Below are 140082 nucleotides of genomic sequence, written 5' to 3'. Positions count from 1 at the left end.
TCTAGAGCAAATCTTTGCTTCCTTAGCTTCTGGGCCCAATCATCTATCCAAAATGTGAATCCTACGGCACATTGTTTCTAATATATTCTTACTGACACACTTCCATGGTCTTTCATAAAGTTTGTTCTCTCTCTGCAATAAATAAAATTCCAACTTGTTTAATTATAGGCATGTTCTTGGATATCTTTGGCAGAAGAGAAATAGTATGCTACCCTGAGAGCATTTTCTATTTAATCTACAAATATTTAGGAGGGCAATCCAAAGCAGGCATGTCCAGCCTTTAGTTTAATCTAATCATAAACTATCTATTGGTTTAATTCATTCAAAACTATTTACAGAGAGTTTATAACAGGCACTGAACTAAGTGCTACAGATAAATAAATGTTTGTGATGTGCTTTGCTTTCTCAATGACTTCACACACTGGTATTCATGACTGAAGCATAAAGTTATAGCTTTAGTACAGCATGATAAGTTGTATAGCAGAGGTAAGAGTAAGATACGGACTAGCAAAAGAGAAGGATTAACTTTGCTTTGTTGGAACATAGAACACTTTAAGAAAAAAGAGCTCTTATTTTATCTTTAAAGATAATCAGCGTTGACCAGCTGGATAATGGTAATAGGAGGATTCTAGGCGTGGGGTAAATGGACTATCTAGAATATTTGGAATGAATCATCAAAGGCCATACCACCCTCAATGCACCCGATCTCGTCTGATCTCACAAGCTAAGCAAGGTCAGGCCTGGTTAGTATTAGAATACTTGGAATGAGAAGGTGGACAGGAAAGGGAAAAACTAAGTTCCTAGAGAGTAAAAAAGAAAAACTGGAAAAAGCCTAGGTCATACTAGACTTAGTGGATTTAATCATTGATGGCAAAAATCTTGCCAGAACTTATGAAAGAAGGAATACAATATATAAACTGTCATCCAACCTATGAAAGAAGCAACAAATATAAAGGATGGTCCATGTACATTCCCAGTAATAAAAAGAAATTCACATTAAAAAAAAACACCAAAAAGCTATGCAAGCAATATAGAAGTACAGCATTCGCATCTGCTTTGTTTAGTCAGGAAATTGATTCTAGCTAGTTCCCATCAACTCTCTGCCAGAGGATATTCTCTGACCATGGGCTCCCCATTGGTCTACATATAGAATTATAAGTGTAACGTATTAACTTTTGCCTCATGCCTCATTAGCAACATTGGATCAATAAAAATGGAAATTTGTGTCTAGACATCTCAGCCCTTTCGAATAAATCTGATGTAATTTTACACGGTATCTTAGAGGTTGCCCAGTGAGATTACAACCCTGTTGCTTGAAGCAGTATTCCACTCATTTACAGTCTATTAGTTTTTCTTTCTTCTTTCATCGTGCTTCTGAAAATATACTTCCTCTCCCAGTAAACTACTTGTACCCAAGCACTTGATCAGGATCTGTGTTCTCAGAAGCCAAGTTATGGCAAAAACAAAGTAATAAATTGTGTATGAATGTCTCTATTGTCTCTAGAAAAGTTTTGGAAGAAAACATTGTTTTCTTCTTTTATCTCCTAAGAGGACGCCTCTTCCTTTTGTTTCCGGCACCTTGTTCCATGTACTTTGCATTATCTTGTACCTAGGTAGGTACAGTCTATCCTCATGCCATTAATGGGTCAAGGGAAGCTTAACCTATAAAGCCTGACACCCATGTGAAGCTGCTGCTCTAAATTTGGTCTCAGATGACTGGCTTCCAATGAAAAAAAAATCTTCCCATATTTAAAGCACTGAGGCCTTTGCTAGTCATTGTAGCTTCCTAAATATTAAAAGTACAGCAGCTGGGGTTTGGTAAACACATTTTTCCAGTCAATGGTCATTTGGAATTCTCTGAGTAATGACAACCTTAGTCTGGGGCTTGGCTATAAATTTCTTCATCTAAATATCCAGGTCATGGAGCCATCAAGACTAGAGAACATTTGAGCCCTCTTTCTTTGAAGCAAATATTAGCGAGTTGGGTGTCTATTCTTGAGTCAGCTCACATTCCAATTATTATTAGCTGCTTACACAAGTAACTTGTATTTAGCATGACACCTGTTGCAAAGAGAATCATGTTTCTTTATGCCTGAAACAACAAATTAAAACTCCTGAAGCAGTCAGAATTTTGTACTGAATCTATTTCTATAACAGCACTGACTGAAAAATTGTTTTAAAACGTGACAAATAAAACTTAAAGATGTAATTTAATGTGAGGTGTTCTTAAGTGGCACAAAAGAGAAAGAACTTTGAAAGTATATATTAAGATAAAGAATTTAGCAAATTACCAGGCTATAAAATCAACATACAAAATTTTAAATGGGGGTAATAGCTAACCATAAATAAACATTTATCTTAAAACTCATTGAGGTGTATAGTTAAAATTTGTACATCTTGTTCTGTGTAAGTTAGATACTAATAAATTTATTAAAATTTAAAAGAAGTGATACAAGTCAGAAAGTACATCGGAAGGAAATACTCCATTTAAAACAATGAAGCATGCCTCAAAACTTTTTCTGTTTCACTCACTCTGCTTTAAAGAATATACATCTTAATTCCAAATAAACTATTGTTCTTGTTTACTTTTTAATCTTATGTATCTTTCTCAATTTCTTTGTTTAAAAAAGAATAGTATGGCAGAGACATAGTTCAGGGGGTTAGCACTTTTCTTTGCAGGAAGCCAACTCTGAATTCCATCTTTAGCACCACATAAGGACCCCAGACCATTGCCAGGAGTCATCCCTGAGCAGAGAGCCAGGAGTCAGACCTGCTCACTCACAGTTGATTGTGGCCCCCCAATATCATAAATACCAAAATAGCACACCTAAATAAATTATAATACTTATGTGTAAAAAACACTTTTTAAAAGACAATGTATTTCTGAAGTACACACAAAAATACAGAAGATCAAATTAAAAAAATGCAATTTTCTAAATTGGGAAAACATTATCACTAAAGTATCAATTAATTCTAAGTCAATCAATAATAGGCAACAAAAAGTTCAATAACTCTATCCAGAAATGTGGATAGGAGATAAACAGACACTTCACCAAAGAAAACATACAGATGGGAAGGAGGCACATGAAAAAATGTTCAATGTCATTTGTTATTAAGGGAAACACAAATCACTGTCACTGTCATCTCATTGCTCATGGATTTGCTCGAGCAGGCACCTGTAAAGTCTCCATTTTGAGATTTGTTGTTACTGTGTTTGGCCTATCGGACACACCACGGGTAGCTTGCCAGGCTCTGCCATGTGGGCAAGATACTCTCGGTAGCTTGCCGGGCTCTCCAAGAGGGGCAGAGGAATCAAACGCGGTCAGCTGCGTGCAAGGCAAACGCCCTACCGCTGTGCTATCGCTCCAGCCCAACACAAATCAAAACAACAATAAAACAATATCTCACACCCATGAGAATGTCATGTATCAAAAATACTGGAAACAACTAGAGTTGACAGGAATGTAGTGAGAAAGGAACCCTCATTCACCATTGGTAGGAATGTCATACGGTTCGACTCTGGAAAACACTACAGAGATTTCTCAAAAGCGTAACAATAGAATTCTCATATGACTCATCCATTCCACTTCTTGCAGTCTACCCCCTCCAAACACAAAAATCAATTTCAAAAGACATATGCAATATTCATGTTCATCACAGTAATAGTCAGGGTGTGGAAAAAACCAAATGTCCAAATACCAAAAAAAAAGTTTCAAAAGGATGTGGTCTATATATATATACAATGAAATATTATTCTGCTGTAAGAAAATATGAAATCATGTAGTTTTCTGAAACATGGATGAAACTAGAGGGTATCATGAAAGGTGAAACACATCAAAGGAAGGACAGAGGATCCACAGGTGATTCTAATATGTTGGTTTATTTGAAGCACCATAATTTACAATACCATTAATGACAGGGTCTGATGGTTACATGCATACAAAGTTCCAAAATCACACCCTCCACCAGAGCTCAGTTCTGTAAACCAGTTCTTAGGTTCTATTATCATTGATCAGTCATTATTTCCATACTGTGTTTCTTTATATTCTGCATATAAGATAAATCATTCCATATCTCTCCCTCTCCTTCTGGCTGACTTCACCTAGCATGAAACTCCCCAGTCATAGCTGTTTTGTGGCAAATTTCATGGTTTCTTTTTTTCTGATAGCCAAGCAATATTCCATTATATATATATATATATATATATATATATATACTATAGTATGTTTTGAAATGAGAATAACTGATTGAGAATATATGAAATGCCCAGAAAATTCTTGGAGTCAAGAAGATTGTTTGAAATTACTTACCAAGATATTTCCCAGGGTTTAAGAGTCACCAGGAAACTCTTAAAAATATTTTTTGTGTACTGTGATTTACAAAGTGATTCAAAGTTGAGTTTTAAACATACTGTATTGCAGCACTGGTCCCACCACTACTGTCACCTTTCCTCCCCCAGGGTTCCCAGATTACCTCCCATAAGTCTCTCCCCTCCAGCCTGCCCTCTTGACAGGCACCTTTCTAACTTTGTTTGTTAAAGTTTGCATCTCTTGATTAAGTTTTGCTGAGATTTGTATATTTGGCTCTATCATTCCTTAAAACCACCTTTGTACCTTAATTCCCTGACCTGGCCCCCATTGCTTCTCATCTGTCTCTTCTGCCCCACCTCCTTCCACTCTTCCTTTCTTTCTTCTCCCTATATTCTGGAGTCAAGGTTGATCTGGGCATCCCACCTTCAAAACATTGCATACCTTCATCTAGTTATTCTAAATGCCACATATAAGTGATATCCTGTGTTTCTTCTTCTTCTGGCTTACTTTATTTAACATGATGCCTTTCAGTTCCATCCATGTTACAGTGAATTGCATGATTTCATCGTTCCTTACAGATGTGTAACATTCCATTGTGTATATGTATTACATCATCGTGACCCACCGATCTGTTATTGGACATCTAGCTTGATTCTAAATCTTAGCTATTGTACTGCATGCTACAATAAGTAATGGTGTGTATACACTCTTTTGAATGAATGTTGTACTGTCCTGGGGTTAGATACCCAATATTGGAGTTTCTGGGTCATATGGGACTACAATTCTAAATTTACTGAGTATCTCCATACTGTTTTACCAGGGAACTCTATCATAATATACCGTGTAAGCTCTCCCATAGTCGGTAAAAGCCAACAAAACACAAGCTTAGGCTTTCTCAAAAATTATTTAAAGAGTATGATCATGGATTATATTACTTTCAAGGTATTTTCTAGTTGTAAAGATTACAAATTATAAGATCCAGATTTCTAAGAATGAAAAAAGTGACTATTACCATAATTTCTTGTGCTTTGGAGCCAACAAAATTATTCAATCAATAATATCATGATGAACACAAAAATACCCCCTTCATCCTTATTTTTGATAGCTTTCTGCATCCTAATCTCATTCCTCTATCTGATAATTCATTTTGCACATCAATTGTATCATCTAAGATTAGTAAAATCTTTTTAATATCATTTTCATTTTTTAGTGGAAGAAGCATTACTTATAGTACTACCTTTAAAATACACTCTGCTTGGGGCTGGAGCGATAGCACAGCGGGTAGGGCATTTGCCTTGCACGCAGCCGACCTGGGTTCGATCCCCTGCATCACATATGGTCCCCCAAGCACTGCCAGGAGTAATTCCTGAGTGCAAAGCCAGGAGTAACCCCTGAGCATCGCTGGGTGTGACCCAAAAAGCAAAAAAAATACACTCTGCTCATGGTGTTTTGGCTTTTGAAGTGAAAATTAAAGGAAATAACTTTTTCCTGACTTCTCCAATTAAAACAATTGTCAGCAGGAGCAGAATCCTTTGGAATGGGTTGTTACTAAGGTGACTAACAATTCTAATTTGCCAGGAACTGAGCTGTTTCCAGGGACACAGAACTTTTAGTCCTAAAAGGAGGAGAGTTTCAGCAATATCAAGACAGTGTTGTCAGCTATTGTTTGAAAAGTATGGAGAATGTATGCATTTTCCCCTGTGGATCAAAAGATTTTATGCAATTGCCTTTATTTTCTGGTCCTTTACTAATCTTACTATCATGGAGTGGCTGATGGTAGTTCAATGACATCCATCCTGTTATTACCTCTTCTTGCTGAAGAAGTTGTAAGACTGTATATTGTTCCGTCTTCTCTGAGTTTTAATCTGCTATCACACAGCAACAAAAAGAATAGGAATAAAGATTAAGAGCAAGCAGCCTTGGATTATGTCCATTTACATAACAAATGTGCTATATGTGGGTGAGGATGCAGGGGCAGGGAGACACGCATTGAAAGCATGATGTTGACTATGAGACACTGAATATAACTTTTCTTATGATTGCACAATAAGCCAGCTGGTGCCCAATTTGCATTGTCCCTTGTTGATTGATTAATTGAAATAAGCATAAAACCGAAGACTTATTTTGGATACATTAAAATAAATCCTTTACCCAATCCTCACTCAGAATTTATCTGTGGTTTACTTGCTTCTAAAGACACCAATTGCCAATAGCACTAGAAGGTTAATGAACTTCTAGTGGTTTATTGCCATCATCCTAACTCAGTTTATTGGGGTGTGAAATAATCAGAGGTGATAATTGGTTAGCATTTCTATGGGTAAGCTTCTGAACCTTATGTGGCAAGTGTCACACAGAATAATAAAACTCTCCACTTTCCAGTCCCCCCCCACCCCCCGTAGAACATATTAATTTTCTCCTGGTTTCTGTGAGTGAAATCCAGACACACCTTAGTTGACCTTCTAGCTCAGGGTCTTTCATGAGCTTTAACAAATATGTAGACAGTGGCTACTGTTTCACTGGCTATTATTTCAGTGGCTATTGATTCACTTCCAAGTTTTGTAGATAGGATTCAATTTCTTCTTGTTGTTTTTTTTTGTGGCCACACTCAGCGGTTCTCAGGGCTTACTTTTGGCTTTGAACTCAGAGATCACTCCTGGCAGGGCTCTGGGAACCATTTGGTGTTCTGGGGATCCAACTCGGAGGTCGGCCAGGGCAAAGCAAGCTCTCTACCTGCTTCACTATCACTCTGGTCTCAGGATTCAGTATCGTTTTTTTCTTTTTTTTATTAGTGAATCACCGTGAGGTACAGTTACAAGTTTATGAGCTTTCGTGTTTGCATTTCAGTCATACAGTGATCACTTACCCATTCCTCCACCAGTGCCCATTCTCCTCCACCAATGTTCCCAGTATCCCTCCCACCACCCCCACCCCATCCCCCACCACCCCACCCTGCCTCTGAGGCAGGGCATTCCCTTTTGTTCTCTCTAGTTTTGGTTGTTGTAGTTTGCAATAGAGGTATAGACTGAACAGGATTCAATATCTTGCTGGAGATTGAACTGCTTTAGTTTCTCATTGACTCTTGATCATAGATTACCCCCAATTTCTAACATCAGGGCACCTCCAACAAAATAGTTTGCTTTGTCTAAGTCAGAAAGATAACCTGTGAGGAAGGGGAAAATCAGACTTTTCTACCTAATAATGGAAGTGTCATCCCATATCTTTTGCCATAGTCTTTTGTTAGACAAAGCAAGAGGGGGGCTGGAGCGATAGCACAGCGGGTGGGGCGTTTGCCTTGCACGCGACCGACCTGGGTTCAAGTCCCAGCATCCCATATGGTCCCCTGAGCATGGCCAGGGGAAATTCCTGAGTGCAGAGCCAGGAGTAACCCCTGTGCATCGCCAGGTGTGACCCAAAAAGCAAAAAAAAAAAAAAAAAGCAAGAGGTTCAGTCACCATGAGGAGACAAGATTGCATATGGATGTGAAGGAAGTAAGAAAGGTGGAGGCCATCTTAGATGTCTTCCTTCCATTTAGCAGTTCTTGAAAGGAGCATAGCAAAGTGACTGGGTTGTCTCAGAAGATTTGTTTGGATACCTAGCAATTCCATGCACTAATACAAAACCTTAAAAATGTAAATTAGTCATCTTAACTAGTCTGGCGTCCTTATCTATTAATCCAGAATGATAATAGAACTTATCTCTGAGGGTGATTGTAAGGGGTAAATTTAAGTTCAATCATTCATGTGCACATTTAGCATGGTGCCTGGCACATGGCAGATACTGAAAATGCTCCCTAGGTTTCTCTAGCAGCATCCTGAGAAGTGGGCTGATGTATTAAAGAGCAGGGAATGGGAAGGAAAGCAAATGAAAATGCTGTACGGGTTAACAGCCTAACCCTGCAGGCAACTCTCAATGTGAGTTAGGCTTTCAAGTTGCATCATCTTGGGGTCAGGCAGTTGTGTTTTCATACATCCATTGTCCAGGGTCACTGGTTAATAACCACTGATGCTGGGATGGAGTGAAGGGATGGAAATTCCCTGCATTAGCCCTCTGACTCACTGAGCAAAACAGCTCCAGAAGTCTAAGAACAGTTGTCTGAAGAGGAGTCATCAGAGATTCTAGTCTGGCAATTTATAGAACACAGACATTGATGGAAGGAAGCCACACCTTGGACAGAGAGAGCAAGGCACTGACATCTTCTAATATGTTATCCAGTTAAAAACTGAGAATCCAGTCCGAGTAGGGGGGGGCCAAAGTTGGTTCATTAAAAATATGTATTTAGATGCAAAAATGTAATAATTGCTGTAATTGAAGTTTTACATGGTGTGTTGGTAGAAGTTTCGGTCAGGTCCTTGTAAGAGCAAATGGAATATGAGACATCCAAAAAATACTGAATATTGGTCAGAATTTTAACAGAGTTGAAGAAAGTGTTATGACTAAAAGGAGGAAGGTAATAATCTGGAAACTCGTGTACAGAACAAATAATTCCATTTTATGATTGGACATGACAACAATAGAAGGGGGAAAGTCAAGTAGAAACTTGAAAATAGAGGACAGATTTGCCCTTAACTGTAAAGGACCTCGGACTACTAAAGATTTCTGAGGAGGCGAATGGTCATTACTATAAGAAATAAAATTTGATTTTTCAGTATATTTTGAGTTGAAGGAAAGGATAGGAGGGGAAGAGAAATTAAAACTTTATATAAGAAAGTACATGAATGAGTGTGTGCTTTGGGAATATGGCCTTGGTCATGAAAATGGAACACAAGAACAGATGCAAATGTTGCAAAGGCAGAAAACTTACAAATTTAGGAAACAATTTAGTAGATGTGCAGAAAGAAAGTATAGACTTTGATTCTTTGTGAAAATCATTTGTGCCCTTGGCCCTCTGTTTAATAAAACAGTTTACCAAATCAATCTGGGGTGGAGGTGAGGGGAGTGAGGGAGAAGTGACAAATAAGGAAGTGGACAGAAGTAACACAAAAACAGTGATGAAAAGTCATGGTCATTTGGTGGTGAGTTCCTGTAACAGGGTACCAAGGCCATAAATGTTGAAACTATGGTGCTCAAGTTACCCATGTTACTGAATCTACAACAATAATAAAAATTAAGCTAAAGAAAATTAAAATTATTTAAAATAGTGCAAAAGAGATAATTTGGGGGGAACCTAGCAAATTTACTCTTGCACCTGTTGCTTTTTTGAAATTTTTTTATTAGAGAATCACTATGTTGTATAGTTACAAACTTATGAACTTTTGTGTTTGCATTTTACTCATACAGTGATCATTTACCCATCCCTCCACCAGTGCCCATTCACCTCCATCAATGATCCCAGTATCCCTCTCACCACCCCCACCCCATCCCCCACCACCCCAATCTGCCTCTGTAACAGGGCATTCCCCTTTGTTCTCTCTCCTTTAGAATGTTGTAGTTTGCAATAGAGGTATTGAGTGGCCATCATGTTCAGTCTATAGTCTACTTTCAGCTCGCATCTTCCAACCCAAATGTGTCCTCCTGACATCCTCTACTTGGTGTTCCATTCTCTATCTGAACTGCCTTTTCCCCTAGCATGTGAGGCCAGTTTCCAAGCTGTGGGCAGACCCCCTAATCCCTATCTCTACAACTCTTGGGTATTAGTCTCCCACTATGTTTTTATATTCCACAGATGAGTGCAATCTTTCTATGTCTGTCCCTCTCTTTCTGACTCATTTCACTTAACATGATACTTTCCATGTAGATCCACTTATATACAAATTTCATGACTTCATCTTTTTTAACAGCTGCATAGTATTCCATTGTGTAGATGTACCAAGTTTCTTTAACCAGTCATCTGTTTTGGGGCACTCTGTTTATATCCAGATTTTGTCTATTGTAAACAGTGCTGCAATGAACATACAATTGCAAATGTCATTTCTACTGTACCTTTTAGCCTCTCCAGGATATATTCCCAGGAGTGGTATTGCTGGGTCAAATGGGAGCTCAATTTCTAATTTTTTGAGAATTGTCCATATTGTTTTCAGAAAGGGCTGAACGAGTTGGCATTTCCACCAGCAGTGAAGGATAGTCCCTTTCTCCCCACATCCACGCCAACAGTGGTTGCTTTTGTTCTTTTGGATGTAGGCCAGTCTCTGTGGTGTGAAATGATATCTCATAGTTGTTTTAATCTGCATATCCCTGATGATTAGTGACATAGAGCATTTTCTCATGTGTCTTTTAGCCATTCAAATTTCTTCTTTGAGAAAATTTCTGTTCATTTCCATCCCCCATTTTTTGATGGGGTTGGGAGTTTTCTTCTTGTAGAGTTCAACCAGTGCCTTGTATATCCTTGATATCAACCCCTTATCAGATGTGTATTGGGTGAATATCCTTTCCCATTCTGTAGACTGTCTTTGTATTTTGGTCATTGTTTCTTTTGAGGTGCAGAAGCTTTTTAGTTTAAGGTAGTCCCATTTGTTTATCTCTGTTTTCAGTTGCTTGGCCAGTGGTGTGTTACCTTTGAAAATACCTTTAGCTTCAATGTCATGGAAGGTTTTGCCAACCTTGTTTTCCATATACCTTATGGATTCTGGTATGATGTTCAGATCTTTAATCCACTTTGACTTGACTTTTGTATATGGCGTTAAGAGAGATTTAAGCCCATTTTTTTTGCATGTTGCTGTCCAGTTTTGCCAGTACCATTTGTTGAAGAGGCTTTCCTTGTTCCAACTCACATTTTTTGCTGTCTTATCAAAGATTTATCAAAGATTTATCAAAGATAAATCTTATCAAAGATCATATATTTGAGGGTGTGTGTCAGGATATTCAACCCTGTTCCATTGGTCTGTGGCTCTGCCTTTGTTCCAGTACCATGCTATTTTAATTATTACCGCTTTGTAGTATAGATTGAGGTTGGGGAGGGTGATTCCTCCCATATTCTTTTTCCTAAGAGTTGCTTTAGCTATTCGTGGGGTATTATTGTTCCATATGAATTTCAGGAATGTTTGCTCCATTTATTTTAAGAATGTCATGGGTATCCTTATAGGGATCGCATTGAATGTACAATGCTTTGGGGAGTATTGCCATTTTGAGAATCGTAATTCTCCCAATCCATGAGCAGGGGATATCTTTCCATTTCCTTGTGCCCTCTATAATTTCTTGAAGTAGTGTTTTGTAGTTTTCTTTGTACAAGTCCTATACCTCCTTAGTTTAGCTGATTCCAAGTACTTGATTTTCTGAGGCACCATTGCGAATGGGATTGTTTTTTTCATGTCACTTTCTTCTCTCTTGTTATTTGCATATAGGAAAGCCATGGACTTTTGGGTATTGATTTTATAGCCTGCAACTTTACTATATGAGTCTATTGTTTGTAAGAGTTTCTTGATAGAGACTTTAGGGTTCTCTAAGTATAGTATCATATCATCTGCAAATAGTGAGAGGTTGATTTCTTCCTTTCCTACTTGAATGCTCTTAATATCTTTTTCTTGCCTAACCGCTATTGCAAGTACTTCCAGTACTATATTGAACATAAGTGGAGAGAGTGGGCATCCTTGTCTCATCCCTGATCTTAGAGGGAAGGCTCTTAGTTTTTAGCCATTGAGGATGATGCTTTCCGTAGGCTTGTAGTAGATGGCTTTGACGGTGTTAAGGAAAGTCCCTTCTATACCCATTTTGGCCAGAGTTTTCATCGTAAATCGGTGCTGGATCTTGTCAAATGCTTTCTCTCCATCTATTGATATGATCATATGGTTCTTATCTTTTCTTTTGTTGATATGATGGATTATGTTGATTTTTGTGCCATCTTTCTGTAAGGGTTTGCTGTGCTTGTAGGGGTTTTTCTTGTCTTACAATAGCCTCTATAGTCCTTCTTTGGTTTTGAGTCAATGAAGTTCCTGAGCTAAAGTTTATCCCCCAAATAGTGTATCATTCCTTCGAGTTTGAATGAGAGTTTAGCCGGATAAAGTGTTCTTGGTGAAGCGTTCATTTCATTGAGTTTTTTCACTATATCCAACCATTGCCTTTGGGCTTGGAGGGTTTCCTCTGATAGGTCTGCTGTGAATCTAAGGGGTGCTCCTTTGTATGTGATTTTCTTTTTCGACCTTGCTGCTTGCAGTATTGTGTCTCTATCCATGACATCCATCATTCTAACTATGATATGTCTTGGAGTTTTTCTGTTAGTGTCTCATTTAGCTGGCACCCTTTGGGCTCCTTGAATCCGGATGCCTGCCTTCTCCAGCTCTGGGAACTTTTCAGCAATAATTTCTTTGACTGTGGCTTTTTCATTGGGGTTGGTTCCCTGTCCTTCTGGTACTCCAATGATTCTAATGTTGTTCCTCTTGAGATCATCCCCTAGGACTCTGATTCGTCCTAGAGCTATTTTGAGGTCTCTTCCCATTGTTTGTTGTTGCCTGTAGGCTGCCTGCAGCTCATCTTCAAGTTCACTAATTTTGTCTTCTGCTGCAGTCATTCTATTATTGAGGGCACCCACTGAGTTTTTTATTTCATCTACCGAATCCTTCATTCGTGATATTTCTTTCTGTAGCTTTTTTATTTCTGCTCTCATTTCTTCCTGTATTTTGTCAGCTGTCTGTTGTATTGTTTCTGCCAGGTCCTCCTTTAATTTAATGGATACCTTGTCAATCTTTACATTGAGTTCATTGAACATCTTCAGCACTTCAACTCTGAATTCTTTATCGGAGAGCTCAAGTTTGTAGGAAATGCCCATTGAGGCTTCTGGACTCCTTTCATCGTCCTCTCCTTGTGGTGGGGATTTGCACTGTTTCTTCATGTTGTTGTGGTAGTATGGAAGAGGGACCTTCAAGTTCACTATCCCTGTTCCCTCTTGTTGGGAAACAGGAATCTGGATGGTGTCGGTCAGTGGTAGTTACCGTTTTATTATACACTGCTAGAAAATGTCCTTCCTCTCAGATGTTCCTCTTATCCTTAGGTGAGGACTAAGATGATGCTTTTGGAGAATGTGCTCTTCTACATTGGGCTTTGCACGGGTACTTGTGTTTATTGGTATTTGGGTGAGATTAGGATCGACTACTAGCTTATTACCATACTGTTCTTTGGATAGTTAGGATGTTACTCATGCACATAGGTAATAAAAGCTGACATGTAACAACAGATTGCTTGATGCTGGAAAGTAACTGCGGCCGACCCAGAAAGAGGCCACGGCCACTTTGCCTAGGCCGCGCCCCTGGCGATTAGGCCACGCCTCTTTCTCCACAATAGCATACACCTGTGCCAGAAGAGCCAATGGCTGCAGTGCTTGGGGGTGGCGTGCCAGCCATTAGCTGCACCTGTTGCTTTTGACAATTGGAGAAATAAAATAAACGCATGCTGTTGGACGATTCCGGTTGAGATGGCTATCAGTATCTGTGAACCCGAGAATAGAGTTTGAGGAAACAAATGAATTAAGATATGTAGATTTGGTAGATGGTACCATAAACGTTGGAGCGAGTGATAAAGAGAGAGAAGACAATCGTGAAAAGTCTTTAGGAGCAAGAGAGGGTATAGAAACTCAGTGCAGGAAACAGGAGTATCCAGAAGTAGAATGAAGAAACTAATATTTAATGTCATAGAAGTCAGGAGGAGCAAGATGCACAAGAATAACGAAAAGATGGAGGAAACTGCAATGTGATTGGCAAGTAACAACTAATATGGGATGTTGGTGAGTATTTTCAGTGGAAGAGCAAAAATGGAATCCACAATATAAGCAAGCTAAGAGAATTTCTTTCAAGAAGTTTACAGTGAGTTGGACAAAGTTGGAATGGGATGAAATTATTTTAATACAGGAGAGATCTGAAAATGTAAGCAAGGGAAGGGGTCACAGAATAGGATTAATTAAAAGATAAATTGGTAGAATTTAGTCTAAAGTGTCACTAGAAGAGACTGAGGTTATGTGTGTGGGCATGTACGTGTGCACATATGTGTTTTCTGTCTTTGCAGGTGCCCATTAGATAAATAAATCCATTCTTTATAGCCTCCTGTTGTTGATACAGTTATCCACTTTCCATTTCTTTTAGGTTTATACTCTCAAATTGTTGCTTGAATAGAATCTCTAGTAAAGTGCCTAATTTCATATGAAGCTTGCCAGTTGAGACAGTAATAGCAAAGAGATAGCAGATGCCTGACTAACAGGGAAAGCTCACAAATCCACCTACAACAGTCATCATGATGGGGGAGAACAATAATCCTAAAACAAATGCAATTTCCTCATCCAATTTTTCTGTGTTAACTAAATTTTGTACTAGCACACAGATAAAATATCCTTCATATGAACTTCATGTACCCAACCACTCTTGCTATTTATAAAAATAAATTTGGGGGGACAAGATGATGAGTCAATGGCTCTAAATAGAACCGGAAATGAAAGAATCTTAAAATGAGTCACTTTATTATTTTTATCTCCAATGCATTTTTATTTATAAAATTTCTTTTGTCGTATACCCGAGGAGGAATTAAGGATGTTTAAGTGGCACTAGGAGGAAAAAAGTAAAGCTATTTTTCTGATGTTCTTAGTATTTCCCCAGAATATTAGTATGGATTACAAACATAAAACAAGCTTTATAGATCCAGCAAAACACTATGTGGTACAGACAATGATAAGAGCAATGGTATCTCCTTGTTTATGTTTTAAGTGATGATGGTGGTGGTAACCTCTGAAAGCTGTGTAGAGTTATGCTACACTGTGTAACCATGGTTAAAGAATACTGGGAATTAATTCAATAATATGGCATGCATATGAGATGGTTCCTTTTTTATAGTCTGGAGCCTACCTGGAGAAAACTATGAAGACAGAACAATGGAACAGGGGAGCAAAAATCACAGAAATAAATCAAGAGAACTTTGTTGACTTAAGAATCTAAAACACACACACACACTCACACACACACGGAGAGGGGAGAGAGAGAGATAGAGAGATGGGAATGTTATACTGTATCTTAGGGACATCTGATACTGAGTATGACAGGAATAAATCTCTCAGCTCCAAACATTGCACATATTCCAATATTTGAGGCTAAGACATTGCAAAAAAGTTTTTTCCCTTTTCCCAACTGTTTTGTTGTTTAGGATGTGCCCATAGGGGGCACCAGAAGGATATAGGAAGATAGAAGGAGGGAGTATCCTTCCTCCAGAAGGTATGATACTCCTATCAACAAAGACCCAGCAAAGACATTTTGTTGTTCCTGTCTTCAGCTTCTTTTGGTATTTCCATAACTTATAATTATAACCCATTGTTTTTTTAAATTTTATTGAATCACCATGAGATAGTTACAAGCTCTCATGTTTGGGTTACAATCACACAATGATCAAACACCCATCCCTCCACCAGTGCACATTCCCCACCACCAATATCCCCAGCATATCCCCCCTTTCCCACCCTCCCCCTGCTTCTATGGCAAACAATATTCCCCATACTCTCTCTCTACTTTTGGGCATTATGGCTTGCAACACAGACACTGAGAGGTCATCATGTTTGGTCCATTATCTACTTTTGGCATGCATCTCCCATCGTGACAGATTCATTTTCTTAGTGATCCCTTCTCTGTTCCATCTGCCTTCTCCCCTCTGCTCATGAAGCAGGCTTCCAGCTATGGGGCAATCTTCCTGGCCCTTGTATCTACTATCCTTGGGTGTCAGCCTCATGTGATGTTATTCTATACTCCACAAATGAGTGCAGTCCTTATATGTCTGTCCCTCTCTTTCTGACTCATTTCACTTAACATGATACTCTCCATGTCTATCCATTTATAAGCAAATTTCATGACTTCATCTCTCCTAACAGCTGCATAGTATTCCATTGTGTAGATGTACCAAAGTTTCTTTAACCAGTCATCTATTCTAGATGCCCCATCGTTAAATGACGACAACAGCCCAAGTGCACATTCTTCAGAGACCTGAGGTTCAACTCTGCAATGTTTCTTCACACTCCTGAAGTGACAACATCAAGAAGTCAACACTCCCTTCTCCAAACATTTAGGTCCCTTTATTGCCTCAGTCATAGAAATGATAGCCTTTTTTTGGCAGTTATTAATTTTAGGGTAACCCCCAATGTTTTTCCTTTTGTTGCTTCATCCTTCCCACACAGGTTAAATCTCCTGTAGTAAATCCTTTAATTTGAAATGCCTAGTATGATGTTTGCTTTTATGATGGACTTGATAGAATGAGCAAGAACAAAACATAGCCTATTTTCTATGCTGCAGATATAAAGGTATCCAATAGTTATAAAACATAAAGATGAAGTCACCTGAAAGAAAATAAATTTACTTGACATCTGACTTCTGCAAAATAATATTAAGTCTAACAGACAGGACAGCAATACCTTTGAACTTTAAGGGGAAAACGTGGTGTATTCAATATGCCAAAAACAGTAACAAGAAATCTTACAATGGAGACATTACTGGTGCCCAATCGAGCGAATCGATGAACAACGGGACGACAGTGCTATGACAGTGCTACGACAGTGCTAAGGACCTGCTAAATTGTTTTTTAGGTATAAAGCCAATAGATAAATATTTTCAAGGTATGTAGAAAATATGCTTTGGATTTTCATGTTGGGTTTTGGACCACAGTTGGTGGTGCTCAGGGCTTTCTCTTGGCTCTTTGTTCAGGGATCACTCCTGGAAGTCTCCCGGGAACCAAATGGGGTGCTGAGGACTGAATGAGGGTCAGCTTTGTGCAAAGCAAGCATCCCTACCCACTGTACTATCCAGCCTTATTTGAATTCCTCTTAATGAAAATGTATTTTTCTCAAACAAAAGATGGACACTCTATGGCAATGAACCAGCAATAGACATTAACTTCACTTAAGTATATGCCAAATCCTAAAGTAAGATGATAGTCTATAGATGTTATAGGATGTGGCAATAGAGCAATAAAACTACAAAGGAAACTGAAGAAGTAAAGAACTGCATAGTCCAACAAGTTACTTTTTAAAATGTAATAGACTTTCATACATTTTATTTTAAATTTAGGGAACTTGCTGTATTCATTGCACAACTAATAAACTTTTAATTCTGATATATTTTCTACATAAAAATCTTTTCTTTTTTAATTATTATAATAAAAATATTTTAATTGTTTTGTTAGGATAGGATATTCAGTAGAATGTTGAAAGGGTGAAGAAAGGGTTTTTTTTGGTATTTTCTTTGACCTTTAAAGTCATTTTCCTCACTTTGTCACCATTAAGTGCAATTATTGCTGTCAATATTCATGGATTTTCTTTTTCAGTTTGGTTAGAAAGGTCCCTTCTATTAAAGTTTTTTTAGTGTCATGGTCATTAGTATATATTAATATTGATATCAGATCCATGTTCTGGTTCAATATAGCTGTTAACCTTTAAATTGTCAACAGGAGTGAATGACATTATTGATTTTCTAATCTTAAATTAATCTTGCATTTCTGGAATAAACTAAACACAGCCATCTTTTTAAATACTGCTAAATTCACTGCTAATATAATGTGAGTTTCCTACCTTAATAAATGAGAATAGTCGGTAATATTCTTTTATTGTACTATACATTATTAATTTTGGAATCAAAGTTGTGCTAGTATAAATAATTGATTTGGCGTATGTGTCCTCTTTCTGTTAACTTGTCACATTATCAGTGCTGCTTATGTACTTAAAAATGTTTTCCCACACCATTTGGAGGAAAATAGTGTTTTGAGATTAACTATTGCCATATTCATATTCAAATCTTTCTCTCTATTTTTTTGGTTCGGGGCCACACCTGGAGGTGCTCAGGGCTTACTCCTGGCTTGATGCTCAAGAATCACTCCTGGCAGATCTGAGAGACCATATAAGTTGCCAGTGATTGAACCCAGGTTGGTCATGTGCAAGGCAAGCAGTCTACCTGCTATACTATCGCTTCAATTCCACAAGCCTTTCATAACTTTGTTGATATTTATGCTTAATTCCCGACAGAGATGTGCTAAAAATTTTCCATCAAAGTAGCAGCTTTATTTTACTCTCTAAAATATGATATATATGTATGTTTGTATATGGCACATTCAAATTTAAAAGTTTGTATATTATGTTGATCACGGCAGAGCCTTGCAAGCTACCCGTGGCATACTCAATATGCCAAAAACAGTAACAAGTCTCACAATGGAGATGTTACTGGTGCCCGCTCAAGCAAATGGATGAACACGGGAGGACAGTGCTACAGTGCGTATTATGTTGATAATATAAAATATGGTAGAAGATAGAAACATCTTTCCTCTCCTCCTGAAAACAAAGGGTTCATTATCTCTGAACATCACCTGTGTGTTCACAAAGTAATGTATGGGCTGCAACAATGCATACATTAGAGGCCAAGAGCCACCTCCTGTCCTCTCCAGGCCTCCCCAGCAGAGAGACACAGAGACTGCGGACCACAGACTGATGGCGAACGTGCCCCGTTTAATGCAGAGCTGCTAGCATACTTACAGAACACCTGGGGGCAGTTGAGGTATAGGACCTAAGTGTGATTGATCATTTACATAGGAAAACATCCTGAAATTTACATAGATCATTTACATAGATAAAACAGGAAATTCTCTTGAGGATTCTGTCTCCCAGGGACATCTACATTGCTTTTATTTTTCCCTCTACTTGTATATGCTATCAATACTGAAGATGTTTGGATAAACACAGAAGCACTGTCCTCCCATTGTTCATTGATTTCCTCCAGCGGGCGCCAGTAACCTCTCCATTGTCCAACTTGTTACTGTTTTTGGCATATTGAATATGCCATGGATAGTTTGCCAGGCTCTGCCATGCGGGCGGGATACTCTCAGTAGCTTGCTGGGCTCTCCTAGAGGGACGGAGGAATCGAACCTAGATCGGCCGTGTGCAAGACAAAAGCCCTACCCGCTGTGCTGTTGCTCCAGTCCTTAGTAAGAATATACATTAATTTCATTTTGTTTTATACATTTTGTAGACTGTATAATTAAACAGTTTACATCACAGTAAGAGGCAAAGATCCCAACACTTAGTTCTCTGGGCTCTGAGAGCAAGCAAGGCTTTTATGATAAATCCCAGACTAAGTCTCCTCAGGCCAGTTCAGCTTGTCCTTCCCCATGGGGATCTTGTCTCTTAAGTCATAACAGCTTGCATCAAGACCATGCATTTATGCTTTCTAGACTGTCACATTTCGATGATGCTGGGGTAGCTTTGCCACTCGCCCTGGGTCCATCCCAGTCCTACTGCGGGACCTCTCTTTTGGAACGTTAGGAACTATAGCAACTGAAGCCTGAGTCAAGTAATTATGACCAAGTCCCAGAGTAGATATATTCCAGAGTATATATGTTAAATATATATATATATATTCAACTCCCAAATATTAGGAGCATAGCATTAATGGTCTTTCTGGGTTTAACCAAAGAACATTGCTCTATATAAAAAGGCCATGGGGAAATAGAAATGCAAGTACAAATACACATACTTGAAATACAAAGGACTACATATACAAAGTTCAGAATTATCAGAAAGTTTTGGCTTGTAAGTAATCAAGACTGACTTGAGGAACTGTGACAATGAGAGGTGAAATACAAAGGAAATGTTAAAGAAAAACTTTAAGTTACAGATGCTAGCAAGAGCACGATAAGCTTCTCTTAGCGGAGGAAAATAGACAATTCACTGATGAAGCCTAAAATACTTAGGGTTAATATCCAACAATCAACCTCTATCCTCAATTCTCCATTTTCCATATTTTAGACATATTTTATGTTTTACTTTTAATTTTGGAAATCGCTATGTGTATATATCACTTATTTTATTACTTGTTCCTAAATGTAGATTTAATGCATAATATTTTCTTCTTGCAATTTTTCTTTTGGTTTTGGGACCTCACTCTGTAGCTTACTCATGGTTCTGCACTCAGGAATCACTCCTGGTGGTGCTTGGGGGACCATATGTTGTTCCTGGGATAAAACTCAGATCAGATATGTGCAAAGCAAGTGCCTTACCACTGTACTATCTCTCTGGACCACATTCCAGATTTTACATTTTAGTTTATTTTCTCCTGCTTGTATTTTCTCCTGCTTGAATAACAATCTCTTGTATCTGACTGATACATGAAGTATTGATTTCTTTTTACTTATTGTCTTTGGGAGTCATTAACATTTCATAATGAAATTTTGTTCACTCCATTTTGGGAAATTCTCAACCAAGATCTTTATAACTAGTCCCTCTATAAGTTTTAATATTTTTTTTTAGTTTTTCTATCTCATCTCTCAAGTTACATTCTTTTTTTTTTTTGCTTTTTTGGGTCACACCCAGCGATGCTCAGGGGTTACTCCTGGCTCTGCATTCAGGAATTACTCCTGAAGTGCTCGGAAGACCATATGGGATGCTGGGAATTGAACCCGGGTCAGCTGCGTGCAAGGCAAATGCCCTACCTGCTGTGCTATCACTGCAGCCCCTCAAGTTACATTCTAATCTAGATAGTTTTTTTACATTTACCAGCAAGTGTTACTACAGTATTCTTTTGTTGGCCAAGTCTCTTTCTTCCTCTGCTATTATCGTGCAATGGGACTGGAACACCAGATCTATCTTTTCTCTGTTTGTACAAAATATCATGTCTCTTTATCTAAAACTACTCCTACTGCCAGGAGCAATTCCTGAGTGCAGAGCCAGGAGTAACCCCTGAGCATCACAGGGTGTGACCCACAAAGTCCTCCCCGCCAAAAAAAAGATTAAAAAAAACAACAACTGGGCAGATGCAGATAATTTCTTTTTTCATCCTGACGTGGACCAGGTGGTGTAGATAGCAGAAGAGCTGGTTCTGCCATTCATCCCATCAACTATGCTTGGATAAACTGTCATCGGGACTCTGAAAGGACAGTCATTTGCTGGGATTGATTTAGGAATTGCAGATACCATACTCATTAAGACTTAAAGTAGCACCCAGAGCTGCCCAGAGTATAAAACTGCTCCTAATAATAATTATTGGCCTGTAACCAGCAGAAACAGGGCCTAACACGTTTCTCCAGTGGACCTAGTAGTATGCCAATGAAAGCAATCTTCTCTCTGTTCACATTGGATCCACCTTCTGTTCCTCTCAGGAAATATGAATCAACTAGGAATTTGTTTCTGAATATTTCTCTGCTTTGTATACCCTCACCCTGCCATCTATGCCCAATCTCCCAATTCTTATTTCCCTACTCTGATAAGTATAAGGACAATCTACCAAGCCTTTTGACTATGGAGACATTTACTTTTTAAATTTTTTTTTATTTTAATGAATCACTGTGAGATACAGTTACAGACTTACAAACTTGAATGATTAGATTTTGGTCATCCAATGTTTGGGTACCCATCTCTGCACCGTGCCCATGCTCCACCAGCAATGTCCCAAGTATCCCTCCCGCCACTCCCACCCCATCCCCCTTCCTGCCTCTGTGGCAGGCACATTCCCTCTTACTGTCTTTCTCCTTCTGGGTGTTATGGTTTGCAATACAGGTACTAAGAGGCCATCATGTTTGGTCCATAGTCTACTTTCAGCATGCATCTACCATCCTGAGCAAGCCCTCCAACCATCATTTACTACAGTGGCCCCTTCTGTATCCCAGCTGCCTTTTCCCCCAGCACATGAGATCAGCTTCCAAGCCATGGAGCAATCCTCCTGGCCCTTATCTCTACTATCCTTAGGTGTTAGTCTCCTATTATGTTGATTTATATTACTGTGGAGACATTTAATGAGAGGAAAAATTCCAGTCTCCTTTCCTAGACATTATCCATAAGTCTATAAGATGGGGGCTTCAAGAGAAGTACAGCAGTAGGGCGTTTGTTTTGCATGTGTTTCAACCAGGCTTGATCCCCATCATTTGATATGGTCCCACGAGCACCACTGTGAGTGGTTTCTGAGTGCAGAACCAGGTGTAAACTCTGAGCGTTGCCCACTGTGGTCCCAAACCAAAAGCAATAAAAATAGAAGCCCCTATCTTAGTCTTAAAAAATGGAACATTTTCCAACAAACCAATCAGAAATGGAGTAAGGTGAAGATAAAGCTAGCTTACCTTACACATACTTAAGAAGTTATGTTCTTCCCCAATTCCCCTTTTATATTGACTCTGATGCAAATTGCATAGAGAGAGTGGTATAGTATCTGATTTTTAAATCTCATTACTGTAGGGGGTGGATAACTCCAAATCTATATGGCTTGATGCATTTATACTTAGAGCACTACTTTTCTAATCACTCTGAAGCCTTGATTATACTTCTAGCACAACAGGAAAATCCCAGTCAATATCTGGTTAAACACTGAGGCATTGTTTTTGAGAGGGTTGATCATTGCTTATTGCTCTACTTACCTGTTATGGTAGTTGTATTCCCTGCTCTACTTGATTTATTATACTTAACTCAATTAGTAAATGACTATGTGTTTAGAAAAATCACAAAATCTTTCTGAGCTCTTTAGTTCTGATGTCGCAATTTATCTTATAATTTCTAAAATTACCTCCCTTCAGAAATAGTTTGTTAAGCACATTAAGATGAATGAAATTTACATAATTCAATATATCCTAACTTCATCTTGGGCATTCCCCCAAAACAACAGCAAACAAAGATATCAACTTCTGGTGAGCTTTTCAAATTAGAGTAAGTAAAGGCATAGTTTATTGATTGAGACGAACACACAGTGGCATCATCTATTAACAACTTTCATTAGGGGAAATCTATCAATTAAAGTAAAGCAGGCCTTGGGCTGAGAATAAACATGACAGAAAACAGTAATGGTCTGCTAATTATTTAATCACTAATGGACAATATCCAGTTGAAGGACATTACGACTCAGAAAAATAGTTAAAATTTTAAATAAAAGGGGGCTATGCTTATTGTAAAACAAATTAGACAATTTTTTTTGAAAAATCTACACAAAAGCGCTGGTCTAAGGAGAAACACTATTAATATTTTGAGAAGTAGCTTCACAGGCATATAGGTAATGTTCATTTGAAAGAATCACTTCGAGGGTTTGGAAAGGTATGGAATATGGGAACACTGGAGGAGAAAGTTGACACTGGTATTGAGATTGGTGTTGAAATATTACAAGCCTAAAACTCAACCATCAAGATCTTTGTAAATCATGGTTCTTTAAATTAAAAATTATTTTTTTAAAAAAATCACTTTGGGACTGGAGCAATAGCACAGCGGGTAGGGCGTTTGCCTTGTATGCGGCCGACTCAGGTTCGATTCCCAGCATCCCATATGGGCCCCTGAGTACCGCTAGGAGTGATTCCTGAGTGCAGAGCCAGGAGTAACCCCTGAGCATTGCTGGGTGTGACCCAAAAAGCAAAAAAATAACACTTTGGGGCGTCTGCTCATGATTGACTCCTGGCTCTGTGCTCAGAGGTCACTTTTTTTTGGTTTTTGGGTCACACCCGGCGATGCACAGGGGTTACTCCTGGCTCATGCACTCAGGAATTATTCCTGGTGGGGCTCGGGGGACCATATGGGATGCTGGGAATCGAACCCAGGTCGGCCGCATGCAAGGCAAACGCCCTACCTGCTGTGCTATTGCTCCAGCCCCCTCAGAGGTCACTTTTAACAGTGCTTGTGGGAAGAACCCACATTGCTGAGAATTAAACCAGGTTTGGCCTCATGCAAGATAAGCTCTATGGCCCCTAAAAATCACTTTCTATCACTATTTTGGATATCTGTGACTCATACACCCTATTAATGTTTTAGGTAGTTTAAAATATTTCCCCTAACGTCTTCACATTCTTTTCTTTTATAAAATCTAAATAAATAGCCCATGTCCTTTTGGAAACATACCCAATAAGTAGGGGTGCATGTGGGGTGGGCTTTAAAAACCTGGAGTGAAAAGAGGTCCTAGAGAATATTGAGAAGAAAGACATCAGAAAAAAATCAAGTGTTTCTCTGGTACATCTATACAATGGAATACTATGCAGCTGTTAGAAAAGATGAAGTCATGAACTTTGCATATAAGTGGCTCAACATGGAAAGTATCATGCTAAGTGAAACGAGCCAGAAAGAGAGGGACAGACATAGAAAGATTGCACTCATCTGTGGAATATAAAATAACAGAGTAGGAGACTAATACCCAAGAATAGTAGTATACAATACCAGGAGGTTGACTCCATAGCTTGGAACTTGGCCTCACACGCTGGGGGAAAGTCATACCAAATGGAGAAGGGAACACCAAGTAAATTGTGAGTGGAGATCCCACGTGGTAAGGGAAATGCGCACTGAAAGTGGACTAGTGTCTGAATATGATGGCCACTCAATACCCATATTACAGACCACAAGACCCAAAAGGAGAGAGAGAGAACAAATTGGAATGCCCTGCCACAGAGGCTGGGTGGGGTGGGGGGTGGGATTGGGGGGTGGGAGGGATACTGGATTCATTGGTGGTGGAGAATGGACACTGGTGGAGGGATGGGCTCCCGAACACTGCATGAGGGAAAAACAAGCACGAAATGTTTGCATCTGTAACTGTACCCTCACTGTGACTCACTAATTAAAAAATGAAAAAATATCAAAAAAATTTAAAAAATCAAGTGTTTCCCATCATTTTAGGAAAAATCCCCAACATTGATAATAAATACTATTTTCTTCTACTTCTCCCAAACTGGTTTTAAGTCCGTAGTAAATTCTTTGTGGCTTTCTTCTTTGTGGATCTTCATTATAATTGTCTTTATGGTGTCTCCTTTAATTGCCTAAGCAGGACTGCCACCTAGCTTCAGTTGTTAAGCTTTAAGAATGTCAGAGCTTCTGTCAAATAATTAAGGAGTGACCAGGTTGAAGGTCCCTTCAAATGACTTTATCACTTATCACTTCAATTGCCTTTTCCGCAGTTCAAAGGAGCTCTTAATCTGGACTATAATAGATCAAACTGTGTTATATTATCATTGTAGATATTGAAGATTTTAAAGGAAAGGCTATAATAATTTATCCCTGTATGAGCAGTGAATAACAAGAATGGGAAGGACCTTTAACCACTCAGAGGATGGAACAAAGTATGTCATTGTCTTAGTTAAGGGTGACTGGTAGGGGCATCCATCTTCACTCCAAAATATATTGTTTCCTACATCACTCAGAATATCAGGTACCTTGTACTGAAATAATTACGTGAGGTTCTTGAAGTCCGTGCTCTCCCTTGAACATGCATCTTAATGGCTTGTGTCTGTTTCTTTGCTTGCTTATTTCCACTCTGGAGAAGCCCGTATTTTCTCCTGAACACATTTCCTCTCTTTCTCTTTTCTCACATTTTCTGAGTAAGTTTCATTCAATTAAAATTACCTGCGTCCAAAACAGAGACATAATTATTTGGAAAATCAGAATCAGTGATTCTTGACTGTGAGTGCAATTTAGGACTATCTGGGAAGCTTAGATAATGTAGCAAAAACTAAGATCCACATTCAGGGGCATTGCTTTAATTGTTTTAAGTTGTTTCTCAGGAACCAGAATGCTAATTTTTTTTTTTTTGGTTTTTGGGTCACTTCCGGCGATGCACAGGGGTTACTCCTGGTTCTGCACTAAGGAATTAACCCTGGCGATGCTCAGGGGACCATATGGGATGCTGGGATTTGAACCCGGGTCGGCCGCGTGCAAGGCAAACACCCTACCCGCTGTGCTATTGCTCCAGCCCCAGAATGCTAATTTTTTTGTGATTATAGTGAGCACTATTCGATATGCCAAAAACAGTGACAAGCCTCACAATGGAGACGTTACTGGTGCCTGCTCGAGCAAATCGATGAACAAAGGGATGACAGTGATACAGTGATACAGTGATAGTGAGAACACGGGGTTACAAAACACTGACCATAACGACTAGAAAAGAGAGGAAGTCATTTATATCTATAATTTAGATTATGTAGATTATGAAAAATGTCAGTTTGAACATCTTTAGGGTAAGGATAAACAGAAAAATAGATATAAAATATCCCCACTGTGGGAAGTAGGAAATCCTCCTAACAGAAAGACCCAAGGATGGAATTTACCCCTAGGTAAGGTAGTTTAGGTATTAGAATGCAAAGGGTTTGCGAAAATGCACCCAGGAAAGAATATAGCAGAAGGGATTCAATAGTTAACAAATATCTGCTGGCTCCAAAAATGCACCAGGCAAGTATAAAACAAGATAGTCTTTTATATGTAGAGACTACATGGGCAAAAGTAGAATAGAAAACTGTAGGGGACTTTATGTTTTGAGCATGCCTTTTAATAGCTATGTAAAATACCCCGGCCTTTGATCATCATGTACCTATTGAATGTTGATGTGTTTACTAAATGTCCTTAATGTCTCTGTCAGCAATGGCTCACATGTAGGGATCTCTGTGGGGTTGGGAGACCAATGCTACACTGAATAAATGGCCAGCCTGTGAGACCTCCGTTGGCTTCCCAGATGACCTGGAGTTTGGAGAGTCCGTGTGAGTTTGTCTATCTCATTCTCTATGACCAACCCTTGCTGGAGGGGGCTCAAAGGTGCCAACTGGATTGGTTTTAGATATCCATTTTTTGTCATTTGTGCTTAAGTATTGTTTCCTTACTGGAGTAACCATAGAATTTATCATCCAAATCAGGACACTTGTAAAAATGAAAGTGGGAGCTATTAAAAATTTATGCCAGAATGATAGTTAAATGTAAATATCCAGGAAAACCGGGATTCATTGTTTCTTCACTTATACCTATGGCTTACCTTTCCTCTTGGCCTCAGTAATGGGTCAATGCTAAGTAAGCTATGATGTAATTGACATTTCTACATTTGCCCATTGAATGACTTTCTCGCTATTTAAAATTTGTCTTTATTGTATTAAATATTGTCAGTCAGTTTCGGAAAGCAATTTTTGAGTGTTTGAAACTTCTTTTTCTAGTCTTCTTTTACTTCTTCACCATCAGTCTCTTGCAAGACACAAACTGAAACCTATATACATTACCCTTTTAAAATCACTGTAGAAACTTTAAGACCTCTGGTCAAAGTTTAATGAGACAGAAGTTGGAAACTACTTGTTCTAATTAAGTTTTTAGTTTGTGTGTGGATTTTGCACACACATATTGGGTCCATTTCTCATTAACAAGGATAATTAAATGTTAACCAACTTAACACATTTGTGACTGCTTAGTCTTAATTAATTGCTTTATTGATTAACTTTGTTCTGGCCAAATGGAATGTCTGTGAAAGGTTGTAGAAGAAGTGTCATATAAGTGCAAAGAACTATTTTATCACCGGAAGTTTGCATATTAAAACAGATAGGATCTCATTTTTTCTGGGAGGATTTGGATCACTCGGCTTTCATTCAGTATTTTTCAATCTGGGAACCTTTTTAGTAAAGGTAAACTTATAAGGAAATTCAAGTGATCAAAGAAGTTAAAAACCATTTGCTTGAGTCAAGCTGGGAACAGTTGAAGTGGTATGAGGATGAGGGAAAGAGAGCCATGCCTTGTCTTTACTTTGCTTAAACTACAAGCATAAATGAACTGTAAGTTTCAAATGTTGCAAGTTTTGTAGCAAAACTATAATATCAATATTATGTCTGCCCTTGACTCTTGCAACTCAGTGTAATCCTTAGGTAGACTAGAAGTATTAGCATCACTCGAGAACTAGAAATCCAGACTCACAAACCCCATCCTGAACAGCTTGAATATAGTTAGCATGTTATCAGAGAGTCAAAGAATTTAGATCCACTGAAATTGGGAAGCTGTATCATTCCCAGAATTACTTCAGAAGTTATCCTCAAGTTATCATCCATTCTGGTTTTCCCTGGATTTAAGGATGTCACTAGTTTTAGGACTTCCAGGCAAACTGGGATGACTAATTCATTCCAGGCAAACTGGGATGACTAATTTAGGATGAATTAGTCATCCTAAAATTGATCAAAGTTGTGGAGTTCATGCCCAATTCAATCAGCATAATCAATGGCTGAACAAATAGCAGTACTCCTACATTATTTTTTTAATTTTTATTTTTTTGCTTTTTTGGGTCACACCTGGCGATGCACAGGGATTACTCCTGGCTTTGCACTGAGGAATTACTCCTGGCGGTGCTCAGGGGACCGTATGGAATTGAACCTGGGTTGGCCATGTGCAAGGCAAACGCCCTACCCACTGTGCTATCACTCCAGCCCCCTACGTTATTTTTTTTTAAATTAAAAAAATTAAGTTGATCTAAGTTCAGCTTTAGAATTGCAGAGGAATAAAACATGGATGTCAAGGAGTTACACTCTGGGGCAATTTACATTAGTATTAGCTCTTCTCTCATAGCATATATCTCCATTTACAAAATTCAAGCATCAAAAAATAGATGAAATGAGGAAGAGCTATCTGCTCTCTGAAATATGCTCTTACATGAATCAAAATAATGCATCTAGGGCAAAGGGTGCATTGAGGCACTATCAGTTTTGTCAGCAAATTTGCCACAGGCTTAATATATGTCTTATAAGCAAAGCATTTTGTCCACTTCCTTTCCTGGTTATCATTCAGGATAATTGAACTGCAGTTCTGGGTGATGTGTGATTATCTTATAGTTACCAAGCCTCTAAGTAAGGCCACGTGGGATAGAGTTGTTTGCTCTCATTAGCTGGGAAAACAAGGCATTGTTTATTCCTCATGCTAGTGTCCTGGGGACCTTGGTTTAATTCCAGCACAGGTCTGGGTGTTGACTTCACACGAAGGGATTAGCTTAGGCATCTGTGGACGATCTAAGGCAGTCTCAGAGGAGTAATCTGAATCAACAGTGTGTGGCTAGGGAAAACTGGGTGTACAACATACACCATAATTTTCTTTTAACACATGATTAGCAAATAGTCATGAAGTCAAATCAAACAACTAAGTTCCAGTGCTGCTCTCTTATTTATCATAGACATTGGGAATGATTTTGAAGTCAGGTCTGGTAAATGTTTAATTCTGAGATAGGTTGTTATTTATTGAAGGGTCTGTCAGTGCTCTGCCCATAACTCCTCCAATTACTATACCATTTTCCTGACTCTATGTTCCCAAAAGCCAGTACCTACATCCCTAAAGTGTCTGAAGCCTGATTTGCCTAGAGACATGAAAACCTGGAACTGCCTAAGAATCTACATCTCTAGAGAGAGGTTAATGGCAGCAAAGAGAATTAATATTCCAGGTCCTTTGCTTCTTGATGGGGATGAGACAATAGCATGCTGTTTTCTGTCATAACTACTCTATGACATGACCCAAAGTCATATCCTTGGATCGTTGTCTGCTATCATATACTAGTTTGACCTCCTTTCCTTCCTTGTCCCATATCTCCTTTCACACATTGCTTTGTTCAGGGCATACTTCTAATTCACTTTCGCGTAAGAATCCTTGTCACAATATATTTAAGTCACATAAGTCATAGAGCACATACCTCTCCTGTTTCAAAGGGAGAGGGTTTATGCAAATGGCCCTACAAATGGTCCTCAGAAATATATACAAAGGTACTTTAACTTAATCTTCCTAAGAGAAACACAAACTAAAGCTACACTGACAAACTATTCTTACCTATCAGAAGGACACAACTTTTCAAGGTTTCACAATATACACTGGTAAAACTGTAGGGAAACAGGCTCTCTCCTTATAGAACTGTTGGAAATACAATTCTTTTGGAGAAGAATTTGCAACATTTTTTTAAAAAATACATTTGTAATTTCCCTTTAAACATGAAATTCCATTTCCAAAAATCTAGCAAAAATACAATCTGACATGTTTTAAAATTATTTATTTCTCCATTGTTTGTAACAGCAAAAGACTGGAGATAATCCATCCAAACATCCCTCAGTAGGAGACTGGTTGAATAGACTGGTATTTCTAAACAACAAAGAATGAGTTGATATTAAAAAGAAAGATTTATACTTACTAGTGTAGAATAATCTCTAAGATATATTGTTAAAAGCAAACTATAAAATTAATAAAAGTGAAGTGGAACATGTATAGTTTTCTACCTTTGGTATAAGAACGATCTTGGAACAAAACGTGCACACACAGATCTATTTTTGAAAAGAAACAATAAAAGAAATGAAAGAATACTATAGGAGGAGGGGATAATATGTGGGCAAAAATAATGTGTATTAAGGCTCTAAATGTACCTTATTCTAGCAATATAACTTTGAACTTATATAATTATTTTGCAAAAATAGAAATTATAATAAAAATCCAGGCAACCTCTAAAATATAAAACAAACTTTAATGATGCAACCTACGATCAGTTTGGTAGAATAACTATGAAATTATTATTTTAGATGACTAAAGTGCTTCCTTTATACGTTTCCTTTATATTATTTAATGGCTGTATCCTGCAGACCAAGTAACCTCAAAGAAATTTTACACTGTATCAGTAATCTTATTTCTAAGAATAGCATTACTTTGAAACTTTTACATGGAAAGTAGGATACTTAAATTATTAATTCTGTACATCTAATTAGGAGTAATTTTTTATCTAAGAGAAGCAAATATAAAATCAAATGAGTTTAAAAACTCCCTTAGCTTAAATTTGCCTTTATAAGCACAACTTCTCTTTACAGAAATAGTCCTAGCTCCTAATTCTGTTTACTGCAAAGGTATAAAAGCAATGAAAACCAGTAGGAAAGAGGAACCTATATTCCAGTTATGGTCTCTAAAGAGCATTTTTTAAAAATAAATAAGTATATAAATATATAAATAAGCTTTTTAAAAAGAGCAGTCATCACAAAGAGAAATAAGAGCTTCTGAGAGTCAATATTTGATTTCAACTGGAGTATCAAGTCAAGTAAAGAAAGGTGAGATAGGTTGTTTTATTAAAGAAGGAAGATGGCAAAGTCTATTGAGGTCATGACATAAACATTTCTTCTGGTGAAGAAGAGTCAACTTGAGCACCAATGGGGGCTGGAGCAATAGCACAGCAGGTAGGGCATTTGATTTGCACGTGTCCAACTCAGGTTCTATTCCCAGCATCCCATATGGTCACCTGAGCACCACCAGGAGTAATTCCTGAGTGTGCATGAGCCAGGAGTAACCCCGTGCATAGCCAGGTGTGACCCAAAAAGCAAAAAAAAAAAAAAAAACACTTGAGCACCAAAAGGAATAGTGACGCCACCAAATATGTAAATATGCATAATATTTATTACATTTCTTATAAAACTATATTTTAGAAAAACTACATAGTTAACACACAGCATTTCTATCTCCAATCATCATAAATTGTCAGAATCATTAGGTGGATGACAATGAGGATTTTATTAATGAAAGCGTCAGACTGGAAACACCTGAACCCACTGTTATTAATCAAGTCACAGAAGGAAACTTTATAATCTTATTGTCATATGAGCCAAATAAAATAATTGATAACAAGTTAATGAAAGGGTTGTTTACCAAGATGGGAGCATGTTTAAGGAAAACCTACACAGAATATTGAAATACCCTAGGATTGATTCTTTGGCTTAATGGGGTAAAGAAAGAGGAACCACTATGTATGCATGAAAGTATTGTTAACATACTGTGAATCACAGTACCTCTAAGAAAGTGGAAGCAAAGATAAGCAAATGGGACTACATTAAACTAGGAAGTTTCTGCACATCTAAAGAAACAGTGACCAAGATACAAATACAGCCCATAGAATGGGATAAATTGTTTACTGATTACCTATTTAATAAGGGGCTAATATCCAAGATATATAAAGCACTGGTAGAACTTTATAAGAAAAAATCCAACTCCATCAAAAATGGGGAGAGGAAATGAACAGAAACTTCCTCAGAGAAGAAATACAAATGACTAAAAGATACATGAAAAAATTATTTATATCGCTTATCATCAGGGAGATGCAAATTGAAACAACAGTGAAATATCTCACACCACAGAGACTGGCACATGTATAAAATAACAAGAGCAACCAATGCTGTCATGGATGTGGGGAGAAAGGGATTCTCCTTCATTCATGGTGGGAATGCTGACTGGTCCAGTCTTTATAGAAAACTATGGGCCTTCCTCAAAAAGCTAGAAATTGAGCTTCCATAAGATCCACCAATACAAGTTCTGAGAATATACTCCAGCCGTCCAAAAAACACACTGCAAAAATGCCATGTGCACTTCTATGTTCATTGTAGCACTATTCACAATAGCCAAAATCTGAAAATAAAATGAATGCACAACAACAGACCAGACGAGTGGACAAACTATGGTACATCTATACAATGGAATACTACTCAGCCACCAGTAAGAATGAAATCGTAAAATTTGCTTATATTTGGATGGACATGGAGAGTATCATGCTGAGCAAAATGAGTTAGAATAAGAGGGACAGACATAGAATGATTGCACTAATTTGTGGGATATAAAAAACACAGTTTGAGACTATTACCCATGGACAATAGAAATGAGGGCCAGGAGGACTGGTTCAAGGTTGGAAGCTGGTCACAAGCTAGCTTTCAAGGGGGAAGGGGTAGAATGCTAGAGAAGGAACCACTCTGACAATGACAGTTGAAAATGATTACTCTGGACAAGAATTGAATGCTAAAAGTAGATAAAGGGATAGCCATGATAACCTTACAGTACCTGTATCACAAACCATAATGATCAAAAGGAAAGAGAGAGGGAGAGAGAGAGAGAGAGAGAGAGAGAGAGAGAGAGAGAGAGAGAGAGACGAAAGTGTCTATAGTAGAGGTAGACTGCGGTTTGGGGGTGAAAGGAGGGAAATTGGGGACATTGGTAGTAGGAAATATAAACTGGTGAAGGGACTGGTGTTAGAACATTGTATGGCTGAAACCCAATCATGAACAACTTTGTAACTGTTTATCTTACAGTGATTTAAAAGGTTTTTAAAAATTGGCCTATGAAAATGGTAGCTTAATCAGTTCTCATTAAATGGCATACTTAAAATGGGCGAGTTTTATATCATGTAAGTTATAATGCAATAAAACTGTGTAAAATGAGCTAATACCATCAAGAAGAGAGAGGGTGAAAGGGAAAGAGCAAGAGAGCATGTGAGAGAGCAGTTACTAGAAATTAAAGGGCATTATAGGCATTATAGCTATAAGAGAAGATCACCTAATAGTAGCTGTGGCCTGGAATTGAGAATAAAATCTCTACCAACCAACCTCTGGCAAGCCGGCGGGGAAGCAACCAAGAGAATAAAATATCTGACTTCACTCTCTTCTGGTAGGTATCAGCTATAGGTGAAAACCAGGAGCTAGAGGACAAAGAAGTCTGCTGAAGCAGTGTATCAAAGTCAGTTCTTGGTGCAGAGAGTAGAGCAGATAAGAATAGGTAAGGATAAACCTTAAGGGATAAAAAGAGAACATGTGACAAGCAAGAAATGAATTTTTTGGCATCAGTCTGTTTTTTCACCAGACCATAACGAAAGACCAGACATCAGAAAGATGTACCCAGCACCCAGGATTTTTCATTTTCTCTCTCATGTTGAAAACCAATCAGAAGGAGAATAATGTTGTAAGTGGTTCCAACAGAGTCCTCATCATAAAGGCTGCAGTAACTCTTTTTGTTAACACCATTTGCCAGCTGGCCGGCTAAAACACCTACAGTGGGCTTCAAGGTTTGGTTAGAAGCCTGAGCTCCAGGGACTCAAAATATGAAAAACAAAACCTGTAATTAATCCAATCCCTGTGGCCTTTATTTATTTATTTTGCTTAAGATTAGCTAATGCTCCCCAGCCTGACTAATTCTTATGGTTCATTTAGAAACATTAATCTTCAGCAAAATTTTGTCAAAGCTCCAAATTTTCTCTCCCTTTCTACAAAGATTTACAGAACTTCGACTCCTGAAGGGACCTAATGATTTTTGTCACGTAAGAACAGTTGATCCACATGATTCTCAGCGAGCAAATCTTCCTACTCGCTGCAATTTATTTGTAACACCAGAATTAATACTTATGCTGTCATTTATATATGTCTGAAGAGTAGCAACAATTTTGAATCACTTGAAATGAGTCAGAAGGAAAGGGACAGATATAGAATGACTACATTCATCTGTGGTATATAAAAAAGTATATATATACATATATATGTATATGTATACATATCTATATATTACAAGAAGAATATCCATGGCCACGGTAAACAGGGCTTAGGAAGACTGGTCAATGATTGGAACTAAGCACAAGGGTGTGTGGGGCTGAGGATAGGTGAGATAGAGAAGAGACCGCTATGACAGACTGGGAATGATCATGCTGGACAAGAGCTGAGGGTTAAAAGTAAGTAAGGGATATTATTGATAACCTTTCAGTATCAATATTGCAAACCACAATGATCAAAAGGTGGGGGATGGGGGAGAGAAGAGCGTCTGCAATAGAGTCACGCAGGGGGTGGAATATGCGGAGTGATGGGAGGGAACCTGGGGACACTGGTGCTGGGAAATGTACACTGGTGGAGAGATGGGTTTTGGAATACTGTATGGCTGAAACCCAATCATAAACAACTTTGCAATGCTGTAAAACTTAATAATAACATTTTTAGAAATGTAATCACTTAGCATGCATAATCCTAGTTGAGGTGGACGAGTGACCCCATGGCCCCTGATTTCTACTCTCATACTGTAAACATGTGTCTTTTTAAGGCCTATTTGCTGAGATATTTCCCCCAATTTTGTGCTTTTTGGTTGTGATGTTGCTGTTTAAAATGTCATTCATGATGCTGGCTTGTTATTCAGCACTCTTAAGTACAAGAAAATTATATTGTGGCTCATACAGAAATTAGACATGTTAGATAATCGTCATTCAGTGATGAGTCATAGTGCTGTTGGCATTATATTTTTAATTTTGTTTGTAGTTATAGTTATATTGTTTTGTAGTTCAATGCGAGTGAACCAACTAATACATGAAACAACATATATGTAACATGGATGAAAATCTTTTGCCGAAAGTAGATAATGGACCAAACATGATGACCTCTCAGTGTCTGTGTTGCAAACCATAATGCCCAAAAGTAGAGAGAGAGTATGGGGAATATTGTCTGCCATGGAGGCAGGGGGAGGGTGGGAAAGGGGGGTATACCGGGGATAATGGTGGTGGGGAATGTGCACTGGTGGAGGGATGGGTGTTTGATCATTGTGTGACTGTAACCCAAATATGAAATCTTGTAACTATCTCACGGTTATTCAATAAATTTTTTTAAAAGAAAGAAAATCTTGTGACCAGAGGTTTTCAGGCACTATTCCTATATTTTTCCTAGATACAATGGGTCAGTATTTGTTAATGTAGTGTCTCAAGTGCTCTCATAAGGCATAACTACCATAAATAGCAAGAATAGACTTGAGGCGGGGACATTGTAGTAATAGATTGAATGTCTTGCATGAGAGAGACCCTGAGTTCAGTCCCTGGAATGGCAAGAAACAAAGAAATCCATAATCAAACTAACAAAACAAACCTATGTGAAATGGAGGGCACGTAATTCTGATTTTAGTAAAAATCAATGAACTACTTCATAAATATGTGTCATCTATCTATAGACTCTTGAGCAGCAATTTTTTAGCTATGAGTAAAAGTTTACAATGGGTTATAAGGTTAATAATGTTGTTCCCAATGTCATTTTAATAAAATTGAGCACAGCACACTAGAAATAGCAGAGTGCACCACATGTAGTATAAGTAAATATGAGTTTTAAAGAGCATATATATGTGTGTATACTTGTCTGAAAAATAAAATGCATTTCTTACTGTTGATTATAGTAAAATAATCTAAAAATCATATTTAGGGGTTGGAGAGATACTACAATGGATAGGGTGTTTGCCTTGTACTCATCCAACACAGGTTCAATCCCCAGCATCCCATATTGTCCCCTGAGCATCACCAGGAGTAATTCCTGAGTACAGAGTGAAGAGCAACCCCTGAGCATATCTGGGTGTGCCCCCCCCTGCCAAAAGCAGATTTAAAGAATGAGTCAGCAAACCTTTAAAGGGCCAACTAGAAATATTTCAAGTTTTTATATGAACATGATTTTAGTGACAAATACTCATCTCAGTCTTGATAAAGATATATATATATGTATATATAGATATATAAACATATATAGATATATATATAAAATGAAGGGGTATGATTTGTTGCAATGAAATTTAACACCTAATTTGTCTTATATTTTGTTTAATAAATTGAGTACAGAGATAATGCACTTAGTATGGTAGATCAATAGTTCTATACAGTGTTTTTCATATCTAATCTCAGTTTGTGTGTTTGTTAGATTCTGGCAATAAACAGTTTACTGGCCAGTAACTAGCTCAAGTCTATGAGCCACATTTTAGTAGCACTTCTTCAGAAAATATCGAGAAATAAAAGACTCTAATATGTCTTCAAGAGATTTATGAAACAATACTGATATATATGTATGTGTGTGTATATATAAATATATATATATATGTGCTACAGTAGCACTGTAGCAATGCCCTCCGTTGCTCATAGATTTGCTCGAGTGGGCACCAGTAATGTCTCCACTGTGAGACTTGTTATTGTTTTTGGCATATCGAATACACCACGGAAGGTTTGCCAGGCTCTGCCGTGCGGGCGGGATACTCTCGGTAGCTTGCCAGGCTCTCCAAGAGGGACAGAGGAATCGAATGTGCTACAGTACAGAAATGAATTCATAGCTCAAGATCATATTCTTTCAAGCGTGCCACACTTACTAGAAATCACCAATGTAATATCACTGTCACTGTCACTGTTATCCCGTTGCTCATCGATTTGCTCGAGCAGGCCCCATTAACATTTCCATTGTGAGACTTGTTGTTACTGTTTTTGGCATATTGATTACGCCACGGGTAGCTTGCCAGGCTCTGCCGTGTGGGCGAGATACTCTTGGTAGCTTACCGGGCTCTCCAAGAGCGGGGGAGGAATCAAACCCAGGTCAGCCGCATGCAAGGCGAACTTCCTACCCGCTGGGCTATCGCTCCAGTCGCCAATGTACTATATATATATATATATATATATATATATATATATATATATACATATATATATATTTGTAGAACAGAGATGTTCTACATATATATTGCCATATATAAGATTCCCACAAAAGTTTAATGCATAGCAATCATTATTAAAATGTTTCATTTTGATTTTAATCTACATGTATTCCAGAACAACTTTTCCATATTTTTTGTTTTGAAAGGTTCTCTGTGAAATTTAAATGGAAAAAGTCTTCTCATATGCACCATTATGAACAATTTGTGGTGAGTGAATACCTGGAAAACATCCAAGTCAATTACTGCCGGAGCTGTGGCTGACCAGCTAGAGAGAGAGGCGATTGCTATTTCAGTGCCAAATGGCTTGCTTCTTTCTCCAGTGAGAGCCATTATTTGTCATAGGCTGCTTGCAAAAACAATTTAGGAAATATTTCAAGATTTATAAATATGTAATATGCTAGATGAGAGCCAGCTCAAAGTGTGATGGAGTAAAATTTCTTGACACATGAGATTTTTCTGACCTTTATTCTTTCCAAACACGTAAGAAGGAACCTTTCTCTTGTTCTTTCCCTTTTCTGCCTTCCAAGGAAGAAATTCTGATGACAGATTTGCTGCAGAATCAGAAAAACATTGGTAAGGCAGAGTGTCTGGACAAGAGTTTCATGGAGGGTTGAATTGCTAGATAGGAACACAACAGTCATGTAAACAACATGGGCTGCTAATGTTGAGGTCTTGGTTAGCTTGAGAGAGATTGGTGGGGGGGATACTTAGAGTGTGTGATGGGATTGTCTGGAAAAGGAATATGAAAGGGAATTTTATGGCTTATTGTTGAAGATGTGTTCTCCTTAGTGGAAATATAAGTAAAAAAACTATTTAAAATATACTTTTACTTGTATGATATGTTACTTTGGAAACTGCCGTGTGGGATGGCTTTATAATGCTGACAGGTCCTTTTCTCTACTCAGACTACTCAAGGAATGCTTGAAACTGGGACTTCAGTGTCTGTCTGCATGGCTAAGTTTTCTTCTGGCGAAGACACAAATAATGTGGATAATGTGGAAAGATTCCTGTGCATCACATTATTTTGGCCATTACAATTAAAATAGAGCAGCTTTCCCTCTTACAAGAGTCTGTGGAAGAAGAAAGAGATCAGTAACATCTCTGTTCTACAAATGAATGAATTTAGGTGAAGAAAAAAGATTAGAGGCTTGAGAGCACATGGTGAATTGAGTCTCCTGACCAATTATATTGCAGAGTTGCCATGGATTCCAGTACTTCTTTTGTCCCGAAGAGAATAACCAGATGAATTTTGCAACTGGGCTACCAACAAATGGAAGAATAAGATAGGATTCATACAACCTAGTGATGTTTTTTGCAGTTTCTTCCTAATATCCAGTTGTAAATACCACACTGTCCCCAGAGATCTCACTCTTGGCAAAGTTGGGACATTAGTGCTTGAAAATATGCTTTTTTTCACTTTCTCTCAGACCCCTCCCCCACTTCCAACCTCTTCTCTCTCACACCTGGAAGGATTTCAACAGGAAACCTTATAAAATAAGACCACAACTTTTGCTGGTTTGAGGGGCCACGCCTCAGGAAATATTATCAGGACAAGAGTGAGACAGAAAGAGGACAGAGTATGATTTTTTTAATTAAGCTGTGAAATACGAAACTAGAGATTTTCTTGATAGCAGACTCGTGAATAAGTGGGTCAGAGAGGAGTGCACTGAATCAGTCCTGTCACTTGTAGAAGAGGAGGGTGTTGGTAGTCTCTGAAATACTCCCCAGTGAGTAACTGATCTATTAGGTAAATATCGGCTCTTTCCCAGTCAGCAGAACATGATTAATGTCATGGAGAAAGCTCCAGGGCAATTGGGAAGTGCACATTTCAGAAAAAAGCTGAACTGTCTGAAACCTGAAATGTATGTATTTAATTTTCTCCAGAAATGGTTTGTAATCATCTTCCCTCATCACTGCATTATTCAGAATGGAGAAAGCCTTTGTGTTTATGGTACACTTTGAGCTCTTAGAGTGACTGATAATGTTGCAATTTAGATGATTCCGGAAGGACTTTTATTCCCTTTAATGTATTATTTTAATAAGTAAATTTAAATCAGACTATTTGTCCAACTTAATTGCTTTTGCAATATCCATTGAGTCCCCGTAGTTTATATAATAAGTGTGACTCGGTTGGAAAGATGACCTGCATGGCCAGAGGGAAGAGAAATCGCTGTTTGGATTTAACTTACTCCCAGTGTTGATTCACCTTTCCAGATGTTTCAGCAAGTCTTAAACATGGATATGGCAAGCATGAAAACATTGGTTTGAGTAAAGAACTTGGTTCTGAGTTCTTTCAGAATGCCAACCCACCTAGGAAATGGGTCATTACCTTTCTGCTTTTGGTCACAGAAATTTGCTTGTTTATTTGCTGCATATGTTTTGTTTTGCTTTGGTTTTGGTATACCCTGTTGTGTTCAGGGCATACTCCTGGCTCTGTGCTAGGGAGCACTCCTGGCAGGCTTAAGGGACCAATGGAAGGCCAGAGATTGAACCTGGGTCAGTAATAGCCAGGCCAGTACTCTACATGCTGTACTATCTCTCCAACCCTTAGGTCACAGATCTTTTGAATATTTGATTAAAGCTATGTTGATCTAGGTCCTCTAAGACAGGATTAACCTTGTAGGAGATTTGCTACTGGCCTGTAAGAGAAAATAAAGGGGGAGGCAGAGCTGGGAGATTCCTAGAGCTAGTGATCATACTGAGAATGGCTGATCTGAAATCTGTAGCTACGATAAAGAGGGTTACATGGAAGTATCTTAAATTTGGTGTGTAATTAAAAGAGCTTGAGTTAAAGAGATAGTAGTACTTGGGTTAAGGTGCTTGCCTTGCATGTGGTCTATCCTGCTTCCATCCCCAGAATTACGTATGGTCTCATTGCTCCCCCCTCTCAATGAAAGGAGACCCTGAATAAGGATCTCAGGGCTGAGAAGAATGATGCATCCCCCAGAAGTACACTTACCTTAGTTTACCTGTCATACTCACACACTGGCTGGGAGCTGCTGTAGTAATGGGTGGGCCACTTATACTCCCAATAAACACAGAGGTTTAAATAGCTGCCATAGGCTACTTCACCAAAATTTAAAAATTAGATCTACGGAGTCCACAGACTGGAAAACTCAGAAAAGGAAGGTCAGTGGGGAGAATTATAACTCTTACTACATTTTGTCTTCGAGGTACAATTGGTATTTATCCTCTCTCTCCTCTGCTATCAATTCTGAATTTCTCTGTTATGCTCAGAGTTGGTGGGACTGAAAGACACAGTCACCTAGTGGTAAGTAGAGGTACTCATGTGTTCTTCCCACTGGGGAAGCACCAGATAGGTATCTCTGATAGTGTAACACAATGTCTTAAAGGGCATATTTTTTTTTCCCGATTGCTCCCTCAAAATTGGCACTGTGGATATTCCCTTCAAAGATCATCCCAGCAGTCTATGAGGTTGGCTACTTCTCGTATGGTACATGGAACCATGTCTATCTAGTGGCCTTGGGTTCACACTAACCCCTCCGTTGCTATAAAAATGGATCCTCTGGTCAGATACTGTGTTCCACAGGATTCCATGATCCCCTAGACAGTGGTTCTGGCTGAGACTCTGAAGACAGGAAAGCTGAACCCAGGACTGGAACAGGTATCTACCCCTGTTGGGACAAACTACTGATCATTCTAGGGTGGAAGGGTCTCTGTGTGTTTGACACCAAGATACTGAAGGACAATGCTACATCGGGGAGTTCTTGTTTCTTCAATTTGGACATTCAGAGGCAGTAGTAGTTAGATCATTTTTGTTTGTTTTATTGGTTGGTTTTTGGCCACACCCATTGGTGCTTAGGGCTTACTCCTGCTCTGTCATCAGGAAGTCACTCCTGCCAGTGCTGGGGTGTAGGATAACATAACCTCTGATGGTTTAGGTTTATTGGACAACTCCCATCACAGTGCTCCCATTCCTGTGTTTATTTGTAGCTTCTTTCTTAGTGTTCTGTTGACTTGTAAATATTGTTTTTCTCTTCTCCTTGAGTCCTTTGCATAGTTTATTCAGAAAAATGTCCTTTTTGTGTGGACACAGGAAGACTTAGAAAATGCTATGATTTTGTAACCTGGGAGTCATTTGACTCTACATGATATTTTCCTCCTGGGCATCTGTTTTCTCGACCTAAGCCTCAGCTGCTCTTACTTCCTAGCACCCCCACAGGCAGGGTCCCAACGAGGGACAGGACGGACCCAGGGCAAGCGGTGAGTTGTGTGCTATCCTGGCATCAAGATGGGCCTGGCCAAGGTGCCTAATGCTTAACTGTAAGTTAAGAGCTTGGTCATGGACAAATGCTGTCATGATCCAAAAAGTAATAACTGGATTCAGACCCTGCTGGGGTTAGGAATGATTGATCTGGCCTGAGTGCTGTAGTCTGAGTCTGTGGCAAGATGTTGCCAGGAGCCTTGCAAGCCTCAATGTATCTCTTGCTAAATCCATACAAAAATAACTAGTATTAAGATGTTAATGAGTGTCTGGACTAAAGAAAGGAGAAAAAACCCTTAAGAGGTATTTTGCCTAGGAAGGGCTTTGAAATGCCCCTAGGTTGTGTTCCCTTTGAACCTGATGGCCCTCAGGAAAGGTTTTCTTATGTTGATTTTGCTACCTGGCTGTGTGTAGCCTAGGGGCAAGGGCAAGAGAAAAAGGGAGGAGAGAGTTGAGAGGAGGCGGTAGTAGATCCAGAGAGAGGATGGAGCTAAGAGTGCGGGAGATGAGAAAAATGGAAGATTGAATAAATGGTAACTAATCAGCAACCAGCTTGGTCCTCGTTCTTCCTTCCCCTGTTCTTGGCCAAGAGCCTTCCCGATCCAGCCCATACACAGCGGTTCCAGAGCACCGAACGTGGGCGGTGAGACAGAGCCGCCCAGAGAGCCCGCCCTTCGGCGTGCTTTAGTTTTTTACTCTAGGAAACCCTTTGGGTTTCCAGGGATCAAACCTGAGTAGCCTCAGGGCCAGAGTAACAGTACAGTGGGTAGGGTGCTTGCCTTGCAACTGCTGAGCCCTGCTCAATCCCTGGGATCCCAAATGGTCCCCGAAGCACTGCTAGGAGTGATTCCTGAGCACTGTCGGATGTGCCCTCCACTACAAAAAAAAAAAAACCTGGGTAGCTTCGTATAAGGCAAACACCCTACCTGCTCTACTATCACTCCAGCCCTGAACATCTCTTTTTAGAATTTAATGCTAATCTCATTTTTACAAGACCAAACTGCTGTTGGCTTTTATCTAAAAGATAAGAGATGCAGCTTCAAGACACTGCATAAATTACTTAGGATATAGTATAGACTAATTGAAATGGCCTAGAGGTTTTTAATATAATGTATAGTATTATATACACTGTAGATCATCTAAATATTTGGATAGTATCAAATAATGATCCTGGCCAAATGAGTCCTATTTTGAGGTTACAAGAACTGGGAAGCAGAATGAATTTTCTATATTAATGTTGACTCCAGCACTGAAATTTAGCCACCTCCAAGAGTGAGCCAACATGGTACACACTGGCATCAATGTTTTGAAGCACTCTCTTGTCCTGTGCTTTGATAGAGCAGAAATTTCATGAATATACCAATTGCAGAAAGTTTGAACCATTATTATAATGAAGATGCCCGAAAATTTGTTTTCAAAATTAAATGTCTCTTGGGCAAGCAGTGCAATTGAAGAAGTAGGCTCAAATACACTTCAAGACAAAGAATGGCCTTTGTCAACTTATTTAATTCCTGTGTTTCAGACTTCTCTACCAATTTCTAATGCTTAAAAATATAAAGACATTTATTTATCATTTGAAGTGGGATAAAATGTGCATGCTTCATAGCACACAAATACTAAAACAACAGCTCAGCGAACTCTCATGGACATCAACACAACCACCAACAAGATCAAGTTACAGAACACTAAAGCCATTGTTGGCATGTGGCCAACCCCCTGGACTAATCCTTGATACCACATATCCCCCCAAGCATTACTGAGCCCAGCCCTGGAGGCCGCTGAGCCCCACTGATTATAATCCTGAAGACTCATGAACACTAGCAGAGTCACCCAGGTAATCCCCAGGAAGGGCCTTGGCTCCTCCTGAGCACTGCTTATTCTCTAACCCAGAAAAAGATATAGAACATTTCCAGGGCCTGCACAAGGACTTAACATGCAATTCCCCCAGTCTGTACCCAGTATAATAAAATAGCCAGAAATTTTAATTCTTTAACCATAGTTTAACTTTGTCCATACTTTATTATCATGAGCTACTTTTTTTTCCTTTTTGGGTCACACCCAGCAATGCTCAGGGGTTACTTCTGGCTCTGCGCTCAGGAATCACTCCTGGCAGTGCTCAGGGGACCATATGGGATGCTGGGAATCGAACCCGGGTCAGGCACATGCAAGGCAAATGCATTACCCACCATGCTATTGCTCCATGAGGGCATGAGCTACTTTTGTGTCTGACTTCTTCCACTTAAAATGATGTCTGTGAATCATCCATGTTTTTGTGGGTGACTGACTATACTTCATTTATTTTTGTTGTCGTGTAGTATTCCATTATATGAATGTATTTGTATTGTCATTTACTGAGCAATTCTACTATTGATGGACAAGAGGAGAGTTGACAGTTTGGTGGGTAATATAAAAAAGAAAGATGCTACGAATACTTGAACATGTCTCGAGAGATGTAAGCGCTTATTTCTCTTGAGTGCATATCCAGGAGTGCAATTGCTATCACATGAGATCCCCTGGGGTCCATCATGGGATATATCAGCTTTGCTAGATATTGCAAAATGGTTCTGTAATGTGGTTTCAGTTTACTCTCCAAACAAGTTATAAATATGGGAAATTGTCCCCTTAGTAAAGCCCCTAAGATCAGAATAGTTTGATGGGTAAAACAAGTTCAGTTTAGTTAAGTTTAGACAGTGAGGGCTACAAATGGGTGCCTAGGCAGAAATAGAACAAAACAAGTTTAGTTTAGGCAGCAATAGCTGCAAAGGGGAGCCCAGTCAGGATAGTAGAGTGCCCTGACTTCAATGCTGTACATTAAATATGCTTGCTGATAATCTAGCACCATACGGCCATTGCTATCTAAATATCCCAGCCTTTGCTCTATTATTTTGGTTTGTTTTGGGTCTGCACTTGCCTCTGCACTCAGGGATCACTCCTGGCAGACTTGGGGGAGCGCATATGGGGTGCCAGGCATCAAACCTGGGTCAGCTACACGCATGGCTGTTAATTCTTGGTGTACCCGTTAACTTTTAATTAACCTGCTAGCTGTTCTTAATATACTTGTTAATGTAAACAGTGGGTCAGGTGTTGGGAGCCAGAGAGAAGTGATGGGAAGGGGCAGAAATTTCGTTCAGTAAATGCCAGGCTGATTCTCTTGTTTGGGGGCATTCAAGACTAGCTTGCTACCTGGACAGGCCATGGTCACATCTGTCTGCCTCATTCTTTGTGGCCGACCATCATGAAAAGAGTTCAAAGGTACAATTGGTTTTGTTGTGGTAAATCACACACTTATAAGAGTTCTGTTTATTCCTGGTTCTATCTTCACAGACAATCCTGTTGCTCATCGATTTGTTTGAGCGGGCACCAGTAACATATCTCATTGAGAAACTTATTGTTACTGTTTTTGGCATATCCAATATGCACGGGTAGCTTGCCAGGCTCTGCCTCGCGGGCTCGATACTCTCGGTACCTCGCTCGGCTCTCCGAGAGGGGCGGAGGAATCAAACTTGGGTCGGCCGCGTGGAAGGCAAACACACAACCACTAAACTCTCACTCCACAGACAATAGTCATTGCAATTCTTTTCAGTGTTAGCCTTTAGAGTAAGGACTCCTCCTTTTAAGTAAGACTGAGTTCTAAGCAGGAAAGAAGGCAGGTTAGTAGTAGGAGATCTTTTATAGAGCTTGGAATGGCTTTACCCTGTTAAATACGTGGGGTTGTGATGTGAATTCATTTTACTGAATATATACTGACGTCATCCTTGGTTCTTTGGAAACAAACATTTCTTGTGTATGTGTGTGTAGTGAATGTTGTTGCACACACACACAAGTGAAGGGAACTGCTTTTATATGTGTGCACACACGAAAAAAAGGACTTTCAAATTATAAAAGCCTGGAGAAAAGATCCTGAAAGTGTTTTCTGGAAACTATAAAAGTCAAGTCTATTGCCTAAGTTGAAGTGTTACAGGGAGGGAAATAAATGGCCACCTCAGGGACCAATTCTACAGGTCAAGTTGTCAGCTCCAGAGGAAGAAGTGAATCCTGTATATTATTATGGATAATAATATCCACTCTTATTGTAATACGTATAGCTTATTCCCAATAGCATTTGAAGAATTAATGCTTTAATTAACAAAAATCCTCAACTCTGTTAGGCCAGAAGAATAAAAGTTTTTATATCTATAAGGTTATGCTGTGATTGAACTTTTACTGATGAAAAAGGAAGGATAGGGAAGACATTAGTAATTACAACTAATTGCTTTCACTTCTTTACTCTCAGATTCATGAGCCAGGAACTATGTTTGTTTTATCTATTAATCTGTAAATCAAACTATGAGAACAAGAAATATAGATCCAGGTTTCATTTAATCTTTTTCCTTAACTATTCTCATCCTTCAAAAATGCCTCAATTAAACTGTTTCTGAATGTATCAAAATAATTAAAAATTTAAAATCTTTATTAATTTATTTATACGGATAAGAGGATGGGGATCATTGCCTCAATTACCATGTTTATACTTTACCAAAGTATCTTAAGTTCTTTTTCATCCCAATTAACCTAAAAATTATATTTTATTAATGCTGGGCTGGAGCGATAGCACAGCAGGTAGGGCGTTTGCTTTGCACGCTGCTGACCCGGGTTCAATTCCTCTATCCCTCTCAGAGAGTCCGGCAAGCTACCGAGAGTATCCCGTCCATACGCAAAGCCTGGCAAGCTACCCATGGTGTATTCGATATGCCAAAAAACAGTAACAAGTCTCACAATGGAGACATTACTGGTGCCCACTCAGGCAAATCGATAAGCAATGGAATGACAGTGACAGTGATAGTACAATGCTGTTAGTTTATTAATGACTTAAAATCGAAATATTCAGGCAACAAGGTGAAATGACCTGCTTTTGTATGTTTCCTTGAAAATTTCAAATTTAAAAGTATTCTTTTTTTCTGTGACATTGAAATTCAACCACCAAGCCCAGTCATTTTTCTTCTGGATCAAGTTTTCCATTTCCATGACTGCCACCCTAGTTCAGAGGACAAAGGAGCCAAGTGACTTATTTCCAATTCATCTATATAGTATGACTAAATCAATATTGATGAACACTGCTTAAATTATGTCCTTCTCTCATGACAATATGTTCAATGACCCTCCAAAAGCTGTAGGAAAAACACCCATAGTAGCTTATTGATAAAGGTGTTCCAATTTTCATCAACATACCATTCCGAATACCCACCCATTACACACACACACACACACACACACACATTCCACTTCAAGCAATTAGTACTGCTCACTGTCCATCAAACAAGAGTTCCCATCTCACACAGTTCTTCACAAGCCTGTCATCTTGAATGCCCTTCTCACTTTTCCTTGCCTATCTATATGAACCAGTCTTTCAGTGGACTTACATCCATCCACTGACCTGAAGTCTTTTCTTATCAGTCCTGTGAAGGGTATTTTATCCATTTTCTGAAGCCTTGTGGCATTTCACAGCTATATTAAGTGGAGAGAAAATTATTTACAGAGTGACAAAGGAATGAAACGTGGCATGGCAGATTTGAAAATAAATTATATTCTCCTTGAAATGAAAGAGCTCAAAATGTGAGATGACAGTATAAATGGAAATTTTAATTAGGAAATTAAATATATATTACTAGTGTTTTTGAACATTTACTATGTAATAGGTCATGTACTATTTTCCCTGGACTTACATATTAATTTCTGCAAGTGGGTATTATTATTAGATTCTATTTATAAATGGGCAACCTAAGGCATGGAGAAGTTATAGGACTTAACCAAGGTTATCCAGTGAATAAGAGGATAGGTGAGATTTAAATACTACATATTCTTTTCTTTTAAGATGTGATTTCTGGGCTGGAGCAATAGTACAGCGAGTAGGGCATTTGCCTTGCACGCGGCCGACCTGGGTTCGATTCCCAGCATCCCATATGGTCCTCTGAGCACCACCAGGGGTGATTCCTGAGTGCAGAGCCAGGAGTAACACCTCTGCATTGCCAGGTGTGACCCATAAAGCAAAAAAAAATATGTGATCTCAAGTTCCAAATGGTTCCATGGGAAAATAAGTGAGATTGGAATGATGTGACACATTAACAGACTAATAAGAAGTTTAATAGATACAGAAGAAACTACAAATTAACAATAGAGGGGCCAGTGACAGTACAGTGGGTAGGGCACTTGCTTTACACGTGACCAACCCCATATGATCCACCAGCACCACCTGGAGTCATCCCAGAGTGCACAGTTAGGACTAATCCCTGAGAACTGCCTGGGATGGCCCACTTCCTCCAGCCCTAAAAAATAAAACAGAAAAAAAATTAACAATAGAATAATAAAAATATGATGAATCAAAGGTTAATAAAATGGAGATCAGGGGCTGGAGCGATAGCACAGTGGGTAGGGCGTTTGCCTTGCATGCGGCCAACCCGGGTTTGATTCCCAGCATCCCATATGGTCCCCTGAGCATGGCCAGGAGTAATTCCTGAGTGCAGAGCCAGGAGTAACCCCTGTGCATTGCCAGGTGTGACCCAAAAAGCAAAAATAAATAAATAAATAAATAATAAAAAATAAAATGGAGGTCAGAATTCTGGAGCTAGACTCTAAAGACAGCTCAACAGGTCGAGCACACGCTTTGTATTTGGGAGTTCTGTGTCCAATTCCCTATGCCACATGGCCCCTTGAGCATTGCCAGGAGTGACTCCCAAGTACAGAGCCGGGAATCATCCTTGAGCATTACTAAGTGTGGCCCAAATCCTATCCTCACCAAGTCAAATGAATTCTGAAGAATTCTGTCAACATTTATTGTCTTCTAAGGTCATCCGCTTACAGCTTTGCTGTGGATTTTCAGTCTGTGGCTAGGGTATTACTGATAGGGGGAGAGCTTGAAACTGTTGTTGATTTGCCCAGACATTGGAACATATCCTCGTAGGGGTTCCAGCCCATGCTGTGGACCTGTACTTCTGCATCTCAGAGGCTTTTCTGGCTTCTCATATGGTTCCTGTATTTCAAAGGCATTCATGAGAACTGGAGTGATAGGACAGCACGTAGGGCACTTGAGTTGCATGTGGCCGACCTGTATTTGGTCCCTAGCACTATATATGGTTCCCTGAGCCCCACCAGGAGTGATCTCTGAGCTGAGAGCCAGTAATGAACCATGAGCATTACCAGGTGTGACTCAAAAACAAACTAAAACATAAAAAAACAAAACTATACGGATGCCACTCTAATGGTTTTCAACAGTTCTAAAAACTTCAAGGACTGATTCCTACCAAGCAAATATCCAAGAGATTGATGGACAAGTCGGATAACAGTATAGTTATGTATAGTGACTCTATATTACAATGCATTTGACTCCTGTCTTCACAGGACGCAGATGATGGATACGTGCTATCAAGCGCACGTATTGTTGCATTTTCAATATAAAACCAAAATTCTTACTTTGGTCTCAAAGGTTAATATGTAGGCTAATTCCTGCTGAACTTACAGACTTATCTTACCCTTCTCTCTCTGTTGCTCACTATACTATACCGACCCATCTTTCTCCGATTCCTTGAAGAAGTCAAGTCCTTTCTTCACCTCTGGGCTAACCTGTATACTATTCCCTATAGCAAGAATACTCTTCTCTATTCTTCATTTAATTATATGCAGATCAAGAATTAAATACCTTCATTTCTTTTACTGACCTTAGTTAAAGAAATGTAATCTTTGCAATTATATTTAATGAAAAGCCTTGAAGGGAGATAATCTTATTAGCATAAGCACTTTGAGAATTAATTCAAAGTGTCCTGATGGTTGTAAAAGTCTCAGGAAGATTAGGCAGTCAGGAGACATTTACATTCCAATGACCATGTAAAAAGGAGCTGTTGAAAAAGAACTAGAGGTGTAGTTTTAAAGATAAAGATAAGAGCTCTGGCCCTTGTTAATGTCCTTGAAAGTGATGCTTGATGAAAAGACTTGTAAATACAGAATGTCTAGTGTAACCACTTCTATTCATGAAACAGTCTCAGTAGGGCTTGGGAATATGACTCAGTGGTAAAGCACTTGCCTGACATGTGTGAGTTCCTATGTTTGATCCCTAAAACAACAAAAAAGAAGTTCAGCATGAAAATTTGTGCTTTTCTTCTAAGTGATAAAATATTGTTATAAAAAAATCAAACTGAATGGGCTCACTTAATTACCAGCCTCAGAAATTAACCTAGGGTCATAGAACTGACTCACCTCAGACCGATATAATCTAAATATAATAAAAAGTAGAGTCCTCCGATTATTCTCTTGGGTCAAGATCCACATTTTTGAAGGGGCTTCCCAAGCAGTTCTCAGGAGGTCTGGGGTCACTCCCAGTGATACTTGGTTACTGAGAGCAGATGGTTCAGTGCTCAGGCCAGGTAATGTGGAGCTGAGAGGGCCTGCTGGTCCTGGGGGCCACTAGGGCTGTTCTTAAGGTGCTCGGGTATCAATGCAGAAGCAGGGCTCAAATTCAGGTTGTTGGGCATTGGCCCCTCATGGTCTGCTTGGAATATCTCCCAGCCCAGGAACTAGTTTTTATTTTGCTTTGGGTCTGGAGGCTGGGGATGGGACTGGGGATGGAACACAGCTATGCTCAGGGCTTACTTCTAGCTCTGCAATCAAGGATAAAAGATTGCTCCTGGCAGTGATCAGGGTACCATTTGTAGTATTCGGGATTAAAGCAGGGCAAGGCAAGCACCTTAAGCCTGTACTATGGCTCTGGCTCCAGAACTTTATTTTAAGGTCACCTTCTCTAGGAAGCTTTCTTGGAGCACTATATTTAAAACAGCATTATTCAAATGTTGTAAAAATCACCTGAAAATATAGGGGTCCGTGTTCACCCTGCTTCAACTAGCCAGTTGAAGCTAGTTGAATTAATTAATAATTAATCAACCTTGGAATTCCTTATTATCTCTCCAGATGATTCTGAGACCTTCTCAAATTCGAAAGTTATTAGTCCAAAGGTGCACCCTTCCTTTTATCCCTTTATTCTCTATCAGAGCATCTTGTTTGTTTCCCCTCATGGCTTTTTTCACAGTATCTGTTATATGTGATTGTCTTTCTCCCTGATTAAGATTACAAGTACCAGAAAGGGAAGGATGATCTCTTTCTTGTCAACTACTATATCCTCAGTACCTGGCATAAATATTGGGCTTAAAATAATAGGTACCTTCTTTTATTTTTTTTTTTTTTTTTTTTTGCTTTTTGGGTCACACCTGGCGATGCACAGGGGTTACTCCTGGCTCTGCACTCAGGAATTTCCCCTGGCCGTGCTCAGGGGACCATATGGGATGCTGGGATTTGAACCCGGGTCGGCCGCATGCAAGGCAAATGCCCTACCCGCTGTGCTATCGCTCCAGCCCCAATAGGTACCTTCTTATACATAGAAGGAATACAAATAGACTTCAATGTGGACATTTTCCATAGTTAGTGCAGCCAAGACTTATCTTATAGGTGTGAGTCATAAATATTTTATTTTCTAGCAGAATATTTTTGGAGAACTCTACTAAATATTATGGATGAAATCAGAGAACTGAGCTTTCAAGTTTAATCACTAATTCCAGAGTTATTCCCACTTGGCCATTCTTGGATTCCTTAGAGCAGTCTTGTACATTGCTTCACAATGGATTCCTAAACCACCCTCAGGAGATGATTCAAAAGAAATAGAGGATAAAAATAAACCTCAACAATAATCAAAGCAATAGAACCAAAAGTCATTTTATTCTTCAGCATCACATAGGCGATAATTTGAAAAGTAAGAGTCACTTATGAATGAATGTCCCTGATGAAAGAGTAAAAAAAATATTAAATTTCAACTCTTGATTAAGTCTTTTTAATAGTCTGTGTGATGACATAAAGAAATAAGCATTAAAACTTTTTGATACCTAACAAAGTATTGTGATTCTCTAGAATAAAAGCATCCATGTAATTCTACGAGATGTACATTGAACTAGTCATCTTTTGTACAGGACACCAGTTTACTTGAAAAAAAACCCTGATAAACTATGGTCATTTAGACTTGGATATCATGAAAACAAGAGAATAAACTTTTCATTCAAGGAAACCAAATGACATTATATGTTGTTAAGCTCTCAAAGCCCAGAGATGTGGCTCAGTGGTTGAGTACCTGCCTTGCACATGTGAGAACCCAAGTTCTATCACCAGTACTGCCCCCACACTGCCAAGTAAGAACCCTGGCACTATAAGTATGATCCGAGAACCAATAATGTATGACATATCCTGGCACTGCAACAACAACAAAGAAGAAGAAAAACTTTTTTTTCTATTTGAACTTCCAGTACAAAATTAGAATTTTGTAAAACTTGTGTTATACCAGGGCAGGGGTCCTGGTATGTGTATTGGAACCCAAACCAGTGCAAAGGCCTAAAGGCCTGTGTTGTTTATTTTGTTTTCTGTTTTTTTTGGGGGGTTGCTTTGTTTTGGGGCTACAACCAGCAATGCTCAGGGCTTACTCTTGGCTCTGAGCTAAGGGATCACTCCCAGTGGAGCTTGGGGAATCATATGGTGCCAGGGACCAAACTCAGGTCAGCCACATGCAAGGCGAGTATTCTACCTGCTGTATTATCATTCTAGCCCCCATGAATGCCTTTGAAATACAAGAACCATATGAGGAGCCAGGAAAACCTCTGAGATTCAGAATTCCCGACCAGATCATGGCCTGGACCCCTAGAATAAGATGCTTCAATGCCCGGACAAATGCCATGTTAAATATATCAAAAGATATCATCAACAGTTGCAGACTCTCCCCTTATCAATACCCTAGCAACAGACTTTGGAGGGGCAGTTTTGGGAAAATGTGTGAAAATGATCTTTACAGCAATAGAGGTTCTTATTTCTCTATTCTGGTGGTTACCATATTTCTGCCTGAAATGCGTGCTTTCTCTCTTTTACTTTATGACATGCATTCTCATCTTGGAGATTTGCCAATTAAGAGCTCTAATTGGGATCTGTACTTGACTCTGTCCACTGGATAAGTCTTAGTTCTCTCTTGAGTGTGTAACTCTCTCCATCTCCCTTCACATTTCTTTACTAAATTTACCTTACTTCATTATTTGTCTCCTTCATACATTTTTGTAAGGGTAGATGATTGAAGGATAGAAGGTTGAGTTTCCCTCCCCACTCCGAGAAGAGCCCCAGCAACTGAAGACCTCCGGAGCCCAGCCACAGCCATGTTCATGGCCACTCTCCACATACTCAGACGAGCCTCACGCATGAAGGAACCGGCAGAGGAACCCAGTTGTGCGGGACCCAGGGCTGAGATCTCCAAGCCTGCTCAGATGAGGACTGGGCCTCCTCCACCCAGATCCCCCATTTTCCAGTAACTATGCAGTCACACTCACTAACTCTCCCCCCAACCCTGTGCACCGTGTAATCCCATCAATGGCCAAGATCCAGAGACTATAAAACAAAGCTCCAGGAAGTGAGTCTAATTCTCCCTCTCAGAGAACCCAGCAAGCTACCAAGAGTATCCTGCCTGCAAGGCAGAGCCTGGCAAGCTCCCCGTGGCATATTCAATATACCAAAAACAGTAACAATGATGGGTCTTATTTCCCCTGACCCTGAAAGTTCCTCCAATGCGGCACCGTTGGGAAGGACGAGTAAAGAGATGCTGCTAAAATCTCAGGGCTAGGACAAATGGAGACGTTACTGGCACCCTCTTGAGCAAATCAATGAACAATGGGATGGCAGTGATACAGTGAAGGGTAGATGATGGACCTGAGAAGAAAATTTTTTGAGCTTGTAAAAAGATCCTGAAATCTAGACGTAAAAGAACCATTATCTGAGGAATAGTTGAAAAAGGTCTTCCTTTAATCATTGAAGTTCTAGCACTGAATATGTATACATTCTGAACATTTTATCCTAATCCTTTCCATCTTTTATTAGCTAAAACCTTAAAACCACGATTGCCAAATGCCTCTGATCTACTTCATATAAATACACGTTCCCGGCATGCTTTCTTAAGCAGAACTTAGTCACCTTGATTAGATTTTCAGACTTGTGAGCTTCAATATTTGGTTTGGTAAAGAGCCAGTTGCTCCCTGAGTAGCATATTCAAAAACCAGCTGCTAGAGAAGTGGTTCAACTGATGCATCTGTCTCTGGGTTCTGCCATTTTCAGAAGACATCTCATTCCTTGCACTGTTTGGATACCAATTAGTTTTCTCAATATTTTCCTGATATGGTAAAACGCATAAGCCTCAGCAACAAAACCCAAATAACCCCACCAAAATATGCATGAGATGAATAGAGATTCCCTCCACCCAAAGACATACTGATGTACAACAGAAACATGAAAAAAATGTTCATCATCATTTATTACCAGGAAAATGCAAATCAAAACCACAATGAGATTTGCTTTCATACCTGTAAGAATGACCTATATCACAAAGGCCAGAAACAACAAGTTTTGGCAAGGTTGTGGAAAAAAGGAAGCCTCATACAAAGCTGGTGGTAATGTAAACTGAAATCAGTATGGGTGTTCCTTAAAAAGCTAAAAGTAGGGGCTGGAACCATAGCACAGAGGGTAGGGTGTTTGCCTTGCACATGGCCAACCCGGGCTGGATTCCCAGCATCCCATATGGTCCCCCATTACCGACAGGAGTAATTCCTGAGTGTATGGGCCAGGAGTAACCCCTGTGCATCACCAGGTGAGACCCAAAAGGCAAAAGAAAAGAAGCTAAAATGGTATTACTATAACCATCCAGCAACATCCAGCAATTCCGCTCAGGTATCTATCCAAAGAACTAGCTTTCAAATGCATGTAATATTTACTGTGCTTATTGCAATACTATTTACAGTAGCCAAGCCATGGAAAAAATCCAGATTCTCAATTCCAGATAAGTAGATAATGCCACACATACAGACATACATATACATATATACTTATATATGTATATATATGTACACACAATGGAATGTATACACAATGGAATACAACTTGGCTATAAGGAATTATGAAACCTTACCATTTGCAAAACCATGGAAGGAGTTGGAGAGCATAGCTTTACTAAAGGAAACAAGTGAGAATGGGAAACATGTTCCAAATGATCTCATTAATATGTGAGATATAAAGAAACACAGCAAGAAAAAAAACAGCCAGAAAGTAATCCTTGGATCTAACCCATAGAACTGAGGTGGCCATAGGGGATAGGGGTAAGGGATCACAAAGGATGGAGCATGTCCGGTGGCGGAGAAATTTCAGCACTTGATGGTGAGTATGTCGTGATAACTAAATTTGAACAGGTATGAACAAGAAACCGTGGAACATATGTAATGAGGTAAATCAGAGTTACCACAATTAAAAAGAAAAGTGCTTATTTAGCACTCTAAGACAAATGCTCTAATACATAATTTTTAAATTTTAGCTTCCCCTCCAAAATGTGATCTAAACATTTTTATTACCATTTTATAGACAAGGTGAGAAAGGTCTAGATAGCTGTTACACAGTAAAGGAAGGATGAAATCCAGGTCTCAGTGGTACCAAAGGTATTAATAATCAGAGGCTCTGGGTTGTATCAAATGCTTTATGGTGGTGCTTTATGGATGTGGAAATGAAAATACTTCAAATAAATCTTCAGAATTGCCTCAGACCAATGATTTTCAAAGTGTGGTTGATCCCTGGGAACTTATTAAAAATGAAACATCTCAGGCCCCAACCCAGACCTGCTGTGGGCGAACTGCAAAGGGCAGAACACCTAAATAGCTGCCAAACTCTAGAAGTAGAATATCAGAAATAAATCAGAAATATTACTAGTTCCCTCAGGTCTATTCTGGGGAAAAGCATATTAGTTACCTACTCCATGGAGATTAAATTCCTTGTGAATTTGAACCTGTGACAAGAAAATAATATTTGTTATGTTCAGTGTTCTGCTTCCTCCTAAGATAGTTCAAGTCTAGTAATCAAAGTTTTCGTTTGCTATGCATGAGCTCTTTATCTTTTGGATAAAGCCCTCTCTCCTCTCTAATCCCCCCTTTGTGCCTGAAAGATGGGAGATACAATACAGACCTCTGAAAAATCTGAACTAGGGGGTGCTGGGGTCAACAGAGTTAAGATTCCCTTAAAGAAGAGCCTGAAATGAGGATTGTTATGCAAACGAGTTATCAAGGAAGCACTCAGGATAAAGGAATCAAGGGCAGCAAGTTAAGCAATAGGGCAAGGTAACCAAGAATTTGGTCTTTATCAGACACTAGTTTCAGCATGATCCATGAGGAACACTAAGTTTTTCTTAATGAATCACCATGAGATACAGTTGCAGACTTAAAAACTTTCGTGATTACGTTTAAGTCATACAATGATCGAGTACCCATCCCTCCACCAGTGCCCATTCGCCCATTCTCTACCACCAATGTTCCCAGTATCCCTCCTGCCACCCCCCTACCCCCCACTCCCAATGCCTCTGTGGCAGGCACATTCCCTTTTACTCTCTTTCCATTAGCGTGTTATAGTTTGCAATACAGGTACAAAGTGGCCATCATGTTCGGTATATGTGTGTGTGTATATATATATATATATATATATATATATATATATATACCTTGTATATCAAGATGTACAAATCACTTGGGGCTGGAGCGATAGCACAGCGGGTAGGGCTTTTGCCTTGCATGCGGCTGACCCGGGTTTGATCCCTGCCCCAGCATCCCATATGGTCCCCCAGGCACTGCCAGGAGTGATTCCTGAGTGCAGAGCCAGGAGTGGCCACTGAGCATTGCTGGGTTTGACCCAAAAAGCAAAAAAACAAGCAAACAAACAAAAAAAGAAAAGCAATACAAGGCACTGGTTGAACTCTACAAGAATAAAACATCCAATCCCGTCAGAAAATGGGGCAATGAAATGAAAAGGAATGCTAATATTACCATAGAGTTCATCCTTTCATGAAAGAGAGCCAAGTTTCTCACACCTGTCTTTCAGTCATTTGTTAATGACTTCCAGAGGTGGGATGAGGGTGATCCCTAAGGTTCTGGCCTAAGTGGTTGCTGTGACTGAGGGTAATACTTGAAAATAGTTGGGGTATGGGCACACCCAGGTAAAAGGGACCTGCAAGGGGCATCAGCAACAACCTCTATTACACAGATTATTTTCTGTTCTCTATTCATGTTTCTGGAGAACTCTATCCATTTCTTTCTTACATTTGTGCTCTCTCTGCCCCTTAGCCTCACAGAACTCTAGTTCTGGACGAGCTGGTTTCCCAATCTTTACTCAACCTAGGGGATAAATCAAATCAAGTAGCTGTATTTCTAGTATTTTAGAGAGTTTTCAGACAATGATGATATGCATTATCTCTCCATATAGATTATATTTCTATACTTGGAAAATTTTGTTGCTGTTCCTTTTTTAGAAAGAATGAAGAGGTAGTCCTCTAAGTTAGATAAGTGCTAAGCCTCAATCCAGTTTGAAAACTCATTTCCTAATGATTTTGCTCTAGAAGGCAGTTGTATTTCTATTCCCTGTGGGAATATTTCACGAAAAAAATACATTTATTAAACACCCACCGAGTCTTGTATCATTGATATAAACCACATTATTAAGTCTGTGAAGAGGAGCCAGAGAGAGGATATAGTGGGTAGAGCACTTACCTTTCATTTGGCCAACCCAGGTTTGATCCTCAGCAATACATATGATTCCCTGAACCTGGAAGGAGTGATCTCTGAGTGCAGTGACAAAATAAGCCCTGAGCACAGCAGTTTGTGACCACCCCTACCCCCCACACAAAAAGATTGTAAAGAGTTTTAGTCCATACCAGGAAATTCACTTCTGTTTGCTATGAACAAGATTCTTTAATCAATAACTGACATTCAATTCCCTGGATCATTTTTAGGGGTGTATTTATTTAAAGTGTTAAAGAACTGCAGAGTTGATTTTCAAAATTCTGTTTCAATGACTTATGCCATGTGTTTGCCGCAGAAAGATGGAATTCATATCGGAAACATATCATTTCCGATATGAATTCTTAATAAAACTGGGGTAGAAATGGAGGCCAGACACCAAACCTGTCATCAAAGTGTCCCTGAGTGTCTCACTGTAATCAAGAATAAGGTGACAATGAAAAAAAATTCCTGAAATAAGTCATTAAGGGTAACGCCACCCCACCAGATACTGGGCCTTTGTGTGACAACACAAAGCACTATTCAAGTCTATAGACTAAAATGTGCCATGCCTGGGTGGGCAACTTACAAAAAATGTACTCCTTCATCTCAGTTATAATATCTAAAAGGAGGAATCACATTTGCTAACTGAAGTACAGGCACACTTTCAACCTCACTCATACCATTTATTAATGTTTGCAAAGAGCACAACCTCTATGGAGTCAGTCTGTAGTTGTAGAAAGGAGTCTGGTCGTTATGATTTGATTGGTTTCCATTCTCTAATATGACCTTTCATATGTGTCAAAACATATTCATCCTGAAAAATTACTGGAGTCATGTCTCAAGATGTTCTTCCATAATCTAAATAATGTTGAGAACTTCCAAGAAGTTTATAAAAGTTCATAAAGGTTTGTATCATAAAAGAATACAGGTGCCAAGGTTGGAGCAATAGCACAGCCGGTAGGGCATTTGCCTTCCACACAGCTGACCTGGGTTCGATTCCCAGAATCGCACGCATATGGTCCCCTGAACACCACCAGGACTAATTTCTGAGTGCATGAGCCAGGAGTTACCTGTGTACATTGCTGGGTGTGACCCAAAATGAAAAGAAAAGGAATACGGATGCCCTCTTTATATATTTTTTATTTGTCTTTATCACAAGTGAAGACTTACCTTGGACCAAGAGAAAACGTGGTTTTTTTTTTTTTTTGGCATGGGATTTGGATTTGGCCCACACCTCGTGGTGCTCAGTGCTTACTCCTGGCTCTGCACTCAGGGATCATTCCTGATGGGCTAGAGGGACCATATGGGATGCTGGGGATTGAACCTGGGTTGGCCATGTGCATGGCCAATGTCCTACCTGCAGTATTATTGCTTCCGCTCCGAGGAACATTTTTTTTTTTTTGCTTTTTGGGTCACACCCGGCTATGCTCAGGGGTTACTCCTGGCTTTTGCACTCAGGAACTACTCCTGGCGATGCTCAGGGGACCATATGGGATGCTGGGAATCAAACCCGGGTTGGCCGCGTGCAAGGCAAATGCCCTACCCGCTGTGCTATCACTCCAACCCCGGCAACTTTTGTTTTGTTTTGTTTTGTTTTAATTTTTTATTAGAGAATCACTGTGATGTACAGTTACAAACTTATGAACTTTCTTGTTTGCATTTCACTCATGCAGTAATTCCTGAGTGCAGAGCCAGGAGTGACCCCTGTGCATCACCAGGTATGACCCAAAAGGGAAAAAAATATTCCTAAATGTTCATTTAAACTAAGATAGTCTCCTAAACCCCACTCTTTCTTGCTTTTTTTAAATTTTAATGCCATTTTATTTATTTGCTTTTTTTGGGGGGGGTCACACCTGGCGATGCACAGTGGTAACTCCTGGATCATGCACTCAAGAATTACTCCTGGCGGTGCTCAGGGAACCATATGAAATGCTGGGAACCGAACCGGGGTTGGCCACATGCAAGGCAAATGCCCTACCAGCTGAACTGTCGCTCCAGCCCCACCCCACTCTTACTTTAGTGCTTCCAATAAATTTCTATAGACATAAAAGCCTTGATATTTACTATAAATTATTATTTTCCTATAAAATTATGAACTTTTATTCTCCTGAAAAATATGGTTCGCTGTATCTTCCATGCAAATCTGACTTGCAATTCACACAACTGACTTCTCATTTGTGTTGTAACTAACCATCTGTAAGAGTCAACCTTTGGAATTTGTGGAGGAGCCAACCAGCCTGGAAACATTCTCCTAATGGTAGATGTGAAGCACAAAGACAATTACTTTCTTGTCTGCTATAAAATACAGTAATTTTAAAAATTTCCATTGATGTTATTCAGCATTATAACCAAAAATGCTCAAAATATGTCATAAAACTTCAGTAATACAAAATCAGGTCAGTTGCAAAAGACATCAACCTTTAATTTCATTATAATGACCTTCCAATATATGTATGATTCTCTTGAAGAAAAAGTGAAGGGAAAAAGTGGACCAAAATGTGACACACCGCAGATTTATATCCAGTAAGTGGTGCAAGTAGACACATGATAAGTGCAAACATAAAAAAAAATAAATTGTTGCTTTTGGACCCGGCTGTGGAAGGAGCATGATGGAGGGGCCCGAGGGAGCGCCCTCGGACCCCAAGCAGCCCACTGAACTAATTCCGGCATGGGACCAGAGACCCCACGGCGTGCTGAAGCTGTGGGACCCGGGCATCCCCCAATTCTTTTAACCTGTCTCTCTCTCAACTCCTCCCTCCTGAGCACAGCGCAGGGGCCGCGGTTTTCCTGATCGCAAAACGGAGACGCCGATTCAGCCAAAACAGGACGTGAGCGCGCTTGCGGGAGTCCCCAGGGGGCGGGGGCGGCGACCCCCGCCCACCGCAGTTAGATACTTAAACCCACCTCCCCCACGTGTGCTTCCTTTTGGACCCGGCTGTGGAAGGAGCATGATGGAGGGGCCCGAGGGAGCGCCCTCGGACCCCAAGCAGCCCACTGAACTAATTCCGGCATGGGACCAGAGACCCCACGGCGTGCTGAAGCTGTGGGACCCGGGCATCCCCCAATTCTTTTAACCTAGAGAGCCTCTCTCTAGGTTTCTCCATCTTATGAGCACCATAAAAGGGTAAAAGTTTATAGTGATGTTATTTCTGGTTGTACTTTCCCTGGACTTTATACAGAAACCCAAAACTTAATGTCATCTTAGTATAAGCAATATGTAATGGTTCCTTTCTAATGGGGCGGACTTTTGTGGGAGATCCTAATAGTAAGTCTGTTGCTGAAATATTGAAGGCAATCAAAGTGGTAGCCATCTCACTAGACTGAACTAAGCTATATCCCCACGCCGGCTGAGAAGAAATTTTCTTCTTTCTCGGGAAGAAACGCGGTGTGTCATCAACTACAGTGTGATGTCCATTAAGCAAACAGACCTGGTGGCGTGGGAATGGGATATAAGGGGAAAATTTATGTACAAGGAACAGCGGGACGCTGGTGGAATCTCGAGTCGGAGCCGACACCAGCGCAAGACCGTCGGTTCCAGAGACTGCTTGCAGATACTCTACAAGTCTATCAACTAAGCCAGAGCCCCACGCCTGCTGATGACGGGAAATAACCATCCTTTTCGGTTTTTTTTTCCCTTGTCAGGCAGCGTGGCGATTACTAAAACAGGCGTGAACTCGGTGGCACGGGGCAAGGGGGAAAAAGAAAAACTATGTAACAAACAGCGGGACTTAATATCTCTATATTCTTAGCAATGGAGAACTATCAAATGCCTCCTTGGCAATAGGACTGCTTTTCTTTTTTGGGGGAAACCCCAACAACGGTAGTGAGTTGTGTGTTGAAACATGGAATGTAATCGAAATAAGGCGTAAACGAAGTGAAACATATCATGTGCAAGGGTTGGGACTGGGGAGGTGGGAGGGGGCGGCAGGTATACTGGGGGGGTTGGTGATGGAAGATGGGCACTGGTGAAGTGAAGGGTGTTTGAGAACTGTATAACCGACATAATCCTGAGAACTATGTAACCCTCCACATGGTGATTCAATAAAATTTAAAAAAAAAATAAATTGTTATTGGTCAGAGACTTTGAACTAAAAAATTTCACTCATCATGGTTTTACCACTTGATTACAAAGGCTTTCTTAGGCTTGCTGCATTAAGTATTCATTATGGAAAAGAGATAAGTGCTTGTAAAGAGCCTCCCTTCCCACAAATGAGTAGTACAGCACCACAGTTTGGGCTTACTTATAGTTGTTTTCAAGGTTCTTATTGTTCACCTCCATAAGTGGATATTTATATGCCTCTTTGGCCCCAAAACTGTACTTCATCAGCTACAGGAATAACTTGGCTTCCTTCTTGGTCTCTGCGGATATAAATATAGCCCATAAGTCTACCAGAAACTGACTTCCTGATAAATGTTTACTTAAAAATACCATGGGGATGGTAGTATAAGACACACCACAGCAGGTAGGGTGTTTGCCTTGCACACAGCCCACCTGGGTGAGATCTCCAGAATCCCATATGGTCCCCTGAGCACTTCTAGGAGTAATTCCTGAGTGCAGAGCCTGGAGTAAGCCCTTTGCATCACGAGGTGTGGCCCAAAAGACAAACAAAAAAATAACGTGGGTAGCAGTTTATTAAGGTAATAATCATAGAGTGCAAGTAATGACTTAGACATCATGTGCTATAACCACAGTATTTTATATTGAGTTAAAGCAATTATATATGATTATTGTCATGCTATTTCAATGTAAATCAAAGATTATGAACTTCAGAGATTTTAAACCAAATTTGGTTGTGTACTATGGTGTGATCGATATTTAAGAGCTTCAGGCAGGTTTTGCAATGGCAAAGCAATGTCAAATGTTCACCTACACCATGTATCAGAATTTATTTTTTAGACTCTTATCCTTATCCCCCATAAACTGATTCAATCAGTTACTGAAGAGCAGCATTTCTCTTTGACTATTATCACAGCATCAAAACTTTGGCTTCTGGAGCTGAGGTGAGTAATCTGTCAGCAGGGACACCATAACAGCCTGGAACAGAGAAAGAGAAAGAAATAGAGGGATAAACATTAGAAAAAGTCTTCTTTTAAACCTAGGGAATAGTGCACTCATATGTGGAATATAAAGTAGCAGAGAGGTACAAGCTTCCAATGATGCAATTTCTGGCAGAAATTTCTCTGGACTTAGTTACTAAAATACTAAAATACAGAAATCCAAAACCGTGCGGCCGCTATTGCGGCCGCTCGACCTCATATCTCTTCATTCTCAGCAATGGAAAACAAATTATCAAATGCTTCCTTTTCAGCAGGTCCGACTCTGAGGGGAGAAACTCCAAACAATAATAGTGAGTTTTTTGTTGAAATATTGAATGTAATCAAAGTAAAGTGAAAGTAAAGTGAAATTTATCAGTTACACAGGCAGGGTGGGGAGCTGGGGAGCTGGGGAGGTGTGGGGGGGTGGGGGAGGTATACTGTGGTTCTTGGTGGTGGAATATGTGCACTGGCGAAGGGATGGGTGTTCGAACATTGTATAACTGACACTTAAACCTGAAAGCTTTGTAACTTTCCACATGGTGATTCAATAAAAAAAATTAAAAATAATAATTAAAAAAACCTAGGGAAGAGAACTAGGTGTAGTTTTGAAGCGCTATGGTTAAAATATGTTTGCTGGGACAAGGAGACAAAGCACTTTGAATGCTGGAACACATGCTTTGCATGTGGGAAGTCCTGATTCAATATCTAGCACCTTACAGCTTCCCTAAACACTTCCAGGAGAGGCTCCTGAGCACCAAGTCAGGAGTAACCTCCAAGTGTGGCCCCAAAACAAAAAATGTTCTCCCAAAGATTACTGTATCATTGTCATCCCATTGCTCATCGATTTGCTCGAGCGGGCACCAATAAGGTCTCCATTGTGAGACTTGTTGTTACTGTTTTTGGCATATCGAATACACCACAGGTAGCTTGCCAGGCTCTGCTGTGCGGGCAAGATACTCTCGGTAGCTTACCAGGCTCTCCGAGAGGGATGGAAGAATCGAACCCAGGTTGGCCGCATGCAAAGCAAACGCCCTACTCGCTGTGCTATTGCTTCAGCCCCTCCCAAAGATATAAGGGGACAATTCTGAACGAATATCTACTTTTATTTGCATAAAGAGCATCTGAAGTGATAAGGCTGAACTAGATCTGTACAAACACTGTGCTTCTGTAAGTCTTTTACCAGGACTAGTGCAATGAGATACCCCAGGGTAGCCTTGATTGGGTTTTCTGATAATAAGTGAAACTTCCATATTTGTTGGTTTTAGGGAAACAGAATTCTTCCCACTGTGGATTGGTTATTTACAACCCTGGGAAATTTAGAATTAATCAAATATGTAGTAATGAAAGTAAATCATTCTGACCAATGAATAATGCCTGCCAGCTGAATCTGGGTCATCCTGAAAGAGCACTAACTTATAGTGAGAAGGACAGATTCCCCTTTGACTATCATCCACATGTGGTCATTTTCACTTTTACTCATGCCAATATTTACAGAGGTCACTATGGCAATCAGATGCAATGCTGACAAATATTTATTGTGTGTTTATTATGGGACAGCGTTGTGCACTAAGTGTCTTATCATGTGTTAGTCATTAAGGAAACATTGCCAAGCATAGGGTGAGCTAGAGAGGAATTCACATGCTTTATCTCATTTAATGCAACAACCTTTAAAATAGTGTCACTTGTATAGATATCTTGTATGGAGAGCAATCCTTGAGATGATATATAGTACAGAACTGGGTTAGGACCCAGGCTTTTCTGACTCTACTTTGTGCTTTTGTGCCACACTTGGCACTGGTCAGGACTTACTTCTGGGTCTGCACTCAGGAATCGCTCCTAGAAGTGCTTGGGGAACCATATGGGATGCCAGAGATCGAACCCAGATCTGCTGCGTGCAAGGCAAATGCCCTACCCCCTACCCACTGTACTATGATTCCAGACCCTCTGACTCTACTCTTTTCTTTTAATCAAATAACTGTGAGATACACAATTATAAAGCTGCTAATAGTCAGGTTTCAATCGACTCTACTCTTTTAAAAAATTTTATTGATTCACTGTGAGATATAGTTTCAAGCTTTCAAGTCTGAGTTACAATCACAAGATGATCAGACACCCATCCCTCCACCAGTGCACATTCCTCACCACCAATATCCCCAGTATACCCTCACCTTTCCCACCCTCCCTCTGCCTCCATGACAGACAAAATTCCCCATACTCTCTCTCTACTTTTGGGAATTATGGTTTTCAATGCAGAGACTGAGAGGTTATCATGTTTAGTCCATTATCTACTTTTGGCACATATCTCCCATCCCGGTTGATTCCTCCAACCATCATTTTCTTAGTGATCCCTTCTCTATTCCAGCTGTCTTCTCCCCGCCCGCTAGTGAGGCAGGCTTCCAACTATGGAGCAATCTTCCTGACCCTTCTATCTACTGAGCTAACTCTACTCTTAAGAGACAATTTATCCCTTTGTCTTTTGGGTACTTATTCTTTCTTTTTCAGTATGCTATGCATGTGCTTCTCAGCCATTTTAGGAGCTCTGGTCTTAAATTTCAAATGTGTTCTTGAATGTATTTATTGAACATTTACCACATACTACATACTAGGTCTTGCATCGAGTGCTTTATGAACATCATGCCATTTAATATTCTTTTCTACTGTGTCAGTACTAAGTGATATATAAAATACCGATGAAGAAACTGAGATATAAGAATTTTCCTGAGTGGTAATAGAGGTACAACTGTACCTGCTTGTCCTAGACCTTTACTACTGTGCTCAGATAGGTGTTAACCTCATTTAGTCCTCATAGCCTTGTAAGTTGTGCATTTCCATTTTTATTTTCTTCTTATTTGAGTTAACTAGGCTTAGCTTGTACTCTAGATACTCCAAGAGCCAAAAATTTAAACTCATTTTCAAAGTCTATGTCCTAGTAACAATACTCTATATTGCCTTCAGGCTACAAATATGTATTGAGCAACATATTTGGGGAATTAACAGGTACCATTCTCAGTATAATAAAAATTATTATAGCAAGTGCCACTGATCATTGCCAATAGATTCTTGGAAATTGTGATCTTTAGGAAAATGACTTATGAGGAAACAGATCCTCTAATAAGTTTCAGCTCAGTATCGGTTATGATTTTTGTTTTTCTTACCAACAAAGAGTCTCTCGCCCCTGCGCCTGGCTGTCTTCACCGGGGCCCCTCAGAGGGGGGTGGGTTGAGTTTCCCTCACTGCCCCAAGCAGAGCCCCCACAGCCAAAGACCTCCAGAGCCTAGCCACAGCCATGCTCAAGGCCCATTTCCACACATTAAGACGAGCATCATGCATGAAGGAACCGGCAGAGGAACCCAGGTATATGGGACCTGGGGCTGAGATCTCCATGCCTGCTCAGATCGGGACTGGGCCTCTTCCTCCCAGATCCCCCATTCTCCAGTAGCTAGGCAGTCATACCCAGAAACTGACCCCAGTGCTGTGTAATCCTATTAATGGCCAAAAATAAATCCAGAGACTATATAACCAAGCTCCCGGAAAACATCTTATATCATAGTTCTCCCTCTCGGAGAACCTGACAAGCTACCAAGAATTTCCTGCCCACATGGGAGAGCCTCGCAAACTCCCCACGGTGTATTCATATGCCAAAACCAGTAACAATGATGGGTCTCATTCCCCTGACTCTGAAAGAGCCTCCAATGTGGCACCATTGGGAAGGATGAGTAAAGAGAGGCTTCTAAAATCTCGGGGCTAGGATGAATGGAAACATTACTGAGACTGCTCGAGAAAATCGACGATCAATGGGATAATGATGATGATGATGATGATGATGACCAACACTTAAATAAAATGGTATTTGGGAGAGATGGTTATACAGAAAATATCACTGCTTTAAGGGAGTTTTCATTATCATAGGCACAGGTAACATGTAAACAAATAATAAAATATCAAATAGTGATAAATGGAAACAACCTAAATGTCCAAGAACTTATGACTGGATAAAGAAACTACAGTACATATGTATATATAATGGAATGCTACTCAGCTATAAGAAAAGATGAAATCATGCAATTTTCTACTATGAAGGTGGATTTGGAGGGTGTCATGCTGAATGAAGTTAAGCAAAAGGAGAGGAACAGATGCAGAATGATTTCTCTCATATGGATATAAAGAAACATAGTAAGGAAGTAACAGATTTCCAAAGCAACAAAAACTCAGAACTGGTATTACCTTGTAGGAAGCTTACCCTGAGGGATGGATGGCAGCTACAGAAGGATAGTGGTGAAGAGAAGTGGACAGTCTGGTGGAGGGTGGGGTGTTGGAACATTTTGTGAATGAAACCCTACCATAAACAGCTGTGTACATCACAGTGACTAAAATAAACTCAGAGAAATAGTGGCTGCAACCAACCATGGTTCGATCCCCAGCGCCCCATATGTTGACCCTACACAAAACAGGGAGTGATCCCCGAGAGTAGAACTAGGAGTAAGTCATGAGCACAGCTGGGTGTGCCCCGAAACTTTTTAAAAATACAAAAGTAACTCTTGTGGGGAGGAGAGAATGTGTTTTTATTTTAGACAAAGGAATCTAAAGGTTTGTGCACAATGGAGAAATGATGTGATTACTAGAGTGTTCTTAACAGCGCTGCTGGAAATCACCCAGCATGAAGTCTTAAAAAGCTAATCTGAGTGGTAAAAGGGGACTTTTTTCCCTTTAAAAATGCTTTAATCTTTCAGAACAAACTCTTTGATCTACTTAGCTACAGACCTTACGTAAGCCATAACGGGCATCTCAAAATTTGGGCCCAGTCCGCACCTTTCCTTCCTTATTCTATCCTGATTTTAAATGTACTTACACTGAATGTAGAAATCATTCTTTAGATGGTAGTGATGTTTAACAGAACTTTCTGCAGTGATGAAGATGTCCCATATCTGGGCTGTCAGATACACATAGTGTAACCAGCCACATATACCTATAAGTACTTAAAATGTGCCTAATGTGTCTGAAGAAATGAAGCTTAAAGCTTATATTATAATTAATGAATAAGTTTAATTTAATTGGTAACCAGGCCCTGTAGTTACAATATTGGGTCGTGAAGTTCTGAAGAAAAAAATGTGTTGTTCCTTTAGAACATCCCAGAGAAATCAAAGACAATATCACTAAGCCTTTATAAATGCCAGTGAAAATAAGCAAAGAGTAATTTCTTTACCCATAAAACAAGGATCAAGACTAGATGTTCTCTAAGGTCTTATTCCACCTAAAATGTGATGCTTCTACAGACAGCGTGGGAACTGTGCAGTATTGTTTTTGTTATATCTAAGTTCGACAGAAGGCCCCCCACACAGTAGGTACTCAGTATATGGCAGAAATAAAATTCATTCAATGGTAACTCTAGTAATCTCGCTCAGAAAGTTAAAAAAGAGCCAGAACTGGAGCAATAATACAGTGGGTAGGGTGCTTGCCTTGCAATAGGCTGACCCCGGTTCAATCTCTGGCACCACAAATGGTTTCCCAATTCCTACCAGGAGTAATCCTTGAGCACAGAGCTGGGAGTAAACCCTGAGCATAGCCGGGTGCGCCCCAGCCCCCGCCCCAAACAAAAATAAGAAACTGAGCAGCTTGTGTGCTGTCACCTCCCTTGCAGAATCAATGTAGAGTATTATGACCTTCTGTCTTTCCACTACCATAGTCCAGTTTCGAACCTTCTGAACATGGGACTTCAAGTAGTCAGTTGATGAGTTCAGGGACCTAAGACTAAACATCACATGCCATCTCATAGCTTAATCTGCTTATTTTGTATGTTGGACACCTGAACCTGCAGAAGTAATACTTATTAAAGATGACACAGCTGACTAACATTAAAGACAGCTAGGGTTGTGGCTGGAGCACAGCGGGTAGGGCGTTTGCTTTGCGTGCGGCCAACACGGGTTTGATTCCCAACATCCCATATGGTCCTCTGAGCACCTCCAGGGGTAATTCCTGAGTGAAGAGCCAGGAGTAACCCCTGTGCATCTCTGGGTGTGACCAAAAAAGCAAAAAATAAATAAATAAATAATAAAAATAAAAATAAAGACAGCTAGGGAACTCAAGTCTTCTCCTACTTAGTCTTTCCATTTTAAACCTTTAACTTAATTTTACTGTGGTTGATCTTCTGTTTTAGTTAAAGTATATACTTCACTAAATAATCAGGATATATAGAAATTGATATATAGATATATAGGTCACTATGTATCTATGTCTATGTCTGTATATCCATGCAAACATTTCAATCATGTATATAACATTTATTTAATTTTGTGAAGTAAAATGGATGCATAGGTTTTGCTTAATAAGCTCTTTAAATTTTCACAGGTTCAGAGTCTCTTCATAAGTGGTACTGTAGAAAGCTTTTAGTGCCCCCTCCTTAATTTCTGCAGAGAAGTGGTTTAAAATGGGCTTAAATGGAGTTAGCTTTGTAACTCTAATTATCTACTGATAAAAGAAAATAGACTGTGAGGAAAATGTTTTGCTATGTCTCTTGATTAGGTACATGATTTGGGAGCTCAGTTTCCTTTTGGTCATCTAGACCCTTGCCACACTATATGTGGGTTCAAAGAACAGCAGCATCTGCATTGCCTTGTTAGAAATGCTGAATCTGGTGCCTTATCGCAGACCTACTGACTCTAAATCTGTACTTTAACAAGATGCATTGGTGACTCAAATGCTGATCAAAGCTTCAGAATCAGTGGCTTGCCTGCAGGCATGGCAAAGTGTTGAGTTGGCAAGCTGGAATGTACAGTAAAAATAAAGCCATTAAATGATCACTCTGGATAGAAGCTGCATGCTGAAAGTAGGTAAAGGAACAAGCATGATAACCTCTCAGTATCTGTTGCAGATCATAGTGTCCGGAAAGGTGGGAAGGTGGTGGGGGGTGGGGGGAGAGAAAGAAGGATAGAGAAAAAGAAAGAAGTGGGAGGCTGGAGCAATAGCACAGTGGGTAGGGCAGTTGCCTTGCACGCAGGCGACCCGGGTTTGATTCCTAGCATCCCATATGATCTCCCAAGCCCCACCAGGAGTAATTTCTGAGTGCATGAGCCAGGAGTAACCCCTGTGCATCGCTGGGTTCGAACCCCCCCAAAACAAAAGAGAAAGAGGAGTGCCTGCCATAGAGCCATAGAGGTAGGCTGGGGGGAGGGGGTGGGAGGGAAACTGGGGTCATTTGTGGTGAGAAATGGACACTGGTGAAGGGATGGGTGTTGGATCATTATATGACTGAAACCTGATCATAAACAGCTTTGTAACTATGTATTCCACAGTGACTCAATTAAAAAATTAAAATAAAAAATTAAGTAATTTGTGTCATTATTAGATATGACAGATATATAAATGGATTGGAGTGATAGCACAGTGGGTAGGGCATTTGCCTTGCACACGGCCAACTTGGGTTTGATTCCTCTGTCCCTCTTGGAGAACCCGTCAAGCTATGGAGAGTATCCCTCCTGCACGACAGAGCCTGGCAAGCTACCCGTGGCGCATTCGATATGCCAAAAACAGTAACAAGTCACACAATGGAGATGTTACTGGTGCCCACTCGAGCAAATCGATGAACAACAGGATGACAGGGCTACAGTGCCATTCTATAAATGTAGCTTTCCTTGGCAAATGGAATCCTGATTGACTTTCAAACAATAGTGAAGTTTCGAATCTCTCTTGGTCATTGTGTTAAACAATAATCATGATAACAGTTAATTGTATTAAGTATTATACTAAATCTTTTAAATGTATTTTTGATGGTTCTAATAACCCTATCTCCATTTATGGATTAGACAGATAATGAGCAAGATACTCATTTCCATCTGTTTTTTCTATACTTCAATAGCTGGAAACTACATTTCCCAGACCCCCTTGCAACTCGAGCCTAGGTACACCATTCAGCTGCATCTAATCAAGACTCATATACATCAGTGAACATCATGAAGTGGAAGCCATTCTCTGAGAGATTGAATCTTCAAATACATATGCAGGTGAATGTATCTACTTTAGCTGTGGCTTTTATAACAGAATAGCTAATATTTAAATTTAAGCATTTCTATTACCAGGCTATATATGGGTGAATTTTACAGTAGTCTTTGACTACAAAGGAGCCATGATGTTTTGGAGGCAAATTTCCTCCTTGTGTTGTTCCTGAATGTGTTATCTGAGTGTGATTTACTGCAGTCCTTATCACCAGAGATTCTGGACGTTGCTTAATGTCTTTTAATAAATAACTTCCCATTTATTTACCTATTGTGGATTCTATTGTGTGCCAGTAAGATTCTGGCTCATATGGTAAACTGAGAGCAGTTTTAAAATGGTGGAAAAAATATGACATGTGAGTATTCTGGTTTTCAGATAAGGTGATATTTGGAACATTGTACAACTGAAAAATTAAATTATTAATATTTTCCAAAATAGTGGTGAAGATAAAATTGATGGCTTATTTTAAAGGGACCAATTAGTTCATATTAGTTTCACTTCAATTCTGTAAATGCTCTACACATAAAAATTAAAAGATGAACTGATATAACATATGATCTTTATCTTACCTTTTGTTGATAACTGATTTCTATATTGAACCACCCTTGCATCTTGAGATAAACTCCACTTGACCATGGTGTATAATCATTTGATATGTTGCAGAGTTTGGTTAACTAGGATTTTGTTGAGGTTCTTTGAATCAATGTTCATCAAGACATTGGTCAATAATTTTCTTTTTAGTAGTATCTGTTTATTTTAGTCATTAGTGTGAAATTGGCTTTATAGAAGCTATTAGGGAGGACTCTTGTTTCCTCAATATTTTGGAAGAGCTTGAGTATGGGCACTAAATCTTCTTTGAAGTTTTCATAGAATTCACTAGTGAATTCAATTCAATTGGACCTGGGCTTTGTACTTGGGAGATTTTATTGCTGTGGATTTGGGGCTACTCCCTGCTCTGAACTCAGGAATCACTCCTGGTGGTGCTTGGGTGAACACATGGGGTGCTAGGAATCAAACCTGAGCTGGCAAGTGTCCTCCCACTGTAGTATCTGTCCAGCAACCTTAGTGAGATTTTTAATTATTATTTCAATATCTTTACTTGAGAAATTGTCTATTAAGATTTTTTATTCCCTGGGCTGGATCGATAGCACAGAGGGTAAGGCATTTGCCTTGCATGCGGCCAACCTGGGTTCGATTCCCAGCATACCATATGTTCCCCCAGCACCGCCAGGAGTAATTCCCGAGGCAGAGCCAGGAGTAACCCCTGAGCATCGCTGGGTGTGACCCAAAAAAGCAAAATTAAAAAAAAAAGATCTTGTATTCCCTCTGGTTAAATCTTGGGAATTCATATGATTCTAGGAAATTGTCCATTCTTTTAGGTTCTTGAACTTGGTGACATAAAGTTGTTCATAATAGCCTCATTAATTTTTTGCATTTCTGAGGTATCATCTGTAATTTTGACCTTATAATCTCCAATCCTATTTATTTTTTTAGTCTTTTTTCCTTGATTAGCTAAATGTTCATCAATCTTGTGTACACTCTTGAAGAAACTATGCCTGATTTCATTGATCCTTTGTATTATTTTTCTGTTTTCTATATTATTGAATTCCACTAATTTTTATTATTTCACCGCTTCTACTTGGTTTGTGATTCATTTGTTGTTATTTTTCCAGTTTTTGTAGCTGATAGGTTAGATTGTTGATTTGAACCCTTTCTTCTTGGTGTGACCTTAATAGCCACAAACTTTCTCCTTAGTACTGCTTTCAGCAACCCCATTTCTTGAAGTCCATTCCAAGGGCCCAAAAACTCTATTCTGAAAAGACATCTGTACTTCTATGTTCATTTTAACACAATAACTGAAGCTGAAAACCATCCAATGTCCAAAAATATATTACTGGATAAAGAAACTATGGTATTTATACACAATGAATACCATTTGGCTATAAGAAAAGGCAAAATCATGTAATTTTCTGCTATATAAATGGATTTGAAAAATACTATGCTGAGAAAATTAAGAAAGAGAGGAACAGATACATAATGATCTCTCCCTTGTGTGAGATGTAAAGAAACATAGTAAATGCTCAAAGGCAACGGATACAGAATTGGTCTATCATAGGAAACTTGCCATAGCAGTGGAGGTGGAGGGATGGGGGGGGGTGGGTGGGAGTATAAGATAAGGGGCAAAGACACTGGGACAATGGTGGAGGGAAGTGGACACTATGGTGCAGGATTTGTTGCTGAAATGTTTTGTGCATAAAACCCTACAATTAGCAGTATTACAAATCATGTTGCCTAAAATAAGTATCTAACTTTAAATGGTTGACAGATAATAGTGACTGGTATTCAGACTGACCAAGAGCAGTAGGACTTTTGTTTAAAATAGGTACATTTAACCAAACTTTAAAAAATGTCTGTCAAGGTGGCAGGCTGGGGGATGGGAGGGAACATGGGGATACTGGGAGAGGAAGTTGACACTAGTGGTAGGATTGGTGCTGGACTATTGTATGCCTAAAATTAAACTATAAGTGAGTTTGTAAATCATCATAGACACATTTGGAGGGGGATCAGTTTTACTCTATTAAAATATAGAATAATGAGCAATGCTAGTGAGCAATAGTAACCTATTGAGAAATTTCTGGGGGAAATCAAATATTGTATGACCAAGTAATATAGAGTTGGATCATCTTGGCTGCAAGTTATTAACCAAAAGGTTCATAAATGACAAGTTGGAGCCACACACAAGAATTCCTTATCCTCCGTTCCTATTCTATTTCTTGCTTACCATGATTGTCCATTTTCTATTTTCAGCCTCTGGGAATACAAGTGATCGTGGACAATAAAACACTTCATCATCTACTTCTTCTGGCTTTCTGGGCAGGCAATGCAAAAATGTCCAGTCAGAGGCAGCTTCTTTAGCAGTCTAAAAAAGAGATGGGACAAAAAAAATATAAAGTCAAAAGTGACAGGAATAAAACTAAATTTGGGCTATTACATGTAACTCACATTTTCTTTAATATTTAAATCTTATAGGGTCTGGAGCCAGATTCAACACAAAGGAGAGACAAAGGGGCGGAGTAAGGATATTAGTTCAATACACCCAGGACAAATGTATGTGATATTTTCAATTTATAAAACATAAAGGTCATTTATCTGGGAGTTCATCACTCCAAATTAAACTACTAACTCAATTTTCTGGTATTCTGTCTAGTAGGATAATAGACATTTCAGTAAGAACTCCAGCAGTGTAATATGTGATAGCAAAAGGCATGTTTTATGACCCTACACGTACATTGTTTTTATGTGACTGTGTTTTATTTAGGACTGGAGTGATAGCACAGCGTGTAGAGCGTTTGCCTTGCAAGCGGCTGACCCAGGTTCGATTCCTCCGTCCCTCTCGGAGAACCCAAGCTACCGAGAATATCCCGGCTGCACAGCAGAGCCTGGCAAGCTCCCCGTGGCGTATTCGATATGCCAAAAACAGTGACAAAAAGTCTCAAAATGTAGACGTTACTGGTGCCTGCTTGAGCAAATCGATCAACAATGGGATGACGGTGCTACAGTACAGTGCTACAGTGTTTTATTTAAGCTTATCTCTAAATTATGTAACTAAGTACTGAAAGCATATAATCACTTATTCAAACAATTATTGAATAGAAATACTGTGATAGAAATGCATTAAACAGGATTATGGTTATTATGTACTAGACATTTCTTTCTTAATGCAAATCTACTGTTTCAATTTTTTCAAACAGTTAATTTTTGAAAATTATATTTTAATTTCCATTATTCACTTACAGATCCAAAACTATATTCCCACATACATTTTTACCTTAAGATAACTATTAAAATTTTGTTTAATTTTCTATCCTAGTGCTAGGTTCAGAATCTTCTGAGTTTCTAAATATTATCAAAGCAATATGAAAAGGAAATAATATTTGAACCAGTAATACATTAGAGACTTGATTGTTCCTTATAGCTAATAACACTGTCACCAGAAAAAAAAAACGCTAATTTGGGGCAAAGTAGGTATGAGGTAAACTGCAGGAAATTTAAAATAGTCCATGAAAACATTTGTCATTATATGACAGGGTGTTAGCTATAATTTATAATGAAGTTCTAAAGCCAATAATAAAAGGGAGAAAAGCAAAGAGAATGGGTACAGAATATGCAAATTATTTATAGAAAAAGATGTGGAATTGTTCAATGGACATGAAAAGATATCTAATTTTACTGATAATCAGAGAAAAGCATGTTTTAAAAAGCAAGAGCTATATATTAAAATCTAAATAACAAAACAGGGAGAGAGCGTAGAGATCCCCTAAATCTTCTGATGGACAATCTTCAATAATTGCTCTATTTAAAAATGTATATGCCACTTCACCCCAAAATAATACCAATATCTATTCTCCAATAGTGCTTACACAGAATATGTTCATTACAGTATTGCTTGTAATTGAGGTAATTGGAAATAAACTAATTTATAAGCAGGAAATCTTTTGAATACATTATGGTCCATTCACACAATGAAATTCTGGGCGACCATTACAAAGAATGAACACATTTGAATGAGTGGGCAGAAAATATAAAATTTGCTAAATGGAAAATGTCATCAGAAAATACATTTTGAGGCTGGAGGCAGTACAGCAGGTAAGGTGTTTGCCTTGAACACTGCCAGCCCAGGTACAGTCCTGGCATTGAATATTTGGTCCCCGTGCCTGCCTGAGTGCACAGCCAGGAGTAACCCCTGAGCATTGTCGAATGTGGATATCCCCAAGACCAATAAATAAATTTAAAATACATTTAATATGTCACTGTTGAAAAATCAGTACAGGGGAAATAGACATCTGCAAAAAGACTCATCAAACTGATCAACAGTGGCTACCTCTCAGAACAGTCTTCTAAACGGAGGGAGAAAAAGACATTTCAGTTTTTCTTTTCCAAACTTAGTTCTATCAAAACGAGGAACCTGGGGGGCCGGAGGAGTAGCACAGCATTTAGGGCACTTGCCTTATACACAACCAACCTGGATTTAATTGGGTTGTATCCCTGTCACCCCATACGGTCTCCTGAGCACCTCAGTGTAGAGCCAGGAGTCAGAACTATGCCCTGAGTACCACCAAACCAAAAATAGATAAATAAACATGGAACTCATCTTTATATATTGATTTATGAGTAGAATATGCTATTATGAGTAGCATATCTATTATAATACTTAACCCCTTTCTCTGTCCAGATTGACTTCTCTGCTGACAACGAATTCCAGCAAAACCGTTTGCCAAATAGAACTTAGTAGCAAGGCAAGTACTTGGGTTCTGCCCTTGACTAACTGAATCCAAAACCCTAGAAGGTGAAGTCCTGCCAACTGTGCTAAAACTCTTCCAGGTGATTCTAAGGCATGCCCAAGACTGAAAGATCATTGCTTTGGATCTTAATAAAAGGCATCAGGTCAGAAGGGGGTTCCCCTGGGAGTGCCTTAGAGATAGCAAAACTAAACTAGATTTAAGAGTGTTCAGAAAACCACAGTCAAGATCTAGGTTGAAGAACTTAACTGTGGGGTTTTCTTAAATCAGAAGATACTGAATGCAACAGAAGTAACCTAATGTGTTCAAAAATAAAGAATTTCAATGTCTCTCTTGCTGTGAAAGGGAAAAGCCTAGGACACTCTTACGCCTGGCTTTCAAATTCCTTCATTCAGGCATTCAGGACAAAAAGGATCCAGTATTCCAGATTACACTGCCAATCTTCAGGAGAGAGATTCTGGAGGGGATGCAGTCAGTGAGTCCTTTATAAGGAAGAAAAGAGCAGTCTCTCTCCCAGAAGTGAACGAGTGATTAGACAGTACCAGCCTTTATCAGCAGAATTAGTTGAACTTTCAGAAAGACATCAATTTGTACCTTCATGGTAATCTGGTAACCTTGGAAAGCCTGGAGCCGTTTTTTCTTCTCCTCTTCTTGTCCCATGCTTATCCACGTGTCTGTAATTAATACATTGCCTCCACGAGCAGCTTCCAAAGGGTTATTTGTCAGCGTCATCTTGGTACCATTCTAGCATACACAAACACCCAGTTAACCAACTTCAGAAGACAGAGAAAGGCAGTTAAAACTTTACACATAAGGACCGTACCTCCTTAGCATACTGCTCTGCCAGCTTGGTTATATTAGGATCCGGCTCATAACCCTGCAAGGGGAAAATTTAACTGTTATTTGGGAATTTGATTGTATACATTTTCTTGTGAGTGCATTAGTTGCCTTTCAACAATACACCCAATATCCTTCTATCATAGCCCTACCCTGGTCAGCCGAACATTTTTTTTTTCACATCTAGAATTTCAAACCTTATTAGAGCTTTACCCAATTTAGAACAAAAAACAATTGTCCCACTTTTCCTTTATCTTTGGCCTCTTTCCTCATGGCAAATCTCTTTGTTCTAACAGCCTAGCATATGTAGACTTCTACATAATTTTATACATATACATAATTCTACAACCACATGGTTTTCATCTCAGTGTCTTTGGGCATGCAATTTTTATTCTGTTTCAATTGATTTCTCTTGGGTTTATAATGTTATGAAATTCCAGGGGTTATGGAATTTCAGCTTCATGTCTTGATATGTGTGTATCAGATCTCCAACCCCCAAATCCTAGTCCTAGCCATCCCACCACGAAAATGATACATTTCTCCCCTGTCTTTTCCTCCAGTATCCACCACAATTTCCACCAAGTCTGCAAAGTTAGTTTTGTTCATTTTTTTTCTGTCAATTTACTTCCATGAGCTATTTTTGCAAATGCTTTCTTGTCTGAAATGTTTTTCCCCCCACTTACTCCATGTGGATAGTGCTCTCCGCTCCCAGAGTAGATGGTTTTTCTTCAGAAAAGCCTCTGATTGCCTCCACTCCACCCCAGCTAAAGACCAGCAGCCCACACACACACACATCTTATTCTTTTGCATTCACCAGCCAACGTTCTGAACACATCGTGCTTGCTTGTAGATGGCATTTACACAGCAAGCACCCTGTTTGTGCTGAAATGGCTTGGTAATAGTGGGATCAGGAACTAGGAGAGTCATTTAGGGCACCAAATCTAAGGAGTCAAACATTCAGAGTTGTGCAAACCCAAATATTGTTCCATAGGTGCTTGGATTGCTCACTTTGTGTCATCTCTAAGTGAGGGGACATTCTGGGCAAAGCTACTGGCCTGCAAGCTGTTCTGTACCTCACAGGTAGCCCATCTTCTTCCTTTCTCACCCTCTTGTCTAGTGTGTATACCATAGCAAGCTTGTTAATTTTTTCCTAAATGCTTACTACTCTTTCTTCAGTTGAGGCTGATTAAAGGTATGAAATCGACCCACTGGCGTCCCCCGTATCTGTCTCTTTTAATTCTTTTCAACATCTTGCTGCAGGAAAGCCTATCTTATTGCTGTATCTGAATGTGCCTGGTCCCTTTCTGCCATCAGAGTCTTTCACCCTCGAAGACCTCCCTCTCTGTTCACTCCTGGGCATCGTCAGTGGAAGGTGTGAACTCTTTCTCTCTCAAAACTCAAGGCTACTCTCACTTCCAGAGCCACCATCCTGTCAGTCCGAACTCCATAATTAGCCTTGCAGTTCTTCATCTTGCTCATTTTCCTGAATTCTCAGCTTTATGGGTTATGAGTTGATTTTTGAAATATTCAGTAGGGCTGTGTGGATGCAGTGGTGTGTGACCCAGATCCCCCTTTAAGAATAGGCTTCTTGGGGCCAGTGCGACAGTACAGTGGGTAAGGAGTTTGCCTTGCACGTGGCTGACCCAGGATTCGATCCTCACCATCCCATATGGTTCCTCAAGCACCGCTAGCAGTAGTTCCTGAGTGTAGAGCCAGGAGCAACCCCTGAGCATCACCTGGTATGACCCAAAAAGCCAAAAAAAAGACTTCTTCCTCCATATGTCAGGTATGCTACTGGAAGACTGCTTCAGAGAGCTGAGTCACCCAAGGCCACCTTCAGGGGTAACCTACAGTCATTGACTGATTGACAGGAGACTGTGAAAATATAGCTCCCTACTCCCAACTCAAAACAGATCTAAATATCCAACTAAGTCTAGAACTCTTAGAAGGTCAGTTGAGGCTGTCCCTGGAAACTCATTTTCCTCCCTCTGTCCACTCCTGCTTCCTTCCTCTCCCTTCCATAGTTGTTGATCTCAAGGGTACACCCTAATAAACATCCTGCACATCCTGCATGATAAACTTCATCTCAGAGTCTTCTTCCTGGGAACCTCAACCCAAGACAGGCGTGTTCAAGTTAACTCATTTGGAACTGTTTATTTGCACAGGAATGTCTCTCATACTTCCTCCTCTCAGTATAAAATTCTTAAAGAAACTACTTAGATTTTGATGTTAACAGCTTTAGACACCTTAGCAGCTTTACCACACACAAATAGCCATAAATTCCAGAGTTCATTTATCAGGATTTGAAGAAAGTAATTAACAAAGCTTTGCTAAATTAACAATAACGTTGTGATCATTCATACTAATAAATATAAAGGTAGAGACTGGGCTATTACCCCATGTGTCTCTTACCCTGCATATTTTTTGCTTCTCTTTGGAGATCAGATTTTACATTCCCAAGGTATAATCATTCTTAGAGGAAAAAAAATCAATAAGTATTTAGAGAACCAACAGCTAGGTTTGGAAATGAGAAAATCACCCAACCTTGCATGCACTGGGCCATGACTGAGAATACAAAGAGGAATTCTTTACTCACAGCTCAGCTTTCTATATTAAATCATCCATTGGCTTTTACATAAATTTTAAAAGCAGATGAAAGAAGTGATTAACAAACCCAGTTTAGTCTAAATATTCACTTAGGCAATGTTAAACTCATTATTATCAATAGTTTATGAAGGGATTTTACAATTGTGGAGTAAATTCTGTTTTCTTGAACATGTAAGTTATTTTTGGTTGAAAATGGGGAAATAGATTAATTATGGCCTTGGAAACTTTTCAGTGCTCAGTAAATTTACAATAAATCTCCTAGTTTTATCTCAAAAGGAAATATGTCTGCTTCTAAATTGATAGAACAGCTTCTGTACTATCAGGCTTTCCAGAAGACTTTTAAAAACTCTTACTCCCACCAAGATATTTAACCATGTTTTAGTGATCTTTTATCATTTAAATTAGTTTCTGCATAAGAACAATACTGAAATTACTCTATAATACTGGATTTTTCCCATTGATATTAATAATACATCCTTGACACATAATAAAATATTTAAAAATATATTTCTCCAACAGAATAAAGTTTTTTCCTAAACACCTTATAGAAAGAGATAATTATTGTCAATGTATGTTTAATCTGTAAAAGCAGAAACCAGGAATAGTTTGCATTAGAATGGAGTCTTTCTTCAAACTATATTTGTAGTGAGAGTATGTTAACCCTTCCTTTAAAGCGAAAAACCATCTTAAGTACAATGTCAGATATGACCCTTTATTTCTGTCAGTACTGAATGAAAAATAATCATCTATTGTAAGTCATCTTTTTGTCCCTGAAATTTACTATTACAGGGTGACTTCTAATGAATGCTTTTGTCTAAGCCTATGATTCCTTCTATGGCAAGTATCCTATTGAACAATGTGCTCCAAATATTCATGCTCAACCACTACCTTAGAATGTGACTTATTTCCAAATGGGGTCTTTGTACATGTAATTAGTTAAGGTGAGGTTCAGGGCGAGTCTAAATTTATTATAACCAGTATCCTCATAGATGAAGTGATGTTTGCATAGAGAGACACAGAAAAAAAGGAGCTAGAGAGAGATTGTCATGATGAGCCACAAGCCAATGAATGCTTGAGGCTATAAGCAGTGGGGAGACAAGGAAGAATCCTTTCTTACAGAATTAGAGGGAGTGTCCTCTGCTAACACCTTAATTTTAGTTTTCTAGTATTCTAAAGAATTTGGTAGCATCAGTTGGTGGTAATTATGGCAGGCCTAAGAAATCAGGGCAGGAGGTTCGGTGACTTATACTGGTTCAGTAAGAACACTAGGGAAATGGGTTTTGTTGGACAATAATAGATATTGTCAATACCATTAGAGCATCCTTTTATAGAGCTTTGGATCCATCTTCTCCATTTCATAGTGATTTTAATACCTTCTTCACTAGCTCTTCTCTGAAGACTGCCCTCTAGTTACTAGACTTATTTTTTAGCCAGAAGTACCAGAAAGTATTCCTACTTTACCTTGCTGGTGAAATGATCAATGGTTCAAAGAATGAAAACCTACCACCCTTACCTCTGGTTGGGACCATTATTTAGGGTATAATTTATACTCAAACTTTTACCTGTAGGATCAGGTTGAATCTTCCTTCTGTGGAAGGAAGTGCCTGACATGTCACTAGGGTGACAAAGTCATCTCATTTTCTCAAGAGTTTTCAAGACTTCTACTGAGTCCCATGTCCCCTGTAAATCCCTTAGACCTGAATAAATTTGAGTATTTTGTAACTATAAATGGAAGTCTGCCTAGATTATCCATTTTCTATATCTTGATATCCCTACCTTAATACCTACCCTACATGTTTCATTTAGGAGCACTTCCTTAATAGAAAATTAGTTCATTAATCTTCATCAGGGCCTGTTTATGGAAAACATAGCATAATACATTGGGACAGGGGTGCAGCGTATACAGAGCCTCAAGATATTGGATGTTTCCTTACAGATAAGCTCAGATATTTATTTCTGCATATTGTACAATTTACGATCCTAGTGGTTGACAAATAAATATCGTACTCTCAATAAGCTTACAGGGAAAAATTCTTAGGCCTTGCACATTCACCTCTAGCTATCTTCTAGAGTGAACCACAGTAATGATTCTTGACAGCAAACTCACAATTGGTTAGAAACAAATAAGTCTACAATAATAATGAATAATCATCTCTTAATAGAAGTATTGATTCTATTATGTATTTGGCCTTTCTAACAATTTCTGTTTATGGAAGTATTCTCTTCCAAAGACTCCTAATACAATATTAAGGGTGAGGGAGAAATGCAAGAGAGAAAAGAACTCAGTAGAGATGGGGATACTTGAAAAGTTCTATGAGGATCATTCAAAACTAATTATTTAAAAAAATATTTCATAGGGTCTTTCACAGGGTCAATTTTAATCCTCTACAAGACTTATTTATTTTGTTTGAGGCTTGGTCAATTTTAAATAGGGTTTATTCTAGAGGACTCTGCAGGTTTTCACTATGATGTGTTTAAAAATAAAACACATTTAAAATAAAAAAGGATACTACCAACTTTGGGACTGGAGCAGTAGCAGAATGGGTAAGGTGTTTGCCTTGCACGTGGCAGACCCAGGTTCTATTCGTCCATCCTCTCGGAGAGCCCGGCAAGCTACCGAGAGTATCCCGCCCACACGGAAGAGCCTGGCAAGCTACCCAATGGTGTATTCGATATGACAAAAACAGTAACAAGTCTCACAATGGAGATGTTACTGGTGCCCGCTTGAGCAAATCGATGAACAATGGGACGACAGTGCTACAGTGCTACATGTAGTTATGTTATTGAGTAGGTAAGATATTTATATGTTAAAAAAATAAATCACATAAAAGTAGAAACTGTGAAGACCATCTCCCTCTTAACTCTATCCTTGAAATGTCCAGTTACCCTTCTACAGTCAATTATTTCCAGTTTCTTCTGTATCAAAAGATTTGACCTATGGAAAAAAAAGCTATGATTCTTGTACAGTCTGTAAGATATTAGCAACAGGGTAGAAAATAAGCAGAGCATCCCAGTCTTCTGGGCCTCATAGTTTAAGTTCTGGAGAGTCCCTGGAGTTGTGTTTTGAAGTACTAAGCTGACATATATACCATCACTAAGACCTTCACATTAGATTGACATATTTCTACCAAATAACATATTAGAAAAAAGATGTTAGTATCCTCCCCATGTATTGGGAATTCTTCGCTTTCTGGATTTTATTGTTCCTTCAGCCTTTGTGGTAATGTACAAGTATGCCAATCAACATAATGGCTAGTTTCAGAGTATTCAAAAGGGCCATTCAGACATGCCTTTAGCATAAACTCACAGGTTTAAAGGCATCAGCAAAGACTATCTTAGCATAGCCATGAAAATATGGGCACACAAGAAGCTAGATCGCTATAATAACATGGTTAGTAACATACCCTAAATTGTGTTGACCACACATACTCTCTGTGAATGAATAGAGGTTTGTTTTTACTGGATTATTGAATCTGGGATGGCCTTATAAAGGGGTTAGTTTCAAGGAAGAAAGTTTCCCACCTTTGGTGTAGCTGCCTGAAGATGCATCCCAAATTTTGCTGCACTCATCATAATGGAGTGCAGAATGTTGTTTCCATCTCCAATCCAGCTGAGAGTCAGGCCTTTAAGAGAGCCATAATGTTCCTAAAAGGCAAAGAGTTATGGGATTGTATCTGGGAGGAAGCTCACTTATGTAAAACAATTAATAAGATCCAAATAAAAGTCACGAGGTCAGAGAGATAGTACAGAGTATAAGAAGTTTGCTTTGCTCTCAACCAACCCCAGTTCAATCCCCAGTACCACATATGGTCCCCTGCACAATGCCAGGGGTGATACCCATGCCCAGGGAGAGGAGTATGCCCTGAGCACCACTAGGTGTAGCCCCTGAAAACAAAACCAAAAAGTAAAATAAAATAGTCATCCTGTAGATTTCAGTGTTTTTTGGAATGGATAAATACCTATTTTTTTCATTACACAGAGAAATTTAATAACACGAATGATAGCCACACACAAATAATAGTAAAACATACACACATATTTTTGCTTTTTGGGCCACACCTGGTGATGCTCAGGGCTTACTCCTAACTCTGCTCTTAGGGATCACTCCTGGAGGTGCTTGGAGGACCATATAGGATACTGGGGATCAAACCCATGTGCAAGGCAAACACCTAGTGTACTAACTCTTTGGCCTTGCAAAACATACTAATATCTTAAACCAATATATCCCATGACCTCCAAGGAAACTCCTATTTTCATATACTTGTAATGTGAATCAGTTTTTGTTCATTCATTCAACAAATCGAGTACCAGCTACATCTAAACACTCTCTTTGGTACTAAAGATATGACAATGAACCAAGATATCCAAAATCACTGTCTTTATGGAACGAAATTTCTTTGATATAAGAAAAGGGAAATATGGTCCACCTTAACAATATTGTGAAGTGGCTGTTTGAATATTTTCATATTTATATAAAGTTCAAAGACATGCCCACAAAATAACCCTAGGTTGTTTATAGACAAGTGTAGTTAAAGTATAAACACATGCCTAGAAATCATAAAAACAAACCTCAGGATAATAAATTGTAGGTGGGGTGAAAGGAAATGGGTTCATGGAGAGTTACACAGTGGACTTAAACTCTATTTGAAATATTTTAAAACAAACAAAAATGTACCAGGAGCTACTATAAAGGGCTGGAGTACAAGACTAGCATGTCGAGGCCCCATATTCAACTCCTGGTACTGCATAGTTCCCTGAGCACCACAGGTGAGCCTGGTGTCCCTCTGAGCACTTCTTGAGAATTCCCCCACACAAAATAAATGAAAGCTGCATGAAATTGTAAAGATCTGACCGACCTCGTGGGCATACAGATAATTGCTTTCTTTTCTTTTACCTCATGTCTTTATGTTTTATAAATTTTCTGTATTTATAGAATTATGAATAAAGAAGGGAAAGTCTACGAAATTTGGAGATCCTAGAACATTTAAAAAAATTTTATCAGTGAATCACCGTGAGGTACAGTTACAAACTTATGAACTTTCATGTTTGTATTTCGGTTATACAGTGATTGTTTACATCCCTCCACCAGTGCCCATTCTCCTCCACCAATGTTCCCAGTATCCCTCCCACCACCCCCACCCCAATCCCAGAACTTTTTAAGTAGCTAAGTTTGGATACAAATCCAAGTCCATCTGACTTTGATTCTACACAATTTATATGCTGCTATTTGTTCATTAAGCTCCTGCTTTGAATGTTCTATATGAAAGCATCTTACCAGGTCCTACAGGGGACAGTGTGGTGAATAGAATATATCACTATCTCTCCATGAATGTGTTAATCTAATAATGATAATGTTCCAAGAGGAAACATTAAATAATCTGGCATAGCTATAAAGCTGTATCTATGAACAGCCACTTTGGTGTTTAGATACCATCCTCTCTGAACTAATATCCTCATCAGCAAAGAGTTTTATTTTGAGTTTACTCTCATATTTGTACATGTGTAGTGACTAAGTCTGAAGTGATATGGACTTACACAGGTTGCTCTGATTTCACAAAAAAACTATGGTGTCAGGTTTCTAAACGTCAAAAGAATGTAGGTTGGCTGTAGATAGCCAAATGAGGTGACTATATGGAAGTTATTCAAGTTCCAAATGTAGGGAACGGGGCTAAATTTGAGCCTCAATTCTATAAATTCTGCATGCCTGTGATTTTAGTCTTATACAATCAGTTTATTAGTCATATTATTAAAATTATAGAAAGCATCTTCTTCTCAAAAAGTGATTTCTACCACATTGAATTTTCAAAGCACATTATACCAGTTTTCACTCACAAGCCACAGAACCTGATGCATGTAGAATCACATAAAGCCTTTCCATTCTGTATGCTCGAGCATCCCCTCTTCAACCATTGTGTTACCCAAAGGCAAAGCAATAGAAAGAACAGAGGAGGAGAATGGGCTAAAAGAGACTGGGGATAGAACTGCAAACAGAAGGATATTATAATCTGTTTTGAACAATGTTTGTCATGGAAATCTAGTATGCACCCATATGTGGCTATGTTTTGCCAAGACAATATTTGGGGAAAAAATTAAGAAGACCATGATTTAAATGGTTCCATTTAGAGATAATCAGCAACAATTTGTTGATTTTGTTCATATGTGAGACAAAAAAGATTAAAAATAAAATAACCCACCTGGAGAGTGAGATAATCAGCCAGAATCTGGATAGGATGGTACAAATCTGACAGCCCATTGACAATAGGGATGGATGCTTCCTTAGCCAGGGTGACCAGATCTGATTGTTTATACACCCGAGCCAATACTGCATCTGTCATGCTAGACAACACACTGTGGCAAACCAAGAAAAAGACAATCTAAGTTAAACATGCTTCATAATTCCTTCTTTAATAATTATCATAATTAGTACTAAAATGCGAATGAATTCGAGTTTGTATTGCTAACAATTGGGCTGGAGCGATAGCGCAGCAGGTAGGGCGTTAGATTTGCGCGCGGATGACTCGGGATCGATTCCTCTGCCCCTCTCGGAGAGCCTGGCAAGCTACTAAGAGTATCTCACCCGCATGAGAACCTGGCAAGCTACCCGTGGCAAGTCTCACGATGGAGATGTTCCTGGTGCCCCCTCGAACAAATCGATGAGCAACGGGATGACAGTGACTTTGACAGTGATTGCTAACAATTGCTTGTCAACATAAAATATTTGAAAGTTAATATTTAATAGGCAGCTGTGAATTTTTTCTTATTTGGGGACCACACCCAGCGGTGCTCCGGGCACTGGATTCAGGCTCTGGATTTAGGGATCAACCTAGCGGTTCTCTGAGAACCACCATATGTGGTTTCAGGGATCGATCCCAGGTGGGTGGCCATGTGCAAAATAAGTTCCCTTCCTGTTGTACCATCTCTCCAGCCCCCTAAATAAGTATTCCTAACAGGGGTCAAATGTTCCTTTTGGACATGTCCTGTCTAGTGACCACTGATTTGATTGTAATTTATAGGGAAGAACTTCAATATGGGTTCCACAGTCATGATGATGAGTTTTAATTGATAAGTGACAATTGGTCAAGTTAAGAGAAACAAGCTCAAAAACAAGGTAACCAAACATGGATGTTCTTTCATGTGGATAATTTTCCTTTGTATCATGCCAGAGAAACATACATTTTTTTACTATGAAATTGCAAGGGCCACTGTGGCTGACAGAGAGATACACACATTGATCATTCCACAAGATCTTAAAGGAGTACCATTAGCTGACAGTCACCAACTGTTGAATTTGAGTTTTCCAATGAGGGTCACACTCACTCGGTCACACTCACTCTCAGGATATTCCCATCCAATAACAGAGCTGGATGCAGATGTAAGAAGGGTCCTTTTGCCTGGCTGGGAATTCTCTCATGGGTAACCTTTGCCCTGTGGTTTCCCATGGGCTTGGCCAAGACTTTCTCATACCTCAGTGTGAGGGTTTTAGTGCCCTAATCCTTATCCCTCTTCTATCACTGGAGCCAAATCTGTATGGAGATCTGAAGGCTCTCCTGCCTATCATGGCCTTCAATTCCCTTAATATTTTTCTCCATTTCTATTAATGTTGTACTGACATTTCTTTCTCTCCCCAACACCCCCAGTCTCTGTGCTCTGTGGCTTTATTTTTTTACATTTTGTTCCAATGCACCATGATTTACAAAACTGTTATTGGTATAGTTTCATACGCCAAAACTATAGCACTACACATTTCCCTCAATCAACCTCTTCCACATCTAACCCCATCTTGGAGTGCTTCTCAGTGAATTGGATCTAACACAGAGAGCAATGAACTTTGCAGAGGCTGAGCCTCAGAAGTTCTTCAGCTGTAGTTCTTGCACTCTGAGTGGCTCTTCCCTTCTTCGGAAAAAGTCAGCAAGGGTTCGACATTCTCCCACACAAAGAATCCACTAAGTGGGCCTGGAGTTGGGAGGGGGTTTGCCTTGCATGCGGCCAACCCAAGTTAAATCCCTGGCACCCCATATGTTCCCCCCAGCACTGCCAGGAGTAATTCCTGAGTGCAGAACCAGGAGTAACCCCTAAGAATCACCTGATGTGACCCCAAAAAAGCAAAAAAATTTAAAAAACGATTTTTAAAAAGAATGCACTAAGCAAGCAAGACAAATCAAATCACACAACAAATTCAAACAGACAGATGGATATTAATAATTGTCATTTTATAGTTTGAAGGACCCTAAACCCAGAGAGGATAAGTAACTTGCCCTGCACAATAATAGCTCATTAAATTAGAGGAGCTTATGTTCAACCCAAAGTTCATTTAACGCAAAACTTGACTGTTACTGTTACGAGACATTGCCTTCTATAATCAATTACCAATTCCTCCATTTCAGAAGAACTGGTTAATTTTATAGCTAAACTTCTATAAGATAGAGAAAAAGTAGAAGGCTACTGATCCCAAGTGAATGTTTAAAATATTTCTCATTTTGGGGCTGGAGCAATAGTATAGTGGGTAGGGTGTTTGCCTTGCACGCGGCCGACCCGGGTTTGATTCCCAGCATCCCATATGGTCTTCTGAGCACTGCCAGGGGTGATTCCTGAGTGCAGAGCCAGGAGTAACCCCTGTGCATTGCCAGGTGTGACCCAAAAAGCAAATAAATAAATAAATAAATAAATAAAATATTTCAATTTTGCAAAGTAAGTACAGTAGGAGAAAATTATGGGTTAACCATAGCAGCCAACCTTCTAGAAGCTCATAATCTGAAAAAGATATCTTGCTTCTATTGTAATCTCAAATAATTTTAGAGAGCTGGGATCATGGGCTACCAAACTTTTAAGTTTTTTTAAATTTAACTTTACAATATATGAGTTGTGTTATATTTAACACATATGTAAACCTTATCTTGAGCTCATAAAAATGAAGGTAGCAAACCCAGTGATGTTCCAGGGTTACTCCTGGCTCTGCATTCAAGAATCACTCCTGGAAGACTCAGGGAACCATAGTGGGTGCCAAGTATTGAAACCAGGTCAGTCACATGCAGGTCATGTACCCTACCCATTGTTCTGTTGCTCTACACCCACTGAAGTTCTTTTAAAAAAGCTTAAAGTAGAACAAGGTCTGGAAGGAATGGATAAAGGTGAGACTGAAAGAGGGAAGACCGTAGGGGAGAAATTGGAAAAGCAATAACCTATACATATGAGTTTTTTTAAAGAGAAAATTGGAAAAGCACAGTTTTGAGCTGCTATCTCTAGAATGTCTATGATGTAGTAATCTCCAGGGAGATTTATTGTGTCTGCTTTATTGAGGTTTCCCAGTACCACTTAGAATTGAAGACTTCAACTTTGATTGCACAGCTATTATCTATGGAGTGAGAAAAATTACTGAATCTGCCCTATGGAAGGTTAAATTCAAAGCTAAAATGCTAGATTCACGTTAGTATTTTTAAGGCTCCTCAAGTTCTTTTGCTCTGAAGACAAGGCAGGGAACTATTGTTCCAGAAAATACAGAGGTAGTGAGTGGAAGGAGAGTGAAATATTCTACTACTGGGTGGAACAATGGGTCAATCAAGAGGAAAGTCTTAGTATTTGCTGACATCCCATATAGCAAGAAAAGTAAGGGATAACAACATGGTATGTTATGCTGGAAGAACAAGCACTTATTATTTTATACATTTAGGGAGAAGTATTTTCTTTCAGCTCAGTCATTATTGAGAGCAATCTCAAGACAGCAGAAATACCTATAATTTTCCCCCTCAAAATCTGTAAACATCTTAAGAACCTAGATTTTTGGTCTCACATTGTCTACAAAGAAAGAAAAGAATAAAATGACAAATCAATTCCATGTAGTCAGGAAGGATAAAATCAGTACAGTTCTTTAACACCCCTGGTGTTGCCAAAAAGCAAGTGATTTTTAAAATGTCAGGAGCAGTGCTAACCAGAAAAAGAATCAGCTTAAAAGAGTAGCCATTTGTCAAGTTGTTATCATTGATAGTAATAAAACTTATTAAATAAGAGTTGTGTCTATAAAGGCCACAATTAATTAATATAAATAAAATTTACAAAATACAATGATAATGTGTTTCATTGGAAAATAACATGTACATTCAAATTTTTTACCTAATCAGAAAATATTAGGTAATATCTATATGCAGATAGATATTTTAGATATTTTATGGTTTTTTTACTAAGTACATTTTAAATCATAGTGTATATAAGTATGTACTATTTAGAGTGTGTTAAACCACAAATAATTAACATACTCTTTAAGCTAAATAGTCCCAGAAATATTAAAAACTGTTCCTGAAATGAACAGACCCCATTAACATCTGTGTTCTTATGTAGAATGAGGGACAAGCAGAGTTCAATGTGTAACTGGGACCGGGTGCCATACAGTTTGCAGTTAGAAAGAGGATGCAACTAGTCATTTCGAAACAGTAACAGTTAACTGTCCTGAAGAAGAAATCTAAATTTTTCAGATTCACCTTCCTGTTTCTTTAGGAGTGAAACCTCTTGGTAATTCAACTTATTATAAGAGAGTGTCAATAAGAAAGGCATACACTTCAAAATATTGAAACCAGTCTAGGTTAATAAATCATTAAAATATTACAATTCACCATATGGTATCAGAAACTAAAAGGATACTAATGAAAATGAACGAAGATCTCGTGGTGGGGGGGGTCTTCTAAGTAGTGCTCAGGGGCCCAGGAGCCACTTCCAGAGTTACTTAGTCCACCTGGCCAGGTGATATGATATGAGGGATTGAGAATGCAGGGTTGCTTGGGCCCTGAGGTTTAAGGCCCTGACAGTCATCAGAGGCTCCCTTGGCTACACGTGGAGATGCTCAGAGAGACATGCATTGCTGAGGTTGAACTGAGATCAGGCAAAGCATGCACCCTAGACCCTGTACCATCTACCTGATCCTAGAATATCTCTTCTTTAAATTCTTCTGGGGCCATCCTCAACAGTCCCTATGGGATCCAAAACCATTCTCTGCAATGCTCTCCTCAGCTTTGTGATGTGGCAGACTCCACAAGGACCACAAACAACATTGATGGGGGTTGGAGAAAGTGGCAAAGGGAGACCATGTGTGCTGGGGGATGGAAGTCAAGGAATTAAATATACCGGGCATGTGCTTTAAACTTGAGCTATATCCTTAGCTCCTAATCTCTTAACATAATCTGAATTTGTCAATAAAGACCTATAGCAGACATAATAATATCACACTTTCTCACTAAAGATGGTCACATCTTAATACCCAGAACCTATGATTATGTCATCTCATACAGAAAAAGCAATTTTGCAATTGTTTTGGGTTAAATGAGCCTATTTTGACTAAATCATGGATCTTGAGATAGAGGGTTTATCTTGGTGTGGACCAAATTTAATTACCAGTGTCCTAATAAAAGAGACAGGAGATCATAAATGAGAGAAGATGCTGGCTATGCTGCTAACTTTGAAGATGGAAGAAGTCGGCCATGAGCCAATGGATGTTGGCTGAATCTTGAAGCTGGGAAGGGGAAGGAATTAGATTCTTCCCTGGAGTTTCCAGAGGAAACATAGACTTGTGGACCCAGTTTAAACCCTTGACCTCCAGAAGTATAAAATAACATGGTTTTGTTGATTTAAGCCACTAAATTTGTGGTAAAAGCAGCAACAGGAAATCCGTATAGTGCCCATAATAAAAAAAAAGGAAACTATATGATAAAAAGATATTCAGCCAAAGGCTAACCACTTGAGTTTAATTCATTTTAAACTTAGCAGCCAGGTCCCACAACCCAACCAAAATTAAGAGCTCAGCAATCATTCACCTACATTCCTAATTTCCTGACATAATTTTTCTTTCCAGTCTGGTAAAATTACATAAACCCTGAGAAGGTGTAAAAACCATCTCTTAGACTTCCTGACAACCCATAAATATAAGGAGGTTTAAATTTCAGATCCCTGTTAGGTTAAGAATAGAAGTAGGGGACTGAAGAGATAATACAGCAGATAGAGTACTTGCCTTCACACGCCTTACCAGGGTTCTATCCCCAGCGTGCCATTTGGTCCACTGACTGCTATCAGGAATGATACCTGACTGCAGAGCAAGAAGTCCTTCGTATGGCTGGGTGTGGCACAAAAAAAAAGTAGGGACGAGAATGTAAAACAAAATTAACTATTTTAATTGATTTGTGCCAAATTTTCTTGTTAAAATATTAACTGATAGTTTTTAATCTTTAGTTTTTAGTTTTTAATGCATATATTTTCTAATCTCCTCATCAGCCACCGTCCAGAACTCATGGATGCTTCTCCTGGAAGGGAGCATAAAATGCGGTCCCCATAACCATGCCACCAGACTCTGCGCCAGGCTGTTTTCATTCGGGGCACCAAAGAAGGGGACAGGTGAGAGCGCTCCCCGCCCCAAGAGACCCAGCCATGACAGTCAACCTCCACAACCCAACCACCGCTATGCTCCAGGCCACTTTCCACATTCTTGGGCCGAGGCTCACACATGAGTGAACATAGTCCTAAACCATACAGCCGCTTTTGCGGCCACGTGACACATCATAAAACATGCCTTACTCATTTTCCATAATTACCACACCATATTTGATTGGAGGCAAGATGGAGCCAATGCTGCCCGAACCCCTTGCACTCTACTCAACCCAGCTCACCATCTCGTCTTAGATAACATGTGACTTAGCAGGCCAGGCCTGGAACTCTATGCATAATCCCTGCTGGAACTCTACGCATGATTCCTGATGGACATCACTTGCTGTATTGCAAGATTCAGACAGAATGGAATTGGCGGGACACAGAAAAATCATGTTGGCGGCCACAGCATTGCCACCTGCCCTGGCTAGGCCAAGTCACAGCATCATCGGGCATAGAGCTGTGGCAGCAGTGGGTGCAGTGGCTTATCCACTGTGGGGTGATATCAGCCAACCACTGGGTGGCCTGGGACTCAGTGCAGGTGTTTGACCTGGCACAGACCCTCTGTGATAGGGTCCTGCTCTGCCAGTTGCTCAACAACCTCTGGGCACACTCCATCAATCCCAAGGAGATCAACCTGGGGCCACAGTTGTCCCAGGCGCTGTCCAGAGACGCAGGCAAGTGCGTGTTTGTCAGTGTGCAGATCATTACAACATGCCAGTCGACCAAAAGCTTACATTTGGTAGACCAGGAACACCTGTAAAGGCGATTAGAGGCCACCCCAAAAGCCTCCGTCCCTCTCGGAGAGCCTGGCAAGCTACCGAGAGTATCCTGCCCACATGGCAGAGCCTGGCAAGCTACCTGTGGTGTACTCAATATGCCAAAAACAGTAACAGCAATGGTCCTCATTCCTCTGACCCTGAAAGAGCCCCCGATATGCTATCGGGCTACACTAGCATGCAACAGGGACGAATGGAGACATTAGTGGCGCCTGCTCAAGCAAATCAATGAACAATAGGATGACAGTGATACAGTGAAACAGTAGATTTTTTTAACATTTTCATGCATTCAAGAAAATAAAAAAGCTGTGCTTATTATTATGTCAAAGGTTTAAAGCATTTGATTAAGTTTGCAATTAATGTTAAAATGGTATGAGACTTTTCATTCATTTAATAAGTATTTAATTTCTTGGTTGCATTAGTAGTATGTGAATATTTTTTAAATACTTCTAGAACTTGAGTATGCATCAGAAGTTACCAGGAGATTTTATTAAATTCACAGTCAGGGGCTGGAGAGACAGTACAGTGAGTAGGGTGCTTGCCTTTCACGCAGCCAACCTAGGTTCAATTCCCAGTATCCCATAGGGTTCCCCTGAGGACTGACCGCCAGGAGTAATTCCTGAGTGCAGAACCAGGAGTAGCACCTGAGTATCCATGGGTGTGGCCCCAAAACAAAAACAAACAAATAAAAACACAGTTGTGTTTTGAATTCAGTGGTTCAGTGTTGGGGCCTAAAGTCACTTATATTTCTAACAAACTCCCAGGTTCTGCTTTTTTCTGCTTTGCATTTGTGGAACTACTCAGGGATGTTTGCTATTTTATGTTTAAAAGAATGCTACATATCCGATAAATTCATAATTTTAATTGATTGAACTGTAAAAAAAATTACAAATAGCAGGAAATATTCTTGTACATGTAAAAAGTCCCTGTAACATAAAAGCATTTCTGGGCAAAGGCAGACACCATAAAGCTTGATAGAAACAAAAATCTCAGTCCTCCTTCAGTCCGAGACTGAAGGTAAAGTGGATTCACTGATACGTGGACAGAAGAATGACTGCCAGGCTATTTTCCCATTGGAATCACTTGGGAGAAAGAAAGATATTAAAGCCCCTTAAATAGATTACTCTTATTATCTTGTGAATGACATTGCTCTCTACCTTATGTTTAAATGTGCTATAAAGCATAAAAAAGTCTCCATTCCTATTTTTATTCTTTCAAGCTACTAAAGAGCTCTAAAATTGTTCTTTTCCTGGAAACAATGGCAAACCTTTAACTGGAGCTGGACTACAAGCACATTATCAGAAATATGGGCTTAGATAATTTTCCATCAATTTAAATACCAGCTTTAACGATAGTAAAGATGTGTTGCATGTAGTACAAAAGAACAGTTGACAAGTTAAAAATACTCTGGCTTAGTAATGACTTTTAATTTTGGTGATTTTTCATTTCCATTGCATATATGAAGTTGTTTGCATTCTAATACATTCTTGCAATTATTCAGACAATGGTGACAAAATATCCTTTGAGAAATCCAAATTACTCAAATTTAAAATTTGTTTGCTCTTAATATGTGAAAGTCAATACTGGGATTTTAAAAATAGCTTTATTTAACTTGCTTCTCCCTGTTTAAGCCCTTCCATCTATTACCTCCCCCCTACTGTTTAGAGAAAAAGAGAGAAAAAACATTGAGCTTTAAATGGAAAGATGGTCCAGGATCTAAAATGTTAACTTGGATTATTTCTACATAACAGCAGCATTTGTGCCTATATTTGTATATATAATATTAAAATCTACTTTAATATTGTCTACAAAAAGCCATGCTAAAAGCATATCATCCCATAAAGGAAAATTCTCCCAACATGATTTTTAATAGCAATTGAAAATGAGCCATGGCTATTTCTTTGCCTTAGTAAGGAAATTTGCACAATTATACTGGAACATCTTATCATATTATAAAGAATGAAGCTAATAAAGACTAATATGGTCATGTCAAAATGACCTAGCAGCCAACTTGAAAGAGCACATTGACCAAATAAGGGACAATTTGAGTCTCAATAAGAATAATAACTGTAATGAGTCAAAATCTTCAAATGTATTAAGATGCCTGAATTTATAAAGATACTAAAAGCCAGAACATAAAGAAGACTCGGAACAAGACCAATTTAAAAGATTCATAGCAAGATCATTTTAAACTTTGATGCAATTTAAAAGAAAACTTTTGCTCACATTGCATAGAATTGTCAGGATAGCCTAATTGGATCAAAGTGGAAAAGGACAGTTCAATATGTAGAGTGCCCTAATACTGTACATCTCCAGGAAAGTCAGACAGGATAAAAATTAAGGAAATTGCTCCGTACATAGAGTGCCCTGAAACTGTATACTTTAATGGTGTCTCAATTACAATTTTGAAGAAATTATATGAAGGAAACACAAAAAAGACTATCTATATGTATATACTTTTGCTACCTTGGATTTTTATTATTCTTTGATATTTTTCCCTTATGTATAAACTTAAAACTTGTTGATCATGTAGATGTAAAGTCACATAGACATAGGAGGGACTTGATCCAGAGCATCAGACTTTATCTCCCGTGGGTTTCTATTATTCTTTGACTTTTCTCTTTGATATAAGATCAAAACTTGATTAGGAATTAACTAAATCAACCAGACCAAACAAAGCAAGACTCACACCATAAGCAAATTCCATTAGAGTCTTGGAAAGGCCAAGTGCAGTCTGTATGATTGAGTGAACAAATATTGAAAAACAAAATGGTAGTGGTGTGCTGAACTTATTTGGGAGAAGGGAATACACCTAGTGGTGCTGGGGAACTGAGTGGTGCTAGAGATCACCTGGGGCTCTCAAAAATAATGTATATTTGCCATATCTCCCCCCACCCCAGCACCTGAGTCAGATCTTATGTTCAAAGACAACAATAAGATGGACACTTACATTGATATCCCCATATTTTCAGGAGAAATGAGGATGTTCTTGGAGGGAATTCATTTAGTCCTAAACTATTGAATCAATGTAAATGTGTTACAAAAGCCAAAGGCAAACAGAAGTTTCAGACTCATAGCACCCAGCCATGAGTTTTTCTTTTTTATCCCATCCTGAAATGTGCCCCCCTAAATCCCAGTGTATTATCAAGGGGCTTTACTATTAGTTGAATAATTGACTAGCACACAGTGAGAGAAATTTGTGACTGTCTATAATGACACTACTGAGAATCCTATTTTCATTTAAAAAATGTTTCCCAGGGCTGGAGATGTGGAGGAACTGGTGTAAAGACCTAGCATGTGTGAGGACCTGAATTCCATCTCTGGTACCCATGTCCCCACCCAAACTGCCACGTGTGACCCTGGTGATCCTTGAGGATGGTAGCACTGGGCAAACTATTGCCAGGAGTGGCCCCTATTTAAATATATATACATATATATATCATATATCACTGTATCACTGTCATCACGTTGCTCATTGATTTGCTCGAGCAGGCACCAGTAACATCTCCATTATGAGACTTGTTGTTACTGTTTTTGTCATATTGGATACACCATGGTAGCTTGCCAGGCTCTGCCGTGTGGGTGAGATACTCTTGGTAGCTTGCCGGGCTCTCCGAACGGGGCGGAGGAATCAATGCAGGTCAGCTGCATGCAAGGCAAATGCCCTATCACTGTGCTATGCTCCAGCCAAATTATTAAATTCATGTTAAAAATGATCAATATAAGATTCAAGGAATAAACAAATTTATTTTACTACTAGAAAAGAATGATTTTCCAATTTAAAAGTAGTGTATCAATTCAATACATCCAACCCTTGGGGAAGAAGATGTGGCTTCTCTATGACATTGCTAAGCTCTTTCACCTGTAACAAAAGATGGCAAAAGAAAAAGGTTTTTTTCAGTTTTTGCACACTATCTCATGCCATCAACCCCAGAACAAGTTCACTACTCAAGAAAAATACCTAAAGAAAATACATTAACTTAGGTTAATACTTTTTTACCAGTTACAAAATACTTTCGCACGTTATCGTTCAATTCTCTTTTGAAAAGAAGAGTTCAGGTAAGGACTACCTTTTACTATCTCCTGTCTACAGAAGAAAATGAATCTGAGAGAGATTCTAAACATCTAACCTAGGAGCCAGGATAGATAGTTCAATGGGGAGGGCGCTTGCCTTACACTGTCAACAGAGGTTCAATCCCCAGCATCCCATATGATCCCCCAAACCAACCAGGAGTGAATAATCCCTGAGCACTTCTGGTTGTGCTCTGCCCCACCCCTATTCCCCCATAAAGCTCACTTAATCTAAAAATAGCTGAGTGGATAGTCTAGTGGTCTTCTCATTTTAGAGCCCAAATGTGTGTGTGTCACAGAGATACAGAGAGACAAAGAGAGAGAAGGGGAAGTGGGACAGAGGGAGAGAGAGAGGAGAGAAAGAGGAGAGAGTGGAGAGGAATATATATATATATGTATTTATGTATATATGTATATATAAATGTTTTCTGTTTTCACTTTTTTGTCAGCGGAGAGCACAAGCGCAAACACAATTCCCCCACTACAACTAATTATTCAGTAAAGTTTTCCACATTTGGAGAAATCACAGAGACCAGCACATCTGGAGTGCAGAGGATAAGCCTCACTTTGTGAAAACCACCTTTGCAACCATGGTATCTCCCTTACAAGGTAAGTATTGTTTTTACTTTTTATTCAATCAAGCCAAGTCCAAGAAGAGACTCTTGGTCAAGAAGTCATGTTCTGAGTCTCTTTACCGAAGGGAGAATATCTGAGCACTCACCTGACTTTATTTATTACTGAGTATTTATTACTCACATAGTAGTTATATCAATATATGAGTGATGAAGACACAAGATAATACTGTGAGCATGCTTAAGTGGGCTCCTCTTCTTAAATGTGTTGGTATTAGGAGAGGCCCAGAAATGTTAAATGAAAATGTCCTATGCACTTTGTTCAGAGATTCTTCTATAATAACCAGATTGTTTTCACTTAAATGTTAGTTTCAGGGTGCAGGAATTTGGCTCAGTGGTAAAGCACAGGGATGAAGAAGACCCTAGTACTGACATCATCCTGGAGTTGTCTACATCCCAGCCCCTTGGAGCACATAACTTTTCTTCTCCCCGCTGCCCCATTTCAATTATATTTTATGAATAAGTAGCTAGCTTCTAGTTTAGAGGCTCCCAGTCATTTATGGAGGGCATCTTGAATGACCTCCTCAAAATGTGTTATAGGCATATTAGAAGTAGGTCAGCATAAGCTGATAGGAAACCACAGAAATGAACAGAGTGCGTTAAACCACAATTCTATTCAGTATTCATGAATTTATTTATTCTGTATGCCTGTCCTTTGCAACCATTATTCATCATTTCATCTTCCTCACCTGGATCATTAAGAGAAGTATTTTTACTTGTTTGTTTTTGGGTCACACATGACAATGTTCAGGGATTACTCCTTGATCTGAACTCAGGAATTACTCCTGGTAGTGCTCAGGGGACCATATGGGATGTAGGGGACAGAACTCAGGTCAGCTGCATGCCAAAATTGTACTATCACTCCAGCCCTCATTGAGAGAAGTATTTGTATATATATTTCACAGCTGAGGGATTTATTACTCAGAAGCAATCATAGGGTCAATTGGACTTGAACAGAAGTCTGACCCTGCATCAATGCCTCTGCTGTTTACACTATGGCAAATTGCCTATAAGTCAAACTCTGAGAGATTGACTTTTCTTACTATATACCCAAGGACATACTATGCTTTCTTGGCTTCATCTATAAATATTCTCCTGAAAATTAGATTTCCTATTAGAAACCAATGTTTCTAGCTACAGAGTTTTCATGAGGTGCCAGTATTTTAAAAAATGCCAAGAAACATAATGCTTTTCTCAGTCTTAATATCATCGGCATGAATACCTTAATAACAGCATTTACTCTTTAAAAAAATTCCTTTCAATTAGGCAAGTGAAACACTTCTTGTTTTGAGAATTGTGTCTCGCCTACAAAACTCCTTATGACTTCTACTATATAAGCTATTGAAATGAAAAAGTTTTGAAGTCCTCCTTCAAAGGGGCAGGTGAATATATTGTTAAGGCAGATGGAATTATTTCTCCCCCCACCACCACCCAACTTCTGTCCACCTGGAAAGTTAGAATGTGGACTTGCTTCGGAGTTGGATTGGGTCATATAATAATTGGTCAAGAGTTTCATACTATACTGGGGTTAATGGGCCCTAAGTCCACTTACTGATGTCCTCACTAAAAAGGAGGAAGATGCTAACATAAATATGGAGAAGCAACCCAGGTCAAGGTGGAAACAAAGATGGAGGGATGGTGTAGTTATAAGTTAAAGAATGGGGACCCAGCCCTAGCAGCCAAAAACCCCAGAACTCAACCGCCGCAATGCTCATGGCTGCTCTCCACATGCTTGGGCAAGCCTCACCCATGGGTGAACCTATTCCTGGTTTGACATTTCATACCACAATACCCTACCCATACTCTAAGAGTACCTCACCACATTTGATGGGGTTCAAAGTAGGAGGCAACAAATCTTAGAGGAAAATATTTTTACAGATATATATATGTATATATATATATACATACACACACATGCACACACACATATATACATAGCCACACAAGGCTCAACCTTTAACAACATGTTAGAGGTTTCTTATAGAAGGGCTTAATGGCCCCTCGGTGAAATACAACAATCTTCACACTCTTTCCCCTAAGGAAACTTCTTTTTGTTTATTTTCAGCAGTTTTCATAACAAACAATACAAAATACATTATTTCTGTTCTGCTTTGGGGCAGAGGTTGGGGTTTGGCTAAAATATGGTGGTGGGAAGGTGTAATAGTGGTGAGGTCGGTGTTTGAATATTAAATATAATCAAATCTTGTGAACTACTTTATAAAATAAAAAAATCTTTTAAAAAGGTAAGGGGACTAGAATGATAGGACAGTGGGTAGTGTGTTTGCCTTGCACGCGGCCGACCCAGGTTTGATGCCTCCGTCCCTCTCGGAGAGCCTGGCAAGCTACAGAGAGTATCCCGCCCACACAGCAGAGCCTGGCAAGCTACCCATGACATATTCCATATGCCAAAAACAGTAACAACAAGTCTCATAATGGAGACTGTTACTGGCGCCTGCTCGAGCAAATTGATGAACAACGAGATGACAGTGCTACAGTGCTAAAAAGGTCAAGAATGCCCAAGAAACATTTCAGAGAGCTACCAGAAGCAGGAAGAGGTAAATTCTTTCCTAGGATTTCAGGGGGAGTATAGTCCTGCTGATGTGTGGATTTTGTATTTCTAGCCTCCACGGTTATGATAGAATAAATTTCTATTGTTTTAAGCTAACAAATTTGCTGCAATTTGTATGGCAGCCCTTAGAAATGAATACTGTGATTTAGTCTGATTTCCATTTCTCCAACTTTTACACCGGCAGAAAACACTTTAGCAACCACTAACTACGATAAGTAAATTACATCTATAGGAAAAATAATTGGAGTAGAATAATGTTACATTATTTGGTTTTATAGGGAGCCTTTTATACACACGGTTCCTGAAGCTGCATTACTAACTACTGTATTAAAGTGAAAATGACTGTGAAGCTATTATGCACCTTTCAATAGTGGACTCAGAGCATTAGGCATGAACAGCTATCATTACGGAAGAAATACAAAGCCTTGGAACTGGAGTGATAAAGTCCCTGTGCTGTTGCTAAGTTACTTCTGTTTTTGACTCCCAAAGAACTGGTAATATGAGTCACCCTTAGGTGTTACTTTTATTGTCACATCTAAAAGCAGGCGCAAAGTTTGAGCAAGAGGAAAAACAAATCATCCAACTTTTAGAATAAAATGTATGGTGCCAGGGATGAAACCTAAGGCTTTGTACATTCTCTACCACTGAACTATACAGCCCAGGTACAGAATGGTTAACTCTTCACCCCAGTAAAGCACCAGAGAATGGACAAAAACTAAGAGTATCCTCAAAGATGTGGCAAATTTCAATCAAATGTATATGTCTATGGTGAGTGTTTTATGGTGGTATATTAGGGGACCTGGAGCAGAATCCCTAAGAGAGACTTCTCAAAGGGAGAGAGAACAGAATGGGAGATTTCCTTTGTTTTGAAGGGTCTGGGAGAGGGGTTCACGCCGCACCAAAGATCAAATCTCAAGGCCTGTGTTTTACCATCTGAGTCACATCTTTGGCCCACAACAGTTGTTTTTTTACCAATTGGGAGACTGGCCCTAGAAACATCCACATTGCACTGAAAAACACAAAGTAATTCAAGTATTTAGGATCTTCTTCCATGGGCATAGGATACAGTCTCTTACCCGTTAAAGTAGCCCTGTAGCACTGTTGTCCCGTTGTTCATCAATTCGCTCGAGCGGGCACCAGCAACGTCTCCATTCTGAGACTTGTTGTTACTGTTTTTGGCATATCGAATACACCACAGGGAGCTTGCCAGGCTCTGCCATGTGGGCGGGATACTCTCAGTGGCTTGCTGGGCTCTCCGAGAGGGATGGAGAAATCAAACCCAGGTCAGTTGCGTGCAAGGCAAATGTCCCACAGCATAAGGGTAAGGTGTCTGCCTTGCACGCAGTCGACCCATTAAAGTATACCTAGCTAAAGGCCATCTAGCAAAATTTGGTAGAGTAAAAACTCAGCTATGACAAAATGTGTTAACATGGGAGTTCTGGGGTCACTTTCTACCAAAAACCTGCTTGTAAAATTGACCCTTGGCTGCATCTGAAAACTGAGAGCTAGGAGAAGATTCCACCATTTCTAGAAATAATGAGAACATTTTCCTGGCTAAATTGTTCATACGTACACAGTGGATTATGCTAAAACGACTGCTCTCCTTCTGGAAATATAGAACTTTGGAAGATCCTGAGTATCAGGTGTCTATGTAACTAGCTCCCAGTCAAAATCCCTGACACTGAGTCTCTAATGAACTTTTCTAATTGAAATTCACACATGTCACAACTCATTGTTGAAGGATGAAGCTATTTCTATGTGATTACCCCCACCAGCACAGGGAGAGGACTCTAGGAAATTTGAATCTTATCTCCCCTGGACTCTGCACCACTGAGGCAGGCAGATAGCTAGGAGAGGGCCCAAGGCAGTGGAATTTCTGAAAGTCATAAATTCAATAACACTGAAGCTGCAAGAATTAAGGCCTGGGCCTGATAAGATGTTCCTGACACCAGTGATAGTGTGGAGGCTGGACCCCACAGAGACACGAACTTCAGCGGAGACAGACACTGCAATTTAGGACCTAAAGAAGATTTATGACACCAGAACGATCCCTCACCTCTGCCAGAGAAACTCCAGACCAAGGCAACTCCTCTTGGCAACCATCCTAGCAATGAACTCTTACCGAGCTAGAAATCCCCACCATGGGGTAAGTTGGAGAAACCCTATACAAGCCACCTTGAACTAAGAAAGGGCATGCACATGCTGTCTGAGCCCATGTGCTGCTGGTGCCCGCATGGCCAAGTACATATGGTGCCAGAGCACATGTGTCACCCACATCTCCCCTCTTGAAATGTGTACTGAGGCCCTCTCCCTCCATCCCTGCGTTCCCTCTTTCTTGAATGTGTTACTCTCTTTGCTCTCTTCCTTCCCTTTCCTCGAAAACCTTCCAGATAAAATCTTTTTTTACTTCTCTGCTTATCTGCTCCTGAAATTCCTTTCTGTGAGGAAGACAAGAGCCTATCAGTCCTGGATAAGGTCTAGGACTGACTCTCCTTTTCCAGCCTCATTTTACTTTTCTCAGCTTCTGTGAGCAGAAGCTTTTGGCTGGCTCATTCTACATTTTTGACTCCCTGAAAATTCCTGGGCTTCTCTGATAAACAGGGAGTTAACAATTGTTCAGCATAAAATTCTGCCTCAGAGCTTAGGCTCATAAGATAATGGCTAATACCTGAGGCAGGTGGCCAGAAAGACTCAAACCAGCCCAACCACCCTGGAGATTCCACACTTTCTCTGTAGAACTTGTTGATTGATAAGAAATGCAAAGGGCCTTTAAAAAGGCCTACACAAAACACTTCCAACTTAGTCCTAAACTAAGTTCCTCCCCACTTGGGGAGCTCCTTTTCTCTTCTACTTTCCAATTAACTTTCCTACTTTCCAACTCTGAGTCTGAGCATCTTTATTATTCATATTTTCATTCCTGAAAATATGGAAGAACCTGGGAATAGCGAATGAACAGAGATCTGCCGCCATCGCTTCCACCTCACCTGCATCAGTCCCGGGGTAGCAGAGGCAGATCGGGAGAAAACTCCCCTCTTTCTCCTCTGTGCCTCACACAAGCCACCCTTGGGGGCCCACCAATTTCACCATGATTTTTTTTTTGCTTTTTACGTCACACCCGGCAATGCTCAGGGGTTACTCCTGGCTCTGCACTCAGGAATTACTCCTGGCGATGCTCGGGGGACCATATGGGATGCCAGAGATAGAACAGGGGTTGGCCATGTGCAAGGCAAATGCCCTACCCGCTAAGCTATCACTCCGGGCCTGGATTTCACCGTGGACCTTTTCCCTTTACTAATTGTGCCTTGTATCCTTTCTTTCTTTTATTGAGAGGCAGTAATAAATCTCAGCCATGAGTATGACCATATACTGTCTCCTGTAAGATATCTTAATGAATCATGAAACACAGGGTGGCAGTGGGACCTCTGACATATCAATCAGTATACAAGAACAAGTCAACAGCTCTGTCTCAGTGCTCCTTTTCACTTCCCTTGAGCACCCTCAGATTGCCCAATACTCAATTTGGTCTTAGCTAAGGAAGTTTTTTTCACAATATTTTGAAGAGGGAACAGATTTTATTTTTATGCTTGTTATCAAGTATAAAAAGAGTGATCTATTTTATTTAGCATGTGTATTAAAGATTTTCTCTCCCTGATCTGATTTTTTTTACCTTCCTTTAGTGGCTGATGGGCTGGAGCGATAGCACAGTGGGTAGGGCGTTTGCCTTGCACAAGGCCAACCTGGGTTCGATTTCTCTCTCCCTCTCAGAGAGCCTGGCAAGCTACCTAGAGTATCTCGCCCACACGGCAGAGCCTGGTGAGCTACCCGTGGCGTATTCGATATGCCAAAAAAAAAACCCAACAGTAACAAGTCTCACAATGGAGACGTTACTGGTGTCCACTCAAGCAAATCGATGAGTAACAGGATGACAGTGACAGAACTTAGTGGCTTATACAGGACTAACTCAGAGGGTATTTTTTTTAAAAAAAGAGTTAGAGTTAGAAGGTGGTTATTTGAAGGGATATGCATGATAACCTTCAACATCTGTATTGCAAACCATAATGCCTAAAATGAGAGAGAGAAAGAGAAGAAGAGAGAGAAGAGAGGTGCTTGCCATAGAAGGAAACTGGGGTGGGAGGTGGCTTAAAGGGGTGGGAGGGAAACTGGGCCTGCTGCTAGGAAGTTATACTGGTGGAGGGATGGGTGTTGAAACATTGTATGACTGAAACACAATCATGAATAATTTTATAATGCTCTATCACGGTGAGTCAATAAAAAATAAAACTAAAAAAAGGTAGTTATTTGTAGATTCAAACAATACTGCTAACTTTCTTTCTGTTCTCAAATATAGTTAAGCTTGCCCTTGCCCTAAGCTTTTTGTTCCAGCAATTTTATGGTATTCTTTGCACATGTCTAGCCTACCTGGCTCTGTCTTTTTGATGAGTGACCAACGAAGACCTCAGAGAAGCCTTCCCTGACCACCCAATCTGAAATAGCCCCCCCACCCCCCACAGATCATTGCTTTAGTTTATCGTAGCACTTATTCCAACTGCTATTCTATTCGTGCTTTGTTTAATGAAAGTCTCCTCCCTGTAGACTTTAATTTCCACTTGAACAAGTATTTTGTTTGACTGATCAGCGTTTTATTTCTCAGTGCCAAAACAATGCCTGGGAGAAAAACAAGGCATTCAATAAATATTTTTGAATAAATTAATAATTAAATCATTTGACTAAATCGGTGACACCATGGAAGTTGCCTTTAACAGCTTTCAAGAGATTGTTCTAATTTTGCTTTGTTTTCTTTTGTCTCTTCCTGTTGCTACATTCTCTGTATTTCCCCTCAGGTTCTTCCTCCAGCAGCTTGCAGCCGCATTTTCATTCCTCTGGGCTACCTCACCCTCCACCTCCAGCCCCAGGCAGGTGACAGGGCAACGCAGTCAATCACTGCCAGGTGTGCACTATGCCTCCCGCAATCTCTTTGCATCTTGTAAAGTCTGGCTTGTATAAGAAGCAAGCAGGCAACTGCTCCGCCACTGTGCTGTGCATTGGCAGGGAGGATTTCATTAAGATTCACTTCTTCGCTTCTTCCATTTCAATTGCTTTCGGTGAAAGGCAATGGGTTTCTCAAGTCATCTTCAATTTGGACTTGTTGAAGATCCGCATCTCACCCATTTCATGCAGTGGTCAGATATTTTGGCAGATTAAGTGGTAATAGGGCACACGAAAGAAAGCGAAATTTTCAGTCACTACTCTACCCCCATCTGACATTTCCATCCCCTATTGCAGTCTCCTTTGACATTGCACTGTCCTACTCTCTTTATTTTTTTTTTTTTTTTTTGCTTTTTTGGGTCACACCTGGCGATGCACAGGGGTTACTCCTGGCTCTGCACTCAGGAATCACCCCTGGCCGTGCTCAGGGGACCATATGGGATGCTGGGATTCGAACCCGGGTCGGCCGCGTGCAAGGCAAACGCCCTACCCGCTGTGCTATCGCTCCAGCCCCCCTACTCTCTTTATTCCTTTCTAACTTCGTTCTTCCTCCCCTGAACGGCATCAGTCCTGAGGAATGAGAATTCCAGAATTCTCCCACGAAGAGACCCCGGAGCTCATTGTCTATCACTGAGCTTAGCTGTCTTTTCCGTCAGTTCTCAAAATCACACATGGTCTTCCTCCAAGAGACCCCTGGAGGAACTACGGCTTGTGTATATTTGTCCTTGGAGGTTTAACCTTTGGTGCAATATTAATGATAACTTTTCCAAAGCAAAAAATCCTTTCATTTTCCTACATCTTTGCTGGAGCGATAGCACAGCGGTAGGGCGTTCGCCTTTCACGTGGCCGACCTATGTTCGATTCCTCCACCCCTCTCAGAGAGCCCAGCAAGCTACTGAGAGTATCAAGCCCGCACGCAGAGCCTGGCAAGCTACCCGTGGAGTATTGGATATACCAAAAACAGTAACAATAAGTCTCACAATGAGAGACGTTACTGGTGCCCACTCGAACCAATCGATGAGCAATGGGATGACAGTGACAGTGACAGATTAAAGATGGGTTGCTCCAGCCCACATCTTTAATATCAATCCACAATGATGCCAAATAAATATCTTATTCTGTGTCTCTTCCTTAGCGTTGCCTTCACTATTGCACTGGCCAAAACTGATAGTTATCACAATAATCCGGTATTACTGTACAAGCTTACAAGTCAGGGTCCCTCAAAGTGTGGTCCAGTTGCTCTTGCAACAAAATCTTTAGGGCTCTTTTGAAAGTGTGGATTCCAAATACCATCAGAGCCCTAACCTGCAGAATTAGAATTTCTCAGTGGAAAGCCCAGAATTCTGCTTTTTTTTTTTCTTTTCGGGTCACACCCAGCAATGCACAGGGGCTCTGCACTCAGGAACTACTCCTGGCGGTGCTGGCGGACCATATGGGATGCTGGGAATCGAACGCGGGTCGGCCCCGGGCAAGGCAAATGCCCTACCTGCTGTGCTATCGCTCCAGCCCCCAGAATTCTACATTTTAACAAGGTCCCCAACCTAATTCTCACACTCATTTATATTTTATGCCCTTGAAATTAATCTCTCCACCTCACTTCAATTCAGCATTTGTCGATGCATAGTTTACATTGGGACATACCTCTGCTGAAGGAATGCTTCATACATTTGCATGTATTGAGAGTGTAGCAGTAAATGATTAAAGCCCTCATTTCATAGAAAAGGAAATTAAGATCCAGAGAAAATTTCACCTGTGGCATTTACTGATTAGGTCCATGGTAAAGCTTATTATATCTCAAGTCTTATGATTTCCAGGTTGTGCAGGAATAAAAGGTTAGCATAGCAGGACTGATGGCTATCCTTTGAAAGTTCTGATTGAAGTGTAGTCTTTAGGATGGCATCTGGGTATATTGATTTGGGGAGCATTTCTACCATGCCCAGGACTGATAAGAGTGGTTCACTGTGCCTAATATGTTTCTCTGAACAACATGGATTAAAATAAACACATACTTTCCTTCAGAGAGTCTGACGTTTTATACAGAGTATATTATGTGAACCTTCCCCCCAAAAGCACTGAGCACTAAATATCTGAAGAGCTAGACTTGCCAACTATTCCTGCTTGGCATTGCTTCACATATGTCACAAGTCCTCAGTAAAGGAATCGTGTCAAGGCGAATCTACTGTTGGAGGACTCTTGAAATTTTGCACTTGCTTTCCTCTGAACTTCATTACATGTGTCCTCTTCCTTTGTAGATTGTGCTTGGCATACTTTCACTGCAATAAGTCATAGTGTGAACATGACTATATGCTGAATCCTATGAGTTCCCCTGATGAATATCAAACACGGGGACTTCATGACATACATCCAACACTTTCCATAACTCATTTCACCATTCCTTTCATGGGCTGTGCAGATGTAGGAGTAGACAAAACAGTATGCTTGGAATACTGATTTAACTGATAAACTCATTTGCATCTTGGGTTTACTATTTTGTCATCTATAAAACTGGGCCAGTAAGAATTCCTTTGTATTATTCTCACAGGGATTTCAAGTGGCTAGCACTGAGTAGGTATTATTTTTATTCTTAATCTCCTGGGTAAAATGGAATGGCCAGAAGAAATTCTCTGGATCAAATTTTTAGTATGCATATATAGCCACGCAGCAATGGAATGATTTATAGGGAGTAAAAGATACTTACTACATTGGAATTTGTGAGGACATTTCTCGAGTTATTTGTAAGGTTCCTCTCACTAAGGAATGAAGTGAGGATTGCTGCAGGACCAGCAAGCACAGTAACTAATAGGCTTATACTCACCCTCAGTTTTCAGCCCAGGTTTGCCTGTTTGTCTCTTGCTTTTGGATTCTACCCACTCCTCCAATTTCTGAGCCCCAACCTCTTTATGGCTGCCAGTCCTTACTGGCTGCTAAACTGCTAGTTGGAAAGGATACTTGATATCATTCCTTAGCCATCTCATAATATGGGTTTGAATAAAAGTATATTTAATTTCTGTGGAAGCAGAATTGTTAAATACAGTCCCATTCAGTAGTAACATATTGGGAGGAAAGACTCATTCATGTTTATTATTTTTGTCCCTTGCATCAAGAATCTGAACACAGAATTTCTTTATATTAATATTGTGCCACCTGAAATAATGCAACTAACAGCTTTAAAGAGAAGTCTCTGAAATTTCTTCAGCAATTCAAATGAGTGGGATTCTTTACTATATTCTCGGGTAACTGCCATAAATAGTAGACTGTGTCTGCAAGGGCTTACTTTATGGAGCCTAGGGTGACCTTGAAGGCCATGTTGAAGATGAGAGACACTCTCATTCAATGTCCTTGAATAGTCACATAAATAATCTGTCTTCCTGCTAACCAATCAGGAACATCTGTACCATGTTAAGTCACCGATATTTGGAAATTTGGTTTTATAATAGCTAGTATGTCCCTAATTGTTTAATCCCTTCATGTCAATATGCTTGAGTCATCATAAGGATTAAATGAGTTAGAATTATGCTAACACCCAATAAACACACATTGAATGTTAGCTAATTAATATTATCACCTGCTCCAACTATAACTAGTTAGGAGTCATTGAGGGTGTCAATTTCCCTGCATTTCTATTTTTTCAATTATAAATGTAAAAGTAATTGTTGATGATTTGGAAGTTTTCTTAAGCTTAACTTTTTTTGATCAGAGACCTCTTCACATTGCTTAGAAAAAAGAAGATTTTAACCCATAGAAAGTAACCAGAAGATGACGAAAGAAGAAAAAAATAAAATAGTGAAAAGGACGCTAAAAAGGAAAATTATTATTTAAGGAGGTGCAGTTTTCTTTTATGAAGTTTATCCATCAGACATCCATCATACTGAAATAATCTTTGAAGAAAAGATTTACAAACCGGGATGTGTCTTTGAGACTTTCATTTACACCCAGATGAATATCTTGTGTTGTAAGAAAACAAGGATGGCCTCCCAGAAGTGCAAAACCTACAAGAAAACATAAAATAAAGCATTTTTTAGAGTTAGGTAGAAATATTATAAATAATTAGCACATACCTACTGAAAACTCAAAATTCTTTAAAGTTTTCTAATCTCCCTACAAGGAAGTCATAGGCAAAGTGAAAGGAGGACCTATGGGACAGAGATGAAATTATCTGTGCAAGTACTCAATTATTCTTAAAATGTGTGCCTATTTTTCAACTCTCTTGGAAAGAATCTTGCAGTAACATGGCATTATTCATTTTGAATAACTGGTTTTTAAATCTTTGAAGACAATAATAATGTTCATCCAGAAAAATACAAAAATAAGCAGTAGTATAGGATAGCATGGATTACAACAGAATGCTACTCAGTTATGAAGACAAAAAGCAACACATACAACATGAATGGATCTCACAAATTTTATTATTCCAAATTTAAGAAGCTAGACCAAAAAAGCACCCATTGATAATTACATTAATATGAAGCCCTGGAACAAAGCTAACATAGAGTGATAGGAATTATAAAAGAAGTTGCTTTTAGAGAAGGTGGCTATCTGGGAAGGAGCATAGATAAATTTCTGAAGTAATTAAATTATTTATTTCTTTATAAAGTGTAGGCTAACATATATTCTGGGGAACACGTATCCTTTCAGAACTTTACTGTTTCCTTTGAGAGAGGATCTATGGAAAAAGCTTTATTTGGTATACAATGTAAAAAGCAATTAAGTATAATTACTTGATAGAGACTTGTCCAAAGAATTTTGCAAATATTACTTTTTCCTCCCTACTGTAATTTACCTAATTTATCTTTTGGAAAAAAATTCAAGAGTCACAATTGGCTGATTCCCATCTGTTTCCCATGAGAAGGGGGAAATAATTAATTACATTGTGAATTGGGGGATGAGTTATTTCAGATCCCACAGAAGTTCAACACAATTTGAATAACACACTTTGAATATTGATTGATATTAAATAATATTAGTCTTTTCTGGTAAGTGTGATCATGATATTTTAGCTATGTGGGAAATGTCCTTTATTTTAAAATGCATACTAATGTAGTTTGGGACAAAGTGTCATGATATCTTTAATTTACTTCAAGATATTACAGCAACAAACATAAAGGCAGCATATTAGCAGTTGTTCGTACAATGTAAATAATGTAGGGTGCTTTTCTACTAATCGTTCTACTTCTGGTTTATTTGAAAAAATTCTAAAAAAGTGAAAACTACACAAGAGCCCTCAGTCCTGTTCCTGTGTAAAGCGAAAGTCATATTCTACCTATTTTATACTTGAAAGTATTCTCTTATACCACTGTTTATCTAGAATTCACAATGTTGTGACTTAAACAATGAGTATTACAGAGGTCTGCCATGTGCTAGCACTTTATAAGCATTCTCCCATTAAATACCTCTAACAATGAGCACAGTAAATATTATTATAAGAATTTTCTAGATAGGTTTTCTGAATATCAGAAAACCTAAGACTTTTTTTAAAAAGCCTATACTCCTGTATTGCCAAGAGGAGACCAGTCTTGAGCGAAATTGCTTTGGGATCTACAGAGGTAGGACAATTACAGCAAAACTGAACTCAGTTTTCTTTATCTGAAAAATCCGGGAAGTTTCTCTAGAGCCTTAAGAGTCCTTGGAGATATTGATGAGAGAATGTGAAATATGTTAACGGTCCTACTTGTTAATAGTCCCTTCATAAGGGCTGTCATTCCATGTTTAATGTTTTACTGCTGCAGCCTTTTAAATCTACCATCTTGTCCTCTTCGCCTTCAGCCTGATATCTAGGTAAACTGATAAAAAATACAGATGAACCTTCCTTTTGTGTGGAAAAACACAAAAGAGAAAAGGAGCAGCGGGGCTCTATCTCTCCCGCTGCCCGCGTTCGATAGTCTCACGCCGCTTCCCCATCCCGGGGAAGTTTGATGGCGATGATGAGGCAGGCAAAGGAAGGAAGAAGGCCAAACTGGTTGCTCGATCAGTTTATTTTGTTCTCTCTTTCTGCTTCTCTCCCGGTTCTGGATCTCTCTCTGGATCTTCCTCTATTCCCCTTTCTGCCCCCACAGTCTCGGTTTATATAGCAAATTACATAGGGCGGTAGCACAAAGGTGGGTTTAACATCAACAAATCAACAAAGAAGACCATTTCTTGAGGAAATTAACAAAATCTCATCTAAGGAAATTCATCAAAGGAGATCCACTCAAGGGTGTGATTCCAAACAAGGGTATGTCAGGGTGTGAGCTAGTAATCTGCTTAAATAGTTATAGTGAATCTACTTCTAATATTTCTAGCAATGTCATTCTGTATGAACACAGTAAGAGATATAAAGTTTGTTTCTTCCTGAGGACATCTCACTATATATCCCAGATCACAGTCCTCAGGCCAGGTTAGTCTCCCTAACCCCAGCAGGGTCCTAGTTTCCTCGTTACCTTTTGAATCATGACATCATTGTTCATGATCATGCCCTCAACTTATAGTTGAGTATTGTGGCACTTTGGCCTGGCCCATTTTGATGCCAGGGTAGCTCACAGCTTGCCCTGGGTCTATTCCATCCCTCATCGGGACCCTGCTTTTGGAGTGCTGGAACTAAGGGCAACTGAGTTGAGAAAGCAGATTCCCAGGAGTAAATATTATTGGAGTCAATCAACTCCAAAGTTACAAGCATAATATTAACTGTCTTCATGTGTCCATACAGAAAGGACATTGCTTTAAGTTAAACTATGCAAAAGATATAACTTACAATACAAGTTCAGAGTCCTTAGAAGGGTCTAATCTTACAAGATAACAAAGTCTGATTAGGGAAAAGGTGATTAACTGGTTGGGAAGGAGGGTGCAGAGAAGAGTTTACAGATAAACAAAGGAATGGGAGTATCTCTGGGAGTGTCTCCAGGAATGTCTAAACCTAAGTTCCCTGTGGCAAGGGAGGAAGGACGATCAATGTTATCCTAAAATATTTAGAGCTACACTCCAACACTTTTGTACTAATAGAAAGTTAAATATAAAAGGTCCTGATGAGGATACCCCAATACCAATCCTAACCACAAAGAAATAACAAGCCAGTATCATTTCCCTGATCTCTAATGCTACTTTCAGACCAACTTTGGAGCCACCCATACTTTTTCCAGAAAGACATATTATGTAGATAATGCCCTTTGAATGAAGGTATGTTGTCCTCACTATCAACTATTAACCCAAATGTGGGTGCATCTTGTCTCTGTGAAGTGACCACAACAGGCCTTATAGCATGGTCTGAAATATATTCATTCATTATAAAACTCCTGCCCCCTCGCCAGGCTGTCTTCATTGGGGCCCTCTCGGAGGGGGTGGGTTGAGTTTAACTCCCTGCCCCAAGCAGAGCCCTGGCAGCCAAAAACCTCCAGAACCCAGCCAAAGCCATGCTCAAGGCCACTCTCCACATGCTTGGACGAACCCCACCCATGAAGGAACCAACAGAGGAACCCAGGTATGTGGGACCCATGGCTGAGATCTCCAAGCCTGCTTGGATTGGGACTGGGCCTCCTCCACCTAGATTCTCCATTTTCCAATAGCTTGGCAGTCACAACCACAAATTCTGCCCCTGGGGCCATGTAATCTCATCAACAACCAAGACCCAGAGACTATAAAACAAAGCTCCCAAAAGAGAGCAATGCAGAATCTCGCATGGCAGAGCCTGGCAAGCTACCCATGATATATTAAATATGCCAAAAACAGTTACAATAATGGGCCTCATTCCCCTGACCCTGAACGCAACAGGGACAAATGGAGACATTACTGGCGCCTGCTCGAGCAAATAGATGAGCAACGGGACGACAGTGATACAGTGATAAAACTGTATGCATTGTATTGTCCTAGGCACTGAGAAAAGCCTTGCCATGAAATGCTTCAATAGGAAGCAACACATCCTAATTGGGAGAGATGGATAAGAAATGGGATGTGTCAATTCAATATATTGCATGTTTGTTATTGATAATTGATAAAAAATAAAACAGAGCAGGGAGGGTAAAATAAACATAGAAAACAGTAGTTGTAATTATAAGTACACAGCCAAGGAAGTCATATTGAAGCATAATAGACAGCAGGAAGAGCATGTACAAAGGAGGAGTCATGCCTAATGGGTTCAAAATTCAGCAAGGTTGGTGGGAAACGTGCAGAGTATGCAAGGAGGAGAGTAGTAGAGGTGAGAATGCAGAAGAATGTGGGGAGGAAGCAAAAGGAATGACATCACTGAACTTAGGTTTGTTAGAATGCCTGTCGTGGGGCAGGGCAGAAGCAGGAAGACTTGTCGATAGACCTACAAAAATCAACTGAGATTGATAACTTGGTAGGAACAGGATAGTATCAGTTGAAGTAGGGAGAAATTGGGTGGATTCTTCATATATTTTGAAAGTAGAGTCATCACATGTCTAATGACTTTGCTGATTGATTAAAAATACTCTAATAATTTGAGAAGCACTTCCACTATTATGTTTCCCCACCTGCTAGCATTTGCATACATAACATAATGGGGGGGGCGTGTCACAGAAAGTGGTTTAAGTTAGAAGTAGGAGTCAAGGGCTGGAGAGATAGCATAGCGGGTAGGGCGTTTGCCTTGCACAGGGCCGACCTGGATTTGATTCCCAGCATCCCATATGGTCCCCCGAGCACCGCCAGGAGTAATTCCTGAGTGCAAAGCCAGGAGTAACCCCTGAGCATTGCCGGGTGTGATCCAAAAAAAGCAAAAAAAAAAATGTAGGAGTCAAAGACTTCTGAAGTTCTTGAAAAGATAGAATGGTGGTGTGGGGAATGCTTTGTTTCAGAGAAGGAAATGTCCCTGCAACCTTAGTTGTCACTGCCACTGTCATCCCGTTGCTCATCAATTTGCTCAAGCAGGCACCAGTAATGTCTCCATTGTGAGACTTGCTGCTACTGTTTTTTGGCATATGGAATACGCCACGGGTAGCTTTCCAGGCTCTGCCGTGTCAGCGGGATATTCAGTAGCTTGCTGAGCTCTCTGAGAGGGACGAAGGAATCGAATCCAAGTCGGCTGCGTGCAAGGCAAACGCCTTACCCACTGTGCTGGGCAAAAATAAAAAAAAAGAATTTCAGTTGTCAGAGGGCATCTGAAGTTCTGAGAAGCTACCAGGAGCTACCATTGTTGATGAGAGGAGAGAACAGGAGGATTGGGTCTCCACTCTCATTTCACCCTTATTAATCCAGAGAAGTAAGCTTCTGCTTTATTTGCTTTCATGTTTCACATAAGATAATTTTGAACAAAGGATTCCTGGTATTACTACTTTAATCTCTGTTTGGAAAAAATGAAAGTACATTTTAGTTTGTTCTTTCTTTTCCTTACAGACCCCTGCAAGCTTTTGAAAAAGGTATAAACATAATTCATGCACTGGAAATGCGAGGGCTTTCAGAGCTCTTGCTGATAGAATGAAAGCAGTCATTACCTCTCTGCACAGCACTTTTATGCCTGTAAAATAGTATCTTAACTTTTATATTGGCATCATTTTAAAGATGATGACTTTAAAACATATTGGAAAGCACCAGCTTCTGTTTCAGCATGAAAGTCAAATATCAATGTTAAGTAATGAAAAGAACCATCTCTTAGGATGCCCTGTGCATTTCCTATCAGCCACTGCTCTCAAAAAGATTAATAAATGTATTCATCTGTCTGCTCAATTAATTTGCAATAAAAGAATATAATCATCAGTAGACACTCGGGAGAATTGCACAGTTTGCCAAGCAGGCATACACAGAGTGGGTAAGGAATGATCTACAACTATGCACTGTGACATTGATAGATCTCATAACCATGACGTTGAGTGAAAAAAGCGAGACACAAAAGAGCATGTGCTGAATTATTCCACTTATGTAAAGTTTGAAAACAGGCAAAAACTAAGCTTTGATGTTAGAATCTGTGAGAATGGTTAACCTAGAGTGAGAGTGGGTGGAATAAAGACTGGAAAGAGATACAAGGGAGGGCTTCTGAGCATTATTAACAATGTGGTTCTCTACCTACGTATTCAAGTTACAATAATTTATTATTCACCGTAAAAATTCATCCAACTTCCTGTGTGACACCTACATGCTCAGGGAGCTTATGGACTGCTGGGGATCGAACCCAGATCAGCCGAGTGCAAAACAAGCTCTTTACCTGTTGTACTCTCTCTGACCCCGAGTTTTATTTATATACTACTTTTTTTAGGGGGGGTGGCTTGGGCCCTAACTCAAGGTGATCAGAGACTACTCACAGCTTTTACACAGGATAACTCCTAGCTTTGCTCGGGGATCAAACCCAGGCCTTCCACATGCAAATAAAGTGCTCTAGCACTTTGAGGCATCTCCCTGGGTCTTATTTTCTATTTTTGTTTTAAATACCAAGGAAATAGGTTTGAATGAACTGCTTTTTTTTTTACCAAGAGACAACATCCAACAGAAATGCTAAGCCATCAGGAGGACTGGTCAATGATTGAAATCTATCACAATTGTATGTGGCACGGAGGCTAGAGAAGATAGAGAGGGACCAGCATGACAATAATAGTTGAAAATGATCATGCTGGATAAGAACTGAGTGTTGAAAGTAGGTAAAGGGAAATATATGATAACCTTTCAGTATCTGTATTGCAAATCACAATGCCCCAAAGGAGAGACAGACAGTCAGATAGACAGAGTGTCTGCCATGAGTCAGACTGGGGGGAAAGGGGCTGAGTGGGGGAACTGGGGACATTGGTGCTGGGAAATGTACACTGGTGGAGGGATGGGTGTTGGAACACTGTATGACTAAAATCCAACCATGATCAGCTTTGTAAGGGTTTATCTCACAGGGATTCAATTTTTTAAAAATTTAAAAAATAAGAAATGCTCAGCCATGTTTTTTATTGGGGTTTACTATTTCTGTAAGCATTTAAATTACTACTCACTGACTGATTTGCCTATTGCTGAATTTGGCAGGGTGCCAATGCAATTAAGCCCTTGGCTACTTATGGAAGAGAATGACAAATATCCTGTAAACCATAAGGCTTTATTATGGTTATCTGTTCCTTTTTTGTATATATTTGCAATTTTATGCATGTTTCAGAGCCTTTCTTTATAGAAACCCATCAGTTAACAAAATGCCTAATGCCATATATAGAAACAATTTTACTAGAATGTAACATAACTATTAGATGTCTGAATTAAATTCAATTATTTACAAATAAATTTAATGAAAACTTCCAATTATAGGTCTGCTATTTATTATCTATGTATCCGTGGACTAATTGCTGAACCTATTTCAGATTATTTTTTCAATGGCCTCACCTTTCTAGAGTCATTTTCAGGATTAAGTGAAATGATTCATGCAATTAATATTGAGAACCTGGCACACGGTCTGGGCCCAAAGACTTATTAAATCTCCACTCATAGCTTTGTTATTAGCTTAACTGTTCCTTTACATGTAAACAGTAAAACTAGTCATTTGTTCAAGGGTATTTGGTGTCAAAAAACATTTGAATAAAGAAAATTGGTAGAAAGCCGTTTTCTTTATTAAAAAATAATTAAAAAGCAAAACCAAGAAAGCAGTTAAAAATTAATACCAAGGAGATGTGACCCCGGGGGCCGCACGTGTTTGCGGCCCCTCCGCAGCTGCACCCGCGTGAATCCAGACCCAGCTGAACCAACTACAACATGGACTGCTCCTAGCAGATTGTTTCCTGCCAGAGAACTAAGCTGCGACCCCATGCCCGCCTGGGAGGGGAATGGTATTTCTCTCTCTCGCCTGTCCCTTCCCGGGGATGAATACCTAGGTTGATTTCATGTCTTAGCTATTGTACTGAGTGTAGCAATGAATAATGGTATACATGTGTTATTTTGAGTGAATGTTTTTAAGTCCTGGGAAAAGATTCCCAAAAGTGGAATTTCTGGTTCACATGGCAGTTCAATTCTAAGTCTACTGAGAACTCTCAATTTTTTAAAATTTAAGTCATTTCAAGACATAGTAAAGATCACCTTCCTTAAGTTAAAGATTAAATTATATTCTGACCAATTTATGAAAAATCCAAAGTATTGAGATTTCCCTTGAGAATTGCTATTTCATTTTCTTTCTCTCGCCTGTCCCTTCCCGGGGATGAAGGGCGTGGGGACCACCATATTATGACGACCACAGATGGGTTTTACAAGCTTGCAATGATCGAATATCCGGAAGAAATCTCCCTGGACTTAGTTGTTAAAGTACAGAAATACAGAACTACAGAACTACTGCTACTGCGGCCGCGCAACTTCATTTCTCTTCACAACAGGTCTGACTCTTGTGGGGTGCTCCTAATAATAATGGTGAGGTTTGTGTTGAAATATTGAATGTAACCAAAGTAAATAGAAAGTAAAGTGAAATTTATCAGTTACAAGGCGGGGGGTGCGGGGGTGGGCGGGATGGGAGGTGTACTGTGGTTTTTTTTTTGTTTTTTTTTTTTTGTCTTCGTGGTGGGATATGGGCACTGGTGAAGGGATGGTTTTTTCAGCATTGTATGACTAAGACTTAAGCCTGAAAGCATTGTAATTTTCCACATGGTGATTTAATAAATAAAATTAAAAAAATTGAAACCAAGAACTTTATATGATTTTGGGCCACTTCTGCCAGTACTCAGGACTTACACCTGATTCTATACTCAGGGATCACTCCTAGCAGGCTCAGGGGACCATATGTGGTGCCAGGGCAGAACTCAGGTGGGTTATGTGCAAAGCAAATGTACTATCCACTGTATCCACTCAAACCTCCAAATTTTAAAAAATATTTTAAAATTTAATTAAAGAACTGTTATTTACAATGTTATTGCTAGATGAGGTTTAGACATGTCATATTTCAACTCCAATCCCTCCACCGGTGTTCCCATATTTCCTCTCAATCCCCAACCCATGCCAGTCAACATGAAAGGCACATTATAAAGTTCCCATGGTTGCAGCTTAGATATCATGTTTTCAGTGTTATGGAGTCTGTGATTTGGATATTGCTATACCACTTACCCATATCATCTCGTATTCCCATCTTGATTTCTCTCCTTATCTGTCTTCTCCTTTCTGGTCTCAAGGGTGATCTAGGCATCCCCCTTTACATTTCCTCCTCCAGTATTTTTATACCACATATAAGTGGGATCATCCTGTGTTTGTCTTTCTAATGTCTTACTTCAAGCAATATGGTATCTTCCAGTTCCAACCAGATTGCAGCAAATTGCATGATTTCATCATTCCTTGCAGCTGCATAGTATTTCATTGTGTATATATGCCATATCTTCATAATACGTTCATCTATCATTGAATACCTAGGTTGATTTCATGTCTTAGCTATTGTACTGAGTGTAGCAATGAATAATGGTATACATGTGTTATTTTGAGTGAATGTTTTTAAGTCCTGGGAAAAGATTCCCAAAAGTGGAATTTCTGGTTCACATGGCAGTTCAATTCTAAGTCTACTGAGAACTCTCAATTTTTTAAAATTTAAGTCATTTCAAGACATAGTAAAGATCACCTTCCTTAAGTTAAAGATTAAATTATATTCTGACCAATTTATGAAAAATCCAAAGTATTGAGATTTCCCTTGAGAATTGCTATTTCATTTCTTTTTCCTTTGTTGTATGTCAGATGTTATCTCTATCACTTAAAGAAGACTGTGCTTGGAGGTGACCATGCAGTGCCAGGGATCACACTTAGAGCCCTTTGAATGCTAAGCATGTGCCCCGCCGGTAAACTATCTTTCTTTTAGAGCCTCAAAGATTAGATGACACCTTATAGTTTCCCCATTTCTTCTTCCTTCCTTCTCTCAAGGAGCAAGTAAATTGATTTAGCAACAACAGTGAACTTGAAATCTGAACTCTGGCACTATTTGTATTGATTGAGTAAACTTAGCAAGTCATATAGTACAGGAGTCTTCACCGACTAGTCTACAGATCAGTACCAGTCCACAGGTGTAAAAAAATTGAGGAACACTCATACAGTCGCTCAGAACTGCATTTTGGTATATATTTTATGAACCTCATTCCTGTCATTCCTGGGTAAGTATCACATGTAGCATTTGTTTGCTTCAGTCTTAGAAAACTGACACTCCTAAGTAGGGTAGAATATTTGAAGAATCATCCAATATGTCTTTGCAGTGCCACCTTTTCTGTCTTATCCATTTGCTGATTGGGCAGTGGTATTATTGATTCAGGAGAGGTCTGCTAAAGTAGAATTGCAGAGAGAAAGAAAATATGTGATATATGGCTTATGAGTTTCAAAATAGACTTTTTGAAACTCGTTACAAATATGATAGTTTGAGAGAAAAAGACCATTCAATTTCAACAACCTAGGATTACAGACACAAACAAATATTAGACTTGAAAGAATACGGTGAATAGTTGCAGCCAGCATTTTCTCCTGCTTTGTCATCTGGCCTCTGACACTGGAAAGGGGAAGAGAAACAAGAGAGAAGTAGCAGAAATGAACATTGATGGACCTTTGACACATTCCTTTTGTCTGTCTCCCAGGCTATGTATTGAATGGCTGTATGAGAATGGTGAACGTTTCAAGGGTTCTGAAACTCCAGAGTTTATAATCCCTGATCTTTTCTTTTGGGATACAGCTGTAAGATGCAACAGATGTTAATAGAACCATTCTGGTGCTTACTATGAAGAGTGATAGGATGGAGATGGCTTTGCCCATCTCTTTTCCCAGTGTTGCTTAGAGAGCCACTGAAATGTCAAAACATATCACAGGTCCCCTGATCACAAGGAAACAAAGTCAACACAGAATGTAAGATATCCATAGTGCAATTCAGATCTAAAATCCCAAGTAGACACCAACATGGACATTTGATGATGATATCTTGATGATGATCATGCAATGGCTAGATTTCCATAGCCTTAGATGTTTTGAAATTCAGATATTCTCCAGGATCTAATCATGACTGTTGAAAGGAAAAGGATACTCTAGTTGTCAATTAAGCCCTGAATCACCTTGTCTAATTTGCAGACATTGGGTAGCTACCATCCAGCAAAAATTGTTATGAATAAGAACAAGTTCTTAAAATGTTACAAAATGTACAGTTTGGGCTCAAGTGAAGTTGAATCCCGAGAATTTATACTTATTTACATTTTATATTGAACACAACCATTGGGGATTTTTTAAGTTCTTGTAGAAGTGCTATAGATGAAGATAAATCTTTCTACTTGCACTTCCATAAGTACTGGAAAGAGCATTCGGAAATGTACTATAACTGCTGCTGACAGTGTTTTCCATTTGTGATTGGTAAAGAAAAAGATTTCCCCCACCTGAAAGCTCCTCTCAGCGCCTCCTTTTCACACTCACTCTTTAACACAGCACCAGTTAGTCATTGGACTCACCTGTTTCTGTGGACAATCTTGTTCGTGTACTTCTTTTCTCAAAAATCATGCCTAAGGCCTTCCCTTGTAATAACGGCAAATACTGAAAATCAAGGACAAGAATACAATTAAAATGAAAAAATTAATTTTCTGTGATATTAAGGACTGTTTCAAAGTTTATTCTTGAAATTCTCAGAAGATGTAGAGTTACTGCTCCAAAATATTTTAAAAGTACATTTATGCTGTGCTTTTTTTTCATGTTCTGTTCAAGTTGGAAAGAAACAAACTCCCACAGTTTACTGGATTGCAATCAAAAAGTAGTGTTAGGTTCTCTAGGTTCAATCTAAACACATTTAAAAAATTTTAATTTTTAACTGTAACCATCTTCTTAACCCCATGAAAATCTCCATCAATGTCCAATGACCTTGAAGATGCTCAAATAGGATGTGTTTTCCTCAGAGTAGCTAGAAACAAGCTACTCTGTCCAATATGTGGCACAAAGAATCCTAATGGAGTTTCAGTTACACTTTCATGCTGTGTCTTTGTGCAAGTGCAAAGTCTTTATTTCTGAAAGTTATTTGGAAACAATCTGGAGAGTTTGGACTATAGGGTGGGGCCCTTCCTCCTTCCTCTTCTATAGATGATATTCCTGATAGAATGAGTTCTGGAACAAATAAGTCCCTGCAAGCTAACTTTCCTGACAAACTAAGTGTGAAGAACAAAGACCTGTGATCTTTGGAAGGCCTTTTCTCTTTATTTCAGGTTTTCTACAGCATCATCAACTAATAGCAGTTGGAGTCACTTTTACTTTTAATCTGTATTTAGAAATTTAGGAACAAGTGAATAAGATAATAAAATCAAGGTTGTAGAAAACTTTCTCAACCTGATATAATTCTTTAAAAAGAAGCATTGAAATAAACTTATAGTACAAAAATGCTTTCAGAATCAAGCAGTCTAAATGAAGCTTCTGCATGAAGCGTATCTTAAACATAATTTGCTCATAACGCAGAATAGTGATTACAGCTAAACCATATCCCATCTCTTCTCCAATTTAATTACAATTTGATTGTTTCTTCACTAATCTAAAACAATTTTAACACTGTCATATCACTGTAAACTTTTAAATGTGATTCTAATTATCACATATCTGATATGTATTCACAAATGAAAATTGTCGCAGACGAAAAGATATTATCTTTATTTTTAACTTGATAGAAAACACATGGAGAAAAGAAAGGAAATATAAAAATAAAATCACTCCTGACAAATGATTCCTTACGTTCTGACTCTGTTAATAATGAATTTCGACATTCCACATGAAAGAAGTGCAAGGACTTGCCAATGAATAACTGATTTTTAGGCTTTTTATATGCCTGTACTCAGTGATAATCAATTACCTCTACTGTGTGGTTTCATTACTTAGATACTGTTTTGGAATTTTAATGTAGTTGCCTTTCTCTCTTTCTTTGGAAAGACTGTCTTTTAAAAGATTTCTGGGTAGGAATGAAACATAAGATGATAATACTATTTACCTCTCCTTTCTGTTTTATCCTGTGTTTCAGATCTGCTGATAGCCATAGAATGTACTTAATTTCTTCTCCTGTAAAGTCCTTTAGAGTAAGGAGGTCGCGACCCTTTAGCTGTACTTTTTTCTGTAGTGGTTGTCCACATCTATGAAAAAAGAAAATTAATACATATATATACTTAATAACACACTCAACTGCTATGACGATGCTTGTTTAATTCTGGAAATGAAACAGAAAAATATATGTAGCACCAAAGTGCTAATGTATTGAAATTGATATGACTGTGGTTTACATTTCAGAAGCCTATTTTTGATCATTGACAGAAATGAATTTCAGAAAAGAGGTGGAATTCTTATTTGCTGAAAATAATCAGGTGAGTGGTTTTGCAATCTGCTAGTTGTGTAACATCAGATACATTCTCAACCTCTATACTAAATTTCTCTCCTAGAAAATGAGTCTAATAATTTTATAGGGCTTTTGTAATGACAAAGCTATTTAACACATGGAAACCATACCATATATTACATATTATAAACAGTTAATAATTTTAGCTATTATTAAAACTATTCTATTTTGCCAACAGAATTTATAATGTTGCATACAAGAGAAACCCAGTTTTATTCTTTTTTTCCACTGCCCTTTAATCTGTTCTTATTATTTAATGCCTTGGTCAGTGAAATACAGTGGATACTGAGGCTTTTTTAGTAACTCTTAGAAAAAAATTAAATTTATTAAAGAACCGTAAATTACAAAGTTTTTGATAACTGAGTATTAAACGCATAATGTTCTAGCACCAATCCCACCACCAGTGTCAATTACCCATTCACCAGTGTTCCCAAGTTCCCACTTGGGCCCTCAGCCAGCCATCTTGACTGACACATTTTATTTATTTATTTACCTTTATTAATAGTGAATCACCAAGAGGTACAGTTACAAACTTATGAACTTTCATGTTTGCATTTCAGTCATACAGTGATCGATTACATCCCTCCACCAGTGCCCATTCTCTTCCACCAATGTTTCCAGTATCTCTCCTACCACCCACACCCCATGCCCCACCACCCCACCCTGCCTCTGTGGCAGAGCATTCCCTTTTGTTTTCTTTCCTTTTGGGTGTTGTAGTTTTCAATAGAGGTATTGAGTGGCCATCATGTTTAGTCTACTTTCAGCTCGAATCTTTCAACCCGAATGGGTCCTCCCAACATCCTCTACTTGGTGTTCCCTTCTCTATCTCAGCTGCATTTCCCCCAGCATGTGAGGCCAGTTTCCAAGCTGTGGGGCAGACCTCCTGATCCTTACCTCTACTACTCTTGGGTGTTAGTCTCCCACTCTGATACTTTATATTCCAGAGATGAGTGCGATCTATGTCTGTCTCTCTCTTTCTGACTCATTTCACTTAACATTATACTTTCCATGTTGATCTACTTATATGCAAATTTCATGATTTCATCATTTCTAACAGCTGCAAAGTATTCCATTGTGTAGATGTACCAAAGTTTCTTTAACCAGTCATCTGTTTTTGGACACTCCGGTTTTTTCCAGATTTTAGCTATTATAAACAGTGCTGCAATGAACATACAATTGCAAATGTCATTTCTACTATACCTTTTTGCCTCTCCAGGATATATTCCCAGGAATAGTATTGCTGGGTCAAATGGGAACTCAATTTCTAATTTTTTGAGAATCATCCATATTGTTTTCCAAAAGGGCTGAACCAATCGCCACTCCCACCAGCAGTGAAGGAGAGTCCCTTTCTCCCCACATCCGTGCAAACACCCGTTGCTTTTATTCTTTTGGATGTGGGCCAGTCTCTGTGGTGTGAAGTGATACCCATGACATTCTTCAAAGAAATGGAGCAAACACTCCTGCAATTCATATGGAACAATAAACCTCCACGAATAGCTAAAGAAACTCTTGGGGGAAAATATGGGAGGAGTCACCCTCCCCAACCTCAATCTCTACTAAAAAGTGGTAATAATTAAAACAGCATGGTACTGGAACAAAGGCAGAGCCGCAGACAGGGTTGAATATCCTGACACACACCCTTAAATATATGCTCATCTAATCTTTGATAAGGGAGCAAGAAATGTGAAGTGGAGCAAGGAAAGCCTCTTCAACAAATGGTGCTGGCAAAACTGAACAGCTACATGCAAAAAAGATGGGCTCAGATCTCTACCTAATACCATGTACAAAAGTCAGGTCAAAGTGGATTAAAGATCTCAACATCGGACCAGAGTCCATAAGGTACATGAAAGACAAGGTTGGCAAAACCCCCCACGACTTTGATGCTAAAGGTATTTTCAAAGATGACACACCACTAGCCAAGCAAGTGAAAACAGAGATAAACAAATAGGACTATCTTAAACTAAGAAGCTTCTGCACCTCAAAAGAAACAGCGACCAAAATACAAAGACAGTCTACAGAATGGGATAGGATATTCACCCAATACCCATCTAATAAGGGGTTGATATCAAGGATATACAAGGCACTGGTTGAACTCTACAAGAAAACATCCAGCACCATCAGAAAATGGGGGGTGGAAATGAACAGAAATTTTCTCAAAGAAGAAATCTGAATCACTAAAAGACAGATGAAAAAATGCTCTACATCACTAATCATCAGGGTGATGCAGATTAAAACAACAATAAGATATCATTTCACACCACAGAGACTGGCCCACATCCAAAAGAACAAAAGCAACAGGTGTTTGCGTGGATGTGGGGAGAAAGTTACTCTCCTTCACTACTGGTGGGAATGCTGACTGGTTCAGACCTTTTGGAAAACAATATGGATGATTCTCAAAAAATTAGAAATTGAGCTCCCATATGACCCAGCAATACCATTCCTGGGAATATATCCCAGAGAGGCAAAAAGTTATAGTAGAAATGACATCTGCTTGTATGTTCATTGCAGCACTGTTTACAATAGCCAAAATCTGGAAAAAAAAACCGGATTGCCCAGAAACAGATGACAGGTACATTTTAAAGTTTGGTTTTGTACCTTGGATCTCATGTTTTCAATATGATTATTAATTTTAAAGTGCTCTGTTAACTTTATTCTTTCCAAGTCTCAATAACATAACATAATGTGTATTAATGACAATTTTTTAATTTTAAGAAATTTACTACAAATTAACACATTTCCCCCTTCAAACTTATGCCTTATCCAAGCAAATTTCCTTGATAGTGCATCAGGGACCAGAAGCTGTTTCTTCTTTTTCCATGCCTTCAGTTCCTCCAAAACAAGCCAACGAACAAGTCAAGCCAAGGGAAGTAAGGGAAGTAAGACTAGGAAAAGTCATATTTTGTTCTACTATTTGGACATAACTAGATATATTCTAATGTAACACTGATAGATTCTAATCTGGCATTGGTGTTGGGTACTATTAGATAAATTATAATCTAACATAGAGAGATTGTAATGTAGTATTGGTGTTGGGTACTTTTATGGACTCTTTGGAGAACTCACTCATCAATAGGAATTTCTCAAAGTACTCTTTAGTGGCAGACAATTATATTTCTTTCTTTCTTTTTCTTTTTGGTCGGGAAGTCATTACTGGCTGTGCTCAGAGCTAAGCCCTGACTCTGTGCACAGGGATCACTTCTAGTGGTGATCAACGGACCATATGTGGTGCTGAGGATCAAACCCTGGCTGGCCACATGCAAGGCAAGTGCTTTACCTGCTGTACTATCTCTCTGCCCCTCTGTAGACAATTATATTTCTTCCAAGTGAACACATATGGACTCTTTTTGCTTCAGAATGTTGCTTCATGAACTGAAACAATACCATGTTAAGTATCTTGCTCACTCACTAATGGAAATGACTGTATCACTGTCATCCATTGCTCATCGATTTGCGCAAGTGGGTAATGTCTCCATGGAGGACTTGTTGTTACTGTTTTTGGCATATCTAATACACCACAGGAAGCTTGCCAGTCTTTGCTGTGCAGGTGGGATACTCTCGGTAGCTTGCCAGGCTCTCCATGAGGGACGGAGGAATCAAACCCGGGTCAGCTGCGTGCAAGGCAAACGCTCTACCCGCTGTGCTATTGCTCCAGAGGACAAAATAATCTGAGTATTTCAGGACTATCACTTGGTCAACACAGTAGATTTCTTCAATCCTCTAAGGAGTGAGGTAGAAGAGCTACAGCATCGGTTTACACCAAGGTGTGCCTCTCTCACGTTTCCAGCCACAGTGGACAACACACATATCCGTAAGCAGCAGTGCCCCAAGCTGATGACAAAGGAGGAAGGTGGGCTCCAACACAGCCCACAGTGCATCCCGGGTTATGCGATCTGGGTGCTCGGGGCAGGATCGTGGCTACCTGCACCACTGCTGCGTTAGTTTTGTCTCCCAACGTCAGCTGTAAAAACGGCAACTCAAACCAATTTTCAGAAAAAAGGTTGTCTGGGTAATGCATTGGCAAGAACATAGGGGTACAGACAGTTAATACTCCCTTTCTTCTTCCCATCTTCAAAATCCATTGCAGGGGCTAGAACGATAGCACAGCAGATAGGGCATTTGCCTTGCACATGGCCGACTCAGGTTCTATTCCCAGCATCCCATATGGTCCCCAGAGCACCTTCAGGAGTAATTCCTGAGTGAATGAGCCAAGAGTAACCCCTGGGCATCGCCGGATGTGACCCAAAAAGCAAAATGCATTGCAAACTTGTTCCTTGCCCTCCATCCGTCCATGTTATCCATCATTACGGCTCCTTATCTCCATCCAAAGAGTTTCCCAGGATTCAACACTTAGGTCCCAACCTCATTTATAAGGAACCCACAGCAGCCAGCCCAGAGCCCCATGAATAAGGACAGGAAATGGGTTTGAGGGCTCCGTGTTGGCCAGATGTCATTCCTGGTGCTTGCACATGTGCTCCTACTGCACTTCCCTGACCTGTTCTCCTGGTGAGGGAGCCAGGCTTGAGCACTGATGCGGGAGCGGCACCAAGCAGACGTGGCCAGGAATCCCCCAGACACCCTTCTGTTTCTTTCCTACTTACCCACTTTCGCTCCAACTACTTCACACTGAGTCCTCCTGCCCCAGTGGACCCATGCAGATGAGAATCTTGCCCTCACTCACTGGTCTCTCACCAATTGGCTCAAGTCCCACAATGCAGCTGGTACAGACACACGGGGGTCACATAAAATAGAGCATTCATCAGCAAACTCTTCCTTTCCAGGTTCAGGTGGCTGTGAATGAGGACATGCCCCCAGAGGGGCACCCTAAGTCCTGTGGGCACTTTCACTTGTGCTCAAGCCCTGTGTGGACAGTGCCAGGGCCCAACAGGACAGCTATTTCCACGCTGCCTTTGGGGTTCAGCTACAGAGGCCCTAAGAACAGAGAACTGGCCCCTACACATGGTGTCACCGACGCAACCAGAGGATAGGCACTTAGCATGCTCCAAGCTTGGAAGGACGTCACTGACAGTGGCAGGGGGCTCCATGGGTCTTGTGGACACCCGCCAGGCTGGTCACCTTGCCAGCAAGGACCCACAGCTCTTCCACCGTGTCCCCTAGGAAGGCGCTGACCCTCTTCCGCACCCCCCGTTCCCCTCCCCCCACACACACCTTGCCCGCTTTGTGCCTCTTGCCCCAGAAGGGCCCGCGAGGCAGGTGACAACCATAGAGACAGGGACAGATAGACTAGAAACACAAGACCTACAATTGATGGCTTCAATGTTCCTAGCCCCAAGCTCCTAAGTGCCATCTCACATGTACGGGATGGGCAGTGAAAGACAGGGCTGAGGTCAGACATGTCAGCTTTCCCGTCACTGGCATTCATTCATTTCCAACCTCCCCATTCGAGTTCAGAACAGGGAGTGGTCAGGGCCTGTCCTAGAAGAGGGGAGGCTGGACAGGATGCGGAACCCACACCTCTTTCCCTGTGACTGGCACTCACACAACCCAAACCCACAGGCACGACTTAAGTGAGGAAGCAGAGACCCATAGAAGACCGAGGCAGTGCCAACCCCACACAGTGACCCCATAAAATGTTTCTTCTTCTCAACCTTACCAAAAAATGATGCCGAATGCAATAATGTCACCCAGGGATGAGTTGTGCTAGTTCACAACTATAACAAGCCCACCTTCAGCTCTTCTTGTACACACTGGAAGAACAGCCTTTAAGTAACAGTGCTCTAGAAATTTTGACCGGATCAGGAACATGACCCCTAGGAGGACACACCGTCAAACTGAGGCCACGAGCAAAGGTCTACAGTGTCAGCTTGCACATTTATTTGGCTGCAGCAAAGGAAAACAAGCTCACACTTGTTCTGTGGGTGGTCACCTTTTGACTTTGAGAAAATGGATTTGTCTTAGGTACATAGATCTATGAGAAAATGGAAAATTAGGCATGTTTTCCAACAGATTTGCCAACTGCTAAACACATTCTATGGCATCTCTCAGAGATGCCATGTTTCTACCCAAGTAGCTGGATGGTAAGGATGGTCTCCTTGGAGTCACTGGTTATCTCAGCTGGACCAGCCAGTTCAGGGTAGACGAGTACCTCACAGAGGCGCCGGGGCAGATAACCACTGAGGAACTTTGGGCTGGGGGTCAGTGGCTTCCACCTTCCAAGTCCACTTGGCACCAGAGGAGCCCAGCAGCAAAGTGCCTGATCATCATGGCTGCTGTCCATTGGAGACCACCACAAGGGCCCCCCCCAAAAAGGGCCAACCAGTAGCAAAGAGAGCAAGGAAATGGAAATGACAGGCAAATCTGTTCCAGTATTTACTCTTCCATTTTTCTGTCTTCAGAATAACTAACTAGCCAGTCCCTCTAATTTTAAATTCCTCGGGAATAGGGACATCAATGTACTGTGTCCTCATACTCTTCCATTGAAAAAAATGTTACCACTTCCCTTAAGTTAGAAGTAAGGAAAGAGTACTTCTTTAAGTAGAGCATATCATACACAAGAGTGACACTTCAAAAATGCTCTTTCAATCTCTAAAATAAAGGTTGCAAAACTAATTTTATTTATCTTTTCAAAAAGTTCTGTTTTAGCGATTTAGCTTCTAATTTTGGAACGAGGCGACAGTCAGCATCTGTTGGTCCTGAGCAGAAAGAAAGTGTTGCAATTTAATATTACGTTACATTGTAAATGCAATAATTATTATTTGAAGTAAGCAGTATACAAAAATATTCTGCTACTAAAAAAATTTCTGGAGTATACTTTTTTTGCTTTTTGAGCCACACCAATTGATGCACTGGGGTTAGTCCTGGCTCTGCACTCATGAATTAATCCTGGCGGTGCTTGGGGGACCATATGGGATGCTGGGAATTGAACCCACGGCTGCGTGCAAGGCAAACGCCCTACCCGCTGTGCTATCACTCTAGCCCCCTGGAATATACCTTTGTTTTCTCCCTTCTTCTGAAACTCAGATAAGAAAAATCTTAGAAAGCTGTGTGTATGGAATCAGAGTTGATACAGTAATATGCTTTCTTATTTTGCATGTGGCTGACCTAGGTTCTATCCCTAGCACATATAGGGTTCACTGAGCTCATTAGGAATGATCCCTGAGTGCAGAGCAAGGAGTATGCCTGGATGTGGTTCAAAAACTAAATATTAAAAAATTAGAAAGCTGTAGCTACTATCTGAATGATAGCAATCAACAATTTGGTAACTTTAGAGATATAGCATTTAGGCAGGAAATTTGCTTTTGCACATATATTTTAATTATATATTTGGTTTTGATAAAAACATGATAATATTAAACAACACTTGGATTGTTTAGATGCTGGTGTTATTAAGAAGTAAGTCCTTTGGCTGACATTAGCATATATTTTCAGGGTTAACTTGATCCTTATTCTTAAGATCTGTAAACAGTGGCCAGGGAGGAAGGAAAGGGGTTAGGGCACATGTTTCGCATGCACCCAACCCAGGATTGCTCCCTGACAAAAGACGAGCTCTGAGCACTACCAGGGGTGGCCCTGATGGTCCCTGACACTGTAGGTCCTCCTAAAAAACATTGTGTCCTAAAACCCTAGAACTGAACATCAGCCAGATGGTCCAAGGAGGACCACCTGGAATCCCCCTCCCAAATAAACAAGTTTACCATGTCTGATCTGGAATGATAATTTAATCTTTCCCATTTTACATAGAGAAAAGCATTGAGAACATGTATTTTTTTTCCTCTGGGAATAAGATCCAAGCAACATAAAGTCTGAGAAGACACACTCTCTTGACTCTGTGTCTTACAATGACACATTGAACTCAGTTCCGTGGGTTAATATTTCCTCAAATATTATTACTATTGCTTTTTAGTGATGCAAGATAGTTTTGTTGAATGAAGCTTAGAAAGATGTGAGGGAGAGAGAAGGAAAGGAATACACATTTGAGAAGAGCCATGATCTAAGGGCTAGAGAGATAGTAAAATGGGTAAGGGGTTGACCTTGCATGTGGCCAATCTGGGTTTGGTTCCCTGAGCCCTCTAGGAGAGATCCCTGAGCTCAGAGCCAGGAATAAGTCCTGACCAATGCTGGGTGTGGCCCCAAAACCAAGGAAATAAGAAAGAACATGAGCTTAAGTAAGAGTAAGCAAGCAAAAGTAGTGTAAGCAAGCAAGCAGAGACAGAGACAAGCAAGTGAGATACATGTTCAATGGAGAATATAGACTTGAAGAGCAAGCCTCCTCCAATATTACTTTAAATAGGGCAAATATTTAGTTGCAAAGTACCACCCCCAAAACCCCCAAATAAAATAACACTCTCAGGGATTTCAGGGATTTGGGAAACAATGCTATACCATTGAACTTTCATACCCATTAACAACAGGTGAAAAAGCAACCCATAAACTAATTTTGAGATCTTTTTTTTTCAGTTACAGCTCAAGGTCTGACTCCTTTATTTTGGAGTCCACAAAAGTTGAATCTCCAAACTACTACAGTTAAAAAATTTAATACCTTCTTTCACTCCTAGTTCCTATAGAATTTTGTTGTATTCATTCCCTTTGAAATACGAGACCACAACTTTTATTTAAAAGAGCATTATAGAGGGCTGGAGCAATAGCATAGCGGGTAGGGTGTTTGCCTTGCACGAGGCTGACCCGGGTTTTATTCCCAGCATCCCATATGGTCCCCTGAGCACTGCCAGCAGTAATTCCTGGGTGCAGAGCCAGGAGTAACCCCTGAGCATCTCCGGCTGTGACCCAAATAGCAAAAAATTTTTTTAAAAGAGAGCATCATAGTATCTTAGAGAAAAATAATTGAAAATTAAGTAAAACTTTTGAAGGGAACTATATTTTTCTCCGTCCCCTCCTTTCCAGGAGCTAGAGTAGGACAAACAATAGTGTAAAGGAAGGAACAACACTTTACTTCCAAAAAGTACCTTTAACATGCAGCTTGTATTAATCCAAACAGAATATAGAATAGGAAAGCTAAAGGGTCTCTGATGTTTTCTCAAATTTGTCCCTTATACATTTCAAGAAGTTTTTAAATCAGGGGTCATGTTAGAATTAGGCTTTGGAATAGAGCAATAATTCTGCTTAAGGACTCACATGGTGATATGCTGCTCTTGTTATTTCTCAATTGACATATTTTAACTTAGAGGCAGAAAGACAAACATACTGCTTGTGTCCTTTCTTTTTATACAGATGTCCCACTTTAAAATTTAACTAGTTGCAGAAACCTTATTTCAAATTCGTAGTCTCAGAACACAAGTGATCAGAATCCTTTTTTTCATGATTTCAACCTCCACCTGGCTGCTGTTGATAATGTTGCCTTTACTTTCATTGCCCTGAGATTGCAACTCCAATAAGCATTAGCAGATAGGCATTTTGGTTTTTGATATTTATATCTTGGAGGGTGAACCATACCCAGTACTGGTGGGAGGATTAATCTTGGTTTAGTGTTCAGTAATTGCTCCTGGCGGTACTCTGGGGGCCTCTTGTCCAGATTGAACCCAGGCCTCCCACCTGCAAAACATGTGCTCCAGTTCTTTGAGTCATGTCTCTGGTCCCAACAGAGGTTTGTTTGTTTTTTTTATATACACACTTCTGCTTTTACTAAAGTAGGAACTCTAAATAATGATTAAATAATAAACTATATTTTTGTACAATTAATAACCAATGGAAAATCACAATTATTTTGTGACTTTTACAATTTTCTCTCAACATGAAAAATTCCTTTCTCAGTTACAGATATGAAGATGGGAAAAAAAAGTAAAACTGATGCATATTTAGTACATGCTAACTTCCAACAGAAATATTGACAAAGATAGCATTTTATTTCTTTTTAGAAACTGTCAAGGGTAGTTTTAGGTTCATTTTATTCCTGGGGTCACCTATATCACAACTTGGATTGTGTAACTTCCTTCTTTTACTTTATGGAATTTCCTCTTCTTTCTCCTCCCTCTTATTTCCTAAATAGAAGTTTTTTGCTTCTCACGAAAGATTAGTGTTCATTTTACATAAATTATGATGCGGAGCAAGCACTTTCAATGTTTGAAACTATCTTGTAGAATTCCTTTAATGTGAAGGGTTTTGCTGGTATCACTTCCTCTGGAACAACTCCATACTTTTTGTCATAGCCACTTTCCTCATCTATGTTGATAAGCTTGGGTTCATGAAATTCCTTCGGTTGCATATTTAGAGGCTCTCTTGCAGTAGCAAGGTCAACAATCCTAAAGTCAGCTATTTCTTCTACAAATAAACTTACACAGGATTTAAACTTAACTGGCAGTATCTCTTATTTCTCTGATGCCCTTTCACATACGTCAGATTGTTTCCTCTTTCAACTATCCACCTTGATAAAATGCTGCATGGGTCTACCATTGAGAGAAAATAAGTCAGCACAACTATATTCATTGCTGTCAGTGCATGAATTAAATTACAGGTACAGAGTGAGAAAATCACCAACACTTTTTGGTTTTTTTTTGGCCACACCTGGCAGTGCTCAGGGCTCAGTCTGGCTCTGTATTCAGGAGTGACCCTTGGCAATGCTGAGAGAATGGTACGTGGTACCAGGGATTCAAACTGATTGACCACATGCAAGGCAAGTGCCTTATCTCCTGTTCTATCTCTCTGGCCCCTTTTAATTTACTTAATGGTATTTGAGCCATACCCAGTGATGCTCAGGGATCACTCTTGGAAGTGCTTGGGGACCATATGAGGTGCTGGAAGTCAAACCAGTGTCAGCTATGTGTAAATAAATGGCCTTAACCCCTGTACTATCGCTCCGATCCCCCTACCACAAGATTTGGAAAGAAGTTACATAATTGATTGCTGGTCATGGACATGCATTTTATTGACACTGATTTGTGGAGAGAAGAGTTAACATTAGATATTTACTTTATGTAATTACTCATAATTAATGTGCCATTACAAACAACTGAAATTTGATGAACCATGTACTTGGAATACTTATGCTATTCAACTTAAGTGTGATTAAAAATATTCTTGTTTGTAGAAACCATGAAAATGAAGTTACAAATACTTTCTCGTTGTAGGGCTCTTTCGTATACCACTTCCTTTGTCTAAACACTCCACCTTATGCTCTCAAGGATAGCTCTTCCTCATTAGTTTGAGGGCTCAAAAGCCATATTCTGTGAGATTTCCTCTCTCAGTTGTATTAAGCAATTTCTGTTTTGTCCTCATGTTTTGTAACACAAATTTTAATACATATTTATGTATCTCTTGCTTGCTTTTATTTTCCCTTTGGCTTATATGATCCATGATGTCAAGTATCCTGACTTATTCATTGCAATCCTGTTCGTTCATTAATATATATCCAGTATTAATTGCAATGCCTGGGATATAGTAGGCATTTCATAAATGTTTAAGGAATTGGTTTGATATAAAGGCAATATGTACCTGGGGCAAAATAAATAATTTTATAATAATTTCAGCAGATTTCAGAGATGAATTCAGAATATAAATTCATCATGATCACATGCGACATCCTGACCAAGGTCTGGTGCACCAAAGAGCTTCCTAAACAGAATGAATATTGAGGCAAGGGTAAATATGGATTGTAGATCAGGCTGAACCCAAGGCCTAAGAGTCATGGAGGAAAATTGTGGCCAGTTGTGTTGCTAAAGCTGAAATCCCCTGAAACCCACCAACGCCAGTATAGCATTTGCACTCTGGGCAAAAATGGTTGGACATTTTCATTTGAAACAAGAGGATTAAAAGCATCTGCTGCAGACGCAGAAGTCTGAGTCAATTACAAAAATGTAGAAAACAGGTGAGAGGACCTGGTGGGACCATTTTTTTGACCAGACCACCCTAAGGGCTGAATCTAACGTACAATAATAGAGAATTTGACTGATATTTGACTTCCTTATCTCAACAAACGCCTTTTGGACAGATTAAGTTCCCAGGGTTCTTGAGACAGAAAAGGTGGTAAGGCGGCTACAGCATATCTGATCATTCTAGTATGTGAGCGCTTAGATGATTAACTGGGAATTGTTTTTAGTTGCACCTCAGCTGGTAAAGGGGGTCAAATTGTTAACATCATTGAAAAATCATCAGGCCGGTCACCACATTTCTTAATTCTATGCAGGAGGTGGGGCAGGAAATGTTCGCTTGGGAAAAAGAGTTGTTTTTCATAGATATCAAGAGCTAACCAGGAAAATTTATCAGTGGAAGGAAAGCAAACACAATGGTTACAGTTTGAATTCCTATCCTGTTTACTATCTCCTCATAGACCTTAGGTTAGCTCCAAAATGGAGTTGCCACACCTCTTTCCCTAAGCTACTAAAAATTAGAGAAAACGAGAAGAGTTTACTATATGTATCATTAAACTGTGTTTAAATGTCTTCACCGTAGGACCCTTTGTGTGTTTCTGGTGATAAAACTAAGAAGTAGGTGGATTAAATTCCCTGGCATAAATTGCTTCTAACTTCTCACAGTGGTTCCATGCCTCAGTTAGAGGCAGTCTCCTCTGTTCATGAGCATCCAAATAGGGCCAGGATTGTTGCTATTTTAGTATTCCCCTGAAATATTTGGTCTTCTTGTACTCAAATGTGTCTCCATGGTGAAACAGACCGAAATCACATTATCTTTCTTCAGCCAACACATTCAGGGAGGATAAAATACTGGAGAAAACAATGGGAACCACAGACAGATTTTTCATCACAGTTGTTACTGAAGTCTGGTTAAAGTATGGGAGTGTGTGGGGGGAACGGTCTAGTTCCTTAAATCAATTTTATCCCTTGGAAAAAATTACATACATGTTTTCAGCCCTAAATAACTGAATGCTAAGAAGTTAAGCCAAGGTAATAGTAGGTTCTTGTGTCAGTTTTATATAAATATCTTTTACCTAGAAAATGGAGAGTGGTCTCTATTGGCAGAATAAAGCCTTTCATTGTTAGAGTCTGTGTTTTCCAACTCTGGTAAATTGTTAGGATCATGAGGGGAAGATTTGGATGTGTTCCCAAGTATAATTGTATTTTGTTGGAAAAGAAAGTGCTTTGAGTAAAATGTGGTCAGTCAAAAACTTTGCCAGAGGAGGAAAAAAATTAGTGTCAAATGATATTTTGATTTCCATGGAGAAGTTGAGAGAAAAACCTTAGCTTCTTGAGGCAAAAGAGAGTTCCAATAAGCCTATGGTGTAGATGTCTGTGCTTCTTTGATACTAAATTGATGCAACAATTAAGGCATAGTTTCTTGATAAATCTTTTTTTGTTGTTGTTTTGGGGCCACACCTGGTGACGCTCAGGGGTTACTTATGGCTCTGCACTAAGGAATCATTCCTGGCATTATTTGGGGGGCCATATGGGATGCCATAGATCAAACTTGGGTTGGAGGTGTGCAAGGTAAGCGCCTTACCCACTGTACTAACTCTCTGGCCGCAATTTTTTTTCTACGATATTTTGACTATACCTAAAAAAATATTGTTCAAGGATAGAATGGCCAACGTGATAAACTTCTTAAGAAGACCATTTTACATCTTTGGCTCTGAGATTCCTCATCTGAAAATTTAGAAAATGAACTAAAAATCAGTCATGCTTCAAGTCTATGTCTACTATAGCGCTTATGAAATTTATAAACTCAGAATTTTCAGCAGGCCATACTAGAGCCGCTTGAACTCTCATAACCTAACTTCAGTTCCATCTATTTTATTTTCCACCTCAAGATAGCATCTTGCAATGTGTACAAAGTTTGGGAGCTTTAGTTTTACAAAAACCTTGAGTCTAATACTATTTTATTTGAATAAAGCGCACATGACTTACATTTTCTTTACTTCATTACTAATACTAGGGCTGGAGCAATAGCACAGCGGGTAGGGCGTTTGCTTTGCACACTTGCCAACCCAGGTTTGATTCCGCCGCCCCTCTCGGAGAGCTCAGCAAGCTACCAAGAGTATCTCGCCCACACTGCAGAGCCTGGCAAGCTACCCATGTGTATGTGATGTGCCAAAAACAGTAACAACAAGTCTCACGATGGAGACATTACTGGTGCCCGCTAGAGCAAATCGATGAGCAACGGGATGACAGTGACAGTGACATTACTAATACTAATAATGTAATAAAATATGCTTTAAACTTTCCCCCTTGTTGCCGCATATTTAAATATGGTCAAACTACCTTTGATAACAGGATGACTAGGTGGTTTCTAAGAAATTTGGATTGCCAGTATTCTAAAATAGTAAAACATCTCATCTGAAAACTAAGAGTGAAATGAGGGTAAGCTTTGTGCAGACCTATAATTAAAGGTTTTAAAAGCAGAAACTATCTGTGGCTCCCTCTACATTTTTTTAAATCTGGGTTAAATACTAAACTTTTAAAAATAGTAAGCTAGAAATAAACCCTAATTCTAGTGTTGGTAAAGGAAATATCATGAACTTATTTGCTTCATGATCTCATCACGTGATTTTTGGAGTAAAAAAAAAATACATGTTTTTAAAGAAGCGTTCATATTAAACTATTACCCAAAGATCTGACTAATCAAAGAGAAGTCTTTTCTCTCCTCTGTGACAGAACATAAATGGCTGATAATTGCTTCGTCTGTGTGTCCACCTGTGTATAGAGGGGTATGCGTGTGGGATGGAGGAAACATAATGAGTTATGTAAGCCCTTAGAGAGGTCTGGAATGAAATACCTGAAAATCAGTCACCTCTGGCTCCAATCCATAACCTCAACAGAATTGGGTGGCTTAGCTCAATACTCTGAAGAAATTCCTATTTGTGACATGAAATTGAACTGCACTTACAAATTGGTCTTCTCTGATGAAGAAAGGAATTTTTAGTGCTTTCTTTAAAAACTGTAAGTGGTTTCCCTAATAGGCAAAAAAATCATAGGACACCCTATTATCCAAACACAGCCAGGTTCAAGCCTGTTTCTGAGATGAAACTCCCATTGATTAGGTGTTTTCAGCAGTTACAGTGTCTGATCCTATTGATTTTGTAAAAAAAATTATATAATACTAATTGTAATCGACTAAAAATATTGATCCGGGGGCTAGGTGGATGACTTCAGCTCCACAGAAGTTCTGTTTTTCTTTGCCAAGGTGGGATGGGGGACCACACTCAGCTGTGCTCAGGGATCACTCCCGAGTGGAGTTGGGAGGACCCAGTTCAGCCTTGTGCAAGGCAAGAGCCTTACCTGCTGTACAATCTCTCTGACCCTTAAGCTGTTGTTTTTATCATGTCCACGTGATAAAGCTGTTCACTTCCAACTGCGCAATCCTTGCTCTGTGGCATGGCCAAGCCCTAACACATAGCCCCTATTATCCTCCAGGGGTAAAGTGAAGCTATTTCATCTACCTTTCCCAAGAAAATAAGGAAAAAATCTGAAATTTCTGTGGAAGGCTCAAAATCAAAGTGAAAATACAATATGGGCAGGGAACCGTTCTGTTCTTGAGGCGCTGTCATTAGTAAATAACAATTCTGAATCATCCGGCTGTCAGGTTTTGTGGCTAATTAGAAGAGCGGGGGAAGGAAAATACGCATAACACAAGAACACTATTTCGGTAGCATACCATTGTTTTGGTTATTCCAAGCATTACTGGGAGGTGGAGGGGCAAAGACCACTCCTGCAATACTTGGCCGAATGGTTCAATGTTCAGGCAGGAAGCATAGCACTGTTGTTAAGGTATAATAGTTCTGAGGGCCACCACAGTTCCATCCCACAGTGCTTAGAGACTCATCAAATGCCAGGTTTTGAACTCGGGTGCCCATGTGCACATTTACCCTGCCCCTTAAGCTATCTCCCCAATCCATTATGCCATTTCCCGTACTACCTGAGAGTATTAAGATTCCAGTAACACAAAAGCCTACAGTTTTGAGGTGTTCATATATATTTTCAATAGGTAGTAAGGATTTGGAGTGACAAACACATTCATGGTTTTGTCTCAGCTACCCTTCACTGTTAGCAATGTGAACTAACCAAGATTTTTTGTGTGGTTTTAATTTTATTTTATTATTTTATATTTTTATCATTTTATTTTTAAATTTTATTTATTTTATTTTTTAAAAATTTATTGAATGACTGTGAGATAGTTACAAGCTTCCATGTTTGGGTGACAATCTCCCAGTGATCAAACACCCAACCCTCCACCAGGATTTTAAGAATTTCCTGACACTGGATGTAGACAGTAGAATACTAGTGAGTATCAAAAAGCTCAAATAGTTACAAGACGATTTTGCTTGAAATAGTTTAACTACAATAACTTAAGAAAAATCTATCATGGCTGTAAATTTTTAAGAGTCTAAGTTTAAATTCAAAGCTGTGGTTATTCATTTAGTTGATTATTTTCAGCTCATTGGTAATTCTTTGTTTAAAATGATGGACTACAATTCCATCACACTTTGCTATAACTCAGTGGGTTGGAATAATAAAATAATGAACACTCATCTGTCACTTTACAGTTTTCACACACATTATCTCACTGATTATCACTAGACTGTGACTTCATGTGTCTGGAATTAAATATTTATTGACCACTGTATCTCCAACACCTTGCATAGGGTGTGACACAAGGTAGGTGTTCAATAAAGATTTGTTAAGTAAATGATTGAACCTGAACCACTTTGCAATGTAGGCAGAGCAGATATTATTCTTTTTCACATTTAATAGGTGAAGAAAACTACGGAAAAACTTGGTTACTTGCTCAAGGTCATATAGTCAGCAAATGGTGGCTTGTCTTGGTATTACACACATTCCTTCAAACTCGAAAACCTGAATTTTCCTCTAGAGTTTTGGGTTGTATGATCTAATTCTGGCACTGATTGGTAAATCTCATAAGGTTTGAGTTTCATTTACCTTCACTATAAAGCAATAGAAGCTACTATTATGTGCCTCTAAGGTCCGATCGATGTCTAATACTACGGGCTTCCTTCACACTGTCATCTACAATGTCCCCGTGGCTTCGTTAACCTTATATTCACCAAAGAAGTCGGGCCTAGTGGTGGTGTCCACATTGTTCAGAGCTCTCAGGCTGTCCAGAGAGAAAAGGCTCAGAACCCTGCCACAGACCCATTTCTTAACAGTCTGACAAACTTCAGATTATAAACTTGATCCTTTAGAAAGTCAGTGAAGTTGTTTTGAGGTAGCTTTTGTTTATAAAGAGACTCTGGGAAAAGTCTACTTGATTGTTAGTATGTTGGAACTACTCTGGAAACTTCCCGGCAAAGATGATCACATTCAATGATCTAGTTTAAAGGCCAGAGCATTAGTACAGCAGGTAGGGCATCTTCCTTGCATGTGGCCAACCTGGTTTTGATCCCCAGCATCCCTTTTGGTGCCCCAAGCCTGCCAGGAGTGATCCCTGTGTACAAAGCCAGAAGCAAGCCCTGACCACAGCGGGTGTGGCCCCCAACACCTCCCTGCTGAAATAATTTTGCTTACACAGCTAAACCATCTCCCCCAGGGGCTGGAGTGATAGTACAGTGTATAGGACGTTTGCCTTGCACGCGGCCGACCCAGGTTTGATTCCCAGCATCCCATAGGGTCCCCTGACCACCACCAGGAGTAATTCCTAAGTGCAGATCCAGGAGTAACCCCTGAGCATAGCCAGTATGACTCAAAAAGAAAAAAAAAAGAAAAAAGAAAACATCTCCCCTTTATCTTTCCTCCATGGGCACAGTTCATGCCACTTTCAACTGTATGTTGGTAGACAGTTGCTTTGATGATGAGTTCACTGGAGACATGCTCCTTTGCACATCCGACCAAGATTTCAAGGATAGATTGCAATATTAGATTCCGCTTTTAAAAAATCATTATCCTCAGCATACATAAAGCTTCTTTGCTGTAGCTTCCTATGCATTTCTCTAGTCACTCTTTTTAAACAACTGATTAATCCCAACACCCTAGAATGATATATTGTTTCCCAGCAAAAGCAAATACAAACTGATTGCCTTGTGTAAATTAGTTCCTCTTATTTCCTTCATCCAGTTGCTCATTTAGAAAGTGCCCAAATGGAAGATGTCAACAACATTTAGTCATTTATAACTGCTGTCCTTAGTTGCCTGCCCTACAACACCCCCCGCCATACTCCCGCCACCTCACCTAAAGCACAGAACAGAATCTGATTATAGGAGACTAAGAAATGAAAGCTCAGCTGGAATTAGAGATAGCAGTCTCAAATTAGGGTCAAACCTAGCACTATATTCTGCAGAGAGAGGTCCTTGGAGGCTACACTCCTCTGCAGAATTGAATTTCATTTATCACCATGGTTCCGAAATCAGACTCAAATCTCTGGCCATCACTTACCGAAAGTTTCGAACCACGATATGGTGACCATTTCTAAGAGCTGTACTGTTCAACAGGGTCCTCAAATTAAACAGCATCTTCTTTTAATAACGAAAAGAATGATTCTGTGCTCTTGAAAATGCCTCTCACCACGGTAGCCAGTGGGACCCACCTAAAACTAAGAATGCTTTTGATTGCAGTGAGAGAGCAAAGGTAATGTTTCCCTTTGACTACCTTATCAGATTCCCCTGGTCAGAGATACCACAGGGCAGGGTACAAGAGCATTTGAACTTTAAGCCAAGACCCATTGCTATGTATTTTTTTGAAAAGAAATCCTGACAATTTTGGTGTCCAAACTCCTCATTTTTCATAATATATTTATGCTGTCACATACTTAT

At 39.5% G+C, this 140082-nt stretch overlaps 1 protein-coding gene and 1 non-coding gene across 2 annotated transcripts; both read right to left on the bottom strand.

The window, feature by feature from the left end:
• Positions 1–61645: 61645 nt before the first annotated feature.
• Positions 61646–139845, bottom strand: OTC (ornithine transcarbamylase). The gene is made up of 10 exons (XM_004612918.2): positions 139706–139845; positions 121062–121200; positions 119551–119632; positions 108132–108219; positions 84986–85139; positions 82314–82436; positions 76171–76224; positions 75942–76091; positions 72830–72967; positions 61646–62056 (listed from the first exon to the last, which is right to left on the bottom strand). Exons 1-10 carry the CDS (start codon positions 139780–139782, stop codon positions 61997–61999), a joined length of 1065 nt encoding a protein of 354 aa, XP_004612975.1. The 5' UTR covers positions 139783–139845; the 3' UTR covers positions 61646–61996.
• Positions 96494–96660, bottom strand: LOC129400273 (U1 spliceosomal RNA). Its single transcript, XR_008627576.1, has one exon. It is a non-coding gene; the product is annotated as a U1 spliceosomal RNA (small nuclear RNA).
• Positions 139846–140082: the final 237 nt, after the last annotated feature.

Source organism: Sorex araneus, chromosome X (assembly GCF_027595985.1).
Source record: "Sorex araneus isolate mSorAra2 chromosome X, mSorAra2.pri, whole genome shotgun sequence".
Lineage (NCBI taxonomy): Eukaryota > Metazoa > Chordata > Mammalia > Eulipotyphla > Soricidae > Sorex > Sorex araneus.
The sequence above is the reverse complement of the archived record's forward strand: the minus strand, read 5'-3'. Positions and strand labels throughout refer to the sequence as shown.

Bases quoted from the DNA above. Each gene is read 5' to 3' on its own strand.
- OTC (XM_004612918.2), bottom strand. From the start codon at position 139,782: ATGCTGTTTAATTTGAGGACCCTGTTGAACAGTACAGCTCTTAGAAAT. The intron at 119,633-121,061 runs GTAAATAGTATT...CTTGATTTTCAG, and splicing joins GGATAAAACAGAAAGGAGAG to TATTTGCCGTTATTACAAGG. The intron at 76,092-76,170 runs GTACGGTCCTTA...TGTGTATGCTAG, and splicing joins CAGAGCAGTATGCTAAGGAG to AATGGTACCAAGATGACGCT.